General features: G+C 34.0%; 8 protein-coding genes and 2 pseudogenes across 14 annotated transcripts; 3 read left to right on the top strand and 7 right to left on the bottom strand.

Annotated features, from left to right (window-relative positions):
• Positions 1–10,143: 10,143 nt before the first annotated feature.
• On the top strand, positions 10,144–13,009 carry LOC110642133 (3-oxoacyl-[acyl-carrier-protein] synthase I, chloroplastic-like). 3 transcript variants are annotated; one of them, XM_021794078.2, is made up of 8 exons: positions 10,144–10,580; positions 10,662–10,728; positions 10,816–11,247; positions 11,366–11,539; positions 11,923–12,036; positions 12,164–12,265; positions 12,398–12,464; positions 12,553–13,009. In XM_021794078.2, exons 1-8 carry the CDS (start codon positions 10,246–10,248, stop codon positions 12,618–12,620), a joined length of 1,359 nt encoding a protein of 452 aa, XP_021649770.2. In that variant the 5' UTR covers positions 10,144–10,245; the 3' UTR covers positions 12,621–13,009. The 3 variants fall into 3 exon arrangements, with proteins under 3 accessions (XP_021649770.2, XP_021649769.2, XP_057997045.1); XM_021794077.2 differs by having other exon boundaries at positions 10,144–10,728; XM_058141062.1 differs by lacking the exons at positions 11,923–12,036; positions 12,164–12,265 and having other exon boundaries at positions 10,144–10,728.
• A 46,975-nt stretch (positions 13,010–59,984) lies between these two features.
• Positions 59,985–62,918, bottom strand: LOC110642131 (urease accessory protein G). The gene is made up of 7 exons (XM_021794075.2): positions 62,663–62,918; positions 62,379–62,561; positions 61,873–61,933; positions 61,343–61,544; positions 60,936–61,057; positions 60,711–60,815; positions 59,985–60,382 (listed from the first exon to the last, which is right to left on the bottom strand). The coding sequence occupies exons 1-7, from the start codon at positions 62,800–62,802 to the stop codon at positions 60,299–60,301; spliced, it is 897 nt and encodes a 298-aa protein (XP_021649767.2). The 5' UTR covers positions 62,803–62,918; the 3' UTR covers positions 59,985–60,298.
• A 1,158-nt stretch (positions 62,919–64,076) lies between these two features.
• On the bottom strand, positions 64,077–68,387 carry LOC110642132 (cytochrome b561 domain-containing protein At4g18260). Of its 2 annotated transcripts, XM_058141203.1 has the most exons (5): positions 68,133–68,387; positions 66,016–66,049; positions 65,720–65,881; positions 64,869–65,017; positions 64,077–64,757 (listed from the first exon to the last, which is right to left on the bottom strand). In XM_058141203.1, the coding sequence occupies exons 3-5, from the start codon at positions 65,867–65,869 to the stop codon at positions 64,412–64,414; spliced, it is 645 nt and encodes a 214-aa protein (XP_057997186.1). In that variant the 5' UTR covers positions 65,870–65,881; positions 66,016–66,049; positions 68,133–68,387; the 3' UTR covers positions 64,077–64,411. The 2 variants fall into 2 exon arrangements, with proteins under 2 accessions (XP_057997186.1, XP_021649768.2); XM_021794076.2 differs by lacking the exon at positions 68,133–68,387 and having other exon boundaries at positions 66,016–66,439.
• Positions 68,388–70,565: 2,178 nt separating this feature from the next.
• On the bottom strand, positions 70,566–77,832 carry LOC110642129 (60S ribosomal protein L18a). 2 transcript variants are annotated; one of them, XM_021794073.2, is made up of 6 exons: positions 77,365–77,832; positions 77,197–77,272; positions 76,124–76,238; positions 72,998–73,113; positions 72,838–72,901; positions 70,566–71,163 (listed from the first exon to the last, which is right to left on the bottom strand). In XM_021794073.2, exons 1-6 carry the CDS (start codon positions 77,570–77,572, stop codon positions 70,822–70,824), a joined length of 921 nt encoding a protein of 306 aa, XP_021649765.2. In that variant the 5' UTR covers positions 77,573–77,832; the 3' UTR covers positions 70,566–70,821. The 2 variants fall into 2 exon arrangements, with proteins under 2 accessions (XP_021649765.2, XP_021649764.2); XM_021794072.2 differs by lacking the exons at positions 76,124–76,238; positions 77,197–77,272; positions 77,365–77,832 and adding an exon at positions 73,669–73,827.
• Positions 77,833–91,177: 13,345 nt separating this feature from the next.
• Positions 91,178–91,633, top strand: LOC110642128 (uncharacterized). The gene has a single exon (XM_021794070.2). It carries the CDS (start codon positions 91,178–91,180, stop codon positions 91,631–91,633), a length of 456 nt encoding a protein of 151 aa, XP_021649762.1.
• Positions 91,634–103,783: 12,150 nt separating this feature from the next.
• Positions 103,784–106,224, bottom strand: LOC110642130 (nuclear intron maturase 1, mitochondrial). The gene has a single exon (XM_021794074.2). The coding sequence runs from the start codon at positions 105,962–105,964 to the stop codon at positions 103,910–103,912; it is 2,055 nt and encodes a 684-aa protein (XP_021649766.2). The 5' UTR covers positions 105,965–106,224; the 3' UTR covers positions 103,784–103,909.
• A 3,978-nt stretch (positions 106,225–110,202) lies between these two features.
• Positions 110,203–118,385, top strand: LOC110651587 (mannosyl-oligosaccharide 1,2-alpha-mannosidase MNS3). Of its 2 annotated transcripts, none has more exons than XM_058141249.1 (6): positions 110,203–110,665; positions 111,516–112,471; positions 113,830–114,091; positions 116,985–117,182; positions 117,362–117,510; positions 117,659–118,385. In XM_058141249.1, exons 1-6 carry the CDS (start codon positions 110,588–110,590, stop codon positions 117,903–117,905), a joined length of 1,890 nt encoding a protein of 629 aa, XP_057997232.1. In that variant the 5' UTR covers positions 110,203–110,587; the 3' UTR covers positions 117,906–118,385. The 2 variants fall into 2 exon arrangements, with proteins under 2 accessions (XP_057997232.1, XP_057997233.1); XM_058141250.1 differs by lacking the exon at positions 110,203–110,665 and adding an exon at positions 110,697–110,965.
• Positions 118,122–122,952, bottom strand: LOC110651586 (potassium channel KAT1). 2 transcript variants are annotated; one of them, XM_021806959.2, is made up of 11 exons: positions 122,192–122,952; positions 121,898–122,116; positions 121,571–121,729; positions 121,411–121,468; positions 121,010–121,327; positions 120,342–120,581; positions 120,016–120,114; positions 119,891–119,923; positions 119,588–119,773; positions 118,770–119,505; positions 118,122–118,562 (listed from the first exon to the last, which is right to left on the bottom strand). In XM_021806959.2, the coding sequence occupies exons 1-11, from the start codon at positions 122,368–122,370 to the stop codon at positions 118,420–118,422; spliced, it is 2,370 nt and encodes a 789-aa protein (XP_021662651.2). In that variant the 5' UTR covers positions 122,371–122,952; the 3' UTR covers positions 118,122–118,419. The 2 variants fall into 2 exon arrangements, with proteins under 2 accessions (XP_021662651.2, XP_057997231.1); XM_058141248.1 differs by having other exon boundaries at positions 121,411–121,729.
• Positions 122,953–139,387: 16,435 nt separating this feature from the next.
• LOC110651039 (probable mediator of RNA polymerase II transcription subunit 26c) lies at positions 139,388–140,322 on the bottom strand (annotated as a pseudogene).
• Positions 140,323–142,373: 2,051 nt separating this feature from the next.
• Positions 142,374–143,495, bottom strand: LOC110651038 (probable mediator of RNA polymerase II transcription subunit 26c; annotated as a pseudogene).
• Between the last annotated feature and the right edge of the window lie 684 nt (positions 143,496–144,179).

Genomic DNA, 144,179 nt, shown 5'->3' with positions numbered 1-144,179 from the left:
TCGACCTTCAGTGCGGCTTCTACTAACTTAGCAAACTCTATAATCCTCAAGGCTGTAATCATTACTTTAATGTTATCATTAAGTCCTTCCTCAAATCTCTTGCATCTCTCGGCCACATTAGGGACTATTTTTCGCCCATAGCGGCTCAGTCTGACAAATTCTCTTTCATATTCAACTACTGTCAGCTGTCTCTGACGTAGGGTAATAAATTCCCTTCTCCTCTCTTCCAGGTATACACTGCCCACATATATCTTTCTGAACTTAGTGAAAAAGAAATCCCAAGTTATTTGTTCTGGTGGCACCTCACTAGTTATTGTATCCCACCATTGGTATGCATCTTCTTACAGTAGTGATACAACAGCTTCCAAATTTTGCTCTGGAGTACAATGAAGTTGTTTCAAGATTCTTCCAGTTCTGTCTAACCAGTTTTCAGCTATGACAGAATCATCTTCCCTTTTGCCTAGAAAATCCACTGCTCCGAACTTTTTAAGTTTCTCCATAAGAGATTTTTGATATGGAGGTGGTGGTGGTGGCATAACTCCTGTCATCTGTCTAAAGAACTCAGCCATTTGCTGAAATGTGGCTGTTGCATCTGGTACTGGTAGAGTAGGTTCCCTCTTGTCTCCTGGTTCAGTCATAGATGGGGCATGACTATCCACCTCCTCATCGACCGCTCTTTGCGATGTGGAGTCCATATTCTGATCAAAATAACAAATCAAAAGATTTGCATTAGAGTCATCTTAACAGTTAGAATGAAATGCATGATATGCAAACTATCTAGGTCCAGAAACACCTAAACCGTGCTCTGATACCACTAAATGTAACACTCCTCACCCGTCTACAGTATAGACAAGCAAGGCGTGCTACACGGCGTGCCAGAGCACCTAGTCTGTGATTATCTCATTTCCTGAACTGAATTTGATTTTAAGAAGTCTTTTATGTAAAATTCATATCATGCTGGTTCTATTTTCATACTTTAATAAAATTAGTGTTTCAAAAAGGGTAATAGAAATCCGGCAAGGTGCCGTCTGTATTTCGGACAAAATGTCTTTCTAAACCTTTTAAAAACAGTTTAATATGATAATATTCTCAAAATCTCAACTATTTCATAGTTTCAAAATACAATCCATCATAATTTACATTCATCAAAATACTCTCCATAGGAGTTTAATATGTACAAATTATTACAAACCTTAAAGTTTTAGAATACACAAAATTACATAACAAAATGTCAAAATACAACTGATAGTCATTATTCAAGATCCTAAGTCCTACCATGTATGCAGTGTAGTGCAGATGACTCTGGACTCCTGTACAGATCCGATGTCTCACCCGGTCGTAGGTCTGCTGGGCTCCCCAGCTGTGTCTCCAATACCTACACGTAGCAAAAGCAACGCGCTAAGCAATTCTGCTTAGTGGTGCCAAATATGAAGAAATATACACTAAAATAAAATAAATGAATTGTTTATGAATTTATGACATCGATATTCTTTGTAGTTACTATTTCTACTTTTATTTGCAAACTTTTCATTTTTGCTAATTTTGGTGGTGCTGTATGTCAATAAACTGAATTTAGCTATTTGAATTTAATAATGCTTAAATTAATTGCCCGTAGCCTATACACTGACCAAACTAGATAAACAGATATACAAGCACTAGGTACCTAGTACCTCGGACCGTCATACCATCGATCACAAAGTGTCTCCCGGTGCCAAACAGTGTGGCTAAAAAGCCATATAGTTAATCAGGCGATAAGCCAAGTATAATAACACAATCTGTATAGCCATAGGCTATTAAAATCATAGTGCTGCATAATAAGTCGTAAAAACACAATATGGCATAAAGCCATTTACAGAACAGCTGTCAAAATCCTATTGGCATGCCATCCTATCCAAACTAGTCAACTAGCCAAACTAGGGCACATTACAAATTAATTGTTTAATTCTTCATTTTTTTTTGAGTTTACTAGTTATCATGTAATTTACAAGTCAATGTAAATATTGACCTTTTTAGATAATGTGGATAAGTTGATTCTAGCATCAACATGTCAAAATTTGTAATTCAATATGCTGCCAATATAGTGCAATTTACCCTTTTCACAAGTTGGCATTCATTGCCAAATTACTTCAAGCATCATTGTATGTAAATATCAAATTTTCAGTTTTAGTGTGCCATATTGGTCTAGCTTAATGTCCTATTTCTCTTGGTTTTTAGCTTCTGGTCAAAGAAGCAAAATTGTAGCTCTATGTCTTATTGAACTTTTGGCACAAATTTCAGGTCATTTTGAGTTGTATAGACCAAGATATGGTCAATTTACTAAAGCTGGATAGATTGCATCTTTAGTGTAAAATTTGGTCAATTTTAGGTCAAATTTAGTTATGGCAGTTTTAGTACCCTAATTTAGGCAAGCAATTTGACTTGGTTTTGGCCATTTTTGGACTTTGGTGTCTTCATAAGAATTGTAGCTCTATGTCTAAGCTTTCCATGAAAAAAATTTCAGGTCATTTGGACCTGTTTTGAGTGAGTTATGGTCATCTTAGTGACTACTGTTCATATAGTCAAAAATCTGGGCTTGCACTTACTGATTTCGGATTAGGTCATTTTTAAGGTCAGTTTCTGGGCAGAATTTTGGCAACATTTATGCATGAAAGTTGGCCTATTTTGTGTCTAGTTTTACCTCCCATTGGCCTCATACCAATTGGGGTCACCAATTATCACTTATGGTTCAATTTACCTACTGCCTTCACAATATAAAATCTGCACACAAAGAACACTTCCAAATGACACTTCTCCTCCTCCCAAAACTACAAATATACATTCATAATACTTCTATACCATTCATCATATCTTTATCATGTCCATCTGGGCAGAATATGCAAGTGTTTCATGTACATTATACAACCCTAATTTACAAAGTTAAATTCAACATGATATATACATGAAAACACTTGATTATAACATATACCTCCCAACCATTACTTCACATACACTGCCCTCAATTCATCTTCACCATAATTCATCAAGAAAATTTATGAAAACAAACACTAATTCATGAATTTAAAGGCTGTCAAAAGTGGCAGTTTACTAAGGTATACAAATTACTTTCCAAACCCTTAATTTCAAGTACTCAATGTATATATACATGGAAACTAAATGGCTACAACTTTAAAATGACTAAATCAACATTATTTTCCATCCATTAGAGATAAGAAAAACTCAAGCAACATAGGTTCTCATGGCTGCCAAAATTGAACAATACTATAACTCAATAAATTCTTCCATTCTCTTCACCATTCAACTCACCTCAACCTAAACATGAAGTTTACTAAAGCAAGGAAGGGGATTTGGACACTTACTTCTTTTGAAGCTTGTTAAAAACTCACTAAATCCCTTCCTTCTTACTCCCAAAAGCTTCATCAAGGTGAGTGTGCAAGCTTTAATGAAGAAACCAAGTGAAAATAATGGCTAAATCAATGGTCCAAGGTGATGGAACTCATTTGGCCATAGTGGACTTCAATGGAGTTTCTCTCGGCTGGTTATTTCTCAAGGTTGAAGATGAGTAAATTCTGCCCAATTCAGCCTTTATATGTCCCATATTTTAAGGTTAGTGGAGCACTAAATAATAATTTAACGTTTAATGATTTAAAGTTTCACAATTTACATTTTATGCCTCATTTCTTTCACTATTAATATAATGTATCACATTTTAATTTTTTATGACTTTTTCAAAGTGTAATATCATTTATTTTTAATGGACATTGAGGTCAAAAGGCAACTCTAGGTGTCAAATGACCAAAATGCTCTTCTTCGGGTTGTATTCCTAATTTTTCGGTAACACCGATTTTTGTCTGTTTCTCGATTTTTCGTTTTTTTTTATACTAATTTATTAATTTTCCTTTGATATTTCTAGTGTCAATTACATTTTAATAAACCTTTAATTATGTCCCTAAATTTAATTCCGAGGGTTCCCTCCAGTCCTGGGGTCAGCAATTGCCTTCGCCGTAACTTCCTGGTGCGGTCACCCATCGCTATGGTGTCGGCTTGTTTAACTTAGTTTCATTTCCTCTCTTTTATTTTTTTTAATTTTTTTTGTATTTTCTTTTTATTTATTTTATCATTATATGTCTGTTCACTATCACTGAATTGTAGTTCTAGACATCCTGACTTGCCTAGACTAATATTAGGTCACCGGAGTAACAGAACATACAGAATATGTACAAGGAGGATGTTACAGCAAAGTTGGTTAACGTCTTTCATACACAATTCCATACTTGAATCACTCAAGATGAGATTGTAAATGCTCAAAATTAGGAAGAATAGGAGCAACAGAGGAGGACTCAACATAAGTAGGAAAGAAATATTGGTTCTAAAGAAAAACAATATTTCTAGAGATACGCAGTTTGTCATTACTTGGATCATAGCAGACAAAATCTTTTAGAGAAACACTATAACCCATAAAGGCATATTTAGCAGACTGAGTAGAAAGTTTGTGTCGTTCATGAGAAGGTAAATGCACAAAACAAACACAACCAAAAGTATACAAATCATGATAGCTAGGAGACTTATGATATATACAAGAATATGGAGAATCAAAATTTAACACCTAAGATGGCAATCTATTAATTAAATAAACTACAGTAGATAAAGCTTCAACTTAAAATTTAGATGGCAAAGAAGACTCTATTAATAAGGCTTGAGTGACATCTAAAAGATGACGGTTCTTATGGCCAGTGGCACTGTTTTGTTGTGGTGTATATGGACATTAGCATTGTGAGACAATGCCTTTCTGATGCAAAAAATCATGAAATTCATGAGACATATATTCCCCACTCGAATCAGATCTTAATACCTTAATATGAGTAGAAAATTGATTATCAATATAGGCCAAAAAGGTCTTGAAAATAGAAAAAACCTCAGACTTTGAACAAAGAAAATACACCTACATAAATTGACTATAGTCATCAATAAACATCACAAAGTGCTTGTAATGAGCATGAGAAATAACTGGGGTAATGTCCCAAACATCTCTATGAATAATATCAAAGCATTTAGCAGCACGACTACCAAGAGAAGGAAAGGAAAGGGTTTTATTATTTATGCCAAACCTCACTCTTATTGTTAACAGTAGTATAAGCAAAGGATAGGAAACTAAGAATGGAAAAATGCAACAGAAATAATCTTCCAACTTTAGGCCCCTTTGCAATTATTGTCCTTGACACCTAATCCTGCGCAAGACAACCATTATGAGAAAAATGCACATCATAATTGTTATCCATCAGTTGACCAACTGAAATAAGACTAGTAGAGAACTTTGGTGATACAAATACATTCTTGAAAAATGGAGTGATATCCCCAACCTTAGTAATAGGTATATTTATTTATAAATATGATATAAATGTATTTATTATGTAAACCAAATTTTAGAAAAATAAATTTACTTTTAAGTTATAAAACATAATAATGTCAATAATTCCTATATGTTTTGTTAGGATCTATAGTTTTAAATAGTTAATTAGAAAAAAATTTAATTATTTTAACTAAGATTCAAATAGTTTATAATTTTAGGTGGTGATTTCATAAATAATTCTATTGTTATTATTTTAATACTAAATTTATATTTTTTCTTCTAATTTTCGTCTTCAACATATATGATAAAATAATGACTTTATACTTTTATATACTTCAATTTATAAGCAATTATTGACAATATTTTTTTTTATAATATGTAGTAGGTATTGATTGATAAAATATAATTAATCTAGTATTGAAATGATTATACTGCAAAAATTTTTTAGTTTAAGGCAAGCGCACCGGTAAGTCTAAGTGGAGACTCCCAGAAAAATTAGGTGATGATTTATTTATATGAAATATTTTTATTAAATTAGTTGTTTGAATATTTATTAAAATTCATATTACTTATTTCAATTTATTGTATTTATATATTATTGAAAATACTTATAATTAATAAAATATATGATTTATTTAAAAATAAATGTAAATTATATTATTTAATAACTGTGTAATTTATATTTTTTTATTAATTGTAATAATTATATAACTTTTGAATTTAGCCCCTTTATATTAAAATTTATATCCATTCTTATTAATAATATAATTTAAAGTATCATAAATTAAAAAATAAATTAATAAATTATATTACATTTAACTAAAAAAAATGCTCTTACTAAGTCTCTTGTACAACGTTTTCTTTGCGTAACAAAACCAAGGGATTTTTACATTTTAAGAAAATTCTTATTTCATACTCCATTATTTCCAACTAAATAAGGCTAAACATAGGGGTGGATGTAAAATTAAATGTGGAGGGGACGTAATGGAATTGACTTTTTCTTTCTTCTACTCACCATCCACCATGACTATTTTCATTTAGAAAAAGGAAAATTATATGTCTATATTACAAAATGATTTTTTTTAGTCTCGTGATTTTAATTTTTAACGTATTAAGTATTTTTTTTGGGGTCATTTAAATTTATTTTCATGACCATGAAACACAATGAAATCTAGCTTGAATATTAAGCATTATATAATTCAAATTGTTAAATATATAATTGGATTTAAAGATATGCTTAGTATTTAGTTTTCATTGCGTTTAGTATCTTCCTCTTATCAAACATTATTGAAATATTAGATTTTTAATTAGAGTTCCTACTAAAATTTCTTTATTCTCTTTACTATGTTGCAATTTGCATGGATCTGTCATGCAGAAAATATAATTTAGCAAATGAGATAGTTAAAGAATTCTTTAATCTTAATTGTGAATGTGAAGTGGTGCGATCTGTTTATGATTTTAACCTACCCATTTTCCTTTGTTTTTTTTTTTTTAATTTTCTTTAAAGAAATGTGTTTCCATCGCTGGAATTGCGTTTCCAATTTTTAATATTTTTGGAAACGGCTCAAAAACGTTTCCCAGCCATATCAGGTCATTTCCTCATTGAAAACGTTTTCGACACTAGGAAATGTGACCTAGTGCCGTTTCCGTGCTTCATAGGTTGTAGCTACTGTCGAGTTTACACTAGAAAGTATTAAAGTGCCAACATCAAGAATGATTCTAGAGATGCATAAATCCAATCTTATGCTTCACTTTCAGGTTCTCTTGTAGGGCCAAATGTTGTCAAAAGTGTTCATTACTGTCCTGCAACTAAGGATTTCACAACTCGTGAATATCGTGACATTACCTCTAATGTAAGTCCTTGACTTTTATATTTTATAATTGACAATTTGATAGAATGACTCTCAACTGAGAGTTCTTTTCCTTAAATGGAAGCAATTCTTATTTACATTAAAAAAGGATCAGTTATTGTTACATTCCAAAGAATAAGATACAATTAGCTCTAATATAGGCTTAATTATAGAAAGCTATTTATACAATAATTACTCAAATATTTCAAACCATACAAGGACCGCTTCAACTTACACAGTGGATGTAGATGAAGAAAACAAACTAGATGGAGATGCCATATAAATATCAAACTAAATTAGGGTTTGAGAGTTCTAAATAATTGTATCTTACTTTCTTTCATTATAGTAAATTTTTTTTCTCTTATCTTATCTATGGATATAAATCTTATAATTCAAATAAATCTTGTGTCTATTATTCTTCTTTTTTCTTTACCATGTGATTATGTGATTATACGCATATCTTATATCTATGTGTTTATTTTAACATTATAAAGTAATTATTAAATTATAATTCTTATTAATAAAATCACTTATTTTTATTATTATTACTTTTAAGTAAAAATTTTCTAAAAAAAGTTTATAGAAATTTATTTTTATTTATAATAAATTCCATCTACTTTTACCTATTTATTTGTTTCGTTGATAACATTTTTAATTTACTTAATTTCAGTTAAATTTAAATTCAAAATACTATAATTCTATACAATTAATTATATTTGACTATATAATTATTTGTTGAAAAATTAAAAACCTAAAAATTTATATTAATAAATTTCAACTCAGTGATATTAGTATATTTTTAAAATTAAGAGTATTAAATTTGAGTCTCAACAATCATATATATATATATATATATATATATATATATATAAGAAAACTATAACTTTAGGGATAAAAATATTATTTTCATCATTATAGCTATAAAAATTCTAGTTTTCAAACTGAGGTTAAGGAATTTATTTATTTAAAAATATGATATAAATGTATTTATTATATAAACCAAATTTTAGAAAAATAAATTTACTTTTAAGTTATAAAAAATAATAATGTCAATAATTCCTATATGTTTTTGTTAGGATCTATAGTTTTAAATAGTTAATTAGAAAAAAATTTAATTATTTTAACTGAGATTCAAATATTTTATAATTTTAGGTGGTGATTTCACAAATAATTCTATTGTTATTACTTTAACACTAAATTTATATTTTTTCTTCTAATTTTCTTTTCAACATATTTGATAAAATACCTCAATGACTTTATACTTTTATATACTTCAATTTATAAGCAATTATTGACAATATTTTTTTTTATAATATGTAGTAGGTTATTGATCGATAAAGTATAATTAATCTAGTATTGAAATGATTATATTGCAAAAAAATTTTTATTTTAAGGCAAGCGCACCTGTAAGTTTAAGTGGAGACTCCCAGAAAAATTAGGTGATGATTTATTTATATGAAATATTTTTATTAAATTAGTTGTTTGAATATTTATTAAAATTCATATTACTTATTTCAATTTATTGTATTTATATATTATTGAAAATACTTATAATTAATAAAATATATGATTTATTAAAAAATAAATGTAAATTATATTATTTAATAACTGTGTAATTTATAATTTTTTTATTAATTATAATAATTATATAACTTTTGAATTTAGCCCCTTTATATTAAAATTTATATCCATTCTTATTAATAATATAATTTAAAGTACCATAAATTAAAAAATAAATTAATAAATTATATTACGCTCTTACCAAGTCTCTTGTACAACGTTTTCTTTGCATAACAAAACCAAGGGATATTTACATTTTAAGAAAATTCTCATTTCATACTCCATTATTTCCAAAGGCTAAACATAGGGGTGGATGTAAAATTAAATGTGGATGGGACGTAATGGAATTGACTTTTTCTTTCTTCTACTCACCATCCACCATCACTATTTTCATTTAGAAAAAGGAAAATTATATGTCTATATTACAAAATGATTTTCTTTAGTCTCGTGATTTTAATTTTTAACGTATTAAGTATTTTTTTTTGGGGTCATTTAAATTTATTTTCATGACCATGAAACACAATGAAATCTAGCTTGAATATTAAGCATTATATAATTCAAGTTATTAAATATATAATTGGATTTAAAGATATGCTTAGTATTTAGTTTTCATCGCGTTTAGTATCTTCCTCTTATCAAATAATTATTGAAATATTAGATTTTTAATTAGAGTTCCTACTAAAATTTCTTTATTTTCTTTACTATGTTGCAATTTGCATGGATCTATCATGCAGAAATATAATTTAGCAAATGAGATTGTTAAAGAATTCTTTGAAATATTTTAAATTGGCTTTCCTTTACCTCTCCTGTGTGTTTTGAAACTTTCGATGGCAATTGATATTTTATGGATGTGTATAACTTTCCATGGCTTTAAGATTTCAGTATATCATTCCCTGTAAAAGAATTTATATTTAATAATTTTTTATAGGTCAAATAAAATTTATTAAGAAAATAAAAGCAGGAAAAGAATATACATCTAATAATTTATCAGTGTGAAACAGCACCAACACCTCGTATGCATGGCAGCGGGGGCGGAGGGGGTTTGGTTAGGGCCCCTCTAGTTATATTTCCGTCCGCCTCAGCCCTAAATTTTAATTTAGAAAGCAACTGGCAAGCGCAAAAGAAATTTCTGTTTTATTATATATACGGGAGCGCTATTTTTATAGTGTTTCCAATGTATTCAAATTGATGAGTAATATATATATATATATATTATTTTTTATAATTATATAAAATTTATTTTCGATATTATAAAATAAATTCACTTTTTGATGAGAGGGATCACTAACTAATTTTTTATTGCTCCAAATGTTCTGAGTACGTCTAATAATTAACCGGAGTCCTGAGGAAGCGAAAATTTTCTAACTATAAAAGCCAACGTGGACTGCAACACAGTTAGCTGGAAGTAGCTTAACACCTCCACTGTTACTTGTATTTCTTGCTCCATTCTTCACTTATCACCGGCCAGCGTTATTATCGCCAATCTCGATGATTCTATCCTTCTCCACCACCAACAACGCCATGCAAACCTTGCAATCCCCAACTCTCCGACCATCCCCTCTAAACCCCTTCCGCAAGAATTCTTACAATGCAGCAAAACCACCGACTAAGAAGCTATCTTTTATTGCTGCTTCATCTACCAATAACTCTACCGTTTCTGCTCCCAAGCGCGAGAAAGATCCCAAGAAAAGGGTTGTAATTACGGGTATGGGGTCGGTTTCTGTCTTTGGGAATGATGTGGATGTTTACTACGACAAGTTGCTCGCTGGAGAGAGTGGAATTGGACTCATTGATCGGTTCGATGCCTCCAAATTTCCGACTAGGTTCGGTGGACAAATCCGGGGGTTTACTTCAGAAGGTTATATTGATGGGAAGAATAATAGGAGGCTTGATGATTGTTTCAGGTATTGCATTGTCGCTGGCAAGAAATCGCTGGAACATGCGGATCTTGGAGGGGATAAAATATCCAAGGTTTGTTGAATTTGGTTTTGAATTTAATTTATGCATACACTCTCATATATATGACCAAGCCAGTTGCTTATTTTTTGTGCATTACAGATAGATAAGGAGCGTGCTGGTGTGCTTGTTGGAACAGGGATGGGCGGTGTTACAGTTTTTTCAGATGGTGTTCAGACTCTAATTGAAAAAGGATACAGGAAAATTAGTCCATTTCTTCTTCCTTACACTATTACAAACATGGGCTCTGCCTTACTTGCTATGGAAATTGGTTTCATGGGTCCAAATTATTCAATTTCAACAGCTTGTGCTACCTCCAATTATTGTTTCTATGCTGCTGCCAATCACATTCGCCGTGGTGAGGCTGATTTGATGATTGCTGGTGGGTGTGAAGCTCCCGTCAATCCCGTTGGTTTGGTATCTTTTATAGCATGTAGGGCCTTATCTCAGAGGAACGATGATCCGCAAACTGCTTCAAGGCCATGGGACAGTGGTCGAGATGGCTTTGTTATTGGTGAAGGTGCAGGAGTTTTGGTAAGCTTGTATTCCTGTTTGGACATTGGTCCTTGTTGTTTTCAATAATGGAGTGCTTGGAGTTCTATATGCGTAGTGATACTGTAACCAATAGTTATTTGCTCTGATTTCCTGGCAGGTGATGGAAAGCTTGGAACATGCAATGAAACGGGGTGCACCTATTATTGCTGAATACTTGGGAGGTGCTATTAACTGTGATGCTTATCACATGACTGATCCTAGAGCTGATGGACTTGGGGTGTCTTCATGCATCAAGAGAAGTCTTGAAGATGCCGGCGTGTCGCCTGCGGAGGTAATTCCTTGTTTTATGAAGGCTAAGCTTATTAAAACCTTGTAATTGATTTGAAAAGAAGTTTTATTTTTCACGATTTGAACTTAGCTCGAGTAAATATAGTGAAGTCTAACAGTCTACTATTTGAACAAAGTTGAATCAATGCATTGTGCTTTTTGAAAACTCGATTCAAAGTCAACCAAGTTTATTTTTCATGCCCAGACTCGGCTTGATTGTATACTCTATCTGACTCAACGTAATCATGTTAAAAATTTAGTTAAGCTTGTTCACTAATATCAAATCAAAACTGAAGAAACTCGAGTTCAAATTATGTTGTTTATTGTTGATATATTTCCCTGAAGGCCATGAATTAAAAAACTAAACTAGTCCTATCACCTTTTCAGGTTAACTACATAAATGCACATGCATCTTCCACCATTACTGGTGACCTTGCTGAAATAAATGCTATTAAAAAAGTATTCAAGAATACTTCTGAAATCAAAATCAACGCAACCAAGGTAATCCATGAGGGTAGAGTTTCTGGTGTTTTCTCTTTCCATACACTCTGTTTTAACTCGCAGAAGGTTGTGGTGTTGAGCTGTTGCCATTGGTGATTGCTGTTTTCTGCATTTTATTTTTTCCCAGTCTATGATAGGGCACAGTCTTGGTGCTGCTGGAGGTTTGGAAGCAATTGCCTGTGTGAAGGCCATAACCACAGGATGGTTGCATCCTACCATTAACCAATTTGTATGTGTTAGATCATTTCTATTTTAGTTGAATTAAGGTCGTTTTCTAATTTTTATTATGTGTTTGATCATTAATCACTTAAGATCATCTTGCATGAGTCTGTGCTTGATAGATTATTTGCCATGCCTGCAGGATCCAGAGCCTTCAGTTGAATTTGACACTGTTGCCAATACGAAGCTGCAACACGAAGTGAATGTTGGTAAGAAGGCAAAACTATTAAACTGGCGTTTAGATTTTCAGTTGCTTTAACCCATAATCTTAATTTGTTCATTTTAACTGTGTTTCAGCCATTTCAAATTCCTTTGGATTTGGTGGACACAACTCCGTGGTGGCCTTTTCTGCATTTAGGCCCTGAACATGTGCTTGTCTGCATATCTTTTTCTACATTTCAAGCCTGGCTATTTTCCTTCTCTGCATTTGTTGCAGGAACTAGTCGTTGCTTACTAGAGAGTTGCTTGTCAACTAGACATCGATGTGGTTGCATCTTTTTACTTGAGCAACGGATAGTCACTCTTCCAGTCATTTGTAGTTGTCTTCCAGTCATTTGTAGTTGTTATTGTTATACCCGATAATTTGGGCATGAATCATAGATCATTTTTCTCCTAAAAAAGTTACATTTTCTTTCCCCCCCTCCCCTTTACTTGTAACTTTAGCTTCGATGTGCTGGGGCCTAGGGGTTTGTTCTTGTTCAGGTTTAATTAATGTAGTGGATACAAGAAATGATATATAGAAGTTTTTCTAAAATTTAGAAGCACTAAATTTGCTTTAAAAAAAATATCACTAAGTACCTGAAGGAAGGATAGCAAGGTCTTATGGTTTTTGAGGGCGCTTTTGTCTCTCGTCACTCCAATAGAACTTCTGTCTGAATTTATTGGTTCCATGGTCTGCGTTGAGGGCATTGTTACACAATGTACTTTTCTTTTTATGAATGTCCTGTTTACTTGTTCTTACATCTTAGGATTCACTATATTCTGTTATCTAATTCCTTTTTTCCCCTTCATTCGTTTGTCATTTTTGTTCACATAAATTGATAACTTAAGTTGAAAACAGAATACTTAATTTTCCTATAATTGTAAAACTACCAATCTCATTCTGGCTGAATGAGTTTATCATATGTTATGCTTACTGAGACTTGTAACTTGAAGATGACTTGTGAATACAATGTTAATGTACATTCCAGAAAATTTCACTGCATTTTAAGCAGCAGCTGTGCACTTCGACTTTGTTTTGCTTGGTGATTTCTTTAATTTCTTATTATTATAATTAAGAGTGAGTGACAGAATCAAGAAAATGATGCGCTCTTCAATATGCAACATTGCTAGTTGTAGCTTACGTAGCACCGAAACGGAAATGCGGACATGAGAAAATGCGGAAACGGACATGAAGAAATAGCATTTTAAAAAATATAGGAGACGGAAATGTGGAGAAACGTGTAAATATAAAAAATATAGGGGCATATATATATATATATATATATATATATATATATATATATATATATCCAAATCATAAAAAATGTTTAATAATAAATAAAGTTCAAATCAACATTCAAATTCAACTATAAAGATATATATTTAGAAGTTTCATACTTATAAGAAATAAACATTAACTACAACACATTCAAATGTTTAAAAAAGAAAAGATAATGAAATTTATGGCATTTTCTCTACTTCACTATCTTTCTCCTTTGTCGCAAGGTATTTTGCGATCGCCTAGACGAAGCTCTTCACCGAAGTGGGAAAAGTGAGGAGTCGCCACTTTAATTTTGAGGGAAATTAAAGAAAATCATTTGTGAAGGTAAATTAAAAAGCAACCACTTCGAAAACAGATATTCTAGGTTCGGGGTCCGTAAACCGGTGGGGAAGGTGTTAGGCACCCCACCTCGTCCCTCAGTGAGGGTAAACAAATTTAATGTTATGCTCTTCATAAGTTAAAAAGATAATTAGAGGGTTGGGATAGTGATGATGTTAATCCTTTGTGCGACATAAAGGAATATTTGATATTTCACTTATTTTGGATTGCCCCAAGAACACAAGTTCATGAGATGGCCCTGTAGTGAATAGGTATTGAGTAAAGTTATCTTGTGTATTGGAGTTGTGTTATTTTTAATTTGGGTTTTGTTATGAGAGCTCGGATAAGGAGTTTCTACCAATCTCTAGGTAGATTTTATTAAGAGTTTTAAGCAGGAGACTGCGGATAAGACATCTCCTCCAATCTCTACAGATTTTATTAAGGTTTTGACTGAGAATCGGGTAAGAACTCTCACCCGACCTCTTAAAGCATTTGATTTAAAGTTCCTTAGTGGAGGATCTCAGATAAGAACTCTCCTCCGACCTCTGTGTTTTATTTGAATGAAAATCAGGTAAGAACTCTCCCCCGACCTCTTAGAGTATTCGGTTTAAAATTTTAAATGAAGGATCTCGGATAAGAACTCTCCTCCAATCTCCATGTTTTATTTAAATGAGGATCAGGTAAGAACTCTCCCCTGACCTTTTAGAGTATTCGGTTTAAAATTTTAAATGAGAAATCTCGGATAAGAACTCTCCTCCGATCTCCATGTTTTATTTAAATGAGGATCAGGTAAGAAATTTCCCCTGACCTCTTAAAGTGTTTGTTAGGATCGTATATCGTAAGGATTTTAAACTAAGGATTCTAGCGCCAAAAACCCGCGTAAAGTTTTTTAAACCCACTGAGCCTTATGACTAGAGGGTGGATACAAGACCGAACTCCTCGTCGATCTCCTATATGATCGCCTTATCAGAATTCTTTGACCGGCGATATCCGATCTCTTTTGGTTACTAGTTCGGGACCCGATCTCATCTCGATTTTCGCTCTATTATGTTATCTCCTGGGCTCGTTTCGTAGCCTGACCTCATAACTTTTTCCTCTGATCTACCATTCAACCTTTTGTTATTCTTATTTGTTCGAGGAAAAACTTTCATGTTAAGATACTTATACCAATATATTTTTTAAGTTACCTACAATATGCCCACGACCAGAACACCTATTTTCGAAGGAAATGAAAACTAAGAAGAAATAAATAAAGCTTACGAATGAATAGAAGAAGTAAACTCAAAAAATAATTATCAGCCTGAATAATCTACATTGGGATTTTTTAGTGCAACTAAACTTAATGGAAATTTCGAGAATAAAAGTAGAGAAAATAAAACACGAGCATTCAGTAAAGTGACAGTCTAGACACTTACCTGTGGGAGGTTGAGGCTATTGAACTAACTCTGGGACCACAAATATTGTAGAGCTGCAAGCTGATGATCCAGGGACTAATACTTACTTCGAAATAACGAGAACCAGGTCGGAATACAGTTGAGCCGAAGCGACGATAACCGGGTTGGAATGAGATCAAGCTTGGCGAATAATATGCTGGTATTTGGGTGGTGGAAATGAGACTGAAAAAAATGGTATCACAGAGTAAATGAACAGACTAAAAATGAAGAATTTTAGCGTCTAAAACTCCGTAAATGGAGATACTTAAGAAAACTAGTTTTCGAAGTTTCTCGATTTTATGCAAGCTTAGAATGGCAAAGTAGCAAGACTGAATTAAATTTTAGAGCTTTTCCACTATAATCACCACCACCTTTTCCGTCCGTCCCTCTATAGTATTGCGTGCAGGTATTTATAGGGAACGGGTGCTCTTAATGAAGGGTCAGGATCTCCCCTGGAGGAGACAGAGGGTTTGGATTCAAAGGTACATGATCCGATGTCTGAGAATTGAAGGGGATCAAAATGGAGGGCTGAGATCCTATTTAGAATATCTATCCTTTCTCCTTTTAATCCAACGACTCAGGGTCTTTAGTACAAGATGGATCTGAGGGCTGGGAATAAAAAGCGCCTATCCTGTTGTCTACCTTTCAATCCAAGGGCTCCAGGTTCGTCCTTACAAATATGATCAATGGTTGAGATCAATGTGTACAGGATTGTCGTAACTGTTTTGGCGTCTGTCAGCTAGGAGGGCTTTTCTGCAAATGAGGCGTGCGGTGAAGATTTGATCCGCTTGCAATGCCTTAACTAACTCAACACTAATTATGAAGAGAGTTGATTGGAGGTTATTTTATCTTCTTCGTGCTTTCCGATCTCTATTCCTTCTGATCTCTTTATTATGACACTTTCCTTTTCCGATCTTCCTCACATCGGGTCCCCCATCGCTTCCCGATCTCTCCCATTCTAGATTCTTCCTCTTTATCCGACCTGCCTTGGTCAACGCAATTAATTCTTTGGTTACTGATGCATCTGCTTCGGTTTTCGTATGCAATAAATGCTCAGGCCCTATTTATATGCACCTGTGAGAAAGCCCCTTAACACTTCACTTCTCCTTCAGTCTCTCTATTTCTCTGATTCTAGTTTCTCCAGTAATAATTTTGACTATGGTGACTGCCTTTGATCTTTTTTCGACCATTTTCTTTGCCACTCGTCTGAAAATTTATGACCCGGCGATCGAAGAATCATGAGAACCATATTTGATGACAGTGAAGGAACCGGACTAATTTACCGATCAAGATTGAAAGTGATGATTATGCCGATCTCGAATCGGTCTACCAGTATAATTGGTGGGCCGATCTCAGGCAAAAGTACTGCTAATTTCAATTTTAATGTCGATAATCGCCTCTTAAAGTTCATTTGGCTCCTCACCACATCGGGCGTCTCGACTGCAGCTCAGTTCTAGTCGATGACATCGATGATGACTCCGCTCACCATTATGAGAGTCATAGTCACCCTATCTGAGTTGCACATCTATCCAATACTTGTGGTCGGCTTTTTGATCAAGCACATCTTTTGATGCAGCCACAAGACTAGGCTTTGAAATAAGCCGCTACTAGGTGAGATGTAATGCCGATCTCTAGAGATCGCCCAAATAATGTAATATGATCTTTTGAGATCTCCCAATTGATGTAATCCGATCTTTTGAGATCGCCCAACTGATGTAATTCGATCTTTGAAATGAAATAAAATTTTATTTAAACATTTTATTTCATTATCGTACTATTTTTCAATCTCTGATAAGTGCATTCGATCTGATCGCTATTTGCCGATCCTTGAGTTTGAAATTTGACTTTAGTAAGCCGATCTCATTTGTTTGAATTTATTGTTGTGTTTATGGAACCTTCCACGATGTGTCAGGAAAGCGAGCCGATTCCACTAACTGATGCGCCGCTTGGGACTTTGTGAGCATTAAATGCTCAGACGGGTATAAATAGGGGGAGGGTCAATCAGTTGCTCCCTTAGGTGACTTTCAGCACTTTGCTAACAATTTTAACATTCTCTAGTTTCTTCAAGTATTTCTGGCACCGATCACATTCCAGTAAGGATTTTGATTCTTTTCTTAGTTAAACTTCTTTTGTTTTCTTGAAAATGAGCAGCGCCGAAGGTCAGAGAGCTATGAGCCCACCTTCTATCCATGTTTCGTGGACCTCAGAAGAGGGCAACGTAATTAAATCAGGTGGTCAAACTAGCACGGCCCTCATTCCGATAAGCTGGTGCATTTGCGGGCCAGGCGAGCATCTTCGAGAAGAAAACTTGCGATGAGCGAATTGCCTTCGGTTCTGAGGGAAACCGATCTTCAATCTATAAGTTAGGAGTATAATTTGTGGATCGACTCCTTTGAACTGATCAAATGCCATGGCGATCATCGAGCCGATCACTTCTTCGATGAGAGCAATCTCATCATGGTGTATGAAGAGCAACTGAAGGCCGGGCTCCATTTTCCTTTGGATGAATTTTACCAAGCCGTCCTAAAATTCCACCATGTCTCGGTAGCTCAAGTGCACCTGAACTCCTGGAGAACTCTAATAGCTTTCCGAGGCCTCTGTTGAGCTAAGGGACTAGAACCCACGATTAAAGTCTTTGCCGAACTACACAGGCTCACCCGAAGGAAGGATGATGAGTTATGATTCTTTCAGGCTAAACCTAACCGTTCTCTCTTTACCGATCTCCCTTCTTCATTGAAGAATTAGAAGAACCGATTCTTCATTTTGAGGAGCAAGATTCAGAATAGCTTTGAGGGCATCCCACGGAGTTGGCAACACCTGGTCTCTCCAATCCCAAAAAAGATCGCCTTAAGTAAAGACGAAGACATCGTAGTGAAAGAGTTAAAGTCTCAAGCGTCCCCTTAGAAATTCTCGTGCTTAGACGTGGTGATGGCCGAACTGAAGTATTGGATGATGCGGCTAATCACTGACGAAGAATACGAGCTTCAGCTCTCTGACCTCTGCCATGGTACTACCTATATCTCTGGTCTCTGAATCTTAGCGAACTCACTGACTTCTTCTTTATGCAGGTATGTGTTAGTAGTATGCCCTAGAGCATATCATTTAGTATGTATCTTGTACATATTTTTATTAATTAAAAAAAGGCATTTCCACTTTTCCGTTTACATAATATATTTATGTGTAATAGAAAAGGTCCATTGATATTTTGTTAGAAATATTATTCTTAAGTTGTTAAGAATATGAGTGACAATATTTCTAGCACGAAGTATCATAAATAGGTTCACAATCGAGGATACTTCATAACAAGGACATGACTTATCCAGAAAGATTGTATTCATGTTTGTTCCCAAGTTATTTATATGAGATATAAATAAGATGGAATGGTGAGTCTCATGCCATATAACAAACATGATAGGCACTTATTAATGATAAGTAGGCCGAACCAGTGACACTTATGACAAGCACATGGAGTTTACTCTTGTCAATGTTTTGTCATAAATCATATCAGTGCGTATAATCTTTAGACCTGAGATAGCACAGTTATCTTATATATAGGTAGTTTGAGTTTGATACTGCTTTCATACTTGTACTGTGTATGGGTATATGGGCATGTGTTGGCTCCTATTAGTTATATATGGAGGTAGGTGTTGATCAAGATGGAATCTGTTCCTCTAAGTAAATAGAGATAAAATCCTATGTTCATTTAATTGTTCTTGATGTTTCAAGTTCTGGCCAGACAGATAGATTTATTCGTAAAAGAGTTTCGATGAGAAAATCTTTTAATTAAGAACTGGAATTAAAAGAGAACATAATATTCATAGCAAATGGAGTTTGACATAAACCATGACTCCAGCTTGAGTTGGGATTTTGTAACAGAGAGATTCTAGTGCATGGTAACATATGATTATAGGTTCATTTAAGGTAATCCTTATTACTAATTGGGTGGCCATGGCATGCTATGCTAGGTGTTAACCATGGTATATGAGGTTCATAAAATGATTTAGAGAAATCATTTATGGTAAGAAAGAGTTCTGATGATATTAAGAGTTGATATCATGTCTCATTGCCAATTAGTGATCAGCCTAGTAAGTCACACACATACACAGGTTATCACCTAATTAAATATGATTTAATTAATTAAATAAAGAGTTTAATTGATTAATTAAATAGGTTTGGTTTGCAATTAGATTGCAAAGTCCCTAGCATGACTTGAAACCAAATCTAGATTATTGGATGTATAATATAAGCTAAATTTATATTTAAAGTGTTTAAATATGAATTTAATTAATAAGAAATTAATTAATAGAGATTAATTAATTAATTTATATTTGATATAAATTAATTAGAAGAAGAAAAATAGTTATTTTGGGTTGAGAACTCAAATTTAAGACACAGGGGCATTTTGGTCATTTTTCAGTGTGACACGTGGCACCATGAGATGGTGACACATGGCATAACACATAAGCTTGCCAAATATTTTTTAATCATGTAAGATGATTAAAATCAAGATTAAATATCGGTTTGACACTTGGCACAATGTGATTGGGTCACTTAAACCTAGAGCTAATCAAAGGGTGACATGTGGCAAGGGTTTAATGTGTTAACCTAGCTATTTAAGTGTTGTTATGAGAAAAAAAAAAAAGACAACCAGCAGCCACACTCCTTGGTCACGCCATTTTGCAGCCCTCCCTCTATTCTTCTTCATCTCTCATCAATTCAAAGAGATTAGCCATCAATCTCTTGAATTAAGAACACTAGAAATTGTTTCTAGTGTCCTGTTTACATCTCTAATCTCTTAAAAGGCAGAACTTGAATTTCTAATTAATAGAAAAGGCTTTAGAAGCTGTTCAAGGGCTGCCATAGGTGTTCTTGGTGTGGACAAGCTAGAGAGACAACATCTGGTGTCCTGAAGACGAATCTCAAAGGCGCAGACACGCTGCAGTGCATCAAGAGGTTAGTGTAATCGTTCTTGATTTAATCTAGGGTTCTAAAATTAATCTGATTAATTTTAAAATCTTAAATGGCAAATACAGATCCAAAAACATATTAAAAGAGTTTTAATATGTTGTTTATCATTGAAATCAAATAGATAAAAATAAATCTTGCATGATGCATGTGACCCTAGGTGAAAATTTTTGAATTCAATGGTATAAACTTGTGTTTTTCAAGCTTTCGTTCCTTCAGTATGGTGGGCGGCGATGCTTCCAAGGAGAGCTGTAAGCAAAAGAGGGAGGTCTCCAGAAAAGTGAGGGCAATGAAGGGGGCCACCATTGCTGATGCTCAGACCCCTCGTCGTGAATCAGTAAAGGTGCTGAGCTCTCCTCCCCGATCTCAGGAGCAACCGATCCTTCAGGTAGAGGTCATTGCTCCTGCTCCTCAGCAAATCGAGCTTCCACTTTCCCCTCCTCCTCTAATCTCTTCCAATGTGGAAGGGGAGTCTTCCCGTCCCACGGTCAGGACATTTTCCCGGGGTGCTTAACTCCTAATCCAATCGCTGAAAAGGAACCGCTTTACTAGAGGGAATCCCGGCCTGGCCAAAGTCATGGCAGCTTCCATTTTCTTCCAAGAAGATCAAAACAGGTTGGCAAAGGAAAGTTTTGATGATATCTTAGCTCAGACAATGAGCTTAGGCTTAGAGGCCATTGCAAACCAGCACATCCTCAGAGAGAAAGCCCACGGCTTGAAGAAAGAGATCCTTAAAGTGGTCCAAGATGCCTTCGTTGCACAAGCTCAGCTCTCCTCTGCTAATGACTACATCGCCAGAATGGAAGATCAGATGAAACATTATGAGGAGAGGATAGCGGAGGTGGAACGAGAACTTGAAGACTCTCGAGCTGGTTGGTCTACCGATCTCGCTCGTTATGCTGAAGACCTTTGGGCGAAGGAGGAAGAGCTCGAGCCAAGGATGAGAAGCTCCAAGCTAAAGAAGAGGAGAGCACCACAAAGGAGGCCGAGGCTTATGTGAATGCCCATAATGACCTTCTGGCCGAGCTGAGGAAGCGGTATCCTGAAGAGGACTTTTCCTGGATGAATGAGCTTGCCCCAGAAGCCGAAGATGAGAGCGATGAGGAGCCCGAGAGAGAGAGAGAGAATGAGAGAAACGACAATATACCTGGAGAACAGGCTAGGGGAGACCCTCCAGCCAAATGACTTGTAAATTTTATTTTGATATGCAATGAAGTCCTTTCTATTCAATTTTTTTGATGAGATCGGAAAGTGTCCAAATTATATGAGTACTTAATCGCTTTGAACGTATTGGACAGTAAACTTAAAAGCAACCATTAACCTAAGTATAAGAGGTCTGAAAAACATTGTAAGCATGAGATCGAACTAAGCCATGACCCAAACTCCGGGTAGAACTTTAGAACATTAGAATTGGAAAGACTTTATTCGAATTCTTAAGATCAGAATCATCATTAAATCGGACATACATCTTAATTTTATTTTAAGGAATATCTGGGACATACAAATGAGGAACCCGATTCTAGCATTAGATAAGTGACTTTCCACAATATTTTTAAAGAGAGATTGGGAGGCAAGACTGGATGGTACGGAGACTTGAAATTGGTTCGAACCCCTCTGATAAGAGATTGAAAAACAATCAACTAAGTGTGGGATCGGTTTATTTCCTGATTGAGCAATCGATGTGTTTAGAAAGATCATTTGTGATCGAAGAACGTCGCCTAGGAGTCAATTTTAAAGTCCCTTAACCTCGGTGATCTGCCAAAATATGGTGTCCAAAGCTGCCCCTCTTTATATAATTTCTATTAAAGGGAATAAATTTTTCCCGTATAGGAATTATGTAAAGATTCAGACCCGTATTTTGGGCGATTGGGGTATGAAAAATTTAAACGCTGAGAAACAAAATTTAACTTGGAAGTTATAAGTTGGAAACTAAAATCAACTCAGATCAAGAAACCAGAGGTTGATAAACTGAAACTTTAAATGCAAGAAATTAAAATCAACTTGGATCAAGGAACCAGAGGTTGATGACAAGAAATTTTAAATGCAAGAAATTAAAATCAACTTGGATCAAGGAACCAGAGGTTGATAACATGAAATTTTAAATGCTGAAAATTAAAATCAACTTGGATCAAAGAACCAGAGGTTGATGACAGGAAATTATAAATGCAAGAAATTAAAATCAACTTGGATCAAGGAACCAGAGGTTGATAACATGAAATTTTAAATGTTGAAAATTAAAATCAACTTGGATCAAGGAACCAGAGGTCGATAATCTAAAATTTTAAATGCAAGAAATTAAAATCAACTTGGATCAAGGAACCAGAGGTTGATGACAGGAAATTTTAAATGCAAGAAATTAAAATCAACTTGGATCAAGGAACCAGAGGTTGATGACATGAAATTTTAAATGATGGAAATTAAAATCAACTTGGATCAAGGAACCAGAGGTCGATAACATGAATTTAAATCCAAGAAATTAAAATCAACTTGGATCAAGGAACCAAAGGTTGATAACATGAAATTTTAAATACTAGAAATTAAAATCAACTTGGATCAAGGAACCAGAGGTTAATAACAAGAATTTAAATGCAAGACATTAAAACCAACTTGGATCGAGGAACCAGAGGTTGATAGCAGGAATTTAAATGCAAGAAATTAATATCAACTTGGATCAAGGAACCAGAGGTTGATGACAGGAAATTTTAAATGCAAGAAATTAAAATCAACTTGGATCAAGGAATCAGAGGTTGATGATAGGAAATTTTAAATGCAAGAAATTAAAATCAACTTGGATCAAGGAACCAGAGATTGATAACAGGAAATTTTAAATGCAAGAAATTAAAATCAACTTGGATCGAGGAACCAGAGGTTGATAGCAGGAATTTAAATGCAAGAAATTAATATCAACTTGGATCAAGGAACCAGAGGTTGATGACAGGAAATTTTAAATGCAAGAAATTAAAATCAACTTAGATCAAGGAACCAGAGGTTGATGACATGAAATTTTAAATGATGGAAATTAAAATCAACTTGGATCAAGGAACCAGAGGTCGATAACATGAATTTAAATCCAAGAAATTAAAATCAACTTGGATCAAGGAACCAAAGGTTGATAACATGAAATTTTAAATACTAGAAATTAAAATCAACTTGGATCAAGGAACCAGAGGTTAATAACAAGAATTTAAATGCAAGACATTAAAACCAATTTGGATCGAGGAACCAGAGGTTGATAGCAGGAATTTAAATGCAAGAAATTAATACCAACTTGGATCAAGGAACCAGAGGTTGATGACAGGAAATTTTAAATGCAAGAAATTAAAATCAACTTGGATCAAGGAATCAGAGGTTGATGACAGGAAATTTTAAATGCAAGAAATTAAAATCAACTTGGATTAAGGAATCAGAGATTGATAACAGGAAATTTTAAATGCAAGAAATTAAAATCAACTTGGATCGAGGAACCAGAGGTTGATAGCAGGAATTTAAATGCAAGAAATTAATATCAACTTGGATCAAGGAACCAGAGGTTGATGATAGGAAATTTTAAATGTAAGAAATTAAAATCAACTTGGATCAAGGAACCAGAGGTTGATAACATGAATTTAAATACTGGAAATTAAAATCAACTTGGATCAAGAAACCAGAGGTTGATAACAGGAAATTTTAAATTCAAGAAATTAAAATCAATTTGGATCAAGGAACCAGAGGTTGATAACAGGAAATTTTAAATGCAAGAAATTAAAATCAACTTGGATCAAGGAACCAGAGGTTGATGACAGGAAATTTTAAATGCAAGAAAATAAAATTAACTTGGATCAAGGAACCAAAGGTTGATGACATAAAATTTTAAATGCTGAAAATTAAAATCAACTTGGATCAAGGAACCAGAGGTTGATGACAGGAATTTAAACGCTGGAAATTAAAATCAACTTGGATCAAGGAACAAGAGGTTGATAATAGGAAATTTTAGATGCAAGAAATTAAAATCAACTTGGATCAAGAAACCAGAGGTTGATAACATGAAATTTTAAATGCTGGAAATTAAAATCAACTTGGATCAAGGAACCAGAGGTTGATAACATGAAATTTTAAATGCTGAAAATTAAAATCAACTTAGATCAAGGAACCAGAGGTCGATAACCTGAAATTTTAAATGTAAGAAATTAAAATCAACTTGGATCAAGGAACCAGAGGTTGATGACATGAAATTTTAAATGATGGAAATTAAAATCAACTTGGATCAAGGAACCAGAGGTCGATAACATGAATTTAAATCCAAGAAATTAAAATCAACTTGGATCGAGGAACCAGAGGTTGATAACATGAAATTTTAAATACTAGAAATTAAAATCAACTTGGATCAAGGAACCAGAGGTTAATAACAAGAATTTAAATGCAAGACATTAAAACCAACTTGGATCGAGGAACCAGAGATTGATAGCAGGAATTTAAATGCAAGAAATTAATATCAACTTGGATCAGGAACCAGAGGTTGATGACAGGAAATTTTAAATACAAGAAATTAAAATCAACTTGGATCAAGGAACCAGAGGTTGATGACAAGAAATTTTAAATGCAAGAAATTAAAATCAACTTGAATCAAGGAACCAGAGATTGATAATAGGAAATTTTAAATGCAAGAAATTAAAATCAACTTGGATCAAGGAACCAGAGGTTGATAAGATGAAATTTTAAATGCTAGAAATTAAAATCAACTTGGATCGAGGAACCAGAGGTTGATAGCAGGAATTTAAATGCAAGAAATTAATATCAACTTGGATTGAGGAACCAGAGGTTGATGATAGGAAATTTTAAATGTAAGAAATTAAAATCAACTTGGATCAAGGAACCAGAGGTTGATAACATGAATTTAAATACTGGAAATTAAAATCAACTTGGATCAAGGAACCAGAGGTTGATAACATGAATTTAAATGCTGGAAATTAAAATCAACTTGGATCAAGGAATCAGAGGTTGATAACATGAATTTAAATGCTGGAAATTAAAATCAACTTGGATCAAGGAACCAGAGGTTGATAACAGGAAATTTTAAATGCAAGAAATTAAAATCAACTTGGATCAAGGATCTAGAGGTTGATGACAGGAAATTTTAAATGCAAGAAATTAAAATTAACTTGGATCAAGAATCCAGAGGTTGATTACATGAAATTTTAAATGCTGGAAATTAAAATCAACTTGGATCAAGGAACCAGAGGTTGATGACAGGAATTTAAACGCTGGAAATTAAAATCAACTTGGATCAAGGAACAAGAGGTTGATAACAGGAAATTTTAAGTGCAAGAAATTAAAATCAACTTGGATCAAGAAACCAGAGGTTGATAACATGAAATTTTAAATGCTAGAAATTAAAATCAACTTGGATCAAGGAACTAGAGGTTGATAACAAGAATTTAATTGCAAGAAATTAAAATCAACTTGGATCGAGGAGCCAGAGGTTGATAGCAGGAATTTAAATGCAAGAAATTAATATCAACTTGGATCAAGGAACCAAAAGTTGATGACAGGAAATTTTAAATGCAATAAATTAAAATCAACTTGGATCAAGGAACCAGAGGTTGATAACATGAATTTAAATGCTGAAAATTAAAATCAACTTGGATCAAGGAACCAGAGATTGATAACAGGAAATTTTAAATGCAAGAAATTAAAATCAACTTGGATTAAGGAACCAGAGGTTGATGATAGAAATTTAAATGCTGGAAATTAAAATGCTGACAAAGCAAGGCTAACCTGACCCGAGGAGTTTTTCCGCATCGAAGTGTACTTAACAGGATTCCAAAGATAAACGATTAATGGAGGACCAGTCCCAAGACTTAACCCACCATTTCCTTTTCTTACTCACTTCCCGGGATGCCCTTTCTGTTCTCTACTTCCTTCTTATATTGCAAAAGCGCCCTTGCGGGTTTTCACTTTCCTTTCTGCATAGTTGACTAGAAGTGCCCTTCCAGGTTTTCACCTCTAGTTTGTTTTTTTTTTTTTTCTTTCCTGCAAATCTCATAGCAAAGTACATGAGATTATTAATATTCAAATCCTAATCTTATGACAAAATTTTAACAAATTAATAGCGCATAAAATAAAGGTGTAGAAGAAAGATAACATTAAAGTGTGAGTATATAAGAAAGATAAATCAGAGTGTAAGTAAGAAAGATAAATTAGAGTGAAAGAATGACTTTATTATGGCTTGAGAATAAAGGTAAAATTTAAAAAAAAAGGTACAAGAATGGTTTTCACAAATTCCTTATAGTCAACTTCGAACTCCCTTAACTGCCATCATTTCAAGTAGTGTTCGTACCGTGGTGACTTATTTCCTTTTCTGGTCCTGTATTCCCTTCCTTATTTCTCCATCTTTTGGCTCTAAGGGTGCCCTTTCAGGTTTTCACCTTTATTTTTTTTAGGGTGCCTTTTCGGGTTTTCACCATTCACTCATTTTATAGAAAGCACCGTTACGGGTTTTTCGCCCTCTTTTGCACATTTTGCTAGGAGTGCACTTTTGGGTTTTCACCCCTACCCCTTTTTTTTTTTTTAGGCATAATACCTTTTAACAGCATCTGTATTCACGGGTCTTGGGAATTCTTCCCCGTCCATGTGGGTCAAGATCAGTGCACCACCAGAAAACGCCTTTTTAACCACATAGGGTCCCTCATAAGTTGGCGACCATTTGCCCCTGGCATCATTTTGATTCGGAAGAATCTTTTTCAGGACTAGATCTCCTGGTTGGAATTCGCACAGGCAAATGCCTTTGTTAAATGCCCTAGCCATTCTTCTTTGGTATAATTACCCATAACACGATGCTGTTAGCCTTTTCTCGTCCAGCAAATTCAATTGGTCTAGCCTTGAATGGATCCATTCTGACTCATCGATTCTTGATTCTTTCAGAATTCTCAGGGAAGGAATCTCTACTTCAATAGGCAAAACAGCCTCCATTCCATAAACCAGTGAGTATGCAGTTGCCCCAGTTGATGTCCTTACAGAGGTCTGGTATGCATGAAGACCGTAGGGAAGCATATCATGCCAATCTCTATAGGTGACAGTCATTTTCCGAAATATTCTCTTAAGATTTTTGTTAGCGGCTTCTACTGCTCCATTCATTTGGGGATGATATGGTGAAGAATTGAGATGTCGAATTTTGAATTGGTCACATAAACTTCGGACCTTCGGACCATTCAAATTCTTATCGTTGTCAGTGACGATTTCGCTGGGGAGGCCGTATCGGCAGATGACATTATTTCGGAGAAATTTGAGGAATGTATTCTGCGTGATGTGGGCATATGACGTCACTTTGACCCATTTAGAAAAGTAGTCAATAGCTACCAAGATGAACCTATGCCCATTGGATGCCTTGGGATTAATGGGACCAATCACGTCGATGCCCCACATTGCGAAAGGCCAAGGTGAGACGAGATTGAACAATTAATGAGGCGGAACATTTATCGGATCTGCATAAATTTGACATTTATGACACTTCCGAAAGTATTCGATGCAGTCCTTCTCCATAGTAGTCCAGAAGTATCCCAGTCTCATGATTTCCCTCATGAGTCTCAAAAGGATCCTCCTTGCTTCTTTCGCATCTATGCATTTCAAAAATTCACCATTGGAGCTCCTTTTATACAGAATTTCACTGCTGGGGAAGTATCCCAAAGCTAATCTCCTGATCATTCTCCTTTCGTTTCTGCTTGTCCCCGGAGGGTATTCCCTGATTTTGACGTAGACCTGAATATCATGGTACCAGGGTTTGCCATTAGTTTCTTCCTCGACCATGAAATAGTAAGCTAGCTCATCCCTTGCTTTGATCTGCAATATCTAAGTTGTCTGCCTTTCTTCCATTTGAGTCATGACAGTCAGAGTGGCTAGGGCATCCACAAATTGATTCTTGTCCCGACTGAGGTGGGTGAAAGAAATTTCTTCAAATTTCTTGATAAATTCCAGCAGGTACTTTTGATATGGGATCAGATTCGAGTCCTTGGTTTGCCATTCTCCCTTGACATGATAAATGATCAAGGCCGAATCTCCATACACCTCTAACTTTCTGACTTTCATTTCGATGGCAGCCTGTAAACCCATCACATAGGCTTCGTATTCTGCGACATTGTTGGTGCAGTCAAATCTTAACTTGATAGCTATCTGGAAGTGTTTTTCGTCAGGGGATATCAACACAGCTCCGATTCCATTACCAGACAAATTGACAGCTCCGTCAAAATGCATTTCCCATACATCAGCTGCGTCCTTTTCCTTGCCACTAACTTCATTAACATGCTCATCAGGGAATTCGAAATCCAAGGCTTCATAATCTTGGATAGGGTTTTCTGCTAGGAGATCAGCAATTACGCTCCCTTTTACTGCTTTTCTAGTCATATAGACAATATCATATTAAGAGAGTATGACCTGCCATTTTCCTATCCTCCCTGGCATGAATGAGCTTTCAAATACATACTTGATGGGATCCATTCGGGAGATGAGCCATGTCTTATGATTCAACATGTAGTGTTTAAGCCGATTCACTGTCCAGGCCAACGCGCAACAAGTTTTCTCTAAGAATGAGTACCTTGACTCACAATCATTGAATTTCTTGCTCAAGTAATAAATAGCCCTCTCTTTTAGACCTGTGTCATCATGCTACCCTAGAACACACCCCATCGAGCTCTGCTGAACTGCCATATACAGAATCAATGGCTTTCCTGCCACTGGAGGGACCAACATTGGCGGATTTGATAGGTACTGTTTAATTTTCTCGAAAGCCTCCTGACAAACTTGGTCCCATTGAGTGGTATTGTTCTTTCTGAGTAACTTAAAGATGGGCTCAGCTTTAGCAGTGAGGTTGGAAATAAACCTCGAGATGTAGTTCAGCTTTCCCAAGAAACTGCACACCTCCTTTTCTGTCTTTGGGGATGGCATTTCTTGAATGGCTCAAACTTTGTCTGGATCCACTTCTATTCCCTTTTCACTCACTATGAATCCCAATAGCTTTTCAGATCTAGCTCCAAACACACACTTGGCTGGGTTCAATTTTAGCTGATACTTCCTGAGTCTTTCAAATACTTTCCTCAGCACTTGTACATGACTTTCTCCCTCTCTGGACTTGATAATCATATCATCCACATACACCTCCACCTCTTTGTGCATCATGTCGTGGAATAATGTGACCATAGCACGTTGGTAGGTAGCTCCAGCATTCTTTAACCCAAATGGCATGACCCGATAATAAAATACCCCCCATTGAGTGATAAAAGCAGTTTTCTCTTTGTCTTCTTCATCTATGGGAATTTGGTTGTACCCGGATGCCCTGTCAATGCACGAGCATTTACCCAATCCCGCAGCGTTGTCTACTAGCACGTCTATGTGTGGGAGAGGGAAATCATCCTTCAAGCTTGCTTTATTGAGATCCCTGTAGTTAACACATACTCTGACTCTCCCGTCCCTTTTTATTACCAGGATAACATTAGTTATCCACTGAGGGTACTTGACTACTTCCAGAAATCCAACATCATACTGCTTTTTGACTTCATCCCTAACTTTAAGCAGGGTATCGAGATTCATTCTTCTTAACTTCTGCTTTACTGGAATTATCCTGGGAATTAGGGGAATCTTGTGTGTCACTATCTGAGGGTCTAATCCGATCATATCGTCGTAGCTCCATGAAAATACATCCAAGAATTCTTTGAGCAAACTGACCTTATCTTCTAATTCTCCACTTCCCACAATCTTCAGTTCCCTCTTTGTTTCTTCAGTGCCTAGGTTTATGGTGTGCATTTCGTCCCCGCAAGGCACCAGGGAAGGCTCGTCTCTTTCACCCCATTCTTCTATAGGTTCTTCTTCATAATCACTTAAAGAAATGGCAGTTATGGGAGTTTCAAAGTTAACATAAGGAACTTTTAAGTCAATTGAATTATTATGTGTGAATTGGTCAATGGTCCTGGAGAAATGAAAATGGAGTATATTAAAAAAAATGGCTTTCAATTGCAAAAGAAAAAGAGAATAGGACACAAAATGCACTTAGTTAATCCATTAATACTTTAATCATAAGAAAATGGTTCATTTACAGCATTACACTTGTCACCATGAACAAAATGATCAAGTGTTGATAATAAAATGTACTTTACTGGAGATTGAGCACAGGAAGGTCTTCTGCTTCCCAATTATCCAACTCTTGTCCCTCAGCCATTGGGGAGATCAGGGCTTCATATAGGGAGTCTAGTTGTATGACGTCAATGGATGGCTCTTCGGGAAATTCTTCACCTTCCCCTAGATCCTCAATGGCCGATTTAGTGAAGATATCTGTGATTTTCGGTACAACTTTCATTTTCCCGATTCTCTGGTCAAACCTTTGATCACAGAGCGTGTTCCTCATCCTGAATCACCCATCCATGAGAGCATCCTCCTCATATCCCAGACCGAAGCGCCTAATCTTCTGAATAGCTGGTATGGGTTCAACAATACCCTGTAAAGCAGTGCCCAATCCCTTGCCCTTTTCGTATCCGCTCTTAAGCATTACTTTTGCCACCATAGCCGTAGCCCCTTCTTCTCTCAGGGTAGCTTCTTGTAACTCTAGTGCCTGGAAAGAACTTTTTAAGGACTTCTCAGTTGTTTCCATGTAAGGGACTGATTGTGGCTTAGTGACCAGCATGGCTTCTTCCCCTCTTACTGTGATGATCCTGCCGCCCATGATGTATTTAATTCTCTAGTGTAGGGTCGAAGGTATGGCATTTGCTGAATGGATCCAGGGTCTCTCTAGCAGCATGGTGTATACAGGTTCAATGTCCATCACTTGGAATGTGACGTTGAAAGTGCATGCCCTGATTTGGAGCGGCAAATCGATGTCTCCAAGCTCCTCCCTCCTTGTGCCGTCAAAGGCTCTTACCACCATAGCACTCTGGCGGATATCTGATGAGTCAACAGGTAATCTGGCTAAGGTGGCATTGGGTAAAACATTAAGAGCGAATCCGTTGTCAATCAAGACTTTGGCGTCTATGCACCCTTTACATTGGCTGTCACATACAAAGCTTTGGTGTGCTTTAAGCCAGCCGGGTCTATCTCTTCTTCCGAGAAAGTGACAAAACTGGATGTCTGTATTTGCCCCACTATTTTCTCAAATTGCCCCAGCGTGATATCAGGGTTTACAAAGGCCTGATCCAGAATCTTTTGCACAGCTTGGCGATGCACTTCCGAGCTCAGGATCAGTGACAGCAATGAAATCTGGGCAGGCATCTTCCTCAGTTGATCGACAATATCGTATTCACTTTGCTTCATTATTTGAAGCAACAGCTCCTCTTCTCCCCTTGGTTCAATAGGTTCTCCTTTCTCAACCTTATCAAACTCCTCCTCCACGTTCTCTTGTAGCTCTCCCATTTTCGCTTTCCCCTTCTTCTTTTCCCTCTTTTCATTCTGTAACATCTCCCACTTCAGGTTATAAATTCTACCTCTTGCTCTAGCGAGAAGGGGTTACTGGTTGTTTTTGGGTTTGATTGGGCAATAGCATCATTGGATGGTCCAGCGTAAGTCATTTTAAAATGCTCATGAGGAGCAAAGCATGGTCTGGGAGGAGTGATTGGTTGAACTTGAGCCTGGTTGAGGGTAGGAGTTGGAATACTGCTGGATGCACTTTGAGTAAATACCTGAAGATTGTAATTCCAAGGTATTACGTGGGTGTTGGTGACTGGGAGTTGAGGTGGGGTTCGGATGACTGTTATTGGCGGTAGTGTTGGCACGTTGGGAGCAGAAAAGGTTAATCTGGGATTGGGGGTGGAGGCATTCTGACCAAATCTGGCTGTGTTCACTTCACCCTCTACCTTTGACCTCTTTTGATATCTCAAAATTTTGAGGGTTAGCATCCTTTGGACCTCTTGTCGGAATCCCTCACAGTTACACAGCTCATGATTAGCTGTTCCTCCATGGTAGGGGCATCCTGTATTAATTTCTGACCCTGATGCCTGAGGGAAAAGGTAGCCTTCCCTTACTGACATTGCAAAAATTTCCTCGAAGTGAGGAATCAGTTGATCTACCTCTGCAGTTGACTTTTCATCCTCAGGTTCTATCATGTTCACACCACTGCCCGTACGATGATTAGGCAGGGGGTTTAAAGTGACATTGGGGAGAGAACTGTTTTCTTCAATCTTCAACCATCCATTTCTGATCAGGGCCTGTACTCTTCCCCTAAGAGCTCCGCAACTATCAATCGATTGCTCGAGTGCCCCTCCATGATATTCACATCGGGCATTGGCGTCATACCACCTGGGATATAGTGGCTGAATTGGATCAAGGGGGATCGGCACTATCTGATTTATACCGAGGAGGTATCGGTATATTTCGTTGAGTGAAAGGGGGAAAGGTGGATCAGGATTTCTCTGCGGTCTAGGATTATTTTGGGGAGGAGGTGGTCTTGGTTGAACAGGTTGAGGAGGCGGTCTGGGTTGGTAAGCTGCTTGCAGTGGATACTGTGGGCGTGGGTGAGGATAATTTGAAAAAGGAGATGGAACGTTAGCTATTGTCAGGTCATGAGCAGGATGATATGGCCGAAAATTATTCTAAGAAAAAGGAGGTTGGGTTTGTCGGGTGATGGAGTGCACATCACCTTCTTTCTTTTTACCAAAGCTGGTAGTCTTCTTTGCAGGATTCTCAGTCAACTCCTACAATCGTCCTAACCTTAGGTTAGCTTCAATTCTTTTGCCAGCTTGGATGATATCTGAAAAGCTGTTGGAGGTATTTCCAATCATCAAATTGAAATACGGAGCTTTTAACGTTTCAATGAACAGGGAGCAAAGTTCATTGTCGATCACTGGAGGATACACTTCCGCTGCTTTCTCTCTCCATCTCTGGGCATACTCCTTAAAGCTTTCTCTTTCTCTGCACTAGATTTTGGAGGTCTCTCCTTGTGAGGGCAATGTCACAGTTGAATTTGTACTGTTTCAGGAAAGTGTCAACCAAATCTTTCCAGGAGCGCAATTTGCTCCTATCTAGTTGAATGCACCATCTCAGGGCTGCCCCAGAGAGACTCTCGTGGAAGAAGTGGACCAAGAGTCTATCATCTTTTGTAAAGGCGGACATCTTGGTGATGTAAGTAGCCAGGTGAATGCGAGGGTCTGAATTCCCGATGTATTTATTGAAGTTTGGGACTTTGAATTTGGGTGGCACTATCACATCCGGTACCAACCTTAGTGATGACAGATCTACCGAACTATACATATTCAGGCCCTCTATTGCCCTTAATCTTTCTTCAAGAGCAGAGAGCTTCTCATTCTCTCTCGCTCTGCTGTCTCCTACTGTGTGAGCTATCCCCCATGTTGGGAGATAAGGGGCAGGGTGAGCTAGAGGGATCAGGATAGAAGGGTGTAGCTCAGCATTTGAGACAGCCGGGTAATAGGGGAAAGGTAAGTCATTATTTAGGAGGGTTGGATTGACAGTGATTGTCAGATCCGGAATAGGTGGCTGAAAAGTAAAAGAGGTTGAAGCTTGGTGAGAATCAACCGTTGTAGGAAATGGGGGAGGTAATGGTAAATTTGGTTCTGATGCAGGCTTATTTTGGAACATCTCCTTTATCAGTTTCATGAGCTCTGATACTTGATCTCTCAATTCAAAAACTTGTCCCTGTAGGTTCTGGACTTGCTCCTGATCTTCCATTATCTTCTTCGTTCGTGATCTTATTAAGTACACTTGTCTCAGTCGAACTGCTTGTTCGGTCAGGCTTGCTTTGTTTGAAGTAATATTGATTTCCTGTGGGAAAAATCATTAAATGAATTTCAAATTTTAAAAAAAATTAAAGGTCCTAATTTGGACAAAGGATACGGTGGCATCTGAAAGCCAGGAATGGGATCTGTAGAAGGATAATTGCTTCAATTTTATCGCTCGATAGTCTAACTGTAAATGACTAGATCGAATGCGTGTCTATGATACTTGTCCATATGGCACATTCAATTTTTCGCATAATCCTAGCGAGGATAGTTCCTACGGGAGTCATACTATTCATTCATAATTTTGCTAGACAATGGTCCAAAGTGATTCATTGATCAAATAGTTCATACATATATTTTACAATTGCCTAGGCTCAGGGAGACTTTTTAGAATGCAATGGTATCTTTTAAGATACTCATAGAGCCTTTCTTCTTGCTGGGCGGGGTTGAATGTTCTCAAGGAATATTTAGATTCTAGCAAGAGCTCTTGTTTCCCTCGTGCTATCATTCTCACCAGTTGGTCAACATTTTCTCTTAGCTCTTGATGGAGAGTAGCTTGTCTTTCTTTTTCTTTTCTTTCCTTAGCACACTCCTTCAAAATATCATTGATGTAACACCCCCGTTTGCATAGCCTGGTAGATTTCACTATTCCGGTGACCGGTGTCGGTCTGGACAATTAAGGGGATTAGAACCACACTTAAGACAACTAGAGAAGCCATAAACACAAATAATTAGTAATGTTTAATTAGTTAACTATAAATAAGAAAAACAGAACATAAGAGGTTAAACGAGCCGAGAGTCACAGCGATGGGTGACCTCCTCAGGAATGACTACGAAGTCATTTTAAACTCAAATTTCGAACCGTAAAAAGTGACGCTGCGGTCCTTAGGACCCTTATGAACACAGTGGAAAAGAGAAAATCACGAAAAAGAACTATTAAGCCAGTCAAATAATTAGGTGAGGAGGAAGAAATATGGAATTATTTACAAACGGGATGAAAGCAATGAGGGCAATTTGGTCAATTGACCCCGAGAGCTGACTCCTGACCTAACTGTCAAATAAAATCGGAGAAAAGAAAAATTCAGAATCGAGAATTAAATTAAAGAACTAATAGAAAAATTTAAAAAAAAAAAGAAGGGAAAATGAAAAAGTAAAAAGGTGATGACATCATGCATGATGCCATAAGTGTATAATTAATAAATTAATTAATTTGATTTTTTGGGGTCTTCCATAAGCCATAAAAGACAAAATAAAAGAAAAGAAAAAAAAATCATTCTTCTTCAAATAAAAAACGTGCATCTCTCATCTCTCTCTCTTTTTTTTTTTTCCTTAGTTTCCTCCATAGCCATGAAATTCAAGCTTTCAAAGCTTGAATCAACCCCATAAATTCCCCAAAAAAATTCCACTAAATTATGATTAAGCTTTGTTTGGGCTACTAGAAGAGGAGATTGAAGAAGCAAGAAAGAAGAAATAAGGAAAGAAAAGTGAAGAAAGTGAAAGATTTGAAGATTGAAAATTCAAGGAAAGGTTAGTAAGCTAAACTTGAAACTTCTAGTTGAATTAATGGTGTTTATAGTTCAATTAATTAGAATTATGCTTAAAATGAAAAGAAATCAATTATTGAAGGACCAAACTGAATTTTGGCCTGTTGAAGGGAGTATGAATTGCATGAATTTAATGAGTTTGAATGAGTTTAGAAACCTTCTTTAGTTGAATGATTAGCATTAAAACCATTAAGTGTGATTAATTACAATAATTAAGTGAATTAGGGTTTAGAGGCCTAGGGTTTGAGGCAAATTTTGGAGAAATGTATAAATGATATTTCTGACCAATTGTGGACTGAAAAATGGTCAATAATGACCAAAGGAAATGTGTGGGAATTATTAGAATGGGAGTCAAATTCATAGGTCAATTGGTCATGCTACTGGCAGCATGACCAAACCCACTTTGAAGGACCAAAACTCAAATTTTACAAATCCAATTGATATGCCGCCAATTGGAGATGAAAATAGACATAAAATAGCACAATTTTCATTAAGGAACCATGGCCAAAAACTGACCAAAACTTAGTGAAACAATTGACTAAAGTGAAATGAGAGCAGGTTGCCACTGCACCAAACTGACCAAATGAACAGTAACTGTTCATTTGGTCATAACTCGAGCTAGGAAGGTCAAATTGACCTGAAATTTTACCAGAAATTAGATAAGGTATAGATCTAAAACTTTTATGAAGAACACCACCCCAAATTATGCTATTAACCCATTCAAATTATTGAGCAAAGTTGAGTTACCAAACCTGCAACTCTGCAGAATTTATATTGAGCAGTAATGTTTGAAGGGTTATAACTCTCTCTAGAAAACTCGGATTTAGGTGATTCTTAAACCGATGGAAACCTAATACATAGTAGAACATTTCATATGAAGAAAGTTAGACCAAATTATGGACTTAACTTGATCAAGATCAAAATCTGCCAGAACCCAAAATCTCAGCATGAACAGTGCACGTGAACAGTAATCTTATTTTGACTATAACTTAAGCTACAAAACTCCAATTGGGGTGATCCAAAAATGAGAATACACTTAAGACAATAAGGAACATTTTCTATGAAGGAAGTTTTGCCAAATTCCAACAGTAGATTGACCAATGGAATAGTGCAACTTAGAACTCCAAAACCGAAAATTTGCAATTTTGCCTAAACGACCTAAGCTTTGAGCAAACGACCAAAACCAACAAGTTTAGTGACCAATTTGTGGTATGTGGGTGAAGTTGGAGTTCCCATACCTATTAAGCCTTAGAAAGTCAACTATTTGACTTGAATAGTGCAGTGAATAGTAACCCGAAACACAAAATTTCAAGAATGTCGAAATTAGCACGTTAGAGCTAGGTATAAGTGAAGTTAAATTTATTTTTGGATTTATGTTAAATTATGGTACTGAAACACTATAAAATTGTGTGTTTCAGTGGAAAAGAATACCGGGACAGAACCCGAGGAGTCGAGTTAAGGCCAAAAGGCGACTCATTTGAGGTTTATGCACAACATCTTCATGCTTTAAAATTCATTGATAAAGTGAACGAAATATGTATTTTACTTGTGATTTGGAATTGTTGAAAGTTTATTTGTGATATTATTTATGATGTTTTGATTAAACTGTGAAAGTTATTGTGTATATTTGAAATAGCAATGTTTAGCAAATTGTTAAGATAAGTTTTGAAACCACAGTGTCATGACCATATATTTGAACACCTCACTAGCACGACTAGTGGGGGTAATTAGTTTCGAATTTTGATTCCTTCTCTGGAGAAGTGTTGAGGTGTGCCAGTAGAAGAGGATGTGAATGGATATCCATATATTCGAGCTAGCTAGCCTTGTGATATGATTTCTCTTTAGCCTCTGGCTATTGAGATTCTATTTGTTTCGAATGGCATGATCTAACTGTGGGTTTTATGAAATGTGTTTTGATACTTTGAAATGAACTTGGTTTGCATTAAAACCTCATAATTCATGTTTTGTGTTTAATGCTCATGTTTAGTCAAATTTTTGAATAAATGTGATTTTCTTTTTGCATAAAGATTATTTTAGTATATTGTGTACCACTGAGTCCTAGTACTCAGCGATAGCTTCTATTGCTGTCGCATATACAGAGACTAGAAGAGCAAACAGATCGAGTCACGAGGTGTGAGGAGCTATCATCTTGAAGTCTTCGGGTATAATTTATACCCTGCCTGTAAATATTTATTTTGATTTATGTATTGCATATAAAGGTATGGACATGTAAATGGGTCTTGAGCAGCTTGTACAAAATTTGTATGAAGTTTGTAGTAAAATTTAGTTTGTATTTCTTTTGATGTGAATTTTGTAAGGATGTATATAAATTGTTTTGTCTCAAATGAAATGATTATGGAATTATTGGAATTGATAGAGTTTGATTGTGAAATTGAAGTTGTGGTTGAGAAAAATTTTTAGAAGTGCTTTTTACAGGTATTTGAAGAACAGTTTTCTAAAAATACAGAGGAAACTCTGTCAAAATTTTTATAAAATTTGCGAAAAAATAAAATGGGCCAAAATTTCCAACTAGCTTTTCACTTAAGTACATGTTTTAAATACTTATTAGAAATGCTCACCACTCACCAAAAGTAAGAAATTGTTTTAAAATCCCTTGTAGGGTGCTTAATGAGTTATCGGTAGGTGAAGTTCGGTAGTTCATTAAGTATTCTACGGGATCATGTTATGCCTTACAGAGAGGTAAGGTGTGACATGTTTTAGTGGTATCAGAGCAAATTTTTGAAGTATGTTTTAACTTATGAATTTGTGTCTTTTCCTTGTTAAGTACAACTGCTCAATGTCCATAATTGTTACATATAGTGCATTACATCATGAATATGAACTAACGGAGGGAAATCTCCATATGTTATTTATTCAGGAGATACCCTAACTTCAGATTTAAATGGAAGAAGGGGATCGCTCAGTTGAGTAGTCTGTTGAAGCTGAGGCACAAGGGGAAGCCCCAGCTTTACTGAATGTTAGTGGGTCAGCAGCACCAGCCCCATAAATGCCGCAGTTCCCTGCACAGTTCGCACAGCAGATGGTTGCGATGTTTCAGCAAATGGCTGGGGGTATGCCTATTCAAGCTCCACCCCAACCACCTGTGGCACAACCACTGCCTCCAGCTAGACAATATGATAAATTACTGAAGTATGGGGCAGCAGAATTTAAGGGTACAGTGGACCCTTTAGAGGCAGAGCAATGGCTTGAAAGAATGGACAGAGTATTTAAGAAGCTACATTGCCAAGATGAATTGAAGTTTGAGTACTCTGTGTCGCTACTGCAAGGGGATGCGTATGATTGGTGGAAGACCATCCCCCACAGCTTGGCTGAACCACCAGTGTTGACCTGGGATGAGTTCATCAGAGAATTCAAATAGAAATACATCCCAGATGCATATGTTGACTAGAAATTGCAAGAATTTTTGAGTCTAAAACAAGGGAACCGATCGGTGGCAGGGTATGAGAGGGAGTTCTCCTGCCTGAGTCACTATGCAGGGAGTCTCCTTACTACCAGCAAGGCAAGATGCAAGAGATTTGAGACGGGTTTGAAGCCCAGCATAAGGATGCAAGTTGTGGGATTCCGACACAGCAACTTTTCAGAGCTCATGTCTCAAGCACTTGAGTTGGAAAGAATAGAATCAGAAGCAACCCCAGTCAAAGAAAAATCAGAAAAAGCTGAGAAATCAGAAAAAGACAAGGGGGAAAAATCAGTTGAACAGAGTTCTGGTGCTACCTCTGGAAAGAGAAAGAAGTTTAGTGGACCCAGCAGGGGTCAAGGTGGAAGATTCAGTAGGGGCCGATTCTCCGGACAGAGACCCCCTAGGTCTAGTCAGCAGTCAAGCAGGGGTTCATATTCTGCCCGCCCCTGTGAGACTTGTGGTAAGATTCATGGGGGGGAGTGTTACTGGGCCACTGGAGCCTGCTTTAACTGCGGAGGCAAGGGCCATATAGCTAAAGACTGTACTAATGCTCCGAGATATAGTCCAGCTCCTACTACTGCCGAGGGATCTATTCAGAGTCCTGCTCTCAGAGGTTCACAGTCAGTTGGCAGAGGAAGAGGTAGAGGTAGAGGCACTACTTCACGATCAGGCACGCTTGGTCAGTCAGGACAAGGAAGTGCTTCAACCAGAATCTACACAATGAGACAGCGAGAAGAGGCTGAGACTTCTGACGTGGTAGCTGGTATATTCTCTATCTCTGATCAAGAAGTATTTGTATTGTTTGATCCGGGTTCAACCCATTCATATGTTAGTGCTAGCATAGTTAGTTCACTTGCTGTTCCATGTGTGCAAATGGATTTTGAAGTGCTAGTAACTAGTCCGTTAGGACAAGAGGTCCGGGTCAATAGAATTTATAGAGACTGTCCTTTGGTGATCCAAGGACATGTTTTCCTGTCAGACTTGATTGAAATGCCCTTCAGAGAGTATGATATCATCTTGGGCATGGATTGGATAGCCAGGCATCATGCCATGATTGATCAGAGATCAAGAGTCACTTTTGGTCTCCCTTTATACGGTGATGTGGTAATACACGGGGAGAGGCATTTACTACCATCAAACATCATTTCGGCTCTACTAGCTAGAAAAATGATCAGAAAGGGGTGTGAAGCATACTTGGCACATGTGATAGACACCCAAATGGGGAGTCCAAAGATCGAGGACATCCCTATCAGATGTGATTTTCCGGATGTGTTTCCTGATGAATTGCCAGGATTACCTCCAGAAAGAGAGGTACAGTTTGAAATTGATGTTATGCCTGGTGTGGACCCAATTTCCATAACGCCATATAGAATGGCACCTGCAGAATTAAAAGAGTTGAAAGTACAATTGCGAGAATTGCTTGACAAGGGCTTTATCCGCCCGAGTGTGTCACCTTGGAGAGCGCCAGTATTGTTTGTAAAGAAGAAGGATGGCACTCTCCGGTTATGCATTGATTATCGGCAGTTGAATAAGGTGACAATAAAGAATAGATATCCATTGCCCCGCATTGATGATTTGTTTGATCAGTTGAGGGATGCAGCTGTGTTCTCCAAAATTGACCTAAGATCAGGTTATTATCAGTTGAAAGTACAAGAGCAGAGTATTGCCAAAACTGCCTTCAGAACCCGATATGGCCATTATGAATTCCTAGTCATGCCATTCGGGTTAACTAATGCTCCAGCTGCTTTTATGGATCTGATGAACACTATCTTCAGACCATACCTCGACCAGTTTGTTGTGGTATTCATAGATGATATATTGGTCTATTCGAGGAATGTAGAAGAGCATGATAGACATCTGCGGATTATACTGCAGACTTTGAGGGAGAAACAGCTATATGCCAAATTGTCGAAGTGTGAATTTTGGCTGAAGAAAATATCTTTCTTGGGGCATGTAGTATCAGAAGAGGGCATTAAAGTAGATCCAAGTAAGATTGAAGCTGTCCTTAATTGGAGGCCACCCAGAAATGTCACAGAAATTCGTAGTTTTCTGGGTTTAGCTAGATACTACCGTAGATTTGTGAAGGGATTCTCCATGTTGGCATCTCCATTGACTAAGCTGCTTAGAAAAGATGTAAAATTTCAGTGGACAGACAAATGCCAGCAGAGTTTTAATGAATTGAAGAGATGTTTGACTGAGGCTCCAGTCCTGACTTTACCTACTTCGGGTAAAGAATATACAGTATATAGTGATGCTTCTCACAATGGGTTAGGCTGTGTATTGATGCAAGATCGAAATGTCATTGCCTATGCATCACGCCAGCTAAAACCGCATGAGAGGAATTATCCAACACATGATTTGGAGCTTGCAGCTATTGTGTTTGCTCTTAAGATCTGGAGGCACTATTTGTATGGAGAAAAGTGTTACATCTACACAGATCATAAGAGTTTGAAGTATTTGGGCACCCAGAAAGAGCTGAATTTGAGACAGAGGAGATGGTTAGAGTTGATAAAAGACTACGATTGTCTGATAGACTATCAGCCAGGGAAAGCTAATGTTGTGGCTGACGCCCTAAGTCGCAAGACTATGGCAAGTCTACGAGTTACTCCTTTGTTTTTGGTACATGAGTTGAGATCATTACATGCCAGCTTAGAGATTAATGATGATGAGCAGACAGCAGTTGCATGGCATGTACAGCCAGTGTTGATTGATCAGATTAGAATGGCTGCTCAGAATGATCAGAAGTATCAGAAGTTGATGGAAGAAGTCCGACAGGGCAAGAAACCATAATTCTCAATCAGAGATGACAGTCTACTGCTACACCAGGGTAGAATATGTGTTCCCAATGATGTTGAATTGAGGAAGATCATTTTGAAGGAAGCACATGAGTCTCCTTTTGCCATGAACCCTGGTGGCACAAAAATGTATAGGGGGCTAAAGGAGCATTACTGGTGGATGGGTATGAAACAAGATGTGGCAGAGTTTGTATCCAAATGCCTAACTTGTCAACAAGTAAAGGCAGAGCATCAAGTACCCACTGGGTTGTTACATCCACTACCAGTGCCCGAATGGAAATGGGAAAGAATAACGATGGATTTTGTGATGGGACTTCCGAGGACACAGAAGAGTCATGATGCAGTATGGGTCATTGTCGACAGACTAACTAAGTCTGCTCATTTTACGCGATCCGATGGATTATAGTTTGGAAAGATTGGCCAAGGTATACATCGATGAGATTGTGAGATCGCATGGAGTGCGGTATCCATCGTGGTCGACAGATCCTAGGTTCACTTCTAGATTCGGGGTAGTCTTGAGAGCCCTAGGAACTAGATTGAACTTCGATCGCATTCCACCCACGCATGCATGGCCACCGAGAGGATAATTCAGATCTTGGAGGACATGCTACAGGCTTGTGTGATTGAGTTTGAGGGCAGTTGGGATACACACTTGCCTTTGATTGAGTTTGCTTACAACAACAGCTATCAATCAAGCATTGGGATGCCTCCATATGAAGCTTTGTATGGCAGAAAGTGTAGAACCCCATTGTGTTGGGACGACGTGGGTGAAAGAAAGATGATTGGACCCGAAATTGTTCAGCAAACTGAGGAGAAGATCAGGGTGATCAGAGATCGACTTAAGACTGCATCAGACCGTCAGAAGTCCTACATTGATCTGAAGAGAAGAGATATTCAGTATGCAGTGGGTGACAGAGTTTTCCTCAAGGTTTCTCCTTGGAAAAGAATTATGAGATTCGGCAGAAAGGGGAAACTGAGTCCTCGTTTCATTAGGCCATATGAGGTTTTGGAAAGAGTGGGTCCTTTAGCTTATCGTTTAGCACTACCTCCAGAGTTGGAGAAGATACATAATGTCTTCCATGTGTCGATGTTGAGGAGGTATCGATCTGACCCATCTCATGTACTATCAGTAGAAGAAATTGAAGTAAATCCAGACCTCATATATGAAGAAGAACCCATAAAAATTCTGGCTTATGAGGTGAAGCAGCTACGGAACAAGCAGATACCTTTAGTAAAAGTGCTGTGGAACCATCATTCGGGCCAAGAAGCTACTTGGGAACGAGAGGAGGACATGAGAAGATAACACCCACAGCTGTTCAGAGATTAGTACCAAGTAAAATTTCGAGACGAAATTTATTTTAAGGGGGGCAGAATTGTAACACCCCCGTTTGCATAGCCTGGTAGATTTCACTGTTCCGGTGACCGGTGTCGGTCCGGACAATTAAGGGGATTAGAACCACACTTAAGACAACTAGAGAAGCCATAAACACAAATAATTAGTAATGTTTAATTAGTTAACTATAAATAAGAAAAACAGAACATAAGAGGTTAAACGAGCCGAGAGTCACAGCGATGGGTGACCTCCTCGGGAACGACTGCGAAGTCGTTTTAAACTCAAATTTCAAACCATAAAAAGTGACGCTGCGATCCTTAGGACCCTTATGAACACCGTGGAAAAGAGAAAATCACGAAAAATAACTGTTAAGCTAGTCAAATAATTAGGTCAGGGAGCCGGAAGAAATATGGAATTATTTACAAACCGGGATGAACCGGCGAGGGGCAGTTTGGTCAATTGACCCCGAGAGCTGACTCCTGACCTAACTGTCAAATAAAATCGGAGAAAAGAAAAATTCGGAATCGAGAATTAAATTAAAGAACTAATAGAAAAATTAAAAAAAAAAGGAAAAATGAAAAAGTAAAAAGGTGATGACATCATGCATGATACCATAAGTGTATAATTAATAAATTAATTAATTTGATTTTTTGGGGTCTTCCATAAGCCATAAAAGACAAAATAAAAGAAAAGAAAAAAAAATCATTCTTCTTCAAATAAAAAACGTGCATCTCTCATCTCTCTCTTTTTTTTTTTCCTTAGTTTCCTCCATAGCCATGAAATTCAAGCTTTCAAAGCTTGAATCAACCCCATAAATTCCCCAAAAATTCCACTAAATTATGATTAAGCTTTGTTTGGGCTACTAAAAGAGGAGATTGAAGAAGCAAGAAAGAAGAAATAAGGAAAGAAAAGTGAAGAAAGTGAAAGATTTGAAGATTGAAAATTCAAGGAAAGGTTAGTAAGCTAAACTTGAAATTTCTAGTTGAATTAATGGTGTTTATAGTTCAATTAATTAGAATTATGCTTAAAATGAAAAGAAATCAATTATTGAAGGACCAAACTGAATTTTGGCCTGTTGAAGGGAGTATGAATTGCATGAATTTAATGAGTTTGAATGAGTTTAGAAACCTTCCTTAGTTGAATGATTAGCATTAAAACTATTAAGTGTGATTAATTACAATAATTAAGTGAATTAGGGTTTGGAGGCCTAAGGTTTGAGGCAAATTTTGGAGAAATGCATAAATAATATTTTTGACCAATTGTGGACTGAAAAATGGTCAATAATGACCAAAGGAAATGTGTGGGAATTATTAGAATGGGAGTCAAATTCGTAGGTCAATTGGTCATGCTGCCAGCAGCATGACCAAACCCACTTTGAAGGACCAAAACTCAAATTTTACAAATCCAATTGATATGCCGCCAATTGGAGATGAAAATAGACATAAAATAGCACAATTTTCATTAAGGAACCATGGCCAAAAACTGACCAAAACTTAGTGAAACAATTGACCAAAGTGAAATGAGAGCAGGCTGCCACTGCACCAAACTGACCAAATAAACAGTAACTGTTCATTTGGTCATAACTCGAGCTAGGAAGGTCAAATTGACCTGAAATTTTACCAGCAATTAGATAAGGTATAGATCTAAAACTGTTATGAAGAACACCACCCCAAATTATGCCATTAACCCATTCAAATTATTGAGCAAAATTGAGTTACCAAACCTGCAACTCTGCAGAATTTATATTGAGCAGTAATGTTTGAAGGGTTATAACTCTCTCTAGAAAACTCAGATTTAGGTGATTCTTAAACCGATGGAAACCTAAGACATAGTAGAACATTTCATATGAAGAAAGTTAGACCAAATTATGGACTTAACTTGATCAAATCACTGAACAAAATTGGATCAAAATATGCCAGAACCCAAAATCTCAGCATGAACAGTGCACGTGAACAGTAATCTTATTTTGACTATAACTTGAGCTACAAAACTCCAATTGGAGTGATCCAAAAATGAGAATATACTTAAGACAATAAGGAACATTTTCTATGAAGGAAGTTTTGCCAAATTCCAACAGTAGATTGACCAATGGAATAGTGCAACTTAGAACTCCAAAACCGAAAATTTGCAATTTTGCCTAAACGACCTAAGCTTTGAGTAAACGACCAAAACCAACAAGTTTAGTGACCAAAATGTGGTATGTGGGTGAAGTTGGAGTTCCCATTACTATTAAGCCTTAGAAAGTCAACTATTTGACTTAAATAGTGCAGTGAATAGTAACCCGAAACACAAAATTTCAAGAACGTCGAAATTAGCACGTTAGAGCTAGGTATAAGTGAAGTTAAATTTATTTTTGGATTTATGTTAAATTATGGTACTGAAACACTATAAAATTGTGTGTTTTAGTGGAAAAGAATACCGGGACAGAACCCGAGGAGCCGAGTTAAGGCCAAAAGGCGACTCATTTGAGGTTTGTGCACAACATCTTTATGCTTTAAAATTCATTGATAAAGTGAACGAAATATGTATTTTACTTGTGATTTGGAATTGTTGAAAGTTTATTTGTGACATTATTTATGATGTTTTGATTAAACTGTGAAAGTTATTGTGTATATTTGAAATAGTAATGTTTAGCAAATTGTTAAGATAAGTTTTGAAACCACAGTGTCATGACCATATATTTGAACACCTCACTAGCACGACTAGTGGGGGTAATTAGTTTCGAATTTTGATTCCTTCTCTGAAGAAGTGTTGAGGTGTGCCAGTAGAAGAGGATGTGAATGGATATCCATATATTTGAGCTAGCTAGCCTTGTGATATGATTTCTCTTTAGCCTCTGGCTATTGAGATTCTATTTGTTTCAAATGGCATGATCTAACTGTGGGTTTTATGAAATGTGTTTTGATACTTTGAAATGAACTTGGTTTGCATTAAAATCTCATAATTCATGTTTTGTGTTTAATGCTCATGTTTAGTCAAATTTTTGAATAAATGTGATTTTCTTTTTGCATAAAGATTATTTTAGTATGTTGTGTACCACTGAGTCCTAGTACTCAGCGATAGCTTCTATTGCTGTCGCAGATATAGAGACTAGAAGAGCAGCAGACTGAGCTGCTAAGGTGTGAGGAGCTATCATCTTGAAGTCTTCGGGTATAATTTATACCCTGCCTGTAAATATTTATTTTGATGTATGTATTGCATATAAAGGTATGGACATGTAAATGGGTCTTGAGCAGCTTGTACAAAATTTGTATAAAGTTTGTAGTAAAATCTAGTTTGTATTTCTTTTGATGTGAAATTTGTAAGGATGTATATAAATTATTTTGTCTCAAATGAAATGATTATGGAATTGTTGGAATTGATAGAGTTTGATTGTGATATTGAAGTTGTGGTTGAGAAAAATTTTTAGAAGTGCTTTTTACAGGTATTTGAAGAACGATTTTCTCAAAATACAGAGGAAACTCTGTCAAAATTTTTATAAAATTTAAGGAAAAATAAAATGGGCCAAAATTTCCAACTAGCTTTTCACTTAAGTACATATTTTAAATACTTATTAGAAATGCTCACCACTCACCAAAAGTAAGAAATTGTTTTAAAATCCCTTGTAGGGTGCTTATTGAGTTATTGGTAGGTGAAGTTCGGTAGTTCATTAAGTATTCTACGGGATCATGTTATGCCTTACAGAGGGATAAGGTGTGACAATTGATAAGCTGTGCTTGCTCTTTTAGTTCAAGCTTCTTCTTTTTGCCCTCTTGTTTATAATTTTCCATGAGTATCTCTTGGTATTTCATTTTCTCTTGCAATTCGTCATTCCGAACTCCTGCCTCCCTTACTGCACCTTGGAGGGAGATCTTTTCCCTTTCCTACCGCATTTCTTATTTCTCAAATTCTGCCTTTTCTGTCATTGCTTCTTCCCTGAGCCTTTTTACCTCCCTTTAGAGGATTTGTTGTTGGTCCTTCAACTGGCTTATCCGTTCTAGTAATTGCTAGTTCTCGGTATCCGATCTTTGTAGAGAGCTAACCAAACGAGCATTAGCTTCTTCTGAAAGGGTGTTCTGATGGGGGATGCTACCTTCAGGTTCTGTTGGCTCGGCAGTTGGGTATCCTTGATTCTTGCTGGCCCTCCATCTAAGGTAATCTTCCGTAGCACCCAGCCCTAGTTAGGCATTATACAAAGAAAAACCTCTGTATCATTTTCATCATGCCAGTTCCTTAGAAAATTTTAATCATTTCAGCTAGGAATTCCTAGTATTTAGGACAGGCAACTTTCTTTTTTCTTGTTTCTTGCCCTATATCAAAATGGATGACCTTGTGAATTTCGTTGTATTAATATTAGGGGTGCTGCCACTTATGTTTCTGATGGATCTCTTGCTTGATTTGGATTGATTTTCACTTTCAGAGTCAAAATATACTTTAATATTTGTTTTGGTTACTGATTGGGATTATACTGAGAAATCATATTAAAATATATTTCTTCTCTGATTTTCTACACAATGAGATATAGAATCTCTCAACTCTCGTAAGCACAGCCGAAGCATAAAGAGCAAACAGAGGGAAAAAGAAATGTAAACAAATAGAATGAGCAGCAGCAGCAGCAGCTTTGTCGCGTGGCTTCAGGACAAAGGCGAGAAGAAATTTTGTTGCAGGTCCAAACGTAATTCTAAGCAGCTGAAAACTATCACTTCAATATCTATGGCCACTCTTTTGATCCTAAGAACATCTCTTCTTTGGACGCTACAAGCCCATCACAACCACCGGTGCTCTAAATCATTGTGATACATGTGCATCTCACTAATAAAATTATGGTCTATGCTCCTAAATTTAAGAAATATTTTTCTTTAAAAAAAATTAAGGAATAACTATTTTTTAGTAACGAGTGTAATATTTTTTTTAATTTATTAAAAAATTCAAAATTTTTAAAATATTTATTATAACTAAATTTTAATCAGCTTTCAAAATTGTAACTAAAATACTAAATTAAATTTTAGAAAGTTTGCAATAAATTATAATATAATTCCTAAAGTTTTATTTGATTAGCAAAATAATTCATTAATTTAAACTATATATTTAAACATTTTTTATTTATTATATAATATATATTTATATTTTTAATTGAATATTTATATTAAAATTTTATTTTTATTAATTAAAATATATTTTATTGCAGTAAAATATTCAAAAATTACATAATAATAAATTTCATTAATTTAAACTATAATTTATTTTTATTGTCAATTATATAAATTATTTTTCAATCTGTCACGACCCAACCTATAGGCCGGACCGGCACTAGGACCTGGGCCAGCCTAAAGCCCCCGAGGCCCGTAGTAAGCCTTAACTATTCATTAACCCAACTCTAAGGCTCATTTGGGCCCAATATCAAAAAAACAAACGGACAGAGTCCGGCCATAAAATGGACTTTCCAACGGGGAGTTTTCGACTCACCCGACCTGTAAACACAATAAACAATCCATTAGGGAGCTCAGCTCACCCTCCACATACTCATCAACATAATAATAAATGGGAGCTCAGCTCCCTCATCCAATCCATCAAACAGACTTAAAATATTAAGTTTACAGGTCCAACATGAATATAATATTACAGACCAATTTCAAATAATTACTGCTAACACATGCGGAAATTCTAGGAGTAATTAAAATTACACAATATTGATAAACAACCTGCGAGGTAAAAAGGCAGGTTAACCCAGAACAAAATATCCTCCTGTGGCCTGTAAAAATTTTTGAACAGAGTGAGCGTCGACTCGAGAGTAAAATATCAATCTTAACTATAATCTCTATAACTATCTGAAACTAATGCAACTTTGAGAGTGAAATGCAACATACACAACATTTTCACATCATAACATCAAAAGGTAATTTGGAGCACTCACACACCTGTAGTATCAATCATAACATATGGGAGTGATCCTATATAGCTCTCTTAAATCCAACCCGTGCGGTGAATTACTCAAGCTCGGACTTCCACTTAATAACCAAATCGAGGGTCCCAGAGAATTACTCAAGCCGTGACTACCCCTCGAAGGAACGGGTCCCAGCGAATTACTCAAGCCGTGACTACCCCGTCCTATCCATAGTCCACACCACATCACACGCACGCCAACGCACGCACACTGCTCCAAATTACCACAACAACATCCATGGTACATCAACAGTTATGAATGCAACATAAATCGTGCCTAGAGTTTAACTACATAAATATATGCATATAAGTGATGCATGGGCATGCTGAACATATAATAATATCGAAATTATAATTAAAATTAATATTTTACTCACAGACTTGACGACAATCACTGTAGCGGCTGAGCGGAGGAAAAAGGCTGTCCCGGCTCACCTGACAATTATATTACAATTATTTAATACAAATGACCCAATACAAATCAAGAAAAGACCCAATACATCCTAAGTCGTGCCGAAAATCCGGCAGAGTCTCCCCTATACCTAGGACTTACCCAATCTGCAAAAGGGCTCAAAACACACTTCTATATCCACAATCCATATATCAACAGTTCAATCATATCACACAGCCCCTCCTGGGCCCATCAAATCAATCACCCATCACAATACGTAAAATTTCAATTTAGTCCTTATTATTGATCATTTTTGCAAAAACTGCACAAATAAGCTCTAAAAATTATAAAACTACGCATGGTCCTTAGAAATATTACTAAGCTATTGCAAAAAGAATCGTAATTTTTTAAGCTACCACGAATATTTTATGAATTTTTAATCCTATTTAAGCACTAGAAAATTACAAAAAAGCAAGGTTCGGGTTTACCTTTGCCGATTCCGACTTCGGGAACGCGCTCGGGATGCCTGACAATGGTGGGGTAGCCAAAACCTCAATCCAATTCAGAGACTTTTCCTAGTCGGTCTGTTCGCGGAAATTCACAGATCCGGACAATCATCAAATTTCCGCGAATTGAGGATACCTACACGAAGCCCAATAATAATATATAAAAATCGGGTGTTACATTCTTCCCCTTACGTAAAATTCGTCCTCGAATTTTACACAAGGCGTAATACAAGACATGATTACACATTGAGCAGATATGGGTACTTGCTACGCATGTCCCGCTTCGACTCCAGTGCACTCTTCCACCGATGGCTCCTCCACAAAACCTTAACCATAGGGATCTGTTTTGATCTTAGCTGTCTCACTTGGTAGTCCACTATGGCTACAGGTTGCTCCTCAAATGTCAAGTTCTCCTTTAGTTCTATTACATCCGACTGTAGTACATGAGAAGGATCGAGAATGTATTTCCTGAGCATGGAGATGTGAAACACAGGATGAACGTGAGAAAGGTTGGGTGGTAGCTCCAACCGGTAGGCAACTGCTCCAACTCTATCAGTAACCTCAAAAGGTCCAATATACCGAGGTGCCAACTTGCCCTTCTTTCCAAATCTCATGACTCCCTTCATTGGAGAAACCTTCAGAATACATACGCCCATCGCAAACTCCACATCCTCCGTCTGGGTCCGCATAACTCTTACGCCTCGAAAGTTTTTTGTCGTTCCCTGATTAAAGGAACTATCTCTGAAGTGTACTGCACTAGGTTTACATCATGCACCTTCGCTTCCCCCATTTCTGTCCAACACAGAGGAGACCTACACTTTCTTCCATATAGTGCCTCATAGGGTGCCATTCCTATGCTGGAGTGATAACTGTTGTTGTAGGCAAACTCCACCAAAGCTAGCTGATCATCCCATTGACCTCCAAAATCCAAAACACTCATACGAAGCATGTCTTCCAGTGTTTGGATTGTCCTTTCGCATCGCCCATCCATCTCGAGGGTGGAAAGCCGTTCTGAAGTTCAACTGTGTGCCAAGTGCCTGCTGCAACTTTCTCCAAAACCGAGAAGTGAACTCGGGCCCTCTGTCAGATATTATGGAAGCCGGAACTCCATGCAATCTGACTATTTCTCGAATGTAGAGCCGGGCATACTGTGCCACAGAGTATGTAGTCTTTACAGGTAAGAAGTGAGCTGATTTGGTCAAGCGGTCTACAATTACCCATATCGAATCATATCCTCGCGTGGTACGAGGCAACCCAGTCACAAAATCCATAGTGATCATTTCCCACTTCCATTCTAGGATAGGGAGCTCTTGCAGCTTCCCTGACGATCTCTAGTGTTCAAACTTCACCTTCTGACAAGTCAAGCACTTGGACACAAAGTCTGCTATGTTTCTCTTCATGCCATTCCACCAATAGCTATCTTTCACATCATGGTACATCTTGGTGGAACCTGGGTGGACACTGTACAGTGTGTAGTGTGCCTCTCGCATGATTTCATTCCTGAGGTTGTCCACATCAGACACACATATCCTAGAACCTTGCACTAGGGTGTCATCATTGGCAAATCCGAACTCACCACCTTCACCTTGCTGTACTCTTTCTATAATCTTCATCAATTGTTGGTCTCTGTACTGGGAAACTCTAACTCTGTCCCTCAAGTCTGGCCTCACTGAAAAGTGAGCCAACAATACCCCCTCATCTGAAAGATCTAGGATTAAACCTTGATCCATCAACTCATGTACCTCCTGAATCAACAGTCTCTTCTCTGCTGAAATGTGCGCCAAACTGCCAGAAGATTTTCTGCTTAAAGCATCTGCTACTACATTGGCCTTCCCAGGGTGGTACTGGATGGTGCAATCATAGTCTTCCAGAAGCTCCATCCATCTCCTCTGTCTCAAGTTTAAATCCCTCTGTTGGAAGATGTACTTCAAACTCTTATAGTCGGTGTATATCTCGCACACTTCACCATACAGGTAGTGTCTCCAGATTTTTAGTGCAAAGACTACAGCCGCCATTTCCAAATCATGGGTGGGATAGTTCTGCTCATGCCTCTTCAGCTGCCTTGAAGCATAAGCCACTACTTTTCCATTCCGCATCAAAACACACCCTAGGCCAACTCTGGAGGCGTCACAGTACACGGTGTATCCTTCACCGCTCATAGGTAGTGTTAACACAGGGGCAGTGGTTAGACACTCCTTATCCTCATCATTATAACTGACTCTATCGAGCTCTCTTCCTGTCCTTTGGATCTCATCCACTTCCCTTTTCCTATTTTTGGTATTGTTGGTATCTTTTCAACCTGCTGTACTTATTTCTTAATTTTAGTCCTATCTCATCCTTACACCTTTTCCTTCAAAGATGTCTATCCCATCATCAACTTTAACTTTCTTTTTATTTCTTAGTCTTATCTTGATTACTAGTTTCATTACTTCGAGAATTCTAACCCTATGATTTACTCCTATCAGCACATTCTTCACCTTATGTAACACTTATAATTACCCATAGAGAAAATTTTTTTTGTACCCCCTTTTTTCCAACTTAACTATCAGAACATTATCATTCCCTACCAGCCTTAGTAGGAAATTGCTTATCCTGGATGAATATGAGCCCCATAAACTATAAGTTCCATCTGAATTAACACGGCTGTAGGAAATATGTGTCATGCCTTAATTCCAAACAAGATACTTCACGTGTTCATTCTCCTTAATATAATCATATATACTGCCCATAGCTTTCTAAACTTCAACCTCAAATTACCCATCAGCAACAATTTCATCTATTGAAACTCATCCATAAATAGTACTTCATCTAGCTCATAGTTTAAAACAGTTGCAAGCCTTAGTAGCTAACTCAATTTAACTTCTGTCATTACTCTGTTCGTCCTTTCATACTTAATACTAGGTATGCACTTACTGTCATTCTCATATCAGGAAATTATGTATGAATTTGTGCCTACTAAACTCTCAATAACTAGGTCTCCTTGACTCAGTTTCTGTTCCTTATATAACCTTCTAGAACCAAAAGCACAAGCTAAACTTGAAAAGAAAGAAAATATCCTCTTATATTCAACTACACCCGATTGTCATATTATAACGTTTCACCTAAGTTTCTTGGTCTTTCTCTCCAAATTTCATCATCTCCTAGCACAATTATGCTCTACCTATAAGGTATCATCTGCATGAACCCTTTACCGTACCATTTTCCTTCTTGACATAATATTTTATAATTTATTAACTTTACTTATACTCGACCTATGATTCATATCTATCATCGTTTTTATTGTGCCCTTAACTTTTGTTGATTCCTGAAAGATTTCTCTCACTAATAAATTCTTCCAACACTAATTCCACCCTTATCTAGGGTCATTAATTTGATCCTTGAACTTTCTAGTGATTTATAACCATCCATACTTGTCACTTTTTATTCTACCCCTACTGTTGCTCTGTCGTTATTGCTTCACTGCAAAGTGATTCTGTTGATCACACTAAAAATGTTTGCCTGACATTCATAACGAACCTCTAACTACCTTCTCACTATCTCAAAAGTCTAACCTAAAACCTATGTGTCATTATCTATCATTCTTTTCCTCTCATCATACCTATTTGATCCCTTAGACTGACTTTTATTCAACTTACTGCTTACTAACTTCTCTTTCTCTACCTATTTAGGTAGTCCGCAATACCATCGCACACCTTCTAACATTTACTCATTATTATTGTATTCCATACCTCCATCACTTTTCTCACTAATGTGGTCCCATTTTGAATTTTCCATCCTTGTCATTCTCCTTGCCAAGAATAACACTTAGCCTATCCTATATCTTAACTTTGTTCCTTTTATTATGCGCTCTTTAGGTTGTCCTTTCATTTATTTCCTTTGTCTTACCCAAAATAGAACTTGACTATTCTATCCCTGGTTCCATTCTTCTTCCTAACATAATAGCTGTACTTGCTAACTATATCTTTCATAGTCTCTATCGCGTTATCATATGTCTGTGCTACTCAGATTTGGTCCTTTGACCACTATAGCTAGTACTTCCACTAGCATTTAGATTATATTGCATCTGCAATCAATTGTCCAAACTTTCATTCTGCACTTTCTTTATCCATTGGCCTTCTGTGATTTATTTTCGCTAATTTATTACTCTTAACACTATTATAATTAGATTATACTATTGTTTTGAATAATTTGAAATTAGAAAGGAACTCAAAGAAATTACTGTCATACTTTTATTGTATGATCTCTATTCTTATCCTTTAGCTTACATAATACCCTTACCACCTCGAGAACTGATTCTGTAGTAATTTTATTTATTTGTTATTATTATTATTATCCATGTTTACTCAATTAGCCAAAACTTAAGGTTCCGGGCACCCAAACCTGTCATCCAATTCAAAGGATTTACATCCATCGTGATCTGATTATATATGATTCCTATAATAGAACTTACATCCTCCGCAGGATACCTGAGCCAACTTCTCTCTACCACACTCTACAGTCCCATCTGGGGCACTATTTTGTTGGTCACCATTATTAGTAATAACTTTCGATCCCTTCTGAAAAGATAGGACTATACCCTAACTTGCTGCAACAAAGATACTACATTTACCACCTTGCCCAAAACCATGTCAAATTAATGACTCTCCTATCATATTATAGCTCTGTGAATCATCAATTCATAGTTCCGACTTTCCCTAGGTAGTAGGGTTGTACTTTATTCCATACTGATACACACAAGGTATACTATTCTCACTAAGCTCTAAGCAAAATGTTTGTCATACTGTAAAAACCATCCAAAATTCCATACCGAAGACTAGATGATCTCCCCCTATAAGTGTCACCTTTACTTGCATCTAGTGCGAAACCTCTGGTCTGATGGCAACTCTTAATGTAACTCTAGCTTATGCTAGGGTAACTGAGTCACTGACTCTAGTTACCACCCAACTGTGACCTTCGATATTCTAGCTCTAGATCCCTAACCAGGAGTTCCCAACTCTTCTGCAGATATAGAACTCTGTTATGGTATTACTGTACCAAAACAGAGACTGCCTGCAAACATCCTCATCATAAGCACTACAGGGAAGTACGCAGCTCTACACAATAATCTCATGTCTGCATCAGAATCGCAGACTACGAGCGGACATCGAGAATATTGTATAGTTACTACGATACGTCCTGGCAAACTAGGTCTCTTAATCTCTTATCTCTCTTGAATCTTCTATTATCATAAACTTATTATGTCTGGGTCATCCACTGATGACTGCCAGCAATGGTATCCTCATCCTTATCTAGGGCAACTGTACTTTCAAGACTCACTTTTATGTACTCGTGCCTTGCACGAAATGGGCACACCATTTAAACCCATACTGACGAAAATATAGTATTTATTGGAGTACGTGTTTCCAACGTAGACCTCAATAAGTTTGCTAAATCTATTTCATGTTTCTATGTACTCCACGGAAATCAAGACACTAACTAAGGTAATCTTATATTTCCCGAGGTATAACGTAGAATCTAGAAACAAAGAATTACAGGAAAAGACGAAACAGAATCCTATACTCCGCATGTGACTCCTAGTAGACTCTTCCCAACACTTAGATAATTTTTCCCTATGAATCTGGAGCCTAAGCTCTGATACCACATTTGTCACGACCCAACCTATGGGCCGGACCGGCACTAGGACCTGGGCCAGCCTAAAGCCCCCGAGGCCCGTAGTAAGCCTTAACTATTCATTAACCCAACTCTAAGGCCCATTTGGGCCCAATATCAAGAAAACAAACGGACAGAGTCCGGCCATAAAATGGACTTTCCAACGGGGAGTTTTCGACTCACCCGACCTGTAAACACAATAAACAATCCATTGGGGAGCTCAGCTCACCCTCCACATACTCATCAACATAATAATAAATGGGAGCTCAGCTCCCTCATCCAATCCATCAAACAGACTTAAAATATTAAGTTTACAGGTCCAACATGAATATAATATTACAGACCAATTTCAAATAATTACTGCTAACACATGCGGAAATTCTAGGAGTAATTAAAATTACACAATATTGATAAACAACTGCGAGGTAAAAAGCGAGTTAACCTGAACAAAATATCCTCCTGTGGCTGTAAAATTTTTGAACAGAGTGAGCGTTCGACTCGAGAGTAAAATATCAATCTTAACTATAATCTCTATAACTATCTGAAACTAATGCAACTGTAGAGTGAAATGCAACATACACAACATTTTCACATCATAACATCAAAAGGTAATTTGGAGCACTCACACACCTGTAGTATCAATCATAACATATGGGCCGATCCCTATCTGACTCTCTTAAATCCAACTTTGGTGCGGTGAATTACTCAAGCTCGGACTTCCACTTAATAACCAAATCGAGGTCCCTGAATTACTCAAGCCGTGACTACCCCTCGAAGGAACGGGTCCCGTGAATTACTCAAGCGTGACTACCCGCCCTATCCATAGTCCACACCACATCACACGCACGCCAACGCACGCTGCTTTGCTCCAAATTACCACAACAACATCCATGGTACATCATGATTATGAATGCAACATAAATCGTGCCTAGAGTTTAACTACATAAATATATGCATATAAGTGATGCATGGGCATGCTGAACATATAATAATATCGAAATTATAATTAAAATTAATATTTTACTCACAGACTTGACGACAATCACTGTGGCGGCTGGGCGGAGGAAGAAGGCTGTCCCGGCTCACCTGACAATTATATTACAATTATTTAATACAAATGACCCAATACAAATCAAGAAAAGACCCAATACGTCCTAAGTCGTGCCGAAAATCCGGCAGAGTCTCCCCTATACCTAGGACTTACCCAATCTGCAAAAGGGCTCAAAACACACTTCTATATCCACAATCCATATATCAACAGTTCAATCATATCACACAGCCCCTCCTGGGCCCATCAAATCAATCACCCATCACAATACGCAAAATTTCAATTTAGTCCTTATTATTGATCATTTTTGCAAAAACTGCTCAAATAAGCTCTAAAAATTATAAAACTCTGCCCCGCGGTCCTTAGAAATATTACTAAGCTATTGCAAAAAGAATCGTAATTTTCTAAGCTACCACGAATATTTTATGAATTTTTAATCCTATTTAAGCACTAGAAAATTACAAAAAAGCAAGGTTCGGGTTTACCTTTGCCGATTCCGACTTCGGGAACGCGCTCGGGATGCCTGACAATGGTGGGGTAGCCAAAACCTCGATCCAATTCGGAGACTTTTCCGATGGCGGTGCATGCAGTAGGAAATTCACAGATCCGGACAACTGTCAAATTTCCGCGAATTGAGGATACCTACACGAAGCCCAATAATAATATATAAAAATCAGGGGTGTTACACAATCATTAGTTTAGTAGTAGGTATATTAATACTATGAGTAATTAATATGAATTTAGAAATATTAACTATTATTTTTATTTATAAAATTACAGATAGCTTTGATAATTGATCATATGGCATATGCTTGGTCTGTAACTTTAATGGTTGTTATATTATAATGTGATTATTTTATGTAATTGATGAATAATTTATTATATTAAAATATATTTTACTTAATAAAAATAATTTTTCAGTATAAATTTTTAATTAAAAATAAATATATTTTATATTTTATATAATAAATAAAAAATATTTAAATATAGAATTTAAATTAATAGACTATTTTATTAATAAATAAAATTTCAGAAATTATATTATAATTTACTTTTTTTTAAAATTTAATTTATTCTTTCAACTGGAATTATAACAATTATGTAAAATTCGACTATCTTACACAAAAAAAAATTTAGCTACAATTGTTTTAAAAATTTTAAAATTTTTAATCTAATAGCCTATTTGTTTTTAATCTACTAGGGCACTATACAATTTCCCCTTTCGCGACACCTTTAGTATTTTCTTCTATTTTATATCTAAAATCTCCTCCCATTCCATTATATTGGGGAGCTATTTTCTTCTCTATTATATACAAGGTCTCGTCCCATTCTATTAAAGTACTCCTTACGTCCCATTTGAAGCAATGTTTTAAATTTTTTTTTTCCTATTTTATTTACCTTTTCAAGTAATTAAAGAAATATTAATTTTTTTTTCAACTTCAACCTTACTTATTTGTTATTATTCTAAATGAATTTATCCTTTCTTTTTATCCACTTTCTCTATCTTAATTACATATAATAATATTTTAATCAATTATTAAATTTTTTTTTAGTATAAATGAAGTTATTTAATCTTTTCTTTAATTTTTATATAAAAATTTTTAAAAACATTTGAAATGAGATGAAGAGAGTACTCTGATTTTAAGCAGTGAAAATTAACATTTAATTCTTATATTTTAATAAAATTAATTAATTATTTTTTATTTTTAAAAATATATTATTTAAATTTTTTTAAGTCAATAAATTATTTAGTCTCCGCTATAATTTTGAAAAAATTTTAAAAAAGTCACTCCAAATTTCACTAGGATTTTCAGTTACAATTCTACCACAGCTTGTTCTCATGTGGCTGCATTGATGCCTGGCAGAGAGATTCATCGCTATATGATTGCAAATGAGTTGGCAAAAGATGGAAAGGGCAGAGATGTCAATAATGTTCTACTGAATAATGCCATCTTGGACATGTATGCAAAATGTGGGAGTATAAGGGATGCTCACTTGGTTTTTAATACAATGATCTCTAAGGATGTGGCATCATGGAACATAATGATCATGGGCTATGGTATGCATGGTTACAGCAATGAAGCCTTAGGTCTGTTTTCACAGATGTGTGATGCAGGAGTCAAGCCCAATGAGTTTACATTTGAGGTGTCCTGTCAGCTTGCAGCCATGCAGGTTTCGTGATCCAGGAGCAAGAGTTTCTCAGGCAAATGAAATTGAAACATCGTGTGGCTCCAACCATAGAGCAATATGCTTGCATTATTGACATGCTTGGTCATGCTGGACGGCTCGCAGAAGCCTACAAATTGGCCCAAACGATGTCTATTTAAAGAAACTCAGTTGCATGGAGAGCTCTGTTGGCGGCTTGTCAGCTCCATTTTAACGCAGATCTTGCTGAGGTTGCAGCACGGTAGGTATTTGAGCTTGATCCTGGGCATTGTGGTAGTTATTTATTGATGTCAAATTTTTATGTAACTGCTGGTCGATATGAAGAAGTGTTGGATGTAAGACATACAATGAGACAACAAAATGGGAAGAAGGCACCAGGGTGCAGCTGGATTGAACTTAAGAATGGCTTGCATACTTTTATTACCAGTGATCAAACTCATCCTGAAGCGAATTGTATTTATTCAGTATTGCATTTATTGACCTCTCCTATGCGTGAGCAAGGATACGTGCCTCACCTCTGCTCGATGGTTTTAATGGAAATTTGTTTCAGATTTTTTAGTCTATCCTTTCCACAATTGATGGGAAAGAAAATAAACATTCTTGATGTGACAGTTCGTTTTTGGTTTACCCCAGCAGGGAATCGCTTTTTCGGCCCTCATTTTGGATTTCTTCAATTGCAATGGAATTTGATACAGATGTTCACAAGGAAGGTTAAGACTTAAGATCAATTTCTGTCTATGCCCCAGACGAAGTTGTGTCGTGCTCACACTCAACATCTTAGCAGATGATAGGAGGTTCTCACATGGAGTCCGTTATGAGACCCAATGCAATCTGGTACCGTAGTGTAGTATAAAAACACACGAATGAAAAGCAAACTCTCAGCAGCACAGGTCACAAGCACAACCCTAGAGCTTTGTCTTGAAAAAAATGGAACATATCCAAATTCCTGAGGCTAAGGATTTGATGGTGATAGCAAGTACACCCTTCTTCTCAGGCAAATTCCTAAAGCATCATAATTTTCCACGGGAAAATGCAAACTATTCAGCAGTGCTTAGTTCAAACAGAAAGTATATCGAAATGGTTACATCAATCATTAGTAGATTGACCAAGAATCTTACTGATAATGATCGAGAGGTGGGTGAGCAGACACTAAACAAGATTTTTATTAAGCAAAAGCGTACAGCAGACTATTCCACAGGCAACTGAATATGTACTAAGACAATAATTTATCCCCTTCAGATGCACTTTTCATGTTCCCTATCCGATTCAAGTAAGTTTCTGCTTCTCATACTTCCAAAGAACCAAGCAGAGCAAATCCTTTACTGAAGAATACAGGTCACTTCTGAAAGAACCAATACGCCAAGACAAATTTTGGAAGCACAGTTCAATGCTGCTTCTTCCCAGTTGCTCCTTCCCAGGCTTGTAAAATATGGTTCACAATTTCCTCTACACCAAGTCCATGCTTAATCTACACATATTATGTAGAAGAACAAAAATTATGTAGAAGAGCAAGTGTCTCCCCAAAAGTCAATTAGTGATTTTGTTAAAAAATTTGTCAACAAATTTTTAGTTTGGGTGCACAATCTTAAAGGCCAACACATGGACACTCCTGATGAAATTTCTCCTGAAACTTTTAATTTCATTTGTTGCCCCCCTATGAAAAAGTCATCCCTATGATAAAGCTCATTTAGAGAACAAATTATGTAGTTGTGTACCTTACAAAACAACAGATGACAAACTATGGCATGTTCCTGATAATCAAATGCCATTAAAAATGAACAGTGTATCAAACGCACCTGAGCAAAGACAAATGGCCCACCATCCCGAATTCTAAGTGCATCACGCTCCATGACTGCCAAGTCAGCTCCAACTGCCGGTGCAAGGTCAGTCTTATTTATAACCTAGAATCATAGACAAATGAATCAGACTTCATGGTAAATATATTTTTGAAACTGGTCAATGTGATTTGACATCAGACTTTGATACAAGAATATCAACAGCGGGAGAGTGGAAAAACATACAAGAAGATCCGCTTGGGTAATGCCAGGGCCACCCTTCCGAGGAATTTTATCACCACCAGATACATCTATTATATATATGATATAGTCAGCCAATTCCCTGCTAAAGTTGGCAGCTAAATTATCTGCACCAAACAAATTAAAGCAGAAGATGAAACTTCTTTGATAGATATCAGAATTATAAAAACTTAAATTTCTAACAGATATTTGCTCATCTTAGTCAAATTTATTGTGGGTTATTTGAGAAAAATGGGTGCCAAAATTCTTTACCATTAACTTCACATTTTTCCCAACTGCTGACAATTATAGTGAAGTGTCATGCAAAATACCAACCTTAACTCAGTTATGATCAAAGGGCATTCACCCACTTATGAAATATGCATAATGAAAGGCATCTAGTAGCAATTTACCTCCACCAGATTCACAAAGTAGTAAGTCTGCTTTGAATAATTTGGAAAGCTCCTCAAGAGGGCCAAGGTTAATGCTGATATCTTCACGAATTGCAGCATGAGGACAGCCTCCAGTTTCCACAGCTCGTATCCTTTCTTCAGGTAGTGCTCCATGCTTAATCAAGAATTCACCATCCTCCTTTGTGAATATATCATTAGTCACCTGAAAAACAATTTCGCTCTCAAGCTACTTGCCATGAACTTAAAACAAGTAATATTAAAGAAAAGAACACATTCATAGATGATAATAAACCATGCAATTCTTGCTTATGAGTGTGTTAAGATTTTCATTATCTTTTTAGCAGGTGCAAATTGTTTCATGAATTAAGATATACTCCATCTGCCATTCTGATGCAAGGAGAATGGTGGTGGTTTTTAGTAAAGCCTATCCTCAAGCAACTTGTAGGAAAAGACATTTTGAAGATTGGATGAGAAAGATAAAAATTGATCAGCTAAATCAACCCCAATAATTTCTTTGGGATGGCACTTACTGCACCAAGACTGTACTTGTCCCGCAAGAATTTGCATATAGCCAACATTAAAGCGGTTTTCCTGCACAGTGTAAAATAGCATTTCATCAGAATGGGTTATTGAGATTTAGGGCAATAATGCAGATTACGAAATAGACAAGCGAATTCTGCAAGAAAACCAGGAGGAGGAAAAGCAGAAACAAGGCATAAAGTACACATTCCTGTAATTCCTTAAATTTATCCATGATCATGAGTTGTTGTGTCATTGTTAAGAAAAAAAAAATGTCAAACAAAAAGCTAGAAATTCCTAATCTTGGGACAACACATTAGAACCTGAAAAATTAGAAAATCTCTTCATTGAATTGAATGAACATAATGATAGAAGCGGTTTGCAAACTAGCAACATGAATTAAATACTTTCCAAAAGAAGAACAATTGCAGACAATACAATGATGTAACCGATAACATCAGTAGCATTGCAAAATGAAGCAGAAGAGAAAAGGGAAATTGAAAAAGGAGAAACCTACCCAGTACCAACAGGACCACCAATACCAACAGTGAAAGCTCTTTCATTGAAATCCCTAGTGAGGATTGGTGGAGCTCTTCTGCTGAAGTAGCCAGGAGAGTAAATGGGTTCATGAGAGTGAGGCGCTAACCCATCGTGGCTGTGATACACTCTTCCTTCTGGGCCTACCCACGACGTCGTTTGACTGTTCCACCATTGACAAACAAACAAACAAACAGTGGGTTCAACACCCATAAATAGAAAAGCAGAAACGAGAAAGGAATTAGGAAATTTGGAAGAAATTACTCATGGGTATGGTGATGGTGGTCATTGTCATGATCGTGGTGATGGTAGTCGTGGGTATGGTGACCGTGCGAAGCCATTAACTCTAGTCTGCAAAGGTTTTGCTCAATCGAGTGGATCACCTTGGTAGCTGGTGAGCACATGTAGAAGATAAGGATGATACAAGTTCAGTCACAATGACAAATATACCCCTGATTTCGAGCTTGATCAGATTCTTGTTTTCCTCGGACTGATTAGAGAGAGAATTGTTCCCTCCACTAACAGTTTATGAAAATACATTTTTTAAATTTATTAATATAAAATTATTACTAATAATCATCTGCAACCTAATTCATGAAAATACAAACTAATAAGCTGAGAAGCTTTTCATAAAATACTAATAAGCTGATGAGAAGTTTAGACGAGCAGGGAGGGACATAGAATTAATTAAATGTAAAAAGTTAAATTTTAATTATTAATTTACTTTTATTATTATACATAACATATTAAAAAAAGAGTGTATTATTTTTTTATGTCACGAAAATTATTTTAAAATAAATTTATAGTAAATTTTTTTAATATATAATAATAAGCAGTAGAGAGAAATTATTTTTAATTGATAAATGTCATTAATTTAAAATGATATATGCATTTTCTTTAAATTTAATGTTCAATTAAAAATAAATAATTATATCATATGATTATTGAACTTACTGTTCAAGAAATTAAGAGTTAATTAGAATATTAAAAATGTTAACTTTATAAAAATACTCTATTAAGAGTTTAAGTGTACGGAGAATCATTTTGCAATGCTCATTGTTTCTGCATTAAAAAGTTGATGTTGATAAAAAAAATTATAAATAGAGATTTTTTTAATTAATTAATATTTTAAAATAATAATTTATAATTATTATAATAAATAATAACTAAAAATTTTGATTCTACAGTAGCAAAATAAATAGAGACAAATTTTTATGCTAAAAAAATTAAATATGCTCTAAAATTTAATTTATTTTCATAAGTAATGTTAAAACTAATTTTAAATATTAAATTTAGCAAAACTATTATTTTCAAATTTGAAAGAAAACTTTTAGAGACATTAATAAATTTAATCATTAAAATTAAATTTTTTAATAATTTAAATAAATATAAAAATTATTAAAACTTTAAATTGTTTTTTGTTAAAGGAGTTTGGTTAATAATTAATATATTAAATTTAAAAAATATTTTGGTAAAGCCGGCTCACCATAACCGTGGGTCAGCATATAAACAAGTTAATTAATATCAAAATTATTTTTAAAATTGTGAATCCTCAAATTTAAGTCTCAATTAAAATTAATTTTATTAAAAAAATTATGAAATATAAAAAAAAAACAAAAAAAATTAAAATCACACAATATCTTATATGAACTCATCATAAATGAGTGATAAATACACATACATCACAAATTACAACACATTTCTCATTACCGACTCATTCAATATCATATACAGATAAATGCTTAAGTGTTCCTTCTCTAATGTCCATTACTGAATATATCTAGATCAAGATGGGAAACTAGAAGATAATTCACACCCAATAATATAAGGGATGTGCCAATTATGTACTCCATTTTTTCATGCATGCACTCCGTCTATATTTAAGTTTTTGAATCTGTCAATGAAGTGCAAGCATCAAAAAATAAAAGTATATGACCAGCAAAACCCATTATCAAAGTGGTAAAGAAAATACAAATGAAACAAACAAGTTCATGTTAATTAATTAAATATTAATTAGTCAAACAGGTTCTTCAGTGCATTTCTCTTTGCACTTGGTTCAGGCACTAACATCTTTTGGGTGTCACTTTGAGTAGTGATGGTGGTGGGTGTGATCATTGGCTCAATATTGCCTAAAATCACTCCTTGCTTTTGCATATACTCCCATTTGTCTTGAAAAAGGTAGAAGAAGGCCATGAAAGAGACCTGGGCAGTGAAAATTATAGTCCAAATCCTTGTATTTGCTGAAATTTTCTTGTGGTAGGCTTCTAAACCTGTGTAGGTGTTAATGATCCCAACTAGAGTGATTACTGTTCCAAGCATCCAATGCAGAAAGTACCATGTGCTTCTTCTTTTACTCTCTCTGCAGGTTTTTTAAAGAAAATTTTTATGCTATAAACTTAAAAAAAGGAACAAAGATTCACTAGATGGGTTTGGTTGTGAAGGAGAGCTGATCAAAGGTGATTTATGATACCTATGAGGTCTCAGAAATCCAATAACAGCTTGCACCCAAACGACACCATATAGAGCTACACCTATCCTCTGGTGGTTGTTATCAAATGAATTCTCAAAGGATTTCATGGACATGATAGCTCCAGATGTGACAAGAAGCACTGAGAGTGCCTGCAGCCAATTAAACTAGTTAATCATATATAGAAAGGATCCAAGAAATATATTATAAGCATTTCTTTGGCAACAATGGAATGCAAGATCAAAACCATTTTTAAAAAAAAATTTGAAGTACCAAGAAATCATTTCAGTCCAGAGTTTGCAAGCTTTGCTTACTGTTTAAATATACACAGCCACTCATAGCAATGATTCTTGCAGGTTGAAAGCTCAAGAAATGGTAAAAATAAATTAGCAAATGATTAGGATCACATGTACGTGTGCGTGTGTATATATTAACATGGCAAACAAATCTTAAATTAGTTTCTTGATTTTGAAGTATTCATATGATGAATATGGTTAAACTGATTTGAATTACTGTTGAAACTAATTATAATAACCTACTAATTAAAGAGGCAAAGATGAAAAAGAAACAAATGAATTTGGAGAGACATCATCATTAAAGTAAGCTATATGATTTTGAACTTAGCAAAAGCTATTGCATGATCACAACTACTGACTCTCTCAGAGGACATTATATATATGTGAAAATTTAACTGTAATTACCACTCATTCAAAGCTTTTTTTTTTTCCCCTTTATTTCTCTCTCTTTAATTTTTTTTTTTTCTTTTGAGTGTTTAGAGTGGTCGATGTGAATGATGAGAAATGAAATGAAGCATGCGTTGCAGATCTCAGAGAATCAAGATTTAAATTATTTACCTGCAAGATCACATGGAGGTAGAAGAAAACTTTCCTTCTGCTTCCACCTTTCTCTCTATGTGACATTCTAATAATGAGTATCCCAAGAGGCGCTAAGAACCCCATGGAAAGCCATAAGAGAACCCCATGAAGAGCAACGTCAGATTTCATCTTAGGACTTACCTGCAGAGAGTAAATTATAAGACTTGATTAATTAGACATTAACGATCGTTAACAAGATAAATACGTGATAGGAAGAAGGATAAAACTTACATGTAGAAGTCCTAAGACGTGAAATAAAAGTTGAAGTATAATACCTGGTGAATGTATTCTCTTGTGTTCTTGTGACCCCTGACATCTTCATGGGATAAGCAAGAAACAAATGGCAGAAGGATAACTAAGTATGCAAGCAAATGAAAATTTTGCATTCTTCAACCTCTAAAACAAAAACAAGAATTGCAACCAAATCCTATTTGACTCTCTCTCTCTCTCTCTCTCTCTCTCTCCTATAGAAAGACAGAACTAAATACCCATAAGAACATTGTTGGACTTGGATGGCAGCTAACAAAGGTTTTTGAGATAATTGATGAGCAAACAAAAATGCTATATATTAATTTGTGTGGGGAATGAGGAATGTGGGATAGCAAGTGATGAATACAAAAAAGGGAGGCTACTATACATTAATATATATAGTGTTAGCTATAGCATGGTTTTTAGTTATAAGCAAGTTGCAGTCTTGTACAAGAAGCGCGATTAGCCAGAGAAAAAAAAAAGTGTGGAGATTATGAATAGTTTTTTTAATTTTCAACGAAGTGGGGTTGACATTGGCAGCTTTTTGGTTGCAGAAAAGAGAATGTGGGTTGGCAAAATACAATATGGTCAATTCTTCAATTGATGATGGAGAATGTACATATTCTTTGTAAAGAGTGTTGTGGCTAGGTTGAAGATATGGACATTGTCCTAGATAATATTTGAAGCTTTATTTATTTATTGGAAAAGTGGTAATTTAAAATTTAATTTATCATGTAAATGATACTTTTAAGAAAATTGATAAAATTTAACTCACTTTTAAAAATTAGATGAAGGAAAAAAAGTATTTAAAACGTTATAAAAAAAATGATATCTCTATTCTAAATTAATATAAAATATAATATGCACTCTTACACTTAAGATTGAATATTTAAAAGATAAAATATTTATAAAAAATTAAATATTAATTAAAATGATTCTAATACTATTAAAAATAAATAAATAGTATCTAATTCACTGCCTTTAACTGAGGGAAGAAATGCTCATTATTAATATTCCAAACCAATGTGCGAAGCCAGGCTACGCTTAGTTATTTCCAAAGTGGTGACGGATATAAGGCACATCATTTCAGTTGAGACTCATGTAAGGCCAACATGATCATTCTTTACGCAGAGCAGGTCCCATTTGATCATGATGATTATAACTGGGGTTTGACAAGTGTGGCTTTTAGACCAATTTGATCATTCAAATTAATGTGCCTCGTCAGTGGGCGACATTTTATTATAACAAACCATTTATTCCATATTTTTGCAGGAATCTGATTGTTTTGCTCTCTATGTTTTATTATAATTTTTTTTTCCTTTTAAATATTTTGTCATGTTATTTAATTAGATTATATTTTTCAATTTTAAATATTACAAAATAATAAAAAATCATAAAAGAGAAGCAAGTTAGCCAGCAAAGATTAATCAATATCATACTCAATATTATCCCACCAGATAATTCTTTTGTGAAGCGGCAAATATTATTGCGCAAAATTCTAAAAGAAAAGGTCTCAAATTAAAAAGGGTCACCATTATAATCTTATTTATGTTTGTTTAGATTAGCTGCTATCTTGAAAAGTGAATACTTTTTTAGAGATAAAGGGTAAAATATTTTTGTTAATCTGCTAGAAAGATACTCAAATGGGATCATTACAAGGATTGCAAAGCCATGATAATCATTAACTTGAATTATATTCAATTAGAAAACAAGAGATTTGGTGGGCAGTCACCATCATCTTCATTTTGATTAGGGGACGAAGAAAATCTGTGGACAGTGGTGCGGTAACCATCTTGAGTCTTAACCATGTATGCAATTTTGTGTTTAATTATATTCTGAATGGTCGCAGATAACAGAGCAACAGTGTAACAAGTCGCAAGTAAAAGTGCATGAGAGGGAGGGAACTATGGATGGAATATGGAAAGACACTAATAAATCACTGGCTCCAAATCTAATGAAGTCTGTATTTATAACACCCATCAATGTTCTTTACTATGATCTAAGATTGTGCTAATGCCAAACCCCTTTCTCAAGGACCTAAAGATGATGATCCAGTCCAAATGATTTCATGATCTCCAAGTTTTATTATTTTTGTATTTCTTTTTATTTGCGGCGAAATGAAATTCAGGGGAACAATTCTTACCCGAGTAGATGCGAACTTCATTGGTGAGATTTTGCTCTCCAAGACGAAAGCAGACATTGCATTGCAGTGCATCTCTGATAATATTTTCCACTTGATACCTTGTTCGATTGATGCCTGATTTAGGCGGTGGACGGATAATAAATCTCTTGGGTTGATTTTCTTGCGCTGATCTTGTTCTAATTCTACAGGCATAATGAAATGAAATTTCATGTTAAAAAACAGAGAGTAAGATGAATATAATTCAGCTGCAAGCAGATCTAAGAGCACGAGATCCTGTGGCCAAAAACAAAACGTCAATTAGGGATGTACGGTTCCGGTTTGATTTTGAATCTGTTTAGTAACTAGAATTAAACTAAAATTTTGGTATGGTTCCGGTTATTGGTTCTTTAATTTCGATTTAATTTAATACGGTTTTGATTATTGACTTTTGAAATAATTTTATGTAATTATTTCTTTAGCAAGTCATACTTGAATTAACATTTAAGTTTTAAATTGAATTATTAATATATAATATATCATATAATATATCTTTTAATTATTTATAAATTATGTAATATTTAATTATAAAATATAAATATAATTATGAATTAACATAAATATAGTATAAGACTATATTTATAATTAAAAATTATAAAATAATTTAATATATTTATAAATAAAATTATTAAAAAATATAAATAAATAAAATATAATATTATAATTTATTTAGTTCATAATTATATATATATAATTATATTAAAAATATAATATATCTTAAAAAAAATAAAAAAATATATGTATAAATTTAATTTTTAATTTATTTTTAATTTATTATAATTTTAATTTAATTTTTAATAAAAAAATAAAATTAAATTAAAATATCAAAATAACTTTGATTTCCCATTCAATTTGGGAACGGAGAACTATGCAAAACCCTAACTTCAACATTTAAGCAACACCTAAGAAGCGTGATCAAACGGTTCGACGCAAATCTCTAGCAGCTTATATTTCCTGACACAAACTATCACAAAACGGTTCAGCAGATGAAATAAGTAAAAGGCCCAACACTGTTATGAACAACAAAAATTGTAAAAGCTTTTTTTCTTTTTTGGTAGACAAAAGAATCGAAAAGGCAAAACTAAAACAAGAAGAAAAACTACACAACTATCCTGCGGCTATAACACACTCCACTAACATCGTGGAGCAACAAAAACCCATCCCTGGCCGAGGCTGATAAAGAACTTGACCTCCAAGCGGAAGAGCAGTAGCAAACTTAGGGCGCCTTTGGTTAATGTTTTGGTTTGTGATTTTTGTTTTCCTTTTAAAAAAAAAATTGAAACATGTTACCGTTTATTTTTTCATTAATTGTCTGCAAGCGTTTTGAAAGCAAAAACTGTATGCTGAAACCACAAATATTGATTTCCAATTTCTAACATTGTTTTAGGTATCATAATAATAATAATAATAATAATAATAATAATAATAATAATAATAATAATAATAATAATGTTACTTTATTCTGCACTACTTCTTTATATTTTTTTTTAATAATAGCTTAATTTTCTTAATAATATTTAAATTTATATAATTTTATTTAATTAATTATACCTTAAATTTGTTTAAATTAATTTATTTATCTTTATAATTACGATATATATATATATATATATATATATATATATATATATATATATATATATATATATATATATATATAATGTCATTAACCAATAATTTATATTTATATAAGCATACCGATAAAAACAGTTTTTAATAAATAAATAATAAAAAAATAACCAAACCATATCCACACCCTTAGCTAGCAGCAACGAAATTGGCTCCCTTGCTAAAGCAACTTATCATATCATCGGCTGAGCATACATGTATTCAAGGGCGAATATTATCTTATAAATTTTAAATTTAATCTTTTTTAAAAAAATTACTTATTCAAGTTCTGTTAAGCAAATAAATTTCACTATTTATATTTCTAATAATTAACTAATTAATAAGCATTTATCTCGCTAAATTTCATAATAATTATTTTAATTATAATTTATTGGTTTATAGTCTTTTTCTAATTTTCAATAAAATAAGTCTTCATATCATATGTACGCCAATAAATAAATTTGTCTTCTAATTTTAATTTACATAAAATTACCATGAGAGAAGTTCTCAATAAAAAATTTATCTTTATAATTGATCCCTCAAAATAAACAAAGAAAATGTTCAAGCTCAGCCACTGCATATATTCCATGAAATATCGAGGAACACACGATAAAACAACCCTCAAACCAAGGGCATCGTAGTGGAACCATGACCATCACCTACCAAACCACAAGACCGTATATTCTATGCTCAATCAATTTGCACAAGAGCAATTAGAGAGATATTGGCCACCAAAGCACATCAATAGAAACACAGGATGCAGATGCTTCAACCTAAATACAAAAAATATTATACTAATGGAATAAAGCATCAAACATTGATCATGGTAACCAGTAAAATGACAAAAACATCCCACAACTTTAAAAGTAAACATAAACGGTATTTGTTAACCTCAAATATCAAATCTGACAAATCTAAAGATTTGCAAATAAAAGCAATATCCAATAAACAAAAATGACAGGAAGTCTACAAAAATTGTAATCCAGAAATAGACCAACTTTCACCTCTCTCTGCAGTCTGCACCTCATTCATCAGGGTATAGAGTTTACATAAATAAGTTGGGCCTGGATGCCTTGTATGTTGTCTTGAGCTTTCTAGTTGGTGGTCTAACCTTCTTGAACACCAATGGAAACTTTATCTTGGAGTTGTGGAACTGCTTGGTGCTCTCCCTCTTGCATAGCTTAGCAGGGATAGTGGCAGTCTTGATAATCTGGATGCAAGGAAACCTGACTCTGTGGCGAGAAGCCATCTCATTGTACATTTGCTCCACAGCACCATTGAGAGTTGTATCACGATATTCCTTGTACATGTTGTGGTAACCTGTTCGGCTTTGGTAACGCAGCCAAATGCCATAGTTCTTGATCTTGGTTGGGTTTTTCTCAAAGATCTACAAGGAATTTCACATATAACATTAGTAAAGAAGAAAGTAAAATGAATTTAAACCACAAAATAAAAAACATAAATGCTACATTAGCAGACAAAAATGAAATGAGAAAATTCAACTAATGCCCTCCATAATCCATGCAATTGGAATATACTAAAATGAAGACGACGTAGCATCCCCAATGTTCCCAAAGCAGTGAAGAAAACCTTAGAGAGAAACAAGGAAAAACCATTTATATTTCTTCAAGGGATGAATCAAATGCACGATTACCAGATAATGAAGCATACTAAACTAGTTCAACTAAAGTTCACGAATATAGTTTCAGTAAAAGTTTGGCTAGAAAATCTGAGTTCTCTCCAAATTCAGCTTCAAAGAATTGCAAAGGACTAATATTTCCAAGTGCAACAAGACTGTACAGCGTCCTTTAAATAGATAAGAAATAAACTAAAATAAAGAGAAAATGTAGTTGCTCCAATCTTTCCCCAAAGCAGTCAGGAGGGAGAGAGATGAAAGAAGCAACAGATGTTATATTGCTTTGAGGGAACGAGTCATACGTCCACACTGACCAGACAATGAAGCATCCCAAGCAAGTTCAACCTACATAAATTGTTACGCTATAACATAAAAATTCTTATTCAAGTTCAGTTTCAAAGAAAATTAAACAGGACTCAAATTTCCTATTGCATCAAGACTTTTCAGTGACTTTTAAATGGATGAGAAATAGAATAACTTAAAGAGCAAATGTACTTGCTCCAGTGTTCTTCCAAAGCAGCATGGAATAACTTAGGAAGAGAGATGAAAATAAAGCAACACACTTTATATTGCTTCAAGGGAACGAGTCAAGTGGGAATGAATCATGTCCACACTGACCAGATAATGAAGCACCCAAACTAGTTCATCCTAATTTCTTTTAACTCTAAACACATTGCTTACCTAAACGAGTACAGCCAACATAAGAGTTCTCTCTCCACATTCAGTTCCAAAAAATTGCACAAGACAGATCACAGATATTTCTCATTTGAATAAGCCTGAATACTTCCCTTTAATTGGATATGAAATGGACTAAAATAAAGTGCAAATGTAGGTGCCCCAGTGTTCCCGCAAAAGCAGCAGGGAAATAGCTGAGAGAGAGATGAAAATAAGGAATACATGTTATTGCTTCAAGGGAACGATTCACATCCCCTGAGGGATAATGCAGCATCAAAACTAGTTCAGCCATAATAATTTCTGAAAAGTTTAAGCATATAAATTCAGTAAATAGTTTGGCTAGAACAGGATTGCCTGGGTATGTATTATGCTCATCGTTAGTATCAATGTCACAAAACTGTTAAATGAAGGCATTCATCGCTAGATGACCACATAGTATCATGGAAAAATATCAAAATTTTCGTTCGTAATTTCATGAGAAAGCAAACATAAGGCATAAGCAGCACAAACAAATATCCAGAAGGGATAATTTTCAAATCTCATTAAGGCCTATCATTCAAACCACAATAATTCTTGAACAGCCAAAAACCTGGTTCAATGCATTACATTATTGGAAACCAAAAACCCAAATGAACAAATCATACAATCAACATCATTGTTGTAAGGACTATACTATATGCAAAATTTCTGACACAAGTAATCCTCAGAATCAACTGTGCCATTACTGAATTGACATGCTAGAATTTATACCTCATTGATAGCAAGAACTTGGCCATTGCTCTTCTTGACCTTCTTCAGCTTCCTGAGGAAGTACCTGTCAAATGAACACATAAAAATAAGAAATGCCACCAAAATATTCAATAGGAGATTTTCAATCCAAAACTGAATATCAAATCCAGTAGTAACTCACCAGAACTTGGACTTTGCCCGAACCTCATTTGTGGCCCACAGCTTCATGCGGTAAATTTTTGGGTGCTCATCAGTCTCGGTGGGCAACCCTCTTCCAACAACCTGGTACTGGTGAAACTGCAATTCTCAAAAAAGAAAAAGGATAATGTCAAATTCATCTAAAAGGAAAACCTCAATTACCTGCAATAACATTTTCAATTACACATAAACCTGATATCGAATTGCTAACTTGTACCATAAAAACAATAGCAAAACAATAGTTTCTATCAAAATATAGCCCTATTACCACGAAAACTAAAAGGAACGTTTTCCTAAGCCCCAAAATCTAAGGAAATTTAAAGAATCAATTACTCATATCTCAAACCAACAGAATAAGAAGAAAAATGTAATATCCAAATTTGTAAAAACCAATTCATCTAATAATTTCAAACATATATAATCCAAAGAATCTAAAGTGAATAAGCAGCAAAAGCAGCTCAAAACGCTGGAAATACTTTGGTTGCTTGGAAATCCGCGGAAAAAAACAAAATGATTTAGGCGGCATAACAAGAACGTATCATATAAAAATACTTATTTTTTTTCCAGTAACCAAACAAAGTAAGATAGAACCCACAAAACAAATAGATCGAGATAAAATGAGAATTGAGAAATTGAGGCTGCGCTTGAACTCACCCTGTAAGTAACCATTTTTCGAGAAAAGAGAAGAAAATGTGATAATCTCCGGATTGCAGTCCTCCCTCTCTCGCTCTCGGAAAAGCAGCAGTGGAGGGTTTTATTTGGTTTATATACGACATCAAGCGAGGTCGAAAACCTAATCGTGGAAGATTATAATAGAGCGACATGAAGTTTCTTGAAGATATGTTGAAGGCCCAATTAGAGGTTTACACGTGGCTAATTATCGGCAAGAACATCATCACACGGGCCACCTACTCACAAAGATCACCAATTCAACCGACTGAAGGTCACTAGAATTTTTCAAGTCACCTCATTATTTGGTTCAATTGGAAACTTAACCTAATTTACTGTTTGAGTAACTTTTTAAATAATATATTTTATTTAAAATTAATATATATATATATTTTTAATCAGTATTATATAAATTTTAAATTTTTATGTTTGACATTTCATATTTTAATACACAAAATTTGTTTGAAATTGTAAAGTCATAATTATAATTTTTGAAGCTATATATTATATATTCTTTTTCAAGAAACGATATAGAAGTAAATATTAGAATTCAAATCTCACTCATCGTAAATTCTTAAAAAGTTGAAAATTATTTATGTGCAGGGGTGAAAATATTACTAAATTTAAGAAAACATAATTTTTTTTATTGGGAATTTTTTTTAATTTATTAAATTCACATAGAAATTTAAATTTAAAAATGTCAATATACATTTAAACTTTATTTAGTTCAATTTTATAATACAATTTATTTAATTTATAAATAAATTTCATAATAAAATTTATTTATAAATAAATTTTTTTATTATGTTTTACATTAAATATAAAAGTTATTTTGAATAAAATAAATTTTATATTTAAAATAAATAAAATAAAATAATATATAATAAAAAAAATAATTTTATCATTTAAAATATATATAATTTTAAATTTTAAATTTATTTATAAATTTTATTTATTTTAATAAAATTTAAGTTTATTATAATAAATTTTATAAAATCAATTATTAAAAATTTTAAATAAATTTTCACTTAAATCAATCACTAAAATTACAATTAAAATTTTTATTGATATTTAATCACATTCAATTGCACCAGTATTAGTGTCCTGACCGTCGAGAATTTTAGGAGTTGACAAATTTTGAGGCTTTACAAAGTTTGCAGCATTTTGGGCCTTGATTCCTTGGTAAGTTACAGCCCACGGACAAACATTCGTTACCTCAACAAACCCAAGTACCGTACCCAACTTCAGAATCGCTGGATGGTGAACAGCTGCACTTTGTTGGTTCATATTCATTTACAAGCTATTGGATGCCTGCTCAATATCAACACCCTGATACCTTTGATGCAAAGCCAACTCCTTCCTTGCACTATTTCTTTAAGTGGAGGCCAATCAACAAGACCTCCTCCAAGAGCATAGTGAATGATAAAATGTTACAGCAAAGGGAAAACAGTCATGACCAGTAGAATATATAGAACCGATGCTCAATAGTACGCTAGAATTGTTGGGAATTATAGTTGAATCAAATATCAATCACAATCTATTAATCCAGATGTTAATCTACTAATGCCAACATATAATATAGTACTAGATAGCTTGATATCAAACAAATTTGAACTGAATATTCCAAATATAGTACCTTTTCTTTATCATTTCTTTGTTTTTTCCCCCTCCAATTAGTATACACTTAAAGAAGATATTACTTGTATCTCAAATGCACATACTTCCTCATAATTGTCTTTGAACATTAAAAAGAAACTTCAAAGTGGCACTACAATACAAACCAGTCATTTTCTAGAATTTCACATTTAAATATAGTCTGGCCTTCCATATAAACATCACCAGGTGTGAGCTCCCTTAGTTACGCCAAGAGTAACAGCAATCATGGCAAGGATAGACTGAACAGATCAAAAAGGAAAATTTTTTATGAGCACCCTCATTTTTCAGCACACAACAACTGAAATGAGAAATGAAGTTCAATTTCACATAAAATGGAAACAGTAGGCAAGCACCGTAGAATAGTAAGACTATAAGATGCAAGATAAATAATAAGCCTTGTTCCTTCAAATATTAGCACGCTATGATCCTACAGGAAAACCATTTGGAAAATTTATGCACTCGGACGAGATGTCCAAGCAACAAAATCTCCATTCAAAATCAAAAGTAGCCATCTCTAGGCATGGAGGATAGCCAGGGTATGGAAACAAGCAATTTTAACATCAGTAAGAAATTGTTTCAAAGAACCTTAAGCTGGTATAGGTGTAAACTGGATTAAAACCCGACCCTTGACATGAAAACAAAAGAGTCATTTTGACAATGAAAATATGTAGTAAGCCCATGTCCATCATTGCAGGAAACATGGGATCGGGAAATGAACAATCATATAACTGAAACAAGCTACATCCTTAAGGGAAGAATTAAATGATGAATAGTGATCACTTACAGCTATTGCACATGCAACATATCCAGGCTTTTCTCTGTAATCCACTTGTACACAAAGTAGAACAAAAGTGCCAACATACCAAGGAATGCCACCTAAAAAGAAGCCAATAATAAACCTGGCAAAGAAAGGCAAACAGTTAATATCAATTGCACACATACAACCAAAAACCAATTGAATTATGGTTTTCAGAACCAGCTACAAAAGCATTACAAATTAGTAACTTTTACACATGCAGAGGAGTTTTCATTTCTTAAGGTTCTAGAATTATAGCAAGTTTCTTCAAATCACCCAAGTTTCAGTGTTTCATCCACTTGCTACTGTTCCAATGTGTACTATAATTCAATCAACAATGGGATTACTTCATGTGTGTCCTTTCTCAAGTTATAAGAAAATGTAAATTTCATTGGCATCCATACTAAGCTTAAAGTTGCATGCTTAGTGAATCACCATGAAATGTACCAGATTAAGAGTGTGTAATGGAAAATTTATTAAGTGCATGACATTGCCTGATACATGCAAGACCATTCTGCCTTAGGGGTTGGGACTTTTGACTAGTGAGAAAAAAATATGTAAATATCAACAAAAACAGGAAGTATCAGCAAAAAAATAAACAAATAAAAAACACAAAAAAAATCAATGGAAACAATTAAGGTTACAGAAAATAGGGTATCAGGACTGCCCATCCAAGATAGATTAAATTAGCCAAAGAAGTCCTTTTGAGCTTGAATATCAAAACTATATGTACATATACAATTATCAACTTACTAATAATAACAGGTTAAATGCTTGACGCAATCACCTAGCATGTTCACAGCTCTCATCCAAATGTCATTGGTTTAATGAAATAATCCAGATAAATAATTCCTAGACCAACTTTGATCACAAAATGCGCAAGGACAATAATCACGCCAATAAATTAAAAACACACACATCAATCTGTGCACCCAATCAATTCCATCTGCATCATCATCGACAATAATGACATAGAAATATTACATCAGACTTGTAATTGAAATACAACAAGGTTTGGTCCAAGAGCTAATAGAGAACAGAAATAATAAATGTGAACTTACAAGAACCATCCCATGCCCATACCACAGCATGGAAGTCTATGTTCTCTCGAGGGCATTCCTTCAGCGAGCTCATAACCTATAGTAAAAACGAATTCAATAAGCTATAAATTCAAATACACCCAAAATAACCAAAATTTAGAATGAAGACTCAATAAAATATGTAAACACCTGTTGCACAGTTATTATATCCATGGGAATAATACCGATGATTAACGGTATAGCCATGAGGAGCAACCGGCTGAGGGAAACCGACGACTGGATGAGGAGGTGGCGGCGGAGCAGGAGGGTAATAGTTGGCGACGCCCTGAAAAGTCCCATAATAGTACCGGCTCTGCGGGTTGCCAGCGACAAAGCTGTCTTTCCCTTCTTCGGTCATCGTTCCGCTTTTTTTTTTTTTCCTTTTTTTGAGGTTTCTTCCTTAGTGTAAAGTCGGGATTGGGGAATCACGGCCACGCGAAGGCGACGATCCTTTTTACTTTTCGTCCTCCGCAGAAACAAACCTCGGGGTTGGAGCAGAGAAAAACGAGCCGTAAATATGCACCGGAGGATTGGCAGTGTTTTTGAGGGACAACGGAAAAGGTAACAAAGTCGGTGAATTTGGCCCATCGGCCAGAAACGGATTGGATTTTGGTTGGGCTCCTAAATTCATGAATTTTTGGTTCAGGATCCTTTTCATTTGGGTCCATTATAAGCACATAAAAGGAAGAAGATTACTATTATAGTCCTATTTTCTTTTTTTATATTTAAGTTAATTTCCCTAATATAAGTATATAATAATTGGTTTTGACTCTGGCAAAGGACATTATAATGGAAAAAATTTTTAAATTTTTTTGTTAAAAAGCTTTATACGTTTGAATCTCATTGGATATATAGAGTTTCCAAAACTTCATGTCAATGTTATGGGAAAATTTTCAATTTTATCCAGTGAAATCTGCGCCCTATTAACAATTTAGTTGCTAAGCTAGCATTAACATGAAAGCAACTGATTATTTAGCATAAGTTTTAGAATTATTCCCCAACAAATGATTTTGCTATTATATTTGTGGGAAAGACGTTTATATAATTTCAATATAAATTACTTTATTTCTCAGCAATTTAGAGAGAAATATTTTAACTTAGTTATAAAGATTTGAGAAATTAAATTTCCTATCTTTTTTACTCTTTTATCCTTCTAAATAAAAGAATCAAGAGAAATCTTTTTTTTTTTCCTCTTCTCTTCTATTTATTTTTTTCAATCCAAATAGAGGGTTAAGGTATGATTAATTATTATCATTTAGTATAATAATTAAAACTTAAAAGTTAAAATCTAAATTCCAATATCATGACCTAATTCTATGGGCTGAACCAGCACTAAAACCTACGTCGTCTTAAAGTTTCTGAGGCCTATAGTAAGTCATATTGTTCCTAAACCCATAACCAAGGCCAAATTCAAAGCCCAATATACAGAACAAAAATAAAATAAAATATTATAAATCAGTTTGGACTAGCTCAACCCAATAACCGTCATAATCCATAATTAGGGGAGCCCCAGCTCAACTACGACAGCAACATGCATAACTCATTTGATTTTCATTACCAATACAATAAGTATCCACACTGGTATCACAGTGGAGTTCTAAAAATTGAATAAATAGATAAATAAATAAATAAAATAAAAACTATTAACTAAAGAGCACCACAACTTGCGAAGCAAAAAGGTAGGTTAGACTCAAAAAAAATAAATTTGCTCTTCCTACAACCTGAAATAAAAAATATTTGAATAGGAATGAACGTTTGACTCGAAGAGTAAGATATTGATTTTAAATATAATTTCTATAACTATCTAAATCTGATAAATTTCTATGTATGAAACGCAAAACGTTCACATAATTTAAACAATTCAACCAATATTTGCACAAAAGATAATTTAGAGCACGCACGCACCTATGTGTCACATTGATATACATATGGGAGCTGATCTCTTTATAACTCTCTTAATTCAATACCTGTCAATGAGGTCAACTCAAGCTTGACTTTCGCTTAATAATACAAGTATGGTCGCTTAATAATACAAGTATGGGGCCAGCAATATCAACTCAAAGTAGTAATAACCCCAACTTATGCATATATAAGGATCGGGTCCCAGTGAGTCAAGCTCTAGCCGCGACTACCCGTCCTACCCATATCCATATCCACATCATACCCACGCCAACACACTCGCACACAGCTCCTCGTTATCTTAAGGCGACATCCACAAGCAAATTCCATAACATATGCAACAAAGAAGCGTGCGTAGCATATAACTAATTATATATATGCATATAAGTGAATATATGAATATGCCTTGAATATAAATTAATAACATTGAAATTACAAATAAAATCAATATCAAATTCATAGACTAGTCAACTCGATTGCCGCTAGTCTAACTGGAGAGAAGAAAGGTTAGCCAGCACTAATCATCTATACAGACACAATGACCTCTATCAATTTACTGATATAATTAACCAATTAATTTAATTAAAGAAATAGGAATGTAACACTCTTTTACCCTTCTACAGTGTAGCCGAGCAAGGTGTGCTACACTCGGTGCCGGAGCACCCTATCCTGTCTAGTCGTGTACAGTACTAATTTCATATCCATTTAATTATATTATCTCACGTGTAGGACTTTTTTTTTCTTTTTTTTATATCCCATTTTATTTTTATGGAGACCCAGACAGAGTATCTTCTGTTTTATTAGTGCATGACGGATTCCATTATTTACCTGTTACAAACAATTTCATATCATTTTCATATTCTGATACATCATCTCGTTGCTCATATCAATTTTCCATGCATTATATTATATCATAGCTCATATAAAATTTCAAGAAAATAAATTTCATTTCATTCATATAAACTTTGTACATTCATATAAAATTTGTATACAATAATTTACAATTTATTTACATTCATAAAATGATGTACATAGTTTACTTACATATAATAACCAAAATGCAAAAACCTAAATATACATGAGCCCTAACAAAACGGACTGCTGAGGTGACACTGATACTGTAGTAGATCTGGTTAAGATCCTAGCAAGAGTCTACTGCTGCTGCTGCGATTGTTAGTGGTAGTCTCCTGTACCTATGCGAGGAAACAATCCATCGCGCTAAGCATTTTTGCTTAGTGGTGCAATAATTGAAATAAAAATAACTAATAATAGAAATAATTATTTCATATAAAATTTACTAAAATTTTGAATTAATTACATATTTAAGAAACTTTGGGAACAAATAATTTATCGGGGTCTTTTTATTTATATATTACATATTCATTCTTATTATACCCATATTAGTACTTTCTTCATGTGTTTATTTAAACTTAAAGTATATTACACATATCTGTGCCCAAGTAACCTATGACGGATTATAAAGACTGGATACATGGGAGTATACTAGTTAAACATCCATATGTCTAACATGTATACATCTGTCATGTCAGGCACAAGGCCAGTGGGTAGGCATAAAGTCAGAAATAAAATCAGGCATAATGGCCAATGGGCAGGCATAAAGCCAGTAGAACAACCATCTTGGACATATTATCTATCAATGATTATTTCTGTGGGCAATACTGTAATTGTAGTCTCTAATTGTTATACCAATCGATCCATGCTATATAAATAAGTCTAGGTATACTTTGGGCAAATTAATGTTATTAAGTATTTATAGTTTCATATTATGTGCTAGTTGTATTTAATAACATTTTCATATTACTTATAATGGGAACATAAGTCCCACATGCATATTCAAGTCACTTTTATGTTTAACAATTCATTTTGATTCACTTCATATCATATAACAAGTCATTTTATGAACCTTTCTCAAAGTTCAGATTTGATGTCTTAAGTTCACCTAACAAATTGGTTAAGGTGTGGCCACTGTTTGGCCACACTTCCCTCATGAAAGTTGTTCCTCTATGTCTTGTATTTGTTTTCCTTTTTTATTCATGTCATTTGAAGTTTTAGAACTTAAGTTATGGTCAAATAACCACAATTGGTTCATGGTCTCTTTCTAGGTCCAGATTCAGGTAGATTCTGGAGTCCATTTTTGTCTAATTAATTGGAAATGTTACAGCCACTTTTAGCCCTGATGTTCTTCATAGAAGTTGTTACCCTGTGTCTTATGATCACTCAAAATTTTGAATTATAATTTTTCAAGTTTTGTAGAATTAGTTATAACCAATTAACTGGCCTGGACTCAGGTACCCTATGTGTACAAGATTCCAGGTTCAGGTCAGTAGTTTTGACTCCCATTTTAGGGTTCTTACACTCAAATTTTGAGGTCAGTGTCTAAAGCAAAGTTGGAGCCCTATTTCTTAAGTTTCCATAATAGTTTGGCTCATCCCATTTAGGATTTCGTAGTGGGAGATATGCTATAAATACTATTATGGGGTCAAGTGGTAGTTTAGTCAAATTCTAGGTTTTGATGTGCTGATTTGTTCTAGCAATTTGTCCTAGTTCCCTTAGGTTTTAGATTCTGGTCAAAACATCAATATTGTATATCTAGCATTAGTTTCGTTGCATTTGCAATTTTGTAGATCAAGTTATGGCATTTTTGCTAAAACTGATCGGGTCAGCCTATGTCCAATAAATTCTGGGCAGATTGGTTCTGGACAGTTTTATTGACCTAACTTGTGCTAACAATTTGACTTGGTTAGATGAAGATCTGGGTTCTGTGTTCTTCATAAAAATTGTATTCATATGTCTAAGCTTTCCAATGGTATAAAAATCAGGTCATTCTAACCTTCCTAATGTGAGTTATGGCCATTTGAACATTTACTGTTCATTTGGTCATTTTTTCAGGTTCAGATTAGGGTTACCTAGATTCAAGCCAATTTTAGGCCAATTTAAGGACAGTTTTTGGGCATGGTTTCTTCATAAAAAATGTGGCAAATTGTCCTAGGTTTCATCTTTAATTGGCCTCACACCAATTGGAGCAACACAATTTAACTTATGGCTTAAAAGCCACTCTAGACTTAAGGTTCAATTTCCTGCATAGAAAAATCAGCACTCCCAATTTCAAATCCTCCCAACTCCCAAACTTCATTTCACATTCATGGCACTTCTAAATGCCAACAATTCATCTCAACATTATCAATTTCAAGTCATATCCAAGATCCTCAAAGTTAGGTCAAAAACCCTAACTCAAAGTCACAATCTCATGCATTTTTCATACAATTTGATTTTTATCATATACAAACTCATTACAACACTAACAAGCCAATTAATTTCATAAAAAATCATCAAATCCCAACTCATTTCACGGCTGCGAAAATTTAGGGTTCCCATTTACCTAAGGTATTCTTTTCAATTTTATGAAATTTTGACTTAGTTTTGTATGTTAATAACTATAAAAGGAAGAAGGAAAGTCATATAATGCACTTAGTTTTGTATGTTAATAACTATAAAAGGAAGAAGGAAAGTTATATAGTGCACTAACCTCTTTGGAGCCAAGTTTGGTTTTGACTAAACTTCAATTTTCCTTTACTTCTTGGTTGCCCCTATCTTCCTCAAGGTGTGGGATTAATTATTTGTGAAGAGATTTAGGGTTTTGAGGTAAGAAAAGCATGGGAGTTCAAGCTTGCTAGAAAGAAAAATGGTAGAAGAAGATAGCTCCCATGGTTTGGCCAATGAGAAAAATTGAAGAAGATGGTCTCTTTTTGGCTATTTAAGTTAATTTGTCTCATTTATATATGCTTGTACAATTTTAATTGGGTAGAACTTTTAATGATGTCATTTTGACATCATGCTCATGTAATAATTCATTTATATTTTGATTTTCTTTTTTTCCTTTTCTTTTCCCTTTTTTCATTAAGTAATTCATGATTTTAATTTATGTTATGTGTTTTAATCTCTCTCATTTTAATTGACATTTAGGTCAAAATTTAACTCTGGGGTTGAAATGACCAAAATGCCCTTTATTATGCTTATCAGGTTATTTTTTGTCTGTACCAATAAATAAATTCTCTTGAATTTTTTTTGGCATTTCTAATGTCATTTATGCCTAAGTAGACCTTTAATTAAGTCTCAAAATTATCTCCTAGGGTTCCTCGCAGGTCACCCATCCCTGTGACCCCGATTCGTGTGACGCCCCTTACCCGTCTACAGTGTAGCCGAGTAAGTTATGCCATTCAGTGTGCCGGAGCACCAATTTATGTTTCTATTACAATTTATCCCTTTATAATTCATTTATTTTCAATTTTGATAAGTCTGAATTTATCCGCAAATTTTATTGAAAATCCGGCAGAGTGCCGTCTGTAAATTGGAAAAACAGTTCTTCTAAACCTGTTTAAAAACACTTCCAAAATAATTTCCAAATCTAAACTCCATTATACACATTCAAGTCAATCTCAAAATTTCAATCTCAAATCACAATACAATTTTCAAAACTTTTCTGTTCACTTCATCACTTGAAATTTCACAATTAATTCTCAATATTTCATTTATCAACATACATTATGCAGAAGATCTCAATAATATGAAATTTCATATATTTACATTAATACATAATTACAGGAGTTTAGAGTTACAATCCAAACTGGTACAAAATGCAAAATACAAAAGGCTCCCAAAATCATATGTCCTACCATATGCACGGCAGGTGTAAGGTGACTCGAGACTCCGGATGCAAATCTGAAGACTCACCCGGTCTGATGTCTGCTGGGCTCCCAGCTAAGACTCCAGTACCTGCGCGTGGCAAAAGCGATGCGCTAAGTAATTCTGCTTAGTGGTGACAATATAAAATAATATAAAATAACATAAAATAAAATGAATATGCAGAATGTGTGTGTTTACATTTTTTGTAGACTTAACTTCTGATATTATTTGCATTATTATTCGATTAAAATTTAGTAAGGTTTATTATCATTGCCCGAGTAACCCATACTAGTTGACTAGACTGGATAAACGGGTAAACTGGCACTGGGTACTAAGTACCTCGGACCATCACACCATCGATCACATTGTATCTCCCGATGTACAACAGAACAGCTAATAAGCTGTAATAATTATCAGGGTTAAACGCAAGTGTAATAATTCAAATAACATAGCCAAGGGCTATTATGTCACAGAATGGCATGACAAAGCCATGAAACACAGAATGGCATGAAGCCATATGCGGTACTGCTAACAGAACCCTATTGGCATGCCAAACTATCCAAACCAATCATGTTAGGTATACTAGGACATATTACATTTTTAAGTTTTACAATTTTTGAATTTCAAGTTTTGGTGTTACTATTCACTTTATTAGTCAATCAAAATATTGACTTTTGCATAGACAATAGGTACATTGGTTTTAATACTCCCAACATACCACATTTTGCATTCAAAATTTGTTGGTATTGGTTACCAATACCATTTCTAAGTTTAAAGTTAATTGAGCAGAATTTTTAGTTTTTATACCTTATTTTTATTGTTTCATTGGTTATTTTTGCAGTGGGAATTTGGCAAAATGATCAACATAAAAGTTGTTCCTTATTTTGTCTAGTTGAATTTCGTTTTTTGATTCACTTCATTTAGAGTTTTGTAGCTCAAGTTATGGTCCAAAAACCACAACTGGCAGGATTGAAATTTTTCTGGACTGACCATATTTACAGTGTAGTGAATAGTGATTACAACTCACTTGTTGGATAGGTTCTAGTCATAATTTGGGTTAGGTTCCTTCATGAAAGTTGTTGGTCTATATCTCAGCTTGTTGCTGGTAAAATTTCAGGTCAATTGGACCTTTTTACATTGAGTTATGGCCAAATGAATAAACACTATTCATTTGGTCATTCTGCAGAAATAGACTGCATGTCACCTGGATTAGGGCAAGCTTTTGGTCCACTTGGTTTGGTTTTATGGCATGGTTTCTTCACCAAAGTTGTGCCATTATGTGTCTTGTTTCATGTCCAATTGGCCTTGTACCAATTGAACCTCTACAATTCAAGTTATGGCTGCCCAAACCTACTGGACTCATGTCCAATTCTGCAGGTCACCTAGGGCAGCTACACTAAACCCAAATCCCATCACTAAACACACTTCATTTTTTATTCAAACCAAACCAAATGGTCACTAATTGACCATTAAAACCTAATTCCATCATCACATGGTCAAAGTCCCATTTTTCCACCCCAAACCCTAACTCAAACAATACCCCACATGCATTTTCACTTCATTTCATCAATCCACTTAGTAAATACATGTTGTGGGCAGCCATGATAGTCTTTTAATTTCATTAACTCAACACAATCAAAGCCTAACTATGGCTACCAAAAATTTAGGGTTTACATACAAATAGTATTCAAAAATTTTTTTTCTTTGTGATTTACACTCATTCAAAGTCCTTAACATGAATTTAAAGAAAAATTCATAGTTGGGTCACTAACCTCAAAGAAGTAAGATTTTCCCACTTGCTAAAGCTCTTGTTTTCCTCTTCTTTTTGCTGCCAAAAGAATCACTAAGGTGTAAGAGCAAGTTTTTGTGTTGAGAAGTTTAAGTTTTAAGGGATGGAAACCCAAGAAATCAAGCTTGGTAGAGTTTTGGTTATGGAGGGCAAAGGGGGCGACATGAAGAAGGAGAGAGGAGCTTCCCGAATTTTGGACTTCTTTTTCTTTCTTTTTCTGCCAATTAAGTCTTTTTAAATACCTTGGTGACATGTGTCAACACTTGATTGGGTTGGAGACTTTTAATGACATCCTTATGATGTCATAATTTCAATTTCTTTCATTTTTCTATCATTTTCTTGTCTAATTAATTTCAATTAAATTTTTAACAACATTTAATCATATTTTATGTTATATAAATTATTTATTTAACTGGACAAGTTGGCCCAAAAATTATCTCTGAAGACGAAATGACCAAAATGCCCTCCGTTTGGCTTAACGGGCCAAAATTATCTGTACCGATTGAAAAATTTTTCTAAATATTTTCTTGGCATTCTAATGCCATAAGTACCTCAATGACCCTTCTCTGGAGTCCCAAAAATTATTTTATAATTTTTCCTAAATTTTTTTTTATTAATAATTGAGTTAATTTTTGGTTCCTTACTTTAGTTTAAATATTTTTCCGAACGTTCTAGCTGTTCGGACCGACACTGGTCACCGGAATAGTAGACTGTACGGACTAGCTAAAATGAGGATGTTAAAGTTCGTTTAACCGAATTATACTTCACTTCTATTACTTTTCTTTAATTTTACTTAGTCTTTATTCAGTTAATTTATGTTTTCTCACTCTAGTTTGAGTGTAGTTCCAGACATCCTGGCTGTTCGAACAGACATTAGTTATCGGAATAGTAGAATGTACGAACTACCTAAAGTGAGGACGTTACAAGGAATAATTCTTAAGGTCTTGTCGAAATTTCAGCAGAGTCTCCCCTATAACTAAACCTAACTTTCCTATAACTAAAATGTAACAACAACAATTATAATACCCATCCGGGGCCTATAAGAATCCTAATCTAGATCCAATTCTCTAAACTCTAGTTCATATCTCTAACTCCTTTACAGTCCAAATAATTATTTCTGGTATTCTAAAAATTATAAAAATATTCTTGGAGGTCCTTTTATATCTTTCTTGTATTAATTAAATTTATTTTATTTAGTTTTACTAAGCCAAGAATATTTTACAGATAAATCAACTAGTTTAGCCAAGGTAAAAACTACACAACTTGAGTTCGAAACTACTTTTGCAAATTATGCTACCTGGAACGCGTTTGAAACGTCTGAAAATGATATGAATGATTGTAAACATGATCACCTTTCAAGTTAGCCTACCAGGCATCCAGACTAGACCGAAAACTCAGTCTTGAGCTTTAGTGAGCTATCGCTAATCCAATTGTACTAAACAAATCTCACAAATTATTATTAATTATCATGTAACTATTTTTAATTTACACGAATTGAAAAAACTCGAAAATCTAACCAATTGATTTAGGTCGTCCGATGATCGCCTTTTTCAAATGGTGTTCGATCAAAGTGGAATTGATCTCATCTCTAAGGTTTTAATATGGTGAGTTCAATGGTAATCTCATATCACCAACCCGAGAGTCGGATTGTCCAGAATCTAACCGAAAAGCTTTAAATCTACATATTTTTTTCTCTCCTTGATACTCGTGATTTCAGCCACCAAACTCGCTATCGCTAGTCAAAAAATGAAAATGTTGTTGAGGGGAGTCCAATGCCACTGGGATTGCAGCTGTTGGCTACTGAAAATGCCAGATTTTGGCTGGAGAAGTTTAGCTCTTTTCTGTCTCTCCTCTTTGTTGCCTCCACGTTGCTGGCCAGATTCTGGGTCCCTGCCACCACTGACATCATCGCCAGTCAATGCAGAAGAGGATTAGGACTCGTCGGCCTACGTTGCGTGGGTGGCTCGGCGAAAAGGAAAAGGAGAAAAGGAAAGAAAGGAGCTGGGGAGAGGAGAGAGAGAACAAGGAGGGATTTGCCACTACTTTTTTTTTTTTTTTTTAAATTTCCTGCACACACACACAGTCCAAGGTCCTAACATGTCACTTTCACTAACTTTTTCATTTCATTAATTTATCGCTTTTGCATATATATATATATATATATATATATATATATATATAATTTAAAATACCTCCATTAAATATTATAAAATATTAATTTACTTCATGATAATTTTATTTTTTTAATAATAATAATAATAATAATAATAATAACAATAACTAAGTCAAATCTTAAAATCAAAATTAACAATACTAAAATAATATATTTTATTACTTAATTTAATATAAATCTTTAAAACTAATCATTTAAATAGAAAAATGAAATTATTAACTAATTCATAAAATATGTTTAGGAATAAAATAATATTAACATAATATATGCAAGTGAAAGCATTACAAAATTATAAATTAATTAGAAAATATTAAAATAATATTTAAACACTATATAAAAGAATTATAAAATTTATATTTTAAAAATTTAGATTCACTCAATCAAACGAATACTTAAATGTTAAACTAGCAATCCTCGGAATTTATGTGGCTGAAGCAGAGGAGAAGAAGAAGACAGTGCACAAGTTTCTTTTCGTTAACAAGACAGGCCTCATATGACACTGAGCTCGCAGCTTTTATTGACAAGGATCAAAGAGAAATATAACCAGAGTCAAGAGTAAGGAGTTCCTTATTTATTTTTATTAAAGATCCTTCGTCTGGTAAGATAGAGCTTGCAGCCTCTAGTGGTCTGAGTAACCCTTTCCTCCCAGTTTCCGCATCTGAGCTCCATGAGGACAAAGATGACAGTAGGAGCCAAGAACAGACACTAATGAAATAAATTCCCAGTGAAAGTTGAACTGCTGTATTTGAATTATATTTCGTTTTATTTTTATCATTTGTTTCACTATATTCTACCGAACGTGTTGAGATCCTATAAAGAAAATAAATCTGATGAAAGATATTCTGCAATTGAGCTTCAAATGCACCAGTTATTTGCACTGTGCTCATAGTTCCAGCTTATAGAGGGCATCACCATTTCACCAAGAAGCTACTTCAGCCTTCCAGGCATATTTTCTGTTAGAAGCCATTAAAGAAGAAAATTAATATTGAGGCAAAGTCAAAACAAGGGTTACTGCAAATTTTCTGGCAACAAACGAACAAGCAATTGCAAAAACCTTAGCTCATGATATAAGTCTATAACCAGCAGAGTAAAGATTACCCTAGCACTTTCTTTTCTTTCTATATCAGTACAATTAGGCATGGTCAGAACAAATTTCCAATTTTAACTCCTTAAATTTGGAGCTACTTTTCATTCAACTACATATGTGATCACTGTGATTTTTTGAGTTTGCAAATAAAGGTACCAAGTTCCGACACAATCTGCGAACACCTCTTGCATACAAGTCAACATGCATTCAGATCCCAATGACATGTTGGCCTGATGGGTATGTGCACCGTTGTAAGTTGTTTGATGCTGATAAACCTCTTACTACGTGACAAGTAATCAGGAGTGAGTGAGCATTTAAATTAAATCAAATTATTAATTATTTTTAAAATTATTAATTAAATTAAATTAAAATTAACCAAAATAAAAAATATTTGATCCCAAAGAAATATATATATTATTAATTATTTAATAAAATATTAATAAAAATATATTTATATTCTTTTTTATTTATAAAAAATAGTAAATATAATTTAATATTAATAAGATAATAATTATAAATTAAATATTATTATAAAATTATTAAAATAATAATTATAAATAATATAATATTAATAAAATTATAATTATTATATTAATTAATTAAAATTCAATTATTTCGATTGATTTGATTATCAAATTAAAAATAATCAAACTGGTAATTAAAAATCAAATCGTATCAAATTTAGTTTTAATAATTTTATTTGTTCAATTCAGTTATAATCAAATAATGCACACCCCTACAGGTAATATTAAGGTACTAAAATCTAGTAGGTCCTAAGTTTGTTCCTCATGGCAAAATCTCAACAAGTCTTGGCAGATGTAGGTGTATTGTTTGACCCGAAAAAACATACTAATTCAAGTAGATGAAAAATAAATGCATTCAAACTTCAGGGTCAAGGGAGCTAACAGGGGTCATCTTAAAATTTTTAATTTTTAATTAATAATAAATTAATATGACATAATCTTAACACTTTTATATTTGACCTAAAAACTTAAATGTTTTTATTTTATTGATTTAACTAAATTAAAAAAAAAATTAGTATCATGTATTTTTTAAATTGTCTTTTAATTAATATAATTTTGTTTTAAGAAAAAAAAAATCACATTATGAACACAAAAGTAAACAATGTGTGCTTCAATGATCCTATAAATTTAAATGTTACTGTCATCTTCAATAATATTAACTATTATTATAGTTGTCAACTATTAGATATCAATTATTAATATATAGCTATTAAAACAGAAGTGTTCACTAAAAAAGCTATTTGATTAGTTATTAAATGTAAAAATAATGATAAAATCTTATTAACCATAATCAAATATTTCCTCAATTTTTAAAAGTTAGAAGAAGTAATTTTTCATAAATCATACTATCAATCTCTAAATACTAATATAAATACTATATTATCGAATAGTATAAATAACTAAGGTGGTATTTTGATATTGATTAAAACACTAAATACTATCAAGATCAGAATACTAAATGCTACTTTAAAAATTATTATCGAATAGAGCCTAATTACATATCACTGACCATTCAACAACGATAAAAAGAGCGAAGTCAATCTTAACAAATATATTTGGTATGCATCGTTTTCATGTCTAACTATCGTTCAGTGTTGACATTGTAGCTTAGCAGCTTGGTTGTCAAGTTATATGAGGAAGCTATTAGGAAGCTAACATATAACCAGCAGTTTGCCATTAGATAATCTTTCCCTAAAACTCGTACGTTGCCACCCAATTCATTGGATTTGGATACCCATCGCGAATCTTATTGAATCAAGTGAAAGATATCTAATGGTTGAATATTCGTGTAGAAATAAGCATGCATGTTCTAAATCTTATAGCAATAATTGCAGTGGGTAACGGTTGTTGATAGACATTGCATCATCTTTATGACAGACTCCAACCACTAACAACCATCTTTATGAGTAATAATGACTAGCCTTGTAACGTTAACGCGTCCTTTCTAAGCCAAAGATGCTTACCTACCTTACTAAATGATCAGATGGCTACTGTAAAAAAAGGGCAGTCCAGATGCTAGTAAACAGGAGAGACTGAGAAATTTTTGTTTAAATTTTAATTTAAAATATAATATCTATGATAAAATTTATATATAAAATAAATGAAAAGATTCACATTCAATTTATAATAAATCAGATATAGATGGATTTTTCCAGAGGACCCAACTAGGCATATGAAATCACTGTTATGCTTTTAATGCTTTATAGCCACTGAATTTATATATAAGGCCGAGTCAGGCCTAAGGTTTCAATCAGCATACTCCCATCCTCATAAAGAAATACCCTACAATGTCATCTCAGTTAATCAAATCCCAGAGAGAGAATGCCGAGATTTACCATGGAGAAGATCTCTGCAGGCAGAAATTTCACGAACTGCTGGAATATTTTTCTCTCCCTCGTGGCATCTTACCCTTAGATATCACTGAATTCGGCTATAACCAATCCACTGGATTTTTTTGGCTCAAGCAGAAGAACAAGAAAGCACACAAGTTTCACCTCATTAACAGGACTCTCCATTATGATACTGAAGTCACAGCTTTTATTGAGAAGGGTCGGGTGAGAAATATAACTGGCGTCAAGGGCAAGGAGCTTTGCGCTTGGTTTCACCTTGCTACCATCCACATCAAAGATCCTTCTTCTGGCAAGGTTGAGCTTGCGATTGCCAGTGGTCTGGGGAACTCATTCCCAGTTAGAGCTTTTGAGCTCGAGGATGATAAGGATGATCGCCAGAATAACAGAAACTAATTAACTTATAGTCAAATTACTATAAGAAAATAAATCTGATGGGAAGTCTTTTAGGATTTAAGTAGCCTTTCAGGAAGTTGTACTTCTACCAATTGTCTTATAAGATCAAACAGCAGTTTGTATGTTTACTAATAGTCTGATAAACTTTAAGATGAGTAGCATGAAACTCCGGAGTTCTCTTTTCAAAATCCCTTTTATTTCTCAGCAATCAAATCTAATAAAAGTAAAAAAGTAATATTAATTTACAGTTTTTTTTTTGGACTGAATTAGAAATAAGATCAGTTCCCTACATATTAAGCAGAAATGCGTATCAGATGCATCAAATGAAGCACAAAATAATAAGGCCTTGAGAAATTAAATTGCAATACATGAGAAATAGATCAGCTTACCATGTTGAGAATAAATACAAATGCTTGTTGCATGATGACACTAGAAATAAAGCTATCACATAACAAGCCATGCTGTCCACCCAAATTTTCAAAAAAACAATTTGATAATATCTTTTAAGTAAAATATCACTCGGAATATACAATGAAGCTTCACAAGCAGGTTCTGCCATCCCCATAACTGTTACCATACGCATCAGCAAACAGAGACATGGTGTTCCTAGCTATCACATAAAAATAATTATAGACCTGGCTAGAACTCAAAAATCAAAATGCATGAAGATGATAAGTCTTTCAGTCTTCCTAAGTTGACAGGGCTTTGCAGTAGGAATCATAATTTACTTCACTAGAGTGTGTGCCTGTGTCAGTGCGCGCCTGTGTGCGTATGTCACGACCCAACCTATGGGCCGGACCGGCACTAGGACCTGGGCCAGCCTAAAGCCCCCGAGGCCCGTAGTAAGCCTTAACTATTCATTAACCCAACTCTAGGGCCCATTTGGGCCCAATATCAAGAAAATAAACGGACAGAGTCCGACCATAAAATGGACTTTCCAACGGGGAGTTTTCGACTCACCCGACCTGTAAACACAATAAACAATCCATTGGGGAGCTCAGCTCACCCTCCACATACTCATCAACATAATAATAAATGGGAGCTCAGCTCCCTCATCCAATCCATCAAATAGACTTAAAATATTAAGTTTACAGGTCCAACATGAATATAATATTACAGACCAATTTCAAATAATTACTGCTAACACATGCGGAAATTCTAGGAGTAATTAAAATTACACAATATTGATAAACAACCTGCGAGGTAAAAAGGCAGGTTAACCCAGAACAAAATATCCTCCTGTGGCCTGTAAAAATTTTTGAACAGGAGTGAGCGTTCGACTCAGAGAGTAAAATATCAATCTTAACTATAATCTCTATAACTATCTGAAACTAATGCAACCTGTAGAGTGAAATGCAACATACACAACATTTTCACATCATAACATCAAAAAGGTAATTTGGAGCACTCACACACCCTGTAGTATCAATCATAACATATGGGAGCTGATCCCCTATACAGCTCTCTTAAATCCAACCTGGTGCCAGCGAATTACTCAAGCTCGGACTTCCACTTAATAACCAAATCGAGGTCCCAGTAATTACTCAAGCCGTGACTACCCCTCGAAGGAACGGGTCCCGAATTACTCAAGCCGTGACTACCCCGCCCTATCCATAGTCCACACCACATCACACGCACGCCAACGCACGCACCGCTCCAAATTACCACAACAACATCCATGGTACATCATGATTATGAATGCAACATAAATCGTGCCTAGAGTTTAACTACATAAATATATGCATATAAGTGATGCATGGGCATCTTGAACATATAATAATATCGAAATTATAATTAAAATTAATATTTTACTCACGGACTTGACGACAAATTACCGTGGTGGGCGGAGGAAGAAGGTCATCTGCTCACGACAATAATATTACATTTATTTAATACAATCTCACTCAAAACAAATAAAGAAAAAGACCAATTACGTCCCTAAGTCGTAGAAAATCCCAGAGTCTCCCTATACCTAGGACCTACCCAACCCGCAAAGGGCTAAAAACGCACTTCTATGCTCACAATCCATACATCAACAGTTCAATCATATCACACAGCCCCTCCCGCCCATCAAATCAGTCATCCATCACAATACGCAAAATTTCAATTTAGTCCTTATTATTGATCATTTTTACAAAAACTGCGCAAACAAGCTCTAAAAATTATAAAACTTTGCCCCGCGGTCCTTAGCAATATTACTAAGCTATATCAAAAAGAATCGTAATTTTCTAAGCTACCCCGAATATTTTATGGATTTTTAATCCTATTTAAGCACTAGAAAATTACGTAAAAACTAGGTTGGGTTTACCTTTGCGATTCCGACTTGGGGACGCTCGGACGTCGACAATGGGGCTAGCCAAAACCTCAGCCCAATTCGGGCACTTTTCGATAGCAGTGCATGCGCCGAAATTTGCGAACCGGTCAATCGCCGAATTTCGCGAATCGAGGATACCTACACGAAGCCCATAACACGGGGTTAGTACATAAATTTTTCAGAATTTTCTAAGCTCATTTAATGCTCGGAAAAACACCGCGAAGTTAGTGAGACCCACCAAAAGCGGTGTCGGAAAATTCGAAATTTATGTCGTTGCGAAGCTCTCGGCGAATGGAGCGTGCTGGTGGCCTCGGTTTCCTCGTGGGATTCACGGTTTTCGAGAAATCTAGCCCAAAAGTCGAAATAGGCTAAAATCTTCCCGAGCAAAAATCGGACAAACCGCTCGATGGATTTCGGCGTTCTTGGTGTCTATGGAAAGCTCTCGAGTAGATGATTTTAGACACAAGACCCGGTCCAATCGGTGGCGGATCGGCCGGATTTGGCCGAGAAATCGGAGCGACGCAGCAGGAGGAGGAGAGAGAAAAGAACGAGAAAAGAGAGGGACGACGCGCGCGGGGGAAGAAAAAGGAAAGGGAGCCGGTTCGATTCGACCGGTCCGATCCGGTTCGATTCGGCCGGTTCGATTCGAAATACAAAATTTTAAATTTTTACTCTGCCTCGGACCAAAACGAGGTCCAAAATTCGAAAAAATTCCGTAAAACTCAGAAAAATACGTAGACTCCAAATATATTTTTAGTTTTGCCACGTGGTCTTTAAATTAATTTTTAAAAATCATCAAAGTTTATATTTTCGGAAAATCGAACCCGATTTTTAAAATCCGAAAAATCTCAAAAAATTCCTAAAATTTAAATAAAATTAAAATATCAAAAATACTCATAAATAATAAAATTTGGGGTGTTACATTCTTCCCCCCTTACAGAAAATTCGTCCTCGAATTTTTACACAAGGCAGAATAAAACACATGATTATGCATTGAACAAGTAAGGGTACTTGCTACGCATGTCCCGCTCTGACTCCCAGGTGCACTCTTCCACTGACTGACTCCTCCACAAAACCTTAACCATAGGGATCTGTTTGGATCTCAGCTGTCTCACTTGGTAGTCCACTATGGCTACAGGCTGCTCCTAAAATGTCAAGTTCTCTTTTAGCTCTATCACATCCATTTGCAGACATGAGAAGGATCGAATGTATTTCTGAGCATGGAGATGTGAAACACGGGATGAACGTGAGAAAGGTTGGGTGGTAGCTCCAACCGGTAGGCAACTGCTCCAGCTCTATCAGTAACCTCAAAGGTCCGATATACCGAGGTGCCAACTTGACCTTCTTTACAATTATGATGACTCCCTTCTTTGGAGAAACCTTCAGAATACATAGTCGCCTTTGCAAACTCCACATCCCTCCGTCTGGGTGCATAACTCTTACGCCGCTCGCTCGATTAAAGGAACTACCTCAAAGTGTCTTGCACTAGGTCTACATCATGCACTTTCGCTTCCCCATTTCTGTCCAACACGGAGAGACCTACACTTTCTTCCATATAATGCCTCATAGGGTGCCAACCCTATCTTTGGAGTGATAATCGTTGTTGTAGGCAAACTCCACGAGCTAGTGCTCATCCCATCGACCTCAAAATCCAAGACACTCATGCGAAGCATGTCTTCGATGTTTGGATCGTCCTTCAATTTGTCCGTGCATGCGAGGTGGAAGGTCTTGAAGTTCAATCTGTGTGCCAAGTGCCTCCTGCAACTTTCTCCAAAACCAGAAGTGAATGGGGCCCTCTGTCGGATATTATGGAAGCGGAACTCCATGCAATCGACTATTTCTCGAATATAGAGCGGGCATCTTGTGCCACGAGAATATGTAGTCTTCACGGTAAGAAGTGAGCTGATTTGGTCAAGCGGTCTACAATTACCCATATCGAATCATATCCTCGCGTGGTACGAGGCAACCGATCCACAAAATCCATAGTGATCATTTCCCACTTCCATTCCGGGATAGGGAGCTCTTGCAGCTTCACGACGGTCTCTGGTGTTCAAACTTCACCTTCGACAAGTCAAGCACTTGGACACAAAGTCTGCGATGTCTCTCTTCGTGCCATTCCACCAATAGCTATCTTTCACATCATGGTACATCTTGGTGGAACTGGATGGATCTTGCATGCTGTGTAGTGTGCCTCTTGCATGATTTCATTCCTGAGGTTGTCCACATCGGGCACACATATCCTAGAACCTTGCACTAGGGCGCCATCATTGGCAAATCCAAACTCACCACCTTCACCTTGCTGTACTCTTTCTATGATCTTCATCAATTGTTGGTCTCTGTGCTGGGAAACTCTAACTCTGTCCCTCAAGTCTGGCCTCACTGAAAAGTGAGCCAACAATACCCCCTCATCTGAAAGATCTAGGATTAGACCTTGATCCATCAACTCATGTACTTCCTGAATCAATGGTCTTTTCTCTGCTGAAATGTGCGCCAAACTGCCAGAAGATTTTCTGCTCAAGGCATCTGCCACAACATTGGCCTTCCCAGGGTGGTACTGGATGGTGCAATCATAGTCTTTCAGAAGCTCCATCCATCTCCTCTGTCTCAAGTTTAAATCCCTCTGTTGGAAGATGTACTTCAAACTTTTGTGGTCGGTGTATATCTCGCACACTTCACCATACAGATAGTGTCTCCAGATCTTTAGTGCAAAGATTACAGCCGCCATTTCCAAATCATGGGTGGGGTAGTTCTGCTCATGCCTCTTCAGCTGTCTTGAAGCATAAGCCACTACCTTTCCATTCTGCATCAACACACACCCTAGGCCAACTCTGGAGGCGTCACAATACACGGTGTATCCTTCACCACTCACAGGTAGTGTCAACACAGGGGCAGTGGTTAGACACTCCTTAAGCTTCTGGAAACTCACCTCACAGTCATCTGTCCAAATGAATGGAACATTCTTCCTGGTCAACTTAGTTAGGAGCCGCTATCCCGGAGAAATCTTGCACAAAACGCTGTAGTAGCGGCTAAACCCGAAAACTTCGCACCTCGATGTTGTAGGCCTAAGCCAATCGATTCTGACTTCAATTTTCTTGGGATCCACTTGAATACCGTCACTTGAAACCACGTGTCCCAAGAATGAGATGCTTTCTAGCCAAAATTCACATTTGAAAATTTGGCGTATGGTGCTCCCTCAAAATCTGCAACACCATCCTCAAGTGCCACACGTGTTCTTCCTCGGTCCGAGAGTATACCAGAATGTCATCTATGAATACGATGACAAAACGGTCCAAAAATGGCTTGAACACCCTGTTCATCAAGTCCATGAAGGTCTTTGGTGCATTAGTGAGTCCAAAAGACATCACCAAGAACTCATAATGACCATATCTTGTCACGAAAGCCGTTTTGGACACGTCCTCATTCCCGATTCTCAATTGATGGTAGCGACCGCAGTCTATCTTGGAAAAGAATCTAGCTCCTTGAGTGATCAAACAAATCATCGATCCGAGGAAGTGGATACTTGTTCTTCACGATCACCTTGTTCGGTATGCGTAGTCGATACACAACCTCAATGACCCATCCTTCTTTCTCACAAATAAAACAGGAGCACCCCAGGGTGAAGTGCTCGGACGTATGAAACCCTTGTCCAAAAGCTCCTGTAGTTGCTCGCTCAGCTCTTTCACTCGCGGTGCCATCCCGTAAGGTGGCATGGATATGGGGTTTGTACGGCACAACATCAATACAAAACTCTATTCCCTTCTCGTGGCAACCCCGAAGCTCTTCAGGGAAGACATCCATGAATTCTCCGACAACAGAACATTTTCCATGCCGACACCTTCTACGGATGTATCTCTCACCAATGCCAAATACCCTTGGCATCCACGCCTCAACATTTTTCCGCACTAATTGCTGACACCAAATTATATGGAGCCACGCTCCTGTCACCATCAAAGCTAAACTCTTCCACACCAGGTATGTGGAAGTATACCTTTTTGTTCCTGCAGTCTAAGGTGGCATAATGAGTTGCCAACCACCAATCCCGTGATTACATCAAAATCCACATCGGTAGAGGAACCAAGTCTGCTGGGAGGATCTTTCCATCCACTACCAATGGGCTACACGTAAAAACCATATCTACATCTATGTTGTCACTAAGTGGGTTTGCTACCGACAAAGGGCATTCTAAAGTTGTAGGGTTTCTACCCAACCTCATGGCAAACACGGGGAGACAAATGAGTGCGTAGCACCGGATCTATCAAAACACGAGCCTCATAAGAATGGACTGGAAGAATACCGCCACAATCGCATTTGAAGCTTGAGCATCCCGGTGGGTCGTGGTGAAAACCCGAGCTTGACCCTACCGAGTGGCGTAACTCGACATCGACTTCTACCTCTGACCGCCTCCAAATCCACGCCCCTTGTCCTCGGCCTGTTGGCCACCGAATCGATCGCCGCCATGTTGGAAGTACCGGATACAAGCCGAGGAACATTCGCAATGTAACCCCGTGACTCCATCCGTGGCTCGAACATGGGGCATTCTCAGCAAAGTGACCGGTTGGCCACACAAGCATACTCGATCCCATCAAACAAGGTCTGAATGTCCTCTTCCACACTGTGCACAAGGTGCCAAGGAGGATCTGAACTGCACCAGAACTATCAGACTCGAATCGTTACCACCGCTGATCCGTACTCGATCCGAATCCTCGTGGTCGGTCTCAAACCACTTCTCTTGCTCCTACCCTTTCCTCTGTAATTACCTCGCCACCACCGTCCGGAGTACCCATGGAAGGGACACCGAGGAACCCTCCGCCTGCTTTTTCTTTGCTCTTCCATTGTCATCCACAAAGATAGCTAATCTCAACTGTCTCGCTCGATCAACCACCACATCAAAAGATCGATCCGACATCATGGCTGTGTTCGCATACCTCTGTCAAGCCCCTTTAGGAACCTCTTCACCTTCATAGTTTCGTAGCTACTGCCAGAGGGGCATATCTCGCCAATTCCGTAAATGCAGAGCATATTCATCTACTGCACTGCCATTCTGTCTTAAGGCCTCAAAGGCCCACCGCTTCGATCTCTCAAGCTTTCGCACAAACCGATTGATAAAAGTTCCACAACCGAGCCCATGTCAAACCCTCCATTCGGTAACACGTAGTCATTCATCCATTGCCTAGGCATGGGCCCCATGACGTCCGCATACATTCTATCAATCTTCTATCACCAATCAGACTGCTCTCGCCGTCGCAGAATCCAAAAATCGATATGCATCGTCGACACATCATAGGTACCGACACCAACTTCTTAAAATTTATGATCTGCTTGTAAGGTTCCCTCTTGGTGCGGTGGATCGCTGCGTGGAGGGTGGACCATATCCGCGCCATCATGTCGATGGTTCTCTGCAGACCGCTAGAGTAGTCGCCATGGGGTCCATGGGACCTGTGCCATGAAAGACTGTTCTTGAGCGTGGGTAGTCGCTCTTCTACTTGAGCAGACTCTAGGCCTCCTACCCCGCCTCCTGGCAAAGCCTCATCTGTCTTGACACCTCGTCAGCACATCCGATTCTCGTGCGAGGCGGCTCTCTGCTTTCTATGCATTTTCTGAAATTCAGAAGATTAGCCCACAAAATTCAAAATTGCACATTGCACTCTATAGACTCATATTTACACACAATATATGAAGCAGAAACTAGAAGCAAAGACGACAATGCAAGACGAATATGGACCCTATTTTTCCGCATGTGACTCCTATTAGACTTTTCCCAACACTTTAGACAACTTTTCCCTAGGAATGGAGCCTAAGCTCGATACCACATTTGTCACGACCCAACCTATGGGCTGACCAGACTAGGACTGGGCCACCTAAAGCCCCGAGGCCCGTAGTAAGCCTTAACTATTCATTAACCCAACTCTAGGGCCCATTTGGGCCCAATATCAAGAAAACAAGCGGACAGAGTCCGCCATAAATGGACTTTCCAACGGAGTTTTCACTCACGACTGTAAACACAATAAACAATCCATTGGGAGCTCAGCTCACCCTCCACATACTCAACAACATAATAAAAAATCGGAGCTCATATCACTCATCCAAACCATCAAACAGACTTAAACTATTAAGTTTACAGGTCCAACATGAATATAATATTACAGACCAATTTCAAATAATTACTGCTAACACATGCGGAAATTCTAGGAGTAATTCAAATTACGCAATATTAATATACAAACTGGGAGATAGAAAGGCAGTTAACCTGAACAAAATATCCTCCGTGGCTGTAAAAATTTTTGAACAGAGTGAGCATTCGACTCGAGAGTAAAATATCAATCTTAACTATAATCTCTATAACTATCTCAAACTAATACAACTGTAGAGTGAAATGCAACATACACAACATTTTCACATCATAACATCAAAAGGTAATTTGGAGCACTCACACACCTGTAGTATCAATCATAACATATGGGAGCCGATCCTATACACTCTCTTAAATCCAACACGGTGCCGAATTACTCAAGCTCGGACTTCCACTTAATAACCAAATCGAGGGTCCCAATAATTACTCAAGCCGTGACTACCCTCAAGGAACGGGTCCCAACAATTACTCAAGCCGTGACTACCCGTCCTATCCATAGTCCACACCACATCACACGCACGCCAACGCACGCACACTGCTCCAAATTACCACAACAACATCCATGGTACATCAACAGTTATGAATGCAACATAAATCGTGCCTAGAGTTTAACTACATAAATATATGCATATAAGTGATGCATGGGCATGCTGAACATATAATAATATCGAAATTATAATTAAAATTAATATTTTACTCACAGACTTGACGACAAATTACTGTGGCGGGCGGAGGAAGAAGGTCATCGGCTCACCGACAATCATATTACATTTATTTAATACAATCTGACTCAATACAAATAAAGAAAAAGACCAATTACGTCCTAAGTCGTGCCGAAAATCCGGCAGAGTCTCCCCTATACCTAGGACCTACCCAACCTGCAAAAGGGCTAAAAACGCACTTCTATGCTCACAATCCATACATCAACAGTTCAATCATATCACACAGCCCCTCCTGGGCCCATCAAATCAGTCATCCATCACAATACGCAAAATTTCAATTTAGTCCTTATTATTGATCATTTTTGCAAAAACTGCCCAAACAAGCTCTAAAAATTATAAAACTTTGCCCCGCGGTCCTTAGCAATATTACTAAGCTATTGCAAAAAGAATCGTAATTTTCTAAGCTACCACGAATATTTTACGGATTTTTAATCCTATTTAAGTACTAGAAAATTACGTAAAAACTAGGTTCGGGTTTACCTTTGCCGATTCCGACTTCGGGGACGCGCTCAGGACGTCTGACAATGGGGGGCTAGCCAAAACCTCGGCCCAATTCGGGCACTTTTCCGTGAACGTGCATTCGCCCGAAATTTGCGATCTGGCCAATCGCCGAATTTCCGCGAATCGAGGATACCTACACGAAGCCCATAACACGGGGGTTAGTACATAAATTTTTCAGAATTTTCTAAGCTCATTTAATGCTCGGAAAAACACTGCGAAGTTCCGTGGGACCCACCGAAAAACGGTGTCGGAAAAATTCGAAATTTATGTCGTTGCGAAGCTCTCGACGAATGGAGCGTGCTGGTGGCCTCGGTTTTCTCGTGGGATTCACGGTTTTCGAGAAATCTAGCCCAAAAGTCGAAATGGGCTAAAATCTTCCCGAGCAAAAATCGGACAAACCGCTCGATGGATTTCGGCGTTCTTGGTGTCTATGGAAAGCTCTCGCCGAGTAGATGATTTTAGACACAAGACCCGGTCCAATCGGTGGCCGGATCGGCCGGATTTGGCCGGAGAAACTGGAGCGACGCGCGCGCAGGGGAGGGGAGGAGAGAGAAAAGAAAGAGAAAAGAGAGGGACGACGCGCGCGGGAGAAGAAAAAGGAAAGGGAGCCGGTTCGATTCGACCGGTCCGATCCGGTCCGGTTCGATTCGGCCGGTTCGATTCAAAATACAAAATTTTGAATTTTTACTCTGCCTCGGGACCGAAAACGAGGTCCAAAAATTCCGAAAAAATTCCGTAAAACTCAGAAAAATACGTAGACTCCAAATATATTTCTAGTTTTGCCACGTGGTCTTTAAATTAATTTTTAAAAATCATCAAAGTTTATATTTTCGGAAAATCGAACCCGATTTTTAAAATCCGAAAAATCTCAAAAAAATTCCTAAAATTTAAATAAAATTAAAATATCAAAAATACTCATAAATAATAAAATTTAGGGTGTTACAGCATATGCATGTGAACGTGTGTGTTCCCGTGTGAGTGTGTCTGTGTGTGCATGGGCATGTGTGAGTGTGTTTGCAAGTGTATGTGTCTGCAATGTGTGTGTTAGAGAGAGAAGCTGAATCTGTCACAATGGAGCCTTTGAGCTCTCACATCGATCGTGGATGTGGATGTGGATGTGGATGTGTGTGTGCGTCAGCACTTGCCTGAGTGTAAGTGTTGGTATAGTAACTCCTATATGTCTGCCTAAAGAAAAAAAGAAACAAAAGGCCTTGAGTCAGTGTAGCCTGATTGAGGTCTCATGTGGATCCTGTCAAGGACAGAGACTTCGGGTGTGGATGTGTGTGCGTGTGAGTTTATAGGTATGTGCTAAGACTCCACCCAGTCAACTGAATGAAATGTATTAATGTATTTCTTAACATTTTTTATTAGTATAGCCCATGAAGGCCTCCTCATATGATGAAAAATTATAATGTTTTTAAGGCCACTGCATTCATTGTCTGATACTGTCATAATTCATAAAGATGCATAACCTGCTCCCAACCGGCCTCTCTTTTTAATTTCTTTTCAACAAGAACATTGCATTGAATCAAAACTTTTGGTTAAAATTTTTACATTGAAAAATAAAATAATTACTAAAATTTCTGTTGCAACTACAATACGCAAGTTATTTATGATCCTTTGCTTGCCTTTCAACTGGTTCTCGACAACCTAAAACCTAAACCAAAATGCTATCTGGCGATATTTTACAGTCTAATCACTAAAATACTCAAAAGATGCGTCCAGAGGGACGGCACCACTCCATTTACCAGTTCTACCAAGTAAAGAATGAAAGGTCAGAGATGATTAAAGGAAAAGAAATGGTCAACAATGTTGGTGTCGTAGAATAATCTACACGAGTTAAAAACTAATTTGCACAATTTTACTGTAAAGTGAAAGCTACAGTCAATAAAATAGCCGCCACCTAAAACTTGATAGAGATGCTCCAGGGTATACTGGACTTACCACCGATGATAGATTATGTGAAATAGTTTTGCTTTTGATGGAAAGCTCTCTTAATTTCTGATGAGACAGGTTTGGCAATTACTAAGCTCACTCACTCAATTGATCATCAAGATCTTTGCTATGATACTGAAGGATGCTGTAACCTTCTAATGGCTATCCACTAGACTTCACTCTATTCAATGCCTGCCCTTTTTATCTAAAACCATCTCCTATTGTGTTGCTCTTTGTTGGTCTCTTGGCCTTCCTTAGCTCCTGAGTACCGGCTTGAAAATTGGAATTACTCGTAGGAGAGCAGCACTCATCCTTGCAACACCAGATTAAAATCAGTTTCCGTTAACTCCTATTTTCTGTAACCAATTTGTGTCATTTCCCGATGGGAAATCTATCTCAAATTCTATCCTTTCCAGTCTCGTCAATCTCCTATCTAAAGCTCTTATTTCTCTCCGTGCTCACATTTCCGGCTTATATTCTTTCCCAAAGTAGTCAAAAGAGAAAAAAGAGGACTCCATCAAGCTAGTACAGACACAATGCCAACCATCTACTGTAAAAGAAATTTCTGCTTGTTTCATTGTAGTTTCATAAAGATGGATAATGCCTAAAAATTCTGTTAGCCATCTATAAACTGATCTGTCATTTTTTTTTTAATTTAAAGTTCACAGCAGAATTTATGAAGCCTCATCCACCTTTTCAGAAGCATTATTTGGTTCTTTTTCGCCTCTAGATTGGTATCTTCGAATTCCAAGAGTCTTGCAATCCCAGACAATCTCAGATATCTCATCTTGAGGCAAAGTCAGACCTTGATGTTTTATTGATCTATGTAACCTGAAAAAGGATTTTGGGTCTTGTAGTTTCACGTATTCATGCAAGACCCTTTCATGATCTGGGATCCAATTCCTCGGAAATGGTGTATAATCACAAGATGGAATCAAAGACATATGGGAGAACTGAACTCCTTCAATTGCATCCACAAGTCCCATCCTCAAAAGATCAGAATATTCAGGTGCAGAATTGTTACTACTCTCCCTCAGTGGCCGACTGAGATCACGTGAAGCAATCTTGTATACCTTAGCACGTGATTTGAGCCTATACCTGGCAGCATAAAGTTTCGCCAATGAGCTACGTATCACGTAAGCACAAAATCCAACAACTTTCTTTCGATTATCAGCATATCTATACCAATCAGCCATGGTCTCAAGAAACTTGTTCATTTGGGCATTAGTATGAGCTTGACTTGAATAAAGCATTGGAGTACAAGGCAAGGGCTCTGGATCTTTATCACCCTTAACAAACTCAAGGCGCCTAAATTGACGTATACACTGTTGCAAGCTAGCAGTAACTGAAAGCAAAGTCCCCACGCCCTTTTCACTTACAATTTTGCCTCCACTTGCCGTGTAATGAAGAGTGGGGTGTATCACCCTGCGGCAAATTATATGATCCAAAAACTGAATTCCCCTGGTTATGTGTTCAATCTCAAATTTAGAATTATCCAACCTGATCCCCAACTTACTCTCACAAAACTGGATGATTTCCTTTCGAGTTTGCACTGCATCCTCTCTAGGCCCTCGAATGCCAATTAGAAAATGACCCCCATATCGAATGTAATTCATTTTCCGGGTCTTCTCTTTCCCACTAGAAGGAACAAACTCCGGCCAAGAAGGGTTATGACACCCATCATCAGTTGAATCTTTCCATATTGAGTCAAGCTTATTTGGCCTAAAGAACTTAACTATTTTCTCTTCCATCATTTGGTCCAATTCATTAAGACAAACATTAGCAAGCAAAGGACTCAAAATCCCACAATAACCATAATTGGGTATCTTCAATGCCTCCTCTGGAGCAAAATCAAAGAAAGTTCTCAACCAATATGGGTCAGGTTTTGGCTCATTCTCATTCAAAATCTTATTCTTTGTAGCCCCCTTCTTTTTCTTCCGTCTCAACTCTTCACTAACACCGCTCTTTGGTGGTTGTCGACTCCTAGTTGCCGGTTTAAGCGCAGTTTTTATCAAATTTAACACTTTCTTATCTTTAACAACCTTTTCAACACATCCCATGACAATATTAGCATCAATAGCAACAAGAAGCTCACTTATATCACCTCTCAGAAACCATAAATATCCTGCAAAATGACTCCTTATAGTCCTAATTACAGTGTGTGCATTCCTCCCAGGCCTAAACGAGTGTGACTTACTCGAAAACCGGGCTTCAAAAAAGGGCTCCAGCACCATGAGCAGCACCTCCTGAACCACCCGATCCTGAAAGCACGGATCGTCCGAATCCAGCATTGCTTTGAGCTTCGTTTTGGAGACGAGTTTCGTTAACGGCTTGTCGTTTGGGCTGCGGATGATTTGGTGGGCCTTATCATTCCATTTGAAGCGGTTGTGAACAACAGCGTTTTGGAGGGAGAGGAGAGAATGAAGGGTGTGGGACTGGAGGGCACTGCGGGGAGGGAACGTGCCCGTAACGTGAGCGCAGGAACGCTGGTAAGCGAGGACCCAGAGGTCGAGTTTTGAGAGGAAGCCGGTGACATTAGGGAAAGTGGCGTCTGGAGGTGAAGAGAAGGATTTGACCCAGAGAGAAGTGCAGATTTCGATTGGGTCTTCTTTTAGGAGAGAGTATGGATCTTGGTGAGTGGCGAGGGAAGATAAAGAGCGAAGGCAAGAGAGAGAGTTCAAGAAGGAAATGGAGGAGGGAAGGTATTTGATAAATGTTCTAAGTGACATATTTCTGGATGCTAGGTGCGGTTTAAGGGAAAAGTGCGGGTTATTTGCACGTGTGTTGGTTTTTGGGTTCAGCAGATGAGGAGGTAGGGAGTAGGGCGAAAGCGACGGAAGTAGAAGAGGGTGTGGCCGCGTCACTGGTGGTTGTTCTCGGTGACATCTCCTGCAGGGTTGCTTTAGTGGCTAATTGTTGGCACCCGGCGGGGGCTCGTTTTCAAGTACGATGCTGTGATTTTAAACGTCCCCTCGGCCACGGCTAAAATGCTCGCGTGGAAATGATTCACTATATAAGTATTTAATTACCCATTTACCCTCCTACCATAATTTACCAAATTTCTTTTCCTTGCATTGTGAGTTGGGGCGAAAAAAAAATCAATGCAGAACTGAATCTTATGTTAGGAAACAAATGAGCAAGCAATTTCCTTTATTAATTTCTGATTGAATTTTAATATACAAATCCTTTTTTATATTGACAAAAAAAGTCTAAAATTAAAAAAATTCAATTCAATTAAATTTTGAAAAGTTTAAAATTATTATAATTTAATTTTTGCAATTAAAAAATATTTTAAAATAAATAATTTCATACCAAAAATAGCATGATTTTCACAAGAATTTAAATAATTTAATAAAAAATGTCTATTGAATACCCAAAACACTCATGTTTAAGTTATATTAGTGTTTTTTTTATAAATAATGATAAAATATAAAAATAAATATATTCATTTTATTTATCGATTGTTTCAAACAATTGAATTTAAATGAATTCTATCATTTTAAAAAAATTATAAACGTATAAATTAAAATCATTTGAATTCAATTCTTATAATGGAATTAAATTTTGTTTTATTATAAGGATCATTAAAAATAGTGTGTTAATTTTGTAATTTATATAAATAATAACTAGGTGTGATTGAACAAGAATAAAGCTATAGGAGGAATATTTTAAATGCATTTAAAAAGGGTTGGGCACCCATTTAATAAAAATTGAGGGTTTTTTACCTATGAATTTTTTTTTATTAAAAAAAGTAAAATAATAATAATAATACCAAATGTGCCTTTAATATTTTAATTTTCGTTCTTTTAGATTAACTAATTTTTTTGAAGTAAGTACATTACATGTGCATCACAATGTCCATAATTTTTAATTATTTCATTTTTTACAAATAATATAAAATAAAAATACAAATTTTGATAAATTTTAAATTTATGTAAATTACAACCAATAATTTAAAAAAAATTGATAGATCAGTTATAATTCTCTTAAAAATAATTAATTATAATTAATTAATTTTATTTTTTAATTGATTGATCATTATAAATATAACCATATTTTTTGCATTTAAATGTCTTTTCATATTTTATATATATATAATTCAAATATTAGATAAACATAATTGCATTCACAATTTAATAACTTTAAAAATATTGATTATCATTTAATATATACTCTAAATACAATGTATTACCACAAAAATCAATATATATATATATATATATATATATATATATATATATATATAAATTAAAATGAACTTAATTAATTTATTGATATGTATGATTCTATATTTGGTTTATAATTACTTTTTAGTAATATCTCTCATCCTGACTAGCTGGAATATACACTCAAAAATCGAATATCCATCGAGGTTTCAAGTAATGGAAGGTTTGAAGTTAAGTCATAGGAAATATTTAATATCAAATTTTTGCTGGGAGACCTTTGGTGGCCAAAGGTTACATCTTCGACCGCCAAAGTCCCCAAATCAAGAATATAAAATTTGAAATTTTTAGAACCTTCTGTAAGCTCTCCCCAAAATCTTCCTTGACCTATCTTCTCTGTTTTTCCTTCGCCTTCAGTTCCTCTCAAATTTTTCCATTTTAAACAACCCAAGTCTCTTAAAATCACCCTCAAGCTCCTTAAGGTGGTAAAAGAACTTCCTTGATTAACCTGCTCCTCCAGCTCCTTCGTTGCTTAATTATTTATTTATATATTATTATTATTATTATTATTATTATTAATATTATTAAATGAATTGTGGATTAAAAAAATATAGGTTATAGATGAACAAATATAAATTAAAATTGAATTGGAATAAATAATTTAATTTAATTAAATTTAAATTAACTATTAAAAAAAAAAGAAAAAGAATTTATGAAGGCAATAGCATAGAACATTGAGCATGGCAGTGAATTGCAATAAGAAATGTAATCGAAAGATGAATTACTATTAAATGAGAAAAAGAGATGTAATTATATTAAAATTTATTTTATGTAAATAATTATAAAACAGAGATAAAATTTTATTAGGATTTATTTAAAAATAAATTTCAATTAATATATATATATATATTTAAAATTGAAAATATAAGCATATAAAGATATAGGTCTTTTAATAAATTTCTTTAAAAATCAAACACTTATTAAAATTATAATTTTGAAAATATATAAATAAAAATATTATATATATATATATAAAAGATAAACTTATGTTTCATATTAAAGTCGTATTCAAGATTGTGATATACAATAAAATCTTTTAATTTGTAATTATAACTCATAAAATAATTAATTACAATATTTTATATAACATATTAACAACGTAATATTTTTATATTTTATATTAGTTAATTTATTAAATTATTGTTTAAAATAAAAATAAAAAGATTTTATTAATACATAAAAATATTTGTAATAAATAATTTATGTATATTTAGTAAGAATGAAATTAATCTCTATTAAACTTACCCTTTTTATAGTTTAAACTTTAAATATATTATATTTTCTCTTTATCATTTCGTTCGTATCAAACTTTCCAGTCATTAAAACTTTGGTATCTCTACATGTTTCCCCTTACTAAAAATCTTTTGTTTTCTAGCTTGTTATTTAAGATTTTTTTTTTTATTTAATTTCGTTTCTAAAATTTGTGTTTTGGTGAAATTTTTTTAAAAAGTGAAAACTTTTTTTTTAAATTAATCATTTTATATTTAGAATTATAAAATATGGGATATTATATTTCTTATAATATTTAAAAATGTATTTATTTTTATATAATATATAATTTATTATCGAGTTTCACTCAAATTAACATTAATTATAATATTACTATGTACTTTAAAATTATTGTGAAAGTAGAATTACTTAGAATGTCTAAAACTTGCAAAAGTCTTTTTAGCATCATATAATTGTGAATTTGATTTATTTTTTTTATTACTAAATATATACTAATTATATTAAATATATAAAGATATTTTTGTCCACTCAAAAGTTTACCCAATTATTCGTACATTTATAAATATATTATTGTAAATTATAGATAACTATTTTAAATATTTTAATTTTTCTTATATTTATGAGTATTTAAAATTTTAAATAATTATTTATTTAATTAAATTATTTATAAATAATAGATAAGCAATTGATAAATTTAATAAAAAGTTATTTATAAACAAATTATGAAAATTGCTTAAAAATGATATTAAACAGATGATATTAAACAGAATATGTAATGAAATTTTAAAATTAAATGAGAGTAACATAATAAAATATAATTACACGAATTTATGAATATAATATTTGTATCTTATAAAAAAAATAATACTTACAAGCATTAAAATAAAACGTTCCCTTTGCTTATTATTATTATTATTATTATTATTATTATTATTATTATTATTATTATTAACTAAACTTAAAAATATTATAAATAAACATATAAATTTATTTTTAAAATTTATAAATTTAAAAAATATTATAAATAATTATTTTATTTATTATAATGACAATAGATAAGATACTCGTGAATATTACCTATATGAATTTAAATTCAACTAATATTGTTAAAATTTAAATTCATTTTGAAATCAATTAAAATATATTTTTAATTATTTAAATTCATTATAAATCTAATTATTATTATAAAAAAAATTTAAATTTATTTAATTATATATATTTTAATTAAAAAGCTATATAATTTTCTATTAATAAATTATATTTTATAAATTTAATAATTTTATAAAATATTTTATTTTATATAAAATAAAAATTATAAAAATTTATAATATTATTATAAAAATATATATTTTATATTTAATTAAATATTTATATATAATAAAATTTAAACCAATTCAAATTTATCTCAGGATTAAATTTTAAACTCAAATCCATGCGTCCTTTGAGGTTGGATCAATGTAATTCATGCAATAATCACTGCGCGTAAACGAAAAGGTGAGGACGGAAACGGCGAACGTGCCAAAGACGCGGAGAAAACAGAGAAGTCTCTCTGTCCAGTTGACTGGCGTAATAGAATAGCGTGCATCCTATTTAAATTCTGTCTCTTGCTCGCTCTGTCTCGTTTGTCAAACCTAAGCAAAAACCAAACCACACCGAAACAAACAAGCAAAGAAGTTAGGAGTTGGGTTCTTTTACCATTCCCGCGAATCCAATTCCCCGCCCACAGATACAATTTTCCCTCTATCTTTAATTTATCCGTCACTTATTTGATTGGATCCGATTCTCTGTTTTGATCCAATCTTCTCTGCTACTCTCCCTTTGCCGCTCTGTTTTCTCTCTGCATTCTGTAGATACCAGAGCGAGGCAGATCATTGGAAGAAACCCTAATTTTATTTGAACATGTCGAAATCCCTCCCTTACTCCATGAAAGATGTTCACTATGATAACGCCAAGTTCCGCCAACGCTCTTTCGTCAAGGTTCTGAGTTCTGACCCCCCCCCTCCCTAGATCTCTTTCTGTTATTTGATCAATTCCACTCTCCCCCTCTCCGGAGTTGCTTTTGTGTTTGATTGATGATAAGTAGCCTAGCTTGATGAGTTTACGTTGGAGGTTGTTGTTTGGTTTTTGTGGGAATTTGAGATAGAATCGGGCTCCTTTTGCTTTAAATATTAGTCAGTTATGGGGTAATTTTGTGGATTTGTTGAATTACAAATGAATAATAGCAATGCAAGACAGTTTTGATTTTTGAAGTCTCAACTCTGCAATTAGAGGTTGGCTGTAAGATTTCTATTTCCTGCTACTTTTTTAACTATTTATTGATTTTCCCCAGTGGTTGTGAGTCTCTTGTGAAAAAACAGTGTCAGGTAAACCGTGAAATTTCTTTTTCAGATCTAATGATTTCTATTCATGGGGTACTAAAATTGGTCATCGCATATTTAGCCACAGATTCAATTATCTATGTGTTGGAGATGTGTGCTTATGAAATTCTTATCTTATAAAGCAGAATTCATTTTTTAAAAAAATTTTTATATGAAGCAATATATCGTATAACGCAGTAATACTTACTCCCAACAATCGATAATTGTTGTCCAAAATTTGAGCACGCGTCCTATGAAATAGGCGTAATATTGTAAGATACAAATAATTTACCAAATTACTTGGGATGTCCTTAATCCTTATGTTACCTATTAAAGTTTCTTCATCTGTTTTCCCCCCATTCCTTTTGCAATTGTGTTTTTATTTTGTTTGAAATTCATCGTTTTCCTTGACATAGATGTTCATTCTTTTACTTAGAATTTTTGCAACTTATTGCGTCTTTTTCTTCCAGGTGATCTCGCAGTCCTTGATTACCAGTAATATAAAGCGTGAATGTATAAGTTGTTCTACTGGGAAGTTTCTAATGTTATTGATGATCTTTGGTTTAGCATATCTTATGCTGACTCATACAAGCAGTCCCCATTCTTTTTCTGGTGGACTAGCTAAAGGAACAAATCTCAGTGAGGAAAGTATGAAGCATGGAAGTACCAAACTTGGAAGATTTTGGAGGAAACCACCAAGGCTTCCTCCTCGATTGTCACCTGATGAAAAGGGTACTAATAATAAAACTATCAATGAATTAGTGAGGCTAAATGCTGATCCAATATGGATTGAAAGGCAACAAAAAGTAAAGGAAGCTTTCCTCCATGCTTGGTCTGGCTACAAAAAGTATGCAATGGGATATGATGAACTTATGCCACTGAGCCAGCGGGGAGTTGATGGGTTAGGAGGTCTAGGTGCTACTGTTGTGGATGCTCTTGATACTGCCATGATAATGGGTGCTAATGAAGTTGTTTCTGAGGCAGGATCATGGATTGAAACACACCTTTCTGATAAGATTAGCAAGAAAGGCCAAGTTAATTTATTTGAAACTACCATTCGTGTCTTGGGTGGTCTTTTAAGTGCATATCATTTAAGTGGAGGGGGACAACAGACTAACTCTATGCGTGAGGGGCCAAAACCAATTTTTTATCTAGAAACTGCTAGAAAGTTAGCTGATCGTCTGCTAGTGGCTTTTACTTCCAGTCCAACTCCTATTCCCTTTAGTGATGTTGTTCTACACGATCCCTCAGCACATCGCGCTCCTGATGGTTTGAGTAGTACTTCAGAAGTCTCAACTTTGCAGCTTGAGTTCAATTATCTCAGTACAGTTTGTGGTGATCCAAAGTACAGCATGGAAGCTATGAAGGTTTTAGAGCATATGAAGAACCTACCAAAGGTAGAAGGGCTGGTTCCTATCTACATAAGGTATGGGTCTTTGGCCTAAAGCATTTCATATTTACTCATGCAGTTAATTAATTGATTTGCCTGCATTGGTTCACAGTATGAAGACCTGAAATATTTCATAATTCTAAATGATTATTTATTTTTATTTTTTGGATAAGCTTATTGTTTATTGTTATTAACCTTCCTTTTCTACATGGTTGCCTTTTTAATTTATCACTCATTCTATCTAAACCAATATTTCGTAGATCGGCAAGTGAATGGGTAGAGTTTCAAGCAGGTTTTCTGTTGTTATCCCTGCTTGATGATGATACCTGGCTGCAGACTCATTCACATGTTGCAGTTTCCCATTATCTAATAAGTCTCATCCCACTTTATTTGTCAACATTTTCTAATGAAAAAAAAAGAAGAGAACTTTTCCCATTACCTTTGCTACAGTAACATCATTTTTGGGATGCGAACTGATTTCCTGATTCCTGCAGTTGTTTGGCATTTTAAATGTTTTAGGTTTGACCATCTTCATCAAATGGTGACAAGAAGATCTGCCGTTTAGATCTACTTGTTCACAATAAGAGAGAGCATTTTTTTTGGTAATTACCAAAAAAACCTTGAGGTTTACTTTAAAACATGCTTTGGTTCGTGTTGTTTCAAAATTAGATTTTAGTTCCAAAGGCCTAAACTATCATTAATGCAAAGTACAAGATTTTGAGGGACTAATGTGTTTTATAAAGACTAAATTGCAATAAAAACAATAACTAAGCCTTAATCCCAATCTAGTCATGGTTGGCTAGATGGATTCTTTTCACCATTCAGCTCTGTTAGACACCAAATCCTCATCAATATCAAAAAGACTAAATTGCAAATAAATTTTAAAAATTTAGCAACTAAAGTGCAGTCTAATTTAAAATGTAGTGACTAAAATGTAATGAAAAATTCTATAATTTAATATTTAAGAACTAAGGTGTAGATTCATTAGCAAAATATAAAAATTAAAATTGCAAATCTTGAAACAGTAAGGACCAAATGCCAATAATGTCTTCAAAAAATTGTCTTTGAGGGCTACTTTGGCTGATTGGAGAGCACATCTTTTTTAGTCTCTTTTCTATTTCTTTTCTTTTTTTTTTTTTAAGTTGATAATTGAAAGATTTGTAGGATTCCTTCTCCTTCATGCGATAGCTTCCTTTCCTTTTCTCAATAAAATTTTCTCTCTTAAGAAAAAAGTTCATGCAATCCCTATTTATTTTATTAATGTGTTTTTGGTTGCGTTATTCCCTTACTCCCTTTTTGTTCCAAAAGCCAAAACTTGTTTGCCTGATCAAGTATTTCTGGTTGGTGAGAAAAAAAATGGTTGTTTATTTAATGTATCTTCCTATTAATTGCAGCCCTGACTCTGGTGAATTTAGTGGCGAAAATATTAGACTGGGATCTCGTGGTGACAGCTACTATGAGTACCTAATTAAAATATGGCTTCAGCAGGGAAGCAGTAGAGATGCAAATTTTACATATCTGCATGACATGTATGAGGAGGCAATGCAGGGTGTTAGGCACCTACTTGTTCAGACATCAATCCCAAATGGATTGGTTTTTGTGGGGGAATTGCCTTATGGACAAAAGGGTTCTTTTAGTCCTAAAATGGATCACCTGGTATGTGTTTTACATCCCTTTTATGCCAGTGTTAACCCAATTGTTTGCTTGCGTGTTCTGTGCCTCCTTTGTATATTCTTGAAGGTTAGGTGGTTACAAAATAGTTAGTATATAACATCTGCTACACCATCTAATTCATGTCAAATTACTGCTTCACCTGTGATTTTATCTCTATTAAAGTCTTGAGCAATAAATTGGCATCAGTTTGCATATGACCCTTTTTGTAGTGCTTAGTGCAGTATGTATTAATAGCTTTTAACTGATTCTCAAGTTTATGGTATATAAAACTGACACTTCATACAGTGCTGCATGAAGAATTTTTTTTTTTTTTTTTTTTTAAAGCTGAATGCTCCTTAAATGCATGCCGCACTGCCTGCATGACTTATTATGTAATATGTTTAAGAATAAGCTGTCCAGGTGATGTAGTACATGGTGTTTGATGTTAACCTAGGTTGGATGCCTGCTTCATATGTTTTTCTTAGTTGTCTAAATGGACATGATTACTGTAATGCCATCTTAACTCATATGAAGTTACTGCTTCTATTTATGGCTTCGTCAGAAGTTCCTCAAAGTTTCAACATGTGGTGAAGTGATGCATGAAGTATTTCCCCTTTTTTAACTTAAAACAACATTAGAACGGTCAATATCAGTTTCCGATGTATGAGAAACATAGCAGAAGTTCTTCAAAGTTTCAACATGTGGTGAAGTGATGCATGGAGTATTTCCCCTTTTTTCACTTACAACAACATTAGAATGGTCATTATCAATTTCTGATGTATGAGAAACATAGCATGGTGTTACATTTAATGCTATAAAAATTCTGATTGAGCTGGCATTAGAACATTCATAAGGTAACAATTGTTTTCTGCTATAGCAAGTATGGGCTTGAAGTAGAACAGTCTGATTTGGTGTGGTTTAGAGTAATTTTCAAACCAATCTGAAAATTTCAGTTTGATATTTTCAAACCAACTCAACTCAACTCAACTAAGCCTTTATCCCAAAAATTTGGGATCCAAATCAAATGAAATTGAAATGTTACAGTTTAGTGTTTATTTATTTATTTATTTATTTTTTAATATGGTTTTGTGCTTTTTTTTTTTTTACCTTGAGAAAATTAATTAAAGAACTCGTATTACAAATTATAATACAACCATCCAATAAAATGTAATATGTACTATAAAGAAATGAACTTTTCATACATAAAAATATTAAATTAAACAAACAAAATGTTTGTTAGATAAATAATCATGTGAATACATATTATATTATATTCAGTTTACAGTAGGGCTGAGCAGAATTCGGTTCAAACCGAAAAACCGAACCGAACCGAGTCAATTCGGTTCAATCGGTTCGGTTTTAAAATTTAATCGGTTCGGTTCGGTTTTAATTTATAAAAATTTCAGTTATTTCGGTTCGGTTCGGTTTTGAAGAGAAAAAAATCGGTTAAACCGAACCGAACCGAATAGTGATTTATATAGTCAAATCGAACTGAATCGATTTTTGAATTAATTTATTTTTATGAAAAATTTATGAATTATATTTAATTTTATATATATTAATTGTTTAATTTCATTGATTAATGGTTATTAGGTTCAAACCAAAGTTAAAATTAGACCAAAAAACTTGAAAAATCAAAAATCTAAATTAAAAAATCAATCAAAAATCAAACCGATCAGTTTAAACCGAATCGAACCGAAATAAAGTGGTTCGGTTCGATTCAATTTTTCACCAATTTTGGTTCGGTTTGGTTTCTAAAATTGACGGTTCGGTTTTTATAATTTAATTCGGTTCGGTTCGGTTTGAACCGATTGCTCACCCCTAGTTTACAGTTTGGTACAATCTTTTTACAATTAGAAATGGAACCAAATTGTAAACCTTTTTTTTTTCTCCAAATCAAATTGAACCATTTGGAGGGTTAAACCAAACAAAATTACTTTATGATTTGGTTCAAATTACCAGTGTAGACCAAACTGTGCACACTCCTAGTACCAGGAACCAATTTTATGTATTGGCCTATTGGAAATATAATGGTCTTTTTTTCCTTTTAACAATTTGGATAGAATATCCTCTGGAATTTGACTAATATTATTATAGACTTCTTCCTTCTAAACTTTCTTGCAGTTACTCTTCCATCTTTTAAAAGCATCTGTCCATAAATTTCTTTTTTAATTTTTCTTCCTCTTAATAGTGGGAACTGGGAAGACAATAGAACTTAATGAAACGGATGCAGGCTGCATACTTTTTGCTTTTTCACACTATTTGCATGTTCTCTAACTAGGCTTGCATAATCTTGACATCTGAGATGTGCTTCAAGTTAAGCCCATTTTTTGAATTTGACAATCTATTGGTTTAGTTATGATGTCCTTGAATTTGGGGAAGAACTTGACTTTCTCTCTCTCTCTCTCTCTCTCTCTCTCTCTCTCTATATATATATATATATATATATGATTCAGTGCATATGTGGTTGGATGCATATATGCACTCATCAAAGTATATTTAGTTCTTGCATTCTTTAATTAGTGTGGAGGGAAAGAAATAGAAAAGGATTTTGGGGCAGAGGAAATGTGTCTCCTTAGTCTCAAAAATAGGTGGCGAATTTATCTCAGATTTTGGTCTAGCCAGAACTTCATAAGGTGGCGAAGTTATCTCAGATTTTGGTCTAGACAGAACTTCATAACATTTTACTAATGCTCAGGTTACTGTTTGCTGTTTCTGTTTGTTGTAAATGAGTTTCTCATCTTTTTATTTTGGTTGGAGAGAGAGAGAGAGAGAGAGAGAGAGTTTGAATTCTTCTTGATTGTGTGTGTCTTTGGAATGAGAGTCACTGAGGCCATCTTTAATGCATATGTCCAGAATAATTATTAATGTGTAAACTATCTACTTTGTTTTCCAGGTGTGCTTTTTGCCTGGTACTCTTGCTCTTGGTGCCACTAAGGGCATCACAAAGGAAAAGGCAATGAAAGACAATCTACTTAAATTTGACGACCTTGAAAATTTAAAGCTTGCCGAAGATTTAGCGAAGACGTGCTTTGAAATGTATTCAGTCACTTCTACTGGTCTTGCCCCAGAAATTGCTTACTTCCACACCAAGGTTGGTTGGATTTGTAATATTTGTTTCCTGAAATATTGTTAGATAATATGCACCAGAATGGGCCATTTAATCACTTGTTCTCGTTTCACTGCAAGGCGCAAACTGTTACTTTGATTCTTTGAAATATGTCTTATTTTTATGTTGTGCAACAATTTGATGTCTGGTTCTGAATTATGCAGGAATATACTGAAGGTGGGCTTGACGGTGGGAACAAGGGATCGAAGTTTGTTGATGACATAATAATCAAGCATGCTGATCGTCATAATCTTTTGCGCCCTGAAACTGTAGAATCATTGTTTGTATTGTATCGGATTACAGAGGACCCAAAGTATGCTCTTGAAAATTCAGGCATTTGGTTATCAAGTATTCTTTAATTTCATGATGTCCACTGCACACAGTCACTTCTTTTCTTTTCTTTCTTTCTTTCTTTCTTTCATTATTATTGTAGCTATCTGATCAAAATATCATTATTGCAGATACCGTGAATGGGGTTGGCAGATTTTTGAAGCATTTGAGAAGTACACAAAGGTTGAATCTGGTGGGTACAGTTCCTTAGAAGATGTCACTGAGCTTCCTCCTCGGAGAAGAGACAAGATGGAGACCTTCTATTTAGGAGAGACATTGAAGTATCTGTACTTGCTATTTGGGGATAGCTCTATTTTTCCTTTGGATAAGTTTGTCTTTAACACAGAAGCTCATCCTCTTCCTATTAAAGGTAACTGAGAGGGACTGAATGTCTTTTGCATATAAAGCATGCATGTGAAGAAACACTCTTGCAACTTGTATTTTGGTGGGAAACAGACTACTACTTTTTGAAATTTTGTTGGTGCATCATTCACATGTTTGGTCCTGGTTCAAAATGGCGATCAGTTAAAGTGGTATCAAGAAATGTTAGCAGTGCAATGAGTCAGTTGTTTGATCTGCGCTCAATTGTCCACAGAGAAGAACAATTTTTTGGGGAAATTCATTCATATGGCCCACCAGATTATGGCATGGTTGTAAGATGTAATTGTTAACATTCTTCATAATTATATGTGGATGGGGTTCTTTGCTCCGAAAATACCGAGTGAAAGTGCAACCATTTGTAATTTACTTATCCAATTTTCCAGTACTTACAGCAGTTTTGTTGGCCTATTTGGACCAGCAGATGTATTGCACTTTTTGTTAATATTTCTTAATATATTGCTCAAAATATCAAGCTAATCTGCATGTCTACGTTAAAACCTTCAAATAACTTTTAGGTCACACCACATTCCAAATTTTCTGAGTCATTTTGAAGGAGAAACAGATGATCACCATCTCGAATGACGCATATATCATCAATTTCTGCATTCTCAGCATTGATGACCCTTGCAAATTTGTAGTCTCCAAACTTTTCACCTGCAGCGTAACAAGGCGCTACAATGACAAATTGGATAAAGCATAACAAAACATTATTGAATAGCACTTGTCCTTGATCAAAGCTCGGTGTCTGTGTTCCTTTCTTTGTTTGCATTTATTCTTATGCCAATTCAAACTTGACATTAATCTATAATTTTTGTTCCTAATATTTAGGTTAATATTCTTTTGAGATCAAACAGAGCTTACCACCAATTCTGAGCAGCTCTTCTATGGAATCAGGTAGGATAATTAGCTTTCCAAGAGGCCTCTGCAATGTGCTTTTGTTGTGAAACTGCATATGGATAGTGACTCTCTTCTTGGTTAATTTCTTTGCTTCCCTATCATTGGGACAGCTATAGAGGCGTGAACTGGAGTTTATGGGTACCATTTTGGAATGGAAATTGAAACAACTGGGCCCACCAACTCCTTTATGTTTGCCTGGATTTTTCTTGGGTTCATCTGATTCTGGCTCAATAAAATCTATTTTATGTTCATCTATTTTCCTTCTATTTTCATAATTTAGTAAAAGGTCATAAATGCTCTTATTTCCCTGCTGTTCTGCTAGAGCTTTTGAGGTCCGTCCCATGGCATCTGGTTTGTCTGCATTTGCTCCTTTTTCCAGCAGAATCTTAACCATTTCAATGTGCCCTTTGCGAACAGCAGCGTGAAGAGCCGTTTGGTCATCCTCAATTGTTGAATTTACATTGGCTGCATGTGTAGTAAAATTATGACCTATTCCTCTTTTGCTTTTTCCTCTAGCCTCAGGTTCCTCACCAGATAAATCTCCTTCATCCTGCATTAATGGCTCTCCATGTGAATAATTTTGACATCCTGCCTCAGAACAACACCCTTCCTTTGATCCTCCATCACGCCAGTCACTAAGAGTTGTTCCTGGATCTTTGTTCTGGTAAACAAAGCCTGTGCCTTCTGACTCTTGCAGTTTCTGTAATTGTGTAGGATGGAACTTTATTATGGCAATGAAAAGAGGACAGTAGTATTTTACTACTCAAAATGCCAATATTAACCTTGAAAAGATTATTCATTATGATGTGACCATCTTCTGTATTTGCCTGTATGGTGTTAATCAGTGAAGTTCTGGTTAGTCTTAATATTTGAGAAAGCTCACTTGTCCTGGCTGTGAAAGGTTGTGGCATGTAGTATAAAACTCCTATCTCACCAAAAATATCCCCTGCAGTTGCTTTCCCAATAACCTGTACAGTGCATGTAGATAGTATGAGTGCTTGCTTTGCCTTTCGCAAATATGAAGTAAGGTTTACTATGTTGTTAGTCCTGTCTGTAAAGAATATGCGACTTTTAAAAATTGTCACCTGGTCAAGTCCATTTGCATAGGACATCAAATCCTGCAACAAGGAATGGTTCCCAATGCAAATTAATGTTGGCAGACAGTATTCTAAGAATTGAGAGATAATTGATGAGGTTGCAATTAGCTTACCACTGATCCTGAGACAAGTATATAAAGATCTGTTGAAGCTTCGCTCTGCAGAATTATGGCCTCCTTGGGCGGAAAATATTCAGCCTCCATATCTGAAGCCTTTGAGAAAGAGTAAATTGATCAGCATCTACCAATATCTGGTATTAATATTTACTTTATGTTCCCAAAACCATACAGATTGTTGGTTAATTGTTTTTTTGCACAGCTATAGAGCTGCTTACACTTGCACCTTAAGAAGAGAAAAGGCAGGAGGAGAAGGAGGAGAAAGAGGAGAAGGAAAAGTGTTATGCCCATACAAGAATGATAAGCAACATGTGAAGTATTACCAATTGGAAGAGGAAGTCATGAGAAACCCCTTGAAACAGATAAACTTTTTCGACAATGGGGTAGAAGAGATAGTGTGCAATGATTGAACGAATAGCTTTTGGCAGACCATTCAGGGTTTCTTGCTGCTTCAGTCCTTCTGTTTTGAACTTCAGACACAGGTGTGACAGCAATTGATCCTGTATGTGAGGTGGCAACTGATTCCGGGTGGCAAATTCCGAAGCTGCTCTAATTGTGTCCCTCTATGATTTGGAAAGCAAGTTTCTCTACATTACTTATCAGACAGAAGAATGACACAATTTCCTTTCTCTTGAAGGATATGATGCTTTAACAAAGAAACAAGATGGAAAATTACATTTCTTAAATGATCGACTTTAAATTACCAATTGGTGCACGTAAGATCAATAATATGATAATATGGGCAAATGAGCCCTAAATTATCTTATAGATTGTTGGTTCCATGTCTGAAGTTTTGCATATTCAAGTGGCAAACTGCAGGGATAAAAATTTTTTTACTCCTGTCAATAAATAGTGAAGTTTTTTTAGGATACTGTTGATTGGGACTTGTTAATTTTTAGTCATTTAGCCTTTTCTTTTCTGAAATTATGAAATTTTCATTTCAGGTGAAAACCTAGGTGGAATAGAAAGCTACAAGTAAAGGTGAACTTACAAAATTCCTTGTGCGGCTGGTCCAGTGAACAACAAGGTTTGTCATGTTTCCTATGAGGTAAGCTGTCAATCCCAAGTTGAACAACATATAGAAGATGTCAAAAAGCATTTCCCTGGGGTTCTCAGCATGCAAGTCCCCATATCCAGTCGTAGTTAGTGTGGTAATAGACAAGTAAATTGCAGTAACATATCTGTCCCAGAGACTTTCTTCTTTGAAATTTGGGTTTACTGCACCTATCCATGTTCTCTTTGGATCAGGATACCTATCTGCAATCAAGTAGTTAAAGCATCCAGCACAGTGTACTGCAAACAGGGTTACCTGAATTCGAGCAGAGAGGGAAACGTGGTTGGAGACCTGTATAACATATCACTGAAGGAAACAAGAAGTTTTTCATGACTTACCGAGACAAGCTTTGTGCACCGAGTCCAGAAATAGTTGAACCGGATGTCCTTCTCAAGTCTGAATGAAGCAAACCAGCTAATAAGAATTGTGATTCTTCTATCACAAGAACTTGAAGTTTTGAGGAAATTAAAGTGCATAAGTTTGTATTTGATGATCAACCTTGCAAAAAGGGAGCTGACCCGTCGGAGACGCCAGAGTCTAAGCATGTTGAGTAATCTAAAGCCAATTTCGCTGCTGCTTTGATTTGTGAACAGGAGACCGAGAGACTGAAATGGGGCGGTGGAGCAAACATCGAAGAGAAACCAAGTAGATATGTACCTGCAATTTGGATTGAATTGATTGCTCTAATAGAAAAGGTGGGAAAAGAGAAGCAATAAGACTCGTTTGAATCAGAATGGCTCTTCTAATAGCAACAAATCTCTCTGTAGATTCTTTTTTTCAATCTGAATGAAATCTGAGATTTAGATGCTGAAGCAACATATTTACCTGATTGCGATTTTCTTAGGATTATCGACGAGGAGATAAGTTTGGCTGTCGACATATGCAACAAAAAAGGTAAGAACAATATCAATGGCAAAGAAGCCATTGACAATGTTGTCAATGATGAAAAGAGCATCATCTTTCTTGTAAGTTAGAAATGCAAACTCAAACGGAGAGATCCAAGCAGAGTAAATGACTAGAACAATCAGCCACATCTCCCAAGCCCTGTAATGAGGAGCAGGAAATGAGTAGGTGCAGTTATAAATATGGAAAGAAAAGCCATGTCACGCATATTATCACCTGTAACGGGAACTGTAGGGGGAAATTATGTATTTTCGAAGTGTGGCTGCCCGATTTATTCTAGCTCCAAGGGATGGTAGGAAGTCACTAGAAAAGAAGCTACCATGGGGGATGCCCTCCATTTGAATGTCATCGCTACAGAATCGATGGAAGAAGTTTTTGGCACAGGAAAGCGGCATCTTGGGCTATTTGAATTACTGCGAATACTGTTAAATTTTAGTGGAGATGAATCCCTTGGGAACGACTTTATTTATGTAGATTGGGAGGCTTGTGACTGATGACACGGGTTAACTCTGTTTTTTTTCACCTTTTTTCCCTCAATACTCATTACATTTGTGAAATGATTCTGCAGATAGATTACTAGTGCGTCATTAAAGGATATAAATGAAAGCATGAAAAGAGAACTTTCCATCCTGTTTGAGCAAGAAAGAAGATTAAAACCACGGGCAATGGGAGAAGAAGATGTGAGATAGCAGTATAAGTGGCAGACATGAGATTTTCTGTAATGTAGTTGCAGTGATGAATACTCTGAGAGAGACAGAGAGACAAAACGAAGAAGATGGTAATGGTTCTTCTGCTTGGTGTGATTGTGCTGGTGGTGGTCGAAGGTCCATAATCAACTATGTGGAGGTGTGAGTCATTTATAGACAAAGGTCTTGCAAGGACAGACTTGAGTGAAAATATATTGGTATTTTCATTTCAAAATGCAAAGATAAACGAAATAATCTCAGTAGACTTAGGCAGGGGGTTCTAGTCATGGATATCACGTGGACCAATAATAGTTTTATTTAGAGATTTGGCTCTTTTGTGAAAAAAGGTTTGACTCGTTCCCTCTTCCTCCTTACTATGATCCTAAAGGTTTTTTATTTTTTATTTTTTTTCCATGCAGCTTAATCAGGACCATAAGTTGTGGAATGGATTCCCGCCATATATCCCCAGCTTCCCCCTCTCTTCCTGCCTTCTCTCTGGCTTTATTTTATGGGTATATAATTTCACCGACCTCTTTATAGGCCCATGATTTGTTGATACATACCTTGCTTGTTTTATCCAAATTCTAGAAGTGTATTATGGGTTGATCAACTCAATGGTAATTGAACTTTCAGACATCCTTATCTGGGTTGCTCGTGCTCTAGCTTTCGGTACATGCCTTATTATCCTTGTTTTAGATTAAATTCCAATCTAAAAGTTTCAAGAATTAAAAGGAAAGTGCCAAAATGTTCCTGGGCAGTGGAGATAATATTTTAACTAATAAATATAGGCAGCAAGCGAAGGGAAACTTCGAAAAAGTTCTCATTTATTTTACCCATGAAAGAAGTTAGGGTCCTAGAGAGATCAAGGAGGTCCCCTAGGATATGGGTGTCCTTGAAAGATTATTTTCTCTGGGGTGATGGAGTGGCAAGGTTAGTAGCAGAACTTGAAGAGATTGCATTGCAGCAAAAAGAGCATTTTCAAGAAGGATATGGCCCAGGTGAATTGCACATTTCCTATTGGTGGGTTATCATCTGGGAGCTCTGGGGATTTGCAAAATTTTGATTTAAACTGCTTTTGCTTCAATTCAGAGTTGTTATTTGCATATTATCTGGCAGCAACCCTAATGAATGGAAATTTTGGACTTTGTATGACCACCTTAATTTGCACATGTTAGTCCTTACTCATCAAAACACATGGTACAATAATGCGAATGAGCATGGGGTGCCTCCATTTAGTTTGCAGGAAACTTAGCCTTCATGTCAAAAAGTTAAAATACACAACTATTACAACAATAGTATATTCAACCCGAATTAAAATTAGGGAGTAAGAATTCGAATTTAAATTTATTATCTTAAATTAAATTAGATTAAATTTTTCCAAAAAGAATTACTTAGCAAATAAGATAGTGCACATAGTTTTGGCATTTTTGAGTTCAAATTGGTCTTTTAATTTAGATAATTGCTCAAATGTGCATTTTCCTTCCCTTTACGAAAAGAATTATATTCTTGGTGTCTTCAAAGAAATTTTTTTTTTTTTTGTCTTATTTCATATATTAGTGGGATATGTTACATTTCCCACATCATGTCTGGTGGGATATGCCTTTAGTGAAATAGCTAAATTTGAGAATTTTTAATTCAATTTTTTTTTTTGTTGAAATTAATTGAAATTTTAATTATCAATAGAAGCTTGTCTAAATTATTGAGTTTAAAAAGGTTACGGAGTTTGGTTAGGTGTAGTCAATTTAGGTGGGTCCTACACAAGAACACCATGAGAGTCGAGACAGTCCTACACTCTTGGGGTCGACGAGGACTATCACCACTCATGTCTCTAAGCATACACATTAAATAATTATTTTAAAATTCCAAGGATATCAAATTATAAAAATAAACTAAAACTCAAGACGAAATGAATAATACTCATAATTAATTAAAATAAATTACTTAAAACTGTTTTGAGATCCCACACCAGTGTAAAATATACATGTATTTGAGTTATATAATAATAAAAATTTTATTAAAATTATTATAATTTTAATAATAATTTATTATTATCATTAATTTATACGTGTATGTGTTCTGACTATTAAAATGATTGTGATCCCTCATGAAATAAGCTCAAATCATTTGTGGGCCAATATCAATATATTTGATTTAATTAATTAAAAAAATAAATAAATTCAGCCTCAGGCTATCATCCTATGACAAATTTAGTTAGGTCCTAACAATGATATATCAAAATTAAAGTTTATGTTTGTCACCCACCATCACTTTAGAATCTTCTTCTTTTTTTGGTCATTTTCAATTCATATTTTAAAAAAGGCTTTCACTATACACACTTCAAATTTCAAAATAAAATTCTACTACTATTTCTTTCCCTTTTTTTAATCAAAAATTTTTTAAACAAATATTTATTATTATAGTTTTATTAATTTAGTGATATACTAATAATATTTTTTTTAAGAGCTAGCACAATGCAACTAAAAAATTTTAGAGAATATTAACAAGCAATTAAATGAATACTTAGAACTTAAATCTATTAAATGCATAATCAAATCAAACTAGACGAAATAACAATATGCTTTAATTTTATAGCAATATTAATTTTACTGCTATAACATTAACATACAGTAGCAACATGAACTATTACTATTAATGTTATATAAAAAAGATATAGTAAAAATTATTATTCATTATTGTTACTATTAATAAACTTTTAACAGTAATAATTATTACGGTCAATATTTTTTTTTTGTAACAATCATAATTTTATTATAAAATGCTTATCGTCATAATTTTTTAACAATAAGGTGTAACAATTTATATATTGTTGTTGTATGTTAATTTTATAATAGTAAAATTGATGTAGCTAATTCTAATATTTATTGTATTAAATTAAAAATTAATGTAATGAAGTTATGAGTAATTTCTAACTCAAAGTGACTTGATTTGATATCGCTTAAAAAGATGCTATTTGAAATAATCAAAACTCACCTAATCTGATTTGTTTGCCACTTCAAATACTATAAGTGGTTGATAATTTTTTAACAGAATAATTGGATTTATTTTTATTTTATTAATAAATATTAGAGTCTATTTAACAATTATAAATATATAAGTAAATATATTGTATAGTCAGCTTATTTATAATTGATAATACTAATAAATTGTAATCAAACTATCATACATAATATTTGAATTAATAATTATATACAGTTTTATTTAAAAATTTAATTTTATTAATTAATACAACTCATTAATTAAAAAAAAAAAAAAACTAATGCTTCAACTCCCAAATGCCAATTATGTGTATATGATTGATAGAAGTTGAAAGGAATAACGTTAACATATTAATGATAAGTTAGAACCTCTAAAGAATTTTTTTTTCCCCTATTCCTAATTTGTGAATTTCTTTTTTTCCCCACCAAAGAACGTTTATTAAGATATCATATTGATAACAAGGAATGTGCGAGATAAGGGCCCACTAAATTTCTAGAGAATCCCACTTCATTTTTGTCAACAGTATTTTATCTTGCCATAAATTATAATTTAGTACTTAAAAGTTAATTTAATTTATAATTTTAAAATTAAATAATTTTAGTTTTAATATTTTAATAAATTTATAAATTTATACATACCATTAGAATTTATATTAAGTTATCCTTAATTTTACAAAAAAAAAATTAAAATGCGCTTAATTTTATTTTTTATTTGAAAATAATTTAGTATTTGAGATTTTATTTTATTAATAATTTAGTTTTGTATTTTTAAAATATAAATCTTACAAAATTAAAAAATTTTAAATTTAAATTATAATTATTAAAAATATAGATGAATTACTTTAAAATCATTTGAATTTTAGTTAATTATAAAATTATATATATATTTTATAAATTAATCCTTAAACATTATAACTATTTATAAATAAGCCCTTATAATTTTGTAAAATTCTATTTGTCAATATTATTTAATAATATATAAATAATTATATATTAATCTATCAATTTATAATATTTTCATATATTATATTATATTATTATATATATTAAAAAATTAAATATGAATCTAGACGCAAATTGTTGATAAAATAAAATATCAGGGATTAAATTATTTTTGGATTGAAAATAAAGTTAAAGACATTATGATTATTTTTGTTAAATTTAGTGGAGAATTAAAAATGATTCTAATGGTAAGAACAAACTTGTAAGTTTATTAAAACGTTAATCACTAAAGTGCTAAGCTTTAAAACTATAAGGATTAAATTGTAGATCTAACTAAATCTTAGGGATAAAATTGTCTATAAAATAAAATTTCAGAAACTAAAATGTTTTAAGATCAAAATTAGAGTTAAAAATAATTTGATAATTTTTGTTAAAATTAAAAATAAATTAACTAAAATTATAACGATATAAATTAATTTGTAAGTTTTAAATTTTAAGGACCAAATTACTTATTTTTAAAATTATAGGGACTAAATTTTAGGTTTAATTAAATCTAATAGACTAAATTATAATTTATCCTAATTAAAAATAAATGAAAAAAATCATTTCATATTTTTTAAATTTTAATCAGAATTTTAATTTTCAAAATTTTACTTAAATTATTAAAATATACTACAATTCTATATGATTTCTGTCTACTAAATTTTTAATTTGTTTATCTATGGCAACCCATAAAAATTCAATCTTATTATTACCATTAATATTTTTTAAATTATATTTTAATTTTTATAAAGTATTAAATGGTGATAAAATTTGAAAATATAAAAAGTAAGTTTTTTTTTTTTGTCATTAAACTTGAAAAATGGTTTGACCAATCTTTAATTTTGTAAAAGTCCCTCTAGTTTAAAAAGAAAATTTCAAATCTCCGGATGTTTGACACGTGTATTGCTAAGAGTTAAACTCAATCAAAAAATCACTCTATTTAAATTTAAATTTGATTGATATTTATATTATTTAAATTTATTTTAAATTTAATTAAAATTTATTATTAATTATTAAATTTAATTATATTATTTAAATAATGTTATATCTCATTTAATTTTATATATTTTAATTAATATTTTACATAAAAAAATTTTAATTAATAATTTATATTTTAATAATTTAATAATTTTATAAAATATTTAAATTTTATTTATTATATATAAAAATATATAAATATTATTATAAAAATATATATTTTATATAATAAATATTTAATATATAAAACTCAAACTTAATTTAAATTAGCCATAAATATTATTTTTTAAATTTAAATTAAATATTATTTAAATTTATTTTATTAAAATTCAGTTGAATCAAATAATCGTTCATATCCAACCTATTATCATTGCTAGAGTCGATGGTCTACAGCAGGGATTCGTTGGGGTACCCAATTAAGAGGTTGCTCTCTAGAGGCCTTTGAAGGTACATGTATCGAGAGGCTTTCCAATCATTGTTATTAAACTCAGATCAGACCAGTCGATCGCTATAAAGAGGAATCATTGGCGTAGTCAACTAAGAGGTTGTCCTCTAAAGACTTTCGAAAGCACATGCGCCCAGAGGCCTTTGAAGTATTGTTATTAATTTATTATATTGGGACCGGATGATTTGGTTGATAAACTAGTCAATTGGGTTCTTTAGGGTTTCACATCTACAGCGAACAACGTATGTAGATAATTTATATGAATTAAAATATTTTAATAAAAATTATTATAATTTTATTAAGGATTATATTATGTCTCTAAACTATCTAGATACATGTGTATATATTTAAAAATAAAAGATAAAAGTGTTCGAGAGGGTGAGCCAGCGTGGGTTTAATCCCTCACATATGAGTCATGTGCTCATAGCTTGCTGCATAAATAGCCGATCCTTTAGGATTTCATAGCAATTGTGGATTACACCAAGGATCAACAATAAACCCTTACCTTTTTATATTAGTTTTAGATGAATTGACGAAACATATACAAAAAAGTATTTCTTGGTGCATGATATTTGCGGATAATATTGTTTTGATAGATGAGACACGAGAAGGAGTCAATAGAAAGTTAGAGTTTTGGAAAAGTGCTCTAGAGTCAAAGGGTTTTAAGTTAAGTAGAACAAATACAGAATACATGCATTACAAGTTCAGTGAAGGCCAAACTGGTGATAGGGAAGGAGTTAGTTTGAATGGAGTGGTACTGTCACAAAGTAATTATTTTAAATATCTAGGCTCAGTCCTTCAAGTAGATGGGGGATGTGAGGAAGATGTTAGTCATATGATTAAAGCCGAATGGTTGAAGTGGAGACGTGTCACGAGAGTTTTATGTGATCGTAAGATTTCCAATAAGTTGAAAAGAAAATTTTACCGTACAGTCATACGACCGGCTATGTTATATGGTAGTGAGTGTTGGGTACTGAAAGAGTCGTGTACGTCTAAGATAAGAGTTGCAGAGATGAGAATGTTAAGGTGGATGAGTAGCCATACTAGACTAGATAAAGTCCGTAATGAGAGTATTAGAGAAAAGATAGGAGTGGTGCCAATTGAAGATAAATTGAGAGAAGGGAGATTGAGATGGTTTGGTCATGTGAAGCGTAGAAATACGGAGGCTCCAGTTAGACAAGTCGAGCACATTAGGTTATAAGATAGAAAAAAAAATTGGGTAGACCTAAATTGACTTGGAGAAGAGTAGTACAACATGACTTAGAAGCATTACATATTTATGAGGATTTAACTCAAAATCGTTTAGAGTAGAGAAAGCGAATACATATAGCCGATCCTAAATTTTTGGGATAAAGGTTTAGTTGAGTTGAGTTGAGTTTTAATAAGTAATTCTATTATATATTTTATATTTTAAATCCGTATTTGAAAAAAATCCTCTCATCTACAAATTTAATAATATTACTTTAAATAAGGTGTGGGTCACCCTCTCTCCCCGTCAAAACACTCTCTTCATTATTTCTTCTATTTATGTTCCCTTTGCTCCTCTCCTAACTGAAGTTCGAATATCACAGACTTCAATTAATGATTTTTATTTTCAATTATATATATATATATATATATGATATCTCTTAAAAAATTTATTCATCTATTTATTTATATATCATATCTCTTAAAAAAAAATTATTTACCGGAAAGTTGTATATTCAAATGTACTTACCTTTTTATTGATAAGTTAATTGAAAAATTATATATATTTTCCCCCCCAAATTTTCATTTAATTATAAATCTATCAAAATAATAACTTAAGGTTTTAGCTTGCATATTTAATTCTTCTCGATTAATGTTGAAACATTTAGGTTTTGTTTGAAATAAATCATTTATAAGAAAAAAAATTCAATTTAATTCTCATACAATCATACTTAATTTATATTTATTTGAAAATAAATTTTTTTAAATTAGAAAAATTAAATTTTTTATTTTAAATATAAAAATTAATAAAAAAAATAATTAAATTAAATTTTTACAAAAATTCATATTGCAAACAGAAGGATTAATTAGTGTCTTATTATGAGGATAAATAAAAGGAAGAATGTAAATAATTAAAGATGCATGAGAGAGAAAGTTACAATAACCTTAATTTATAAATGATGCATGGCATGCAATTTAATATATATATATATATATATATATATATATATATATAATAAATGAGCTTAGTTGAGTGATATTGAGTTATTTTTATTTTTTAAAATTGTGAAGTATCAATAAAAATTAAATAGATTAAAAAAAAAATCAACACACATGTGATTTGCAACAAGAAAATTTTGATAACTTTTGCATATTGGGGGGACAAATAGATATTGGCCAGGTAGTTGAAATTACAAAGGAGCAAAGGGTTGATAGATGATTTTGTAACAATATATGAATTTTGGGGTGAAGGGCAGTTGCGTGCCATTAGTGTAGCCTTTTCAATCATCTCATGTGATGAGAGGCCTTTCATGGTCCACACTACTAGTAGTTGGCAGCTGCACTAAGGAAATAAACCAAAATGCCTTTGATGGGGATATCATCAGATATAGCATTTCATTTATTGTCAAGATTATGTCTGTGGTTCTTGATTGGTCCTTATATCTCACAAGTACAAGATTAGACTGCTTAATTTGGATACAGCTATAGCCAAATGGGTAGGCATAATTGGGCTTTGATGAACTTTTAGGATACCCTTTTGTCACCTTAGTATAATATTAATATATGGAGAATAGAAATAGCATCTGAAAGCTGGAGATCCAAAAGGGGAACATATATCCTTTTTGACTTCAAGAAAACCATATGATATTCTTCTAATAGCAATTGAGTTTTAATTTGTAATTTCATTCAAGATTCATTTCTCATGTTTGCATAAATTTAGTGAGTAATTTATAGACAAGACAAACGAAAGAGTTCCCCATATCTTCATCTAATCTTTGGCTAAGGACTAAGCAAAATTTGAGTGGTCTTTCTCATTATTACCGTACGTCTTCAACTTCAAGAATAATCCATGGACAGAATATTTATTTGTTCATATGCCACCAACTGCAAGTTGTGTTGATTTTGATCACGCATCTTTTTCCTTTTTTCTTTTCTTTTTGGAACTTTGTACGTCCAAACACCTACTTGTACTCGCAGTGCAGCCTTCACATGGCAATGGTTTGGGTCCTTTTGTGGGTGTGCATAACTATTTGCCATTGTGGCTCACCATTTTTCGTATAAAGCTGCTACAAGATTTTCTAACCAAACATGGCATTAATTAGATCTACAGGAGATTGCTATGTACCCATAACATCAATAAATTAAGCATTGGATGGAGTGACCCGTTATTGTCACTTTTCTTGAACCCTAAGACTAATTCGGGCCATAGTTAGGTTCGGGCCAAAAGAAGATTTATTTAATTTAAAAAAAAAATTGAAACTAATTTGCACTTGCGTAACTGAAATCGACTTTAAATTAAATTGGAATCGGATAAACCGAATTAGTTCTGGAGTAAAATTAGTTTTTTTTTTAAATTAAAAAGATTAAATCGTTATATTTAATAAAAATTAAATCAATTAAATTTATCTCTATATAAACAAAATTTCTCACTATGTTGTAACATAAGATTATAAATTATTATATTTATGCCATGTGTCAATATTTAAATTAGTGTGTTGTCATATAAGATTTTAAAACTGTTATATTTAATTAAGTGACAATATTAAATTGAATTTATTACTAACAATTTTTTTTTCTTGCCACGTATGTCAATTTTATTAATAGCAATTAAAAAAAAAACTCATTTGAATTGAATTTATTGATATTTATTAAATTTAAATATTATATACTATTTATAAAATATTAATTTTTTATAATTTTAATCTTTAATTTTAATTATATATATATATATATATATAAAGTAAAAAGATATTTCTAAGAAAATAATCCATGGCACTTTCCTTTAAAAGATTACTACGTGTCACATTCTATAAATATTATCCTTTATACTAATTATTATTAATTTTTTTAATTTTTCTTTTAATTATTATTATTATTATTTATAATATTTCTTTTAAAATTAAATTTTTTAAAATTCTTTAAGGGATAAAACTTAAATCCTCTTTAGAACACAAATTATGTGTTATCTTAACAGATATAACTGAAACTCAATTAATAGAGTTTCAGTTAAACTTCAATTAACTATTTTTTAATTTTCCATTTTTTTTTCTCTATTTTGGGGAAAAAGTTCCCAACTTCAACATGTTTTCCATTTTATTGAACTTCGTGGCCATATTCAATTTGGCTGATTTTTTTTTTTTTAATTTCATAAAAGCATTTTTCTCAAACACGTTTTCATGTGTTTGGTCTTCATGGCCAAAACAATTTGGCAACTTCGGTATATTTACTATTTTTTTTTTCTTTTAATTTCTTCTTTTGGGAAGACTTGTTCTCAAAGCTTGAAACTCTGTACAACATGATTTTTCAATCGTGTTCATAATCCTTACGGCCAGTTCTTAATTCGGCCAAACTTCATGGCCATTTTTGGTTGACAAAAAAAATTTTTTTTTACTCATTTTTCATGCTTATCTTCTATAGATTTTGAAGCCCTATTTGAAATTGAGTTTCAGGAACTGAAACTATTTTTCTGAATAAAAATATCATTTAAGATTCTGTTAAGAAAAACAGTTTAAAAAAAAATTATTTTATTATTTTAGTGTTCTTATAATTAAAATTGATTAAATTTAATTTTTAATTATTTTTAACATTCTCTAATTAATATATTTAAAAAAATTATTTTCTTAACAACAATTTCAATAGTAATACAAAATAGGCCTAAGTCTATATAGAAAATTATTGATTAAGCTTGATCTTTTTGTTGATATGTCATGCATTTCTCATTGCCGAGGAGCATAATGTCGTCAATAACTATCTATCGTGTGATTTTTTCAAACCACAAATTTTAAAGGTTCCTTAGCTCGTCGAGAGGTTGAATGACATCGTGATGAAGGTTGAGCAGGTGGAGAGAGCAACAATGGTAAATTGCTTGACATATGTATGTAGGCTAATTGGCCAAAGGGTTTTCCTGCGAGCTCTTCAACTGTTTCCCATGAACCAATAATTGAACATGCAGTTCATGAAAATAATCTGGTTTCATTCTAAGATTAAGGGTCATGATTATAGTGTGAAATTCGCTATCAACGTTGCAATAGACCTTTTGTAGTTAAAAGTAATATTAAAAAATTATTTATACTAATTTAAAAATATTAATTATTATTTATTTTTTATTTATCTTTCAATTATTATTATTATTTATAATACTAATTTAATATTTATTATTTAAGTTATTATTTTTAAAATTTAATTTTTTAAAATTAAGACCTTTATGATTAAATGTAATTTTTTAAAAATTATTTAAATTATTTTTTTATAAATTAATTTTTACAAAAATACTATTTTCTACATATTACCTTTAATAATAATAATAATAAGATCATTAATGATGACTATTAATTTAAAAAAAATTGACCATTAATTTGTGATATCATAATCAAACATAAATAATATCATTTATGCTAATTATTATATCATAATCAATCATAAATAATATCTTTTATGTTAATTATTATTTATTTTTTTTATTTATTTTTTATTTATCGTTATTATTTATAATACTACTTTAACATTTATAATTTAAATTGTCATTTTCTTTAAATTTTAATTTTGAAAAATTAAGATTTTTTATGATTAAATGTAATATTTAAAAATTATTTATATTATTTTTTTAAAATTCTTTTATGTAAAAATATTATTTACCACATGTCATCTTTAATAATAATAATAATAATAATAATAATAATAATAATAATAATAAAAGGTCATTGATAGCCATTAGTTTAAAGAAAACTGACCATTAATTTGTTATCTCATAATCAACTATAATATAATTTAATTAATTTTAAATTATTTCATATCTTTAATAAATATTTTTGTTACATTATTATATTTTTTATTATTTTTATTATAAAATCTAAGTTAAAAAATTTGAGATAAAAAAGTGTAGTCTACGTAAAAAATTATAAAAATAAAATATAGAGATTTTACTTATTTATAATTAGTATGTATTATTTTTTATGTTAATAATTTAATATTCTCTTTATTTCACTTTCCTAAAATTAATTAATACTTATTATTATTATTATTATTATTATTATTATTATTATTATTATGGCTATTTTATTGAAATTGTCAAGTAAATAATAAATATTTTACTATTATAAAAATTAAATTTCAATATTTTTGCTATCATTTTTTAATTAAATAATATTTAATTGTAAATTAATTTTTTTATTTAAATAATTTTTATTTATTTGTCTATATATAGAATGTCATATGAGACATATGATACACATCAAATACTCATCAAGTATTTTTATTTCACCTAAATACTCTCAATTCTTTTTTAATTTGCGCTATTTTTTATTATTTCTTTCAAAAGTTACTACTTATTATTCTTAAAATGTATTTATTTGAATGTGTTTAACTAATATGTATTTAATTATTAATTTTTAATAAATTTCTTATTTAATATTTCTTAAATTTTTAAATAATTTATTTCATTATAATTATATATCTAATGCAATTATAACTAATATTTTGATTATCTATATTTTTTTATCATTAATTTTTAATAGAATTATTTTTGAGTTTTAATTAAATATCTATATTTTTATGCATAAGTTATCTCTCTAATATATTTTTATATAGAAATAGAATTTTAAAGATAAATTACAAATAGGATTATATCGAAAATTTAGCTACAAATAAAAATGATTAAAAAAAATTAAAGTTACATTATTAAAATTATGGTATTTATCTTTAAAAAATAATATGTATTTTCAATATTTATTTTATTAATAGAAAATGATGATATTTTAAAATTTTAATTTTTGTGAAATATATTTATTTTATTATCATAAATTTATGTTAATGATAATCATTTTTGTCAAAAAATTATTATATAAAAAATATATCAGATTAATAAAAAAATTTACACTTAGATATAGTATTTTTTTAAAAAATAATAAAATAAAAAGTTATTTTTAATTAATAATAATGTTATATATTTTTATTATTATTAAAATTAAATAATTCAATTCATTATTAGTAATTTAATATTTTTATTATATTTTTAAAATAATATTATTTTTTTTATTAATCTAATATATTTTTTATAATTTATAAAAAGCAAACATCAATTTACATAAATTATGAAATAAAATATAAAAATTTTATTATATTTAAATTATTTTTTGAATAAAGTATTTTTATTACATTTTAAATGAAATAATCATTGAAATCCCTAATATTATATGTATAACAAGAATTAAATATATATTTTAATTAATTACACTATAAATTAATTAAAATTTTATTATTATAATAGATAAAAATATTATAATATTAAATAATATAATAATGAGAATAATTCTTTTATTTTCCCTCTTGGTAATTCTTATTTACTTTATATTTATTTTTATCTCTTCATTTTAATTTATTATTAAAAAAACTCTGAATTTCAATTTTATTTTATAAAAATCCCTCTAACATGCTATAACAGGTTTTCAAGTTAAAAAATTAACAAAATTACCTTTTTACCCTTTCATCTTGTATCGATTTCAATTATCATCTAAATATATTATAAAAATACTAATGTCATTATAACGATCTATTTCATGTAAAGAAAAGAATTTATCTATTACTGGAAAGTGCTGAAACTGCATTTGTAGATGTCATATTATAACTTAGAGTGAATTTTTTAATCTAGAAACTTGCTATTACATGTTAGAGAGATTTTTTTTAAATAAATTAAAATTTAAGAATTTTAAGATAATAAATTAAAATTAAGGGATAAAAGTAAAATATTAAATAAAATTTAAACACATAGCATAAAAATTACCCATTATTAAAACTCACAAAAAAATAAATTAGTCGAAATGTTAATTGTGATCCTTCTTTTATGTACTGTCTAACACTTTCTCAAGAAATTATGAGTTTGTCGATGGGAAAAGGCACTTACACATAGATAATTACGTGTGTTAATCATGGGATAATAAAAAAAGAGCATATATCGGACAATAAAAGTTTAAAGATCTGATAATGTTCGCCTCTCCAGCATCGGCAAATATCTTCTTCCAGTATATAGGTACAATACACCACCTGAAAAAATTTTGCTCGCAAGCACCTTGCTCAGTTAATTAATTGTATTTGTGGATTTAATTTATATCTAAATATTTAAATATACTTAAAAAATAAAAAAGAAAAATCAACCAATTGATAGAGATTTTGACATTGCAACTCGGTGCTTTAACTTATAATTTATTAAGGAATTATTCGTGATTAATAATAATTTTAATATATAAATAATTTTAATTATATATTCTTTAATTTTAATATATTAAAATAATATAATATTTTAAATTTATTGTTAATTAGTTTATATTTTATTTTAAATTAAACTTTAAAAAAAAATAAACTCACCCTTTTATCTTTCAAAATTTTTAATAAAATTTCACAATAAAAATAGTAAAAAATATAGCAATATAGTAGAAATATCAATTAAACATATGAAGTAATTTAAGGTTAGTTAAATCATATGATAATTTTCATCAATTTAAAGTATTAAAATTTTTGTTTCTTCTTAATATAATAAAGAAAAATAATATATTCAAATATTATCTTTATTTAGTAATATTAATATTATTTGAAAAATAACATTAATAATCTGAAAAGCAAAAAATATTGCAAAGGATAAAAAAAAGAAAACCAAAATTATATGTATGTCTTATATAGAACAAATTTATATTCTAATTTACCTAACCAATGGCTACTTATTATAGTATTAAGAGAGTAATCATTTAATAATTTATAACTTACATATATAATTGTGGAATTAATAAATTAACAATAATTTAAAGTAATTGAATAACTAATTAATAAAAGATAGAGAAAATATAAAGAAATTAAATTAATTATATTTTTTAAATAAATTTATATTTAACATAACTTTATAACCTACATGACAATACCAGGAAAATAAATAAATATATAAAAATATAAATAACAACAACAACAAAATCAAAAATAAATATATCAAAAATCATAAAATAATAATATTCAATTAATATATAAAATAAAATTTTTATTTTTTTATAACTAATTATACATTCAATTAATTTATATAATCGAAAATATATTTAAATAAAATAACATTAAAATAAAATTATTATATATTGATTATATATATTGATTATATTGAATAATCTTCTGAATTTAAACTGCCCGATTATCATATTACCACATATGAATTGATTCACTTAATATATACACGGAAAAGAGAAGTGGGGTTCTTTCGTATTGCCTCAAAAAGCACCATTCAATGTAAACATAAATGCAATTTATTAGGTGAGAACAAAGTATCACCCCAGTAAGTGGCCTCCTTTTACTCTTGAAATTACTCAGGCAAAAGAAATGGTCGTATAACATCACCCCATTTTATATTTGTCTGATTCTTTGTTGCGTGATACGGATACCTTTCACTTTGCTCTGATATAAGTTTCTTCCTCGCCAGAATTATACATGTAGACCTTTGTCCACACCTGTTTGATGTAGATTTATAGTTAACAAGAATTTGAGGAATTTGTTTTAACATTAGCAACCAAAAGGTGGCAACAGCAGAAGCATGCAGCAGCTAATAAGTGGTTTTCTGATGAGGTTTCGAAGACTTTTACATGTTTTTGTAGGATACCTATAAGCGTGTGTATAATGAGAAAATGTGTCCATATTTTGAAAAGATTGATGAAATGATGACAATGATATAACCATGTGAGAAATGTCCACAAATGATATATATAACGTACTGCATTATTGATGCTACATCACTTATATCTCTTTCTAACGTACTGCATTATTGATGCTACATCACTTATATCTCTTTCTATCATCACCTACATCTCTTCCTATCATGCTATGGTTCTAATATTGCAATACAGTAAGGTTGTTAAATTCGGAGAGAGTGCTAAATCCATTAAATATTAATTTATTTTAATATGAGATTATATAAGTGATTGAATTATTTTACACATTAAAATGATTATTCCAATCCATCCACTTATTTCACCATTTAATTTTTCTATGTTCCTCATGGGATAACTAATTTCAATACTCATTCCTCAAGTGTAATCACATGATTGTCATTTGATAATTAATTAATATTTAACTCAATTTCGACACAATTTACAACCTTATAAGTGGTTGAAACTTACAACTCAAACTAAATTCTAATGCTATGTTAAATTCGAATAGAGTACTGGATATCACTACCTTTGACTAAATAATAATTCAATGCAATGAAGTATTTACCTTATTATTTTCCTAGTAGGTAATTCAATTTCAATTGATACTTATTTATCTATCGGTTATTTTAAACTTTAATCTTTGATATTTTAAATAAAAATAATTTAAAATAATACTATTTTTAAAATATGTATGCGTAAAGAAAAAAAAAAGAAATAGGGATATATATAACTTTTTAATTAGTCATTTTTCGATATAAGGCCTTCATTTGTTGTGATGTATATGTGAAGATAAGAAGATGAAATTTTCATTTTTGCAAGTGACAACAAATTTTGAGAAGCATATATGTAGTTTGTTCTGTTATCCTGGAAGTTGGATTGCGATTGAGATTACCATATATATGTATATATAACATTAGTCGATCTCAAGATTATTTGGATCATTAGGAAGCTGATGAAGGATATATATTATTATGATATTATTGTTAGAAAATCCCACATTGAAGACATACATAATGAAAGGGCACAAATAAATAATTAATTTGTGTTATTAAATTGATTTTATTTTGATTTATAAACGGTTCAGTCATTTATATAAGCACGTATTAATTAAAGTGTAATATGCACGATACTATTTTTGAATTTAGCATTCCATAAATTAAAACTAATGCCATTGCATAATTAGCATGAGATACTTGAGTGGTTTTTTAGTATGATATTTGAGTTTCTAAAATTAAATTGTCAAAAATTTAAAATCTAATCGCTCTATTTATTAATTAAATAATTTTCTTCTCACTCAAAGTTTAAAAGACATAGTATATGAACCGAGATATAAAACTATTCTTAATAGTAAGAAAAACTAGAAGAAAATTTGTTTCTTTTTAACTAAAAAAATACAAAAAAGATAAAAGTGGACTCAGGATTTTTCCTGGTGTATCCCCATGAAGACCCTTTATGAATTCTCAGTAGCCCCTCCCTTGACGACCTTTGTTCTTTTTGGTTTTTGGAATCTCATGGATGTCTATCACTCCAATTGTTCTTTGCTTCTTGCCATTTAAGGCTTCTGTAATTCTCTTGAAGCCGCTTCCTTGCGGGGACCAGCCTCCCAGAATCAATTTCACTCTTTCTTTGCTGCTGCTCCATCTGTCTCTGCACATTGTGAGAAGCAGATGCAGAAGCTGTAACTGATTGTTGGGCAGGTCTAGGTGAAGCTTCTTTTTGAGGAACCGGTTTTGGCTTTTGTTCTGGTTCTGAAGTATTCTTGTCCGAACCAGAACTCCCATTGTAAGTATTTGGAGATTATGCAGAATCAGGAACCTGGTGATGAGCATTCTAGGAAATTTTCTGCTGTGGGGACTTCCCAGCCGTTAGAGTAGAGTAGAGGACGCTTGCTCTCCTTCCGGATTTAGCCTCAACCATTCATCTACAATTTTTCTCCATTTCCTGACAAGTTGCTTCACTGATCTCCGAACATCATTGGATGAATGCTTTCTCAAACTATTGACATGTCTTCAAATACCCATCTTCTTGAGAGACTCGAAGGTTTTATCCATATCTGCGAAACTTTGAAGCAAATCAACCAAAAAATCTTCAGACTGCTAAACAATCCTGCGTATGGATCCAATTCATCATCGTTTTCTTCTTGTTCATCTCCATGAATAGACCTTCGCGTCGTTGAAGGCAACCCACTTCCACATTCATCTCCACCTTTCACTTCATGCATGTTTTCTATCGTTTCACGCCCATTACTAATCCTTAGCATTTCGACAATCTGATCTCTCTGCTGCTTCAATTCAGCCCTGAAATCTAACAAAGCCACCAAAATCGCTGTGTCCATAAAAGTCTAGACATCAACACCTGAAATCTCTACAATCCATCGAAAATTATCTATATCCATTCTATGTATCTCGGTAAAAAAAATTAGTAAGATAGAAAAACCCTTCTTTATCTGGAACGACAATGAACTTGTCTGTTTTTGTGGGTATATAAATCTTTATATAGTGGAAGCCATATAAATCAGACTGCAAAATTCACAAGGAAATCATAAAGAAATTGACTCCAAAATTGACAAGGAAACCAAAAAGAAGTCTGACTCCTAAATTCACAAGGAAAACAAAAGGAAAATTTTGCTCACACAGGGAAACTCTCTTCATTCACGATATATACTACAAAAAAAGTTTTGGTGCTAACAACCGACTTGATTAGGTGGTAGAGATTACTTCAAATTCTGAGGTAAACTTGTTGTCGGCTTGTTTTCCTATCAACTACAAAAATTGTCCCTCACACAGGGAAATGATCCAAGTCAATGTGATTTCTGTAAGAGAATTCCGAGTACTTTCAGAGTTTCAAATGCTATGATGGTCTCACTATGTCTTGAGTGAACCATTGAATTATGTAAAATGAGTTCTTATGCTTCTTTTGAATTTCTGCCAATGATTTGTATATGCTTAATGTTTCACAAATTTTTGCGTATGGGTATTTACAGATGCAGTTACTTACCTTTAATTTTGCAGGATATTTTTGATTTGACAAACTATGCAATTTTGATAATCTGCTTAAACTTTTTGTCTCATTTTTCAGAATTTTCTTTTAATTTTCTGGTTCACTAATAGCTTCAGAGCTTGAGTTAATAACTCTAGCATAAGTAAGCTTTTTGGTTAGTTTTTTAACTTAATAATTCAGTCAATTTTGTTGCAATGATATGCCCTGTTTTTGGGACTTTGGTTCCTTAGATCATAAAATAGTTGTTTGAAGCCATTAATACGTAGTTGAACTTTACGTGTGGAGATCATTTTCTCTTTTGCATTCCCTGCATTAATAGGTTTCTGAGTTTAATTAATTTCTCTTTTCAGGAGAAGCTAAATGTTATTGGTAGGAATAGGTTTTTGCAGATTGCTAGTTAATGCTTGATATAAATGATTTGATATCCAGCAATTTACTTTAATGTGCAAAGCTGAACTTTAATGTTTGACATGTACACTGTGAGTGGCTTGAACCTATATGCATTTTGACTCTCCTTATATATTCAAAACATACTCATAGAGACATGTTAATCAAATTCCCTATCATAATTAGTATCTTTTATTGTCATAGGAATATTAAGAAAATTTTTCACTTATTCAATTTTTTATTGATATAGAGTTTTGTAAGTTTGGGATTCTAAATCCTGATAGGAGTAAAACTAGTCATTAAGGTTATAAATACCTATTTAATTAGTTACTTCCTTAGGTTTTTTCTAATGGAATTTAAGCCATTTTCATTGGAAGGCCTGTGTGCCTAGCCTTCTCTTTCTTTTCTCTTTCTTTCCCTTTGCTATTGCTTATTCTTTTTCCTCTGCTGTTATATGAAAAAATAGTAAATGAAAGCCATTCAATGTGTAAATGTCAACTGTTAGTTTTCGAAAGTTAACTAATCTAAAAGAGTCACACTTGTTATTTTTCATGAGCTGGATCTCTGGATGTAAACAATGGAATGGCTATTCATTTTTATGATTGATAAACGGTTTGCCAAGTTGAAGGACACATAAAAAGAATAATGAAAATAAAGCAAACTCTGCATGAGTTGCCAAGCTGCTCATTGCTAATATTGGAGATCCATCGACATCAAATGCAAAATCAACCATGATGGATAACTGTCGACCTTCTGTTCATCAAAAGCAACTGCTATACGACAGTAAACAGTTAAAAAAATAGTAGTCCAAGCAAGGAAATGCCAAAATAATGTATAAAGCAGTGTGCAAACTAAAACAACCCCCTTCCCAAACCCCTAGGAAAAAATGGATCCTTTGACAGTTCAAATAATGTTGATCTCCTTGGCTACCCAAAAAAAAGGGGTCACTACTTTGTATATCATTAGTTTACAAGTTCAACACTAAACAAACCAAGATTTTGATAGGATTTACGCTGTATCCATCATATGGTACAGTAAAATTTTCACATTCATGTTGGCTTATATATATATATATATATATAATGAATTCTCTGTCAAAATCACCAGTGCCTCCTCCCCTGAGAACCACCACCTTTGTTCTTTGCAAGGAAGGCATTCTTGGGTTTCTGAATCTCACGTATGTTCATCACTTTGATTGTTCTTTACTTCCTGGCATTTAAGGCTACTTTGTAATTCTTTACTTCCTGGCATTTAAGGCTACTTTGTAATTCTCTTGAAGCCTCCTCCTTGCGGAGGCCAGCCTCTCAGACTCAAAGTTTTCTCTCTCTTCGCTGCTGCTCTCTCTGTCTCTGCACATTGTCAGAAGGAGATGCAGAAACAGGAACTGATTGTTAGGTAGGTCTAGGTGGAGCTTCCGGAACTGGTTTTGGCTTTTGTTCTGGTTCTGATGTATTCTTATCTGAACCATAACTCCCATTGTGAGTATTTGGAGAGTATGCAAAATCAGAAACCTGGAGATGACCATTCTGGGGAGTTTTCTGCCGTGGGGAGTCCCCATCAGCCGTTAGAGCAAAGGATGCTTGCTCTTCCTGCTGATTTCATCTACAATTTCTCACCATGCTTCACTAATCTCTGAAAATCATTGGATGAATGTTTTCTCAAACTAACTATTGACATGTCTTCCAATACCAGTCTCCTTGAATGTCTCAAAGTTTATATCCATATCTGCTAAAATTTGAAGCAAATCAACCTGAGAATCATCAGACTTGTCAGGATCTTTAAGATGTTATATAATCTCTAAGATCTTCTTCTGCTCATTTCTTCATGTTCATCTCCATGAATCGACCTTCGCGCCTTTGAAGGCGACCCTCTTCCACATCTATCTCCACCTTTTACTTCATGCCTGTTTTCTCTCCTTTCAACAACTTTATCTCTCGACTGCTTCAAGTCAGCCCCGAAATCCAACGAAGCCACTAAAATCGCTGTGTCCATAAAAGTTCAGACGTCAATGCCTGAACTCTCCAGAATCAATAAAAAATCATTCATATCCATTCTATAAATCTTGATAAAAAAAAAATGAGTAAAAAAGGAAAAACCCTTCTTTATCTTCTCCTGAATTCAATAAAGAACTTTTATGTTTTTATGGGTATATAAATATTTATACGGTGGAAGCCATAGATATTTGACTCCAAAATTCACAAGGAAAACAAAGGAAACCTGACTTCAAAGTTAACAAGGAAAACAAAAAGATGTCTGACTCCAAAATTCATAAGGAAAACAAAAAGATGTCTGACTCCAAAATTCAAAAGGAAAACAAAAAGAAAAATGATAATTATTAAATCATCTTTCATGATCAAATCGAATGAAACAGAGTTAAATTATTAAAATAAACCATTAATTTTAATGTAATTTAATTTAATATTTGAGTGCATAAGAGACCGAAACTGTCTTTCCAGTCACGATATACTAAACCGGATTAGGTTCGTGAACCAAACAATAATTTCAAATCTAAATTTGGTTGATTGGATTCTGAACCCAATCGGAGCCCCGGGCAGCCTATCTTCAACCATCTTTTTCCTCATTCTTATCTTTTTGTTAATAGTGTCTAATTCTTTATTGTGTATATAGCTAGTACGGCTCTGACATAAGCTTCTTCTTGGCCAGAATTATACATGTTGCTAGACATGTATATGCACCTGTTTGATACAGATATATCAATTATTTATCTATATATAACACTCTGATATCCATTATAAGGCTTTTTTAGCGAGCATGACCTTGTACTGACAATCCCGCATTTTTTTTTGTGGTGGCTAGCTAGTGGGTTTCCGTGGTGTTATATCCATGTCAAATGGTGTGGTGGTC

Source organism: Hevea brasiliensis, chromosome 18, assembly GCF_030052815.1.
Source record: "Hevea brasiliensis isolate MT/VB/25A 57/8 chromosome 18, ASM3005281v1, whole genome shotgun sequence".
NCBI lineage: Eukaryota > Viridiplantae > Streptophyta > Magnoliopsida > Malpighiales > Euphorbiaceae > Hevea > Hevea brasiliensis.
This window is presented reverse-complemented; position numbering and strand designations above follow the sequence as displayed.

Excerpts from the sequence above, each read along its gene's own strand:
- LOC110642132 (XM_021794076.2), bottom strand. The coding sequence starts at position 66,126 with ATGCAAAATTTTCATTTGCTTGCATACTTAGTTATCCTTCTGCCATTT. Across the intron at positions 65,018-65,719 it reads ACCTCCATGTGATCTTGCAG|GCACTCTCAGTGCTTCTTGT; the intron begins GTAAATAATTTA and ends AATTGGCTGCAG. Across the intron at positions 64,758-64,868 it reads GGATTTCTGAGACCTCATAG|AGAGAGTAAAAGAAGAAGCA; the intron begins GTATCATAAATC and ends AAAAACCTGCAG.
- LOC110651586 (XM_058141248.1), bottom strand. The coding sequence starts at position 122,370 with ATGCCGCTTTCCTGTGCCAAAAACTTCTTCCATCGATTCTGTAGCGAT. Across the intron at positions 119,774-119,890 it reads ATGCAAATGGACTTGACCAG|GTTATTGGGAAAGCAACTGC; the intron begins GTGACAATTTTT and ends TGCACTGTACAG. Across the intron at positions 119,506-119,587 it reads TAATGAATAATCTTTTCAAG|AAACTGCAAGAGTCAGAAGG; the intron begins GTTAATATTGGC and ends ACACAATTACAG.
- LOC110651587 (XM_058141249.1), top strand. The coding sequence starts at position 110,588 with ATGTCGAAATCCCTCCCTTACTCCATGAAAGATGTTCACTATGATAAC. Across the intron at positions 112,472-113,829 it reads CTGGTTCCTATCTACATAAG|CCCTGACTCTGGTGAATTTA; the intron begins GTATGGGTCTTT and ends TATTAATTGCAG. Across the intron at positions 114,092-116,984 it reads GTCCTAAAATGGATCACCTG|GTGTGCTTTTTGCCTGGTAC; the intron begins GTATGTGTTTTA and ends TTTGTTTTCCAG.
- LOC110642130 (XM_021794074.2), bottom strand. The coding sequence starts at position 105,964 with ATGTCACTTAGAACATTTATCAAATACCTTCCCTCCTCCATTTCCTTC.
- LOC110642128 (XM_021794070.2), top strand. The coding sequence starts at position 91,178 with ATGTCATCTCAGTTAATCAAATCCCAGAGAGAGAATGCCGAGATTTAC.
- LOC110642133 (XM_021794077.2), top strand. The coding sequence starts at position 10,246 with ATGATTCTATCCTTCTCCACCACCAACAACGCCATGCAAACCTTGCAA. Across the intron at positions 11,248-11,365 it reads GTGAAGGTGCAGGAGTTTTG|GTGATGGAAAGCTTGGAACA; the intron begins GTAAGCTTGTAT and ends ATTTCCTGGCAG. Across the intron at positions 12,037-12,163 it reads TCAAAATCAACGCAACCAAG|TCTATGATAGGGCACAGTCT; the intron begins GTAATCCATGAG and ends ATTTTTTCCCAG.
- LOC110642131 (XM_021794075.2), bottom strand. The coding sequence starts at position 62,802 with ATGTGCTCACCAGCTACCAAGGTGATCCACTCGATTGAGCAAAACCTT. Across the intron at positions 61,545-61,872 it reads ACAAGTACAGTCTTGGTGCA|GTGACTAATGATATATTCAC; the intron begins GTAAGTGCCATC and ends ATTGTTTTTCAG. Across the intron at positions 60,816-60,935 it reads TTACCCAAGCGGATCTTCTT|GTTATAAATAAGACTGACCT; the intron begins GTATGTTTTTCC and ends CTATGATTCTAG.
- LOC110642129 (XM_021794073.2), bottom strand. The coding sequence starts at position 77,572 with ATGACCGAAGAAGGGAAAGACAGCTTTGTCGCTGGCAACCCGCAGAGC. Across the intron at positions 72,902-72,997 it reads CGGGCAAAGTCCAAGTTCTG|GTACTTCCTCAGGAAGCTGA; the intron begins GTGAGTTACTAC and ends TTCATTTGACAG. Across the intron at positions 71,164-72,837 it reads AAGTTCTTGCTATCAATGAG|ATCTTTGAGAAAAACCCAAC; the intron begins GTATAAATTCTA and ends AATTCCTTGTAG.